A 144,179-nucleotide genomic window follows, 5' to 3' on the forward strand; every position below is an offset into this window, starting at 1 on the left:
CCAGCCTGACTTCTGTGGTCATCATCCCTTTTCTTCTCTTTCTATACGTGCCACCCACCTGTGTTTCTCTAAACAGGTTTACATTTAGTATTCTACTGGCCTGTTCTCAGACCTTAGACAACTGGGCTCACACCACACAGATTCCACCACAGTTGCTTCTCTTGCCCGATATATGTCTACGAGGTCCATGTGTGTTGATGGGTGTACTTGCAGTCCACTCGTTTCACTGCCATCCTGAATTCTACTGTATGAATAATATTTTGGATGACATTTTTCTGTTTGACATTTGGGTGGTTTTATGTTTTTTGTTATTAAGAACAGTACTGCTAGAAATACTCTATTTTTTCCTGTTCTTGAACATTTTCAGTGATGTGTATTCTTTCTTTTTTTTAAAGAAAAAAAACTGACATTAAACAGTATTAGCTAACTAATATTAATTAACATTTAACTAATATATATATATATATTTTGCGGTACACGGGCCTCTCACTGTTGTGGCCTCTCCCGTTGTGGAGCACAGGCTCCGGACGCGCAGGCTCAGCGGCCATGGCTCACGGGCCCAGCCGCTCCGCAGCATGTGGGATCTTCCCGGACCGGGGCACAAACCCGTGTCCCCTGCATCGGCAGGCGGACTCTCAACCATTGCTCCACCAGGGAAGCCCCATTTAACTAATATTTTAAATGAATATTAGACTTACAGGAAAATTCCAAAAATGGTACAGAGAGTTCCTACAGACCGCTCATCTTACTTCTAATGTTAACATCTTACTTTACCATAGAACAGTTAACTAGGACGTTAACATTGGTACAGTATTATAACTAATCCGTGGGCCTCTTTGACTTTCATTAGTTTCTTCCTTCATGCCCTTTTTCTGTTCCAGGATCTTATCCAGGATCCAACACTGCACTTAATTTTTATTTTAGAGGGCACATTTTGAACCCATTTCTTCTTACTCCAAAATTTGCAAGAGCAGTATTTCAGGGAGATTACTTTTAAGGCAGCATGTGAAACAGATTTTAGGGCAGAGAGGTGAAAGCAGGAATGCCAGGAGACTGTTGCCATATTATGATTGCTTAAGGCAGAGAGAAGAAGGCGTATGAAGATGAGGGGCCATCTATGCGTCTGTACGTTTATATAGCACAGACTGCATTGTAACAATGTGTTCATCTGTCTCCCATAGAAGCCCAGGAGTTCCTTGAGGGCAGGGGGCACTAAAGCTAATTCATCTTAGTATTTTCTTCAGGTACTTAGAAGAGTGACTGGTTAAAGTAGTAATTTGGTGAAGGTTTGTCAAATAAATTAATATGAATGAGAAGGGCTAGCTGAAGGGGAAGCTATGACACACAAGAAGAATAAGAAAGGTAAAGGGAGAACGAAAGTAGAAAAGAAGAGAGAGATCTGCTGATGGGCTGGGGGAGGCAAATACAGAAGGTAAGACTTTGATAGCAGAAGAGAAAGAAACCAAGTGGGAATGCACAGGAAAGGCAGCAGGGAGATTTGAGGGATAAGCAGCTAAGGCAGTGGTGCTGTTTTCCCACCGTGTTGCTCACTTAGATTCTGTACATTATCATCCATCACTTAACTTTAAAACCTCGCCTCCTTTATTTATTGCTGTTCAGAGCTTTCGAACCTTTCTCTATCATTTACTCCTTCATCCCCCTCCTTCCCAAGATGCTGCTAAGGATAGTCGCATGCTGCAGCAATAGGATGTCATCTGATGCCTGTGCTTCACTGTCACTGGGCCCCTCCTGGTGCTTAGCGCTCCAAGGTGCATCCTGCCCCAAGGCCTTTCCACCTGCTGTTCCCTCCTTCTCAGATTCTCAGACCCTCAATTTTCACAGGCTTGGCTTCTTCTCATCCTCAAAGTTTTAGCCCTGTTTGCTTTACCCTCTATCTTATTATGTTGTTTTATTGTCTTCAAAGTGCCTAGGGCTCTGGGGAATTTTCTTGTTTATTTGCTCACTTCGTTTTCATTTGTCTTCATCCTCTAGAATATAGCTCCATGAGAGGAGGGACCTTGTTTGTCTTATTCACCCTAGTAGAGTGTGAAAGGACCGTGAAGTGATGAACAAGTAGCTCTGCCCAGCGGGTTCAATTTCATCCTGGGCTAGATGGAGACGGAGGCCACACCCATCACTTAAAACATCATTGATCCAAGTGGTAAATGAACTTTTACACTCACTGGCTATGTTTTGCTTTGTTTTTCCACTGGACATCTATTCTTTAAGGATAAAGGAGAGTGATTCCTAAATTTCCAGGGTAAACTTAATTTGGTAATAATTCACTGAAGGGGGATAGAGCTGAAGGAAGAGACACTTCTGGGCTAAGATAAAATTTCGAGTGAATTCGATATCTCTTAGGCAAGTCACTGCTTCAACTGAACAGCAGATGTATCTTTTGAATGCCTATTAAGTACCAGGTACTGTAACAGAAATGGCAGATATTGAGGACAACAAATTTATGTCTTCTGGGACCTTTCTGTCAAATGGAACTGTTTGATAAGCAAATAACTGGTTGCAAAGCAATTTACTAAGAGCTATCATAGAAAGCTGCTCAGCGGGCTACGGAAGAGAAAAGGACAAGAGGACGGACCTTAAAGGCAGCTCAATAGCATTATACTTCAGATATACAAATTAGCTTCAAATATACAGATTAACATTTTCAAATAATGCTCTGAATGATGGGAACAAGCGTTATTGGGGGGGTTCAAATAAATGTGGCGATACTGGGTTAAAGTTAACCAGTTGTCTCTCTAATGCAGGACTTAACAGAGCCTTTAACTTGCTAATATTTGGTAAGCATCATTGCCTAAACTTGACCACAGTGCCTTTCTCAAAGAGGAACTTATAAAACTAATTTCCACTGAACAAACTTGGGGAAATGTTAATACAAATTATAGAACAAAAGCAGATGGGATGACATTTCTTCATAATATGTTTAGCTTAACCATTCTAAAACCCAATTCCCTGATGTTCAAGGTTGAGTATTTCCCACTTAAAAATTTTAGGGGTGGAATTCAGGAAGCTCTTCATTACTTTCTTACCCCATATTTCTCCCTTCCCTTATCCTCCTATAACTCCTTCAAGACCCACTAAAATTGCACATACATAAGAAAGAGTTCATGCTCTAATTAGAGGAAGATTTCTGATAGCTCTAAAAATTTTAGAAATTCTACATTAAAGAATGATAAAAGATTAAAAATAAAGCTTATCATACTAGCATCTTGTCTCTATACTGTTCCCTCATGAGAAGGAATTAGGATTCCTTGAAGAAATGTTTGTTTTTAGGGCTGAGGTACAATGGGTACAAAACAAGTTGGGAATATCTTCTTATTCCACAAAGTAAGCCCCCCCTTCCCCCAGTTAATAAAATGATGGGACATATTGCAAGGGTACAGAAACAGCTCCAAGGACCTCTACTGGTAACACCTAAGACAATCTGAGCACCAAAACAATTAAGCCCAGTAACAGACCACAGAAAAATAAGAATAGGGATAAACAAATAAAAGAGGGAAAAGGGAGGGTTGTTGCTTACAGTAGAATCCCAAGTGCCTACTGGTAAATATAGAGGAAGTGCTGGAGTTAGAAAATCAGCATTTTGCAACCATCTTGCTAAAGATTGGATCAGTTAAGAATTACTGATTCAGAGGAAAATTTTGATGGAGCAAGATATTTATTTGGTATTAAAATATCTCCCCACAGATTACTTACAGTTGTAAGGGGAAAAATAGTACCAGTATAATACTAACTCCATATAGCTATATATTGACTATTATATATGTGTGTATATATATATATATATATATATATATATAGTTATGTACAATTTAGTTTCTGTATAATAGTAAATATATAGTAGCAATATATAATGATGAAACAAGACAAACCTTCTCTGGTTGATCCAACTTAACATTACCAACAATGGGCAGTCGGATATAGTGGGCCTCCAGGTGTGATAACTTGAGGAAGACACAATATCACTTACGAATTATTCCAGCTTGGAATGCACTAGCTGAATTTTATCATGAAGAAACAGACAAACCCCAAATGAAGAATATCCCAATGTAAATAAAGGGCTATTTTCTTCGAACTTGTCAATGTCATAAGAAACAAAGTTTGTAGGATGTTTTAGATTAAACTTGGCAAAAGAGACATAATAATAAAATGTATTAACTGACTTGAGACTGGACCTTGCACTGGAGGGAAAAATGCTGTGATGGACATTACTGGGTCAATTGACAAAATTAGAGGACAGAGGATTAGAAAAAAGTATCCTATCAATGTTAATTATACTGAGGTTGATAACTGTAGTTTATAAATAAATATCCTATAAATAAATAGGATATTTATTTAGAAAATATCCTATTCTCAAGAATTAGATATTGAAGTATATAGAGATAATGGACCCTGACATATACAGCTCACTCTCTCAGAATTCAGGAAAAAAAGTTACACAACTGTATCTGTATCTATATCTATAAAGTAATATCTGTCTTTCTATCCACCCACCCATCTATCCATCTACCTGCTCACCTACCTTCCTACCTAATCTATCTGTATAAATCTATAGATCTATTGGTAATGTCAACCAAAAAACAGTTCAGAAGGCTGCAGATAAGAAAAGAGTTTATTTGGGGTCTTAAGAATTGCAGTTCAGGAGACACAGGTTAGGGTAAAAGCAAAAGGGTGCTTGGGGAAGAGAAAGAGTCAGAGGCTTATGAAGACAAAGAGCCCCGAGAATTGTGATTAACTCTGACTCGAGTTGGGAAACATTTGTCCTTAAGGAATCATGAGTTACTATAGGGTAGGGGGTCCAATAAGTAGATAGGCTGTTGTGAGTTATTTTAGGATAAGGGTCGGATAAGTATCTTGAGTTTCTGGTAGATGTTCTGGGTGACTTTTTTATGACAACAAGTGGTCAAAAGATCAGATTCCATCCAGGCTGAGACATGCAAAGTTTCACTTCTATAATGGTCTCCTGGCTCCATTTTAGAGCGCTCTCTTAGCAATACTGACTTAATTTTGATTTTTCCTTTCACAATATCAATTTGTTAATCTGTCATCTATCTATCTATCTGTCTATCTGTCTATCTATCATCATCTATCTAACTATTATCTATCCTCCAAATGACAAAGCAAGTGGGTAAAGTTTTAATGGGTGAATCAGGTACAGGGTATAATGATGTTCTTTGTACTATTCCTATGCTACTCATCTTATTATTTCAAGTTTTCCATAAATTGAATATTGTTTCCAAAAACAAAATTTTCCGAATTAACACAGCACCAAGTAGTTTCTCTGCGACTTGAGGATTAGCTTCATGGGCTCTGGATTTATGGACACCCAGTTCTAATCTTGGCCTGAGCACTTATGACCTCTGTACTCTTGGGTATTACCTTAACCTCCTTATATGCTCCAGGCCTTTTGTCTGTGACATGGTAATAATAAAAGCACTCTTTATAAGGGTTATTGTGTGGATTTAATGAGATAATCCAAATGAAGTTTAGCCCTGTATATGACACAGAGCATTGTTCAATAAATATTATTGTTACACAAAGAGTATTCAATAGACTCTAGTTAATTGAAGGGGTTCATGGTTGAACCATTTCAAAGACATTTGGAGGAAACAGGGCTTAAATACACAGGGTTGGATTACATGCATTTCTGAAGTCCTTTTCATTGTTATCATTCTTTCATTCTTTCAGAAATACCTTGTATCTGATTTGGAAACAAATAGATTGGATTTTGAATGATCTTTACTCTAGAGCAATCTGTATTTAATTAAAAAAAATAAGCTGACCCTAAGGTCCAACTGAAGATTCTAACTTTCAAAAGAGCTTTCAAATGAAACAGAATTGAACATCATATACTCCTTCCCACCAAAGCAGACCTGGTCTATTACTTTTCAATTACAGCCAGTAGTTCCTATAAAAGAATTAAGACATACCGTCACTCTCTAACATGGCATTTTCTTTTCTTTTCTTTTTTTTTTTTTTTTTTTTTGTGTGTTACGTGGGCCTCTCACTGTTGTGGCCTCTCCCGTGCTCCGGACGCGCAGGCTCAGCGGCCATGGCTCACGGGCCCAGCTGCTCCGCGGCATGTGGGATCCTCCCGGACCGGGGCACGAACCCGTGTCCCCTGCATCGGCAGGCGGACTCCCAACCACTGCACCAACAAGGAAGCCCTAACATGGCATTTTCTAACTTCATAGTCCCGCTTACTTTGGTATAAAACCCAAGTTCCATAGCATTTGCTTCACTCTTTTACTTGAGTCTCTCATTTAAGGAATTGAGTCTTAGATCAGTTGCATTAAAGCGTTCAGTGTCATCCACTCATTAGTGATGGAATTCAGACTCTCTCCTGGATCTGGTCAGCTTCCCTCACTCACATCAATGCATCAATGCTGTCTTCCTCTTTGTCTCCTTAGCAAAACTGACCCCAAAACAGGGCTTATCAACTTCAGTTTTTCCTACCAAGACTCCCAATCCTCCAACTCTTTTTGACTCCAATCTTCTATTTTGGCAACTTTTGAAATACTCTCCAGGAGGTGGAATGCAAAGAGATCATGCTTTGGAATCAAGCAGAGTCAGATACAAAATCTTGTCTGTACCGCATCCTTGCTGTGTGCCCTCAGCAGGGAAGGCAGAATAATATTCACACTGGGAGTGAGGTCTTGGGGGTCAGACTGCCTGGATTAGAATCCTGCTTGGTGGGCCTCATTTGTTAGGCAAATAATTTTACTTTTTTCTATGTCAATTTTCTTACTTTTAAATGGGGATAATAGCGCTCACCCCATAGAGCTGTAGGAAACGTTAAATGATATAATTATGTGAAATGCTTAGGAAGAGTAAGCATATAGCAAATACCTTTCCGATTTTTAGGTTTTTTTTATAAAAAATGAAGGACCAAACCTATTTCATATGTTTAATGTAAAGACAAATAAACAATGGCAAGTTAAAAAAAAACACAAAACCTCAGCCCTGTACCTGTTCATTAGTGAACATTCATTGATTCATTGAATGTGTTTACAGACCTTCTTGCATAGACCTCCTATGTTTTAAGGGCTGGGTGTTCAGAGAAGACTCAGACAAGAGTCTGTGCTCCTCTGATCTGTGAAAAAAAAAGTGCGTTGCTGTTGTTATGAAAGATAAGGACTGAATCTAGGTCTGGTCTATCAATCTTAGTAAAAGAATGTTTTGTTTTTTCTTATCTTCCATCCTTACTTTTAAGGCTATCTAATTTCCCTCTGATCCCGAGTTTAGAATCTCATTTTCTTTTCCACAAACAGTATTTCAATGTATCTAAGTCAGCATTTAGCTAATAAGGGAAATGAACATTTGGGGGCATTTTGAAGTCTAAAAAGGGCTTTCATGTAAGGCTCTGTCTCTGGTCATCCTCTGATGCTGTGAGGGACAGATGCAGGCCTATTATCTTCCTGAAATCTCCCACAGAAACATGGCTGCCACAGATTCTTATTGATTAGCAAAATAAAAGATTTAAAAGTAAAAATACTCCTGTCTCTTTTCTTCAGAAAGCCAACAGATTCTAGAATAGGCAAGGACAAGAGCTGGAGGAGGAAAATTGGCAATTTTTTCCTTTGCATAATTTTTCTGACAAAACAAAAAGATTTCAACATCATTTTTGTGACAAACTGTACCCATATCTTTGGAATTTTTTGCAAATTTAGCATCAGCCGTGTACATTTTCCAGTCACTTTCTTTGAAATTTCATTCTATTTAGCTTGTTGGCAAAGTGAAAAGCAATTTCTGTTTGCTGGTGCTGCCTTTTCCTTTGCTACAGAAAAAAATGGTAATATTAGAAAGAGGCGGACTCTTCCATTCTCCTGCAGGGAAGCCCCCGTGTGCTGTATGTACAGTCTATCATTCCTATGTTAGCATATTTTCATTTTATTTATACATTTGAATCACTTATTATTTGCTTTCAAGCATTTTGCCAAGGACTCTTAATTGGTGCAGATAGCAATTAAAACTTTATTACTTAAATAGTTTGGAGAACAGGAAAGAAAATATGCCAAAATCAGCATAGTCAATTAAGCTCTAAAACACTCCGTGTGACTTTTTATTTTATTTATGATCAGGATTTTGTTCTAATGCTTTGCAAGTAGCAGAGCTGCTCTTTCTAGTTCTACATAAATGAGACTCATGCCTAATGTGTCTCCAATTTTCAAAAACAATCCTTCAAATACAGTGTTCACTTGCCATTAAGGCTGTGTCTACCCATCATGGAATGAATGTTTGGAAAGGAATTACTGGTAAAGGCAGGGTGTTAGTTTTTTTTTTTGGCTGCATTGGGTCTTTGTTGTTCTGTGTGGGCTTTCTCTAGTTGGGGAGAGCGGGGGCTTCTCTTTTGCGGAGCATGGGCTCTAGGCATGCGGGCTCAGTAGTTGTGGCACGTGGACTCAGTATTTGTGGCTTGTGGGCTCTAGAGCACAGGCTCAGTAGTTGTGGCGCACGGGCTTAGTTGCTCTGAGGCATGTGGGATCTTCCTGGACCAGGGCTTGAACCCATGTCCCCTGCATTGGCAGGCAGATTCTTAACCATGGTGCCACCCGGAAAGTCCCAGGGTGTTAGTTTTCTAATATAAGAATCAGTTCTGCCCTGCAGGTCTCTTCATCAAAACTTCCCTTTAGAGGAGTGGCTTTTGCTGTTTTCAGGGATGATTTCTAGACAAGAGTCATATTAAGTCTGTTCCTCACGGACAGTCTGTGCTGTAAACGAAATTTTGCAGATAGATGAAAAACGATTTTTCATATAAATGTAATGGTTTGGAAATATTTATTCAGTGTAGCAGAGCATCAGTTCGTATGTTATATCCCTTGGGAAGACTTCCGAAAGACTATAATGAATAAAATGAAGAAAGTTGGAAATTTATTAAAAGACCCAAACTATTCAAAGAATGATGAAAATTACTTTGGAAAGTTCTGATGAGTAACTAGTCAGAAGACACACACGCGCATGCTTACTGCGTATATTTGAAGGACCAAACCTGAGTCAAGCATTGTGCTGGGCACTTTCACCTACATTAGCTCATTTAATCCCCACATAATTCCACGGAAAAAGATATTATTATTATCCTATTTCTACACTTGAGAAAGCAGATAACATTGACTACCTAATCATAAAACTGATGTTAGCTTGGATATAAAATAAACTCAGGAAAAAAACGCAGTTAGAGGAGAGATCAGCTACTTTAATGAGGGCTGAAGGTCGCAGGGAAGGAAGCCTTGACTACAGCTTCAGAACCTCTTCACCTTCTTCTGTGCGGTCACTCTGTTCCCCTCCCTCATCCCCAGCGACCCGGATCTCTGTTTTCAGAAGCCTCCAGACCCCAACTTCCAAGAATTGTCAAGTCGGGTTTCTATTTTCTAGGACTGCAGATTTAAACTTGGAAGGATTTGAATCCATTTTTTATCTCAGCAAAATAAAAGACCTTTTGTAACCTGGGAAATGAAGATTTTTTCTCTGCAGACTTAAGGGCGAGATTTAAAACCAATCCTGAAATTCTCAGCGGGCAGTGGTTCCTCTCGGCTGGCTCCCAGGAGAGGTGACACTTTTAAGGGGGAGAGGTTGAAGCACAGCATGCTGGGTCCTGAACGTTGGTCTACGTGACCCCTTCCATCCTCGTCACTGCTCATGAGTTGGAGATGGTTACATTCGTGTCCAGATGAGAAAAATGAAGTAGAAAGTAACTTACCAAAGATTAGGCAGCAAGTAAGAGAAGAAACTTGGGGGCAAGCTCAGGTCTGTCTTTTACCAGCGTCTGTGAACTTTCTGTGAAGCTCTGTCGACTCGCTTAAAGACCTTGAGGATGATCTGGGCATCTTACAACAAACCAAGCAACCTGTTCCTTATTGCCTTGGAGAGCAAATGTAGAGAAGATGGAGTGTGAAGACACGCATAGGCCCATATGAAGCAGTTTTCAAACAACAGTAGGAAAAGAAAGATATTTTATTTGAACTTTGGTTAAGTTCTGCTGTCATATAACATCAGTTCTGATGATAGATATGAAGGACGCTGTGGAAATGAGTAGGAAGTATGCTTCTTTCCATACCGAGATGACGTGCTTGACTGTTGTCAGCTGGGCAAACACTTTGAGTTTGAAGACTGAAGCTTGCTTATTTTGGCAAATAAGCAAGAGAACTATTGATTTCTGTTTATGCATGTAGGACAGTGTTATTGCCTACTTAACATCCATTCTCCTTTTTCCTTTCTAACAGAAGCCCACATTTATTCAGAATGGCAATATACTTTGCCATCCTGGATCTGATATAGATTGCAATTAGCCAAAGCCAATCACGACAATCATTTTCCTTGCTCTCCTGGTTTCCAGGGCTTAAGGGGTGGTCGTGAGACTCAGTTCTGCCAATGGAATCTAAGAAGAAGTCTGTTAAGATTATTTCTGCAAAGGATTTTCCCTTTTTTGTATAGAAGAATAGACATGGTTCACACCACTTTTCACCTCGTTTCCTGCTTTGAATGCAGATGTGATGCCTGGAGCTGTACAGCCATCTTGTGACTGTAAGAGAGAAAACATGTCTGACTTGACATCCTAGAGCTGTCCAACTCACATTAGAAACAGCTTGTCGTAATACCGTATGCTAACACATATATATGGAATTTAAGAAAAAAAAAATGTCATGAAGAACCTAGGGGTAAGACAGGAATAAAGCCACAGACTTACTAGAGAATGGGCTTGAGGATATGGGGAGGGGGAAGGGTAAGCTGGGATGCAGTGAGAGAGTGGCATGGACATATATACACTACCAAATGTAAAATAGATAGCTAGTGGGAAGCAGCAGCATAGCACAGGGAGATCAGCTCGGTGGTTTGTGACCGCCTAGAGGGATGGGATAGGGAAGGTGGGAGGGAGAAGCAAGAGGGAGGAGATATGGGAACATATGTATATGTATAACTGATTCACTTTGTTATAAAGCAGAAACTAACACACCATTGTAAAGCAATTATACTCCAATAAAGATGTAAAAAAAAAAAAAAAGAAACAGCTCGTCTTGCTTTTTTGTGGGAAAAAAACCAATACCTATTTTGTTAAGATAGTATAGTTTAGTACTTCATTACCTGCAGCTAAATACATTCCTAACAGGTAAAGATTATAACTACAATCTTAATTGTTACCATTTAAATTAGCTAGTGATTAAAAATATCACATTAAGGATATTTGTGGTAATCTAAATTATCTGCTTAACGTTCCCCAACCATAATCTAAATTGGTTTAATATGGGTCACATAGTAATACAAATGGGGTACATAAATGCAAGTAAACACATGCCAAATTAGGTGAGTGAAAGTTACTTACAAGCCTTGGGGAATTTATTTCAAATTTATTCTATTTTTGAAATAAAATATGCTCTGAGTTGACACTGTTCCTTCTCCCATCCCATATATATGAAAAATTATTTCACACTCATTATCTGCCTATAGGAAAGGCACATCATCACAGCGAAACCAATCCTTTATCCAGTGTCTCCGTGATCCTAGCCTAAATTTAAATGTAGCCTAAATGACACCTGACAGAAACATGCAGACGTCATGGAGTCCTTGCTTATGAGAGACATTAATCAAACAAATGTCATTTGTCTAATTCAGTAGTTTTATATCAGAAGATTTACTTTAAACCTTGTGAAAAAGGAAGACTAAGTGAAAATAGATACAATTAGCATAAAAAGGCAAAACTCTAATGATCGGAGTTCCTAATTATCATTTCAAACATCTTGCTCTAAGCTGGACAGGTCATTTTAAGTCTCCTTCTTTTCTTACACTGACATGTTTAGGAGAACTGTCTCCTCAGTTTTCTCTCCTTCCGTCTTTAAATATCGTTACTAATAGGTTAGTAGTTCCAGTTTTTCCTGTGAATTGTTTGATGCTTCTGAGAGCACAGAATCACTTTGATAATTCTGAGAATACAAACCATTTTGCAGCTTTCAAGGGAAAATATGTTCAACTTGTGTTTGTTTTTCACTCAGAGAAAAAAGTTAGTGGATGTGAAAGGCCGCTTTCCACAACTATTACTGCTTAGGGAATGATTTGTTATGTCCCCTCTTCAGTAATTTTTATTTCTGTTTGTTTGTTTCTCTTTCCCTTTACATACCTAGATAAAGAAAATAAATGATGTTTTAAGAGTAAAGGAAAATGAATTTTACAGAATCCAAAAACCCATCCGGGTGGCTAGATCAGGTGCCTGAATATCTAATACCATTTGCACTTAGAGCATCAAGGAAATCATCCACTTCTCTAAAGAAAAGATTTCACCTGGGATGAATTTTGCTACTCAGATTGTGAATAACTTTTTCTAAAGCCACATTTTCATTTTGCTAGTCCCTTGCTCATGCTGTCTTGTGTTGTTCTTTATTCAAAAAGGAGAGATAAGCAGATATTTCCCCTAATTTTTTTCTTAGAATATTTATTTTTTCAAGAATCAGGCTGGGGTTTGATACATTAAGGAACAGAAAAAAATCTCCCAAGTTACCCGTTTGTCTATACCAGCAGGTGGGTGGGTTCAAGCAAATATCAGTGTGCACGGAAATGGAGTCAAGAGAGCTCCCTTACTTGGCTAAGGAAATTATCCCTAGGTTCATGTATTAAAACGACACTGAAAAGCACTCTTTTTTTGTTTGATAGCTTCAAAAGAGTAAAACATAGTTTTCCTTATAAAATACATTTGACACTCCCACAAAGTCTTCAAGTCCCCATGGTGAAGTCCTCACAGGTGGTTCACAGAGAATGTGGTTAGGCTTTGGGAAGCAGGGGTCATTTGAAACCCAGATAGGATGAGCAAATAGAGGCTGGGGTTTGATCAAGGGGGACATTCTGATTCTTCTCATTTAGCTCCTTATTAAACCACAAAGGACTTTCTTTCCTTCTTCCTCCCCCTCCCTCCTCCCTCCGTCCCTCCCTCCCCCCCTCCCTCCCTCCCTTCCTTCCTTCCTTCCTCCCTTTTTATTGGAGTATAATTGCTTTACAATGTTGTGTTAGTTTCTGCTGTACAATGAAGTGAATCAGCTCTATGTATACATATAACCCCTCTCTCTTGGGCTTCCTTCCCCCATCCCACCCATCTAGGAGGTCGTCACAGAGCACTGAGCTGAGCTTCCTGTGCTTTATAGCAGCTTCCCACTAGCTGTCTATTTCACACATGGTCGTGTAGATATGTCCATCCTCATCTCCCAATTCGTCCCCCCTCCCCTTCCCCCACCCCCCTGTCCACATGTCTGTTCTCTGCATCTGTGTCTCTATTCCTGCCCTGCAAATAGGTTCATCTGTACTATTTTTCTAGATTCCACATATATGTGTTAATATACGATATTTGTTTTCCTCTTTCTGACTTACTTCACTCTGTATGACAGACTCTGGGTCCATCCACATCTCTACAAATGACCCAGTTTCATTCCTTTTTATGGCTGAGTAATATTCCATTGTACATATGTGCCACATCTTCCTTATCCATTCATCTGTCATTGGACATTTAGGTTGTTTCCATGTCCTGGCTATTGTAAATAGTGCTGCAGTGAGCATTGGGGTACATGTGTCCTTTTGAATTACTGCTTTCTCAGGGTATATGCCCAGTAGTGGGATTGCTGGGTCATATGGTAGTTCTATTTTTAGTTTTTTAAGGAACGTTTATACTGTTCTGAAACCACAAAAGACTATAATTCTCACTTGGTTATATCCTATAGCCCGTGGCATAAAAAATAGAGTTTGTAGCACTCCGCAGAGAGATAACTGTGTGTGCATGCATATATGTGCACATGTGTGTGTACATGCATGTATGTTTATGCATTGTAGGGAGGGCTGCTAGCATTATCCACCTGCCCCAGACTGAAATATCCATCTGGAAGTCCTGGAGATGAAATGCATTGTTTAATAACACAGAAGGCATTTCTATATTAGATCTTCCTTGATTTGCTCCTGACACTTAAATTTGAAAATTATTAAATAAGTAAATAGACGAAAGGTCTTTTTAATATATTTAAGAATGTCCTAATTACGCAAAGAGCCATTTGAAACAACAACAAAAAAAGAGTCTTGAATATGGTACTAACCGAAAGTGTTTGACAACTCATTTTAACTACCTTTCAGCTAAAGAATAAATTCAGTCACTTGTGCTTACAGAAGAGCATATGGTACATTCTGTTGGAGGACAGAGTAACCCTCTGCACACCAGCCGCATTTTTGTCAGAGTTCTGACAGCCTCTTTCTCTAAGGCTTCACGGAGTCTTCCCTTCCCAAGCGATGGGGCCGGATGAAGAGATGTTTGTGCGCCACGTGGTTTGTGATCTTCCTGAGGGAAAGACTTGATAAAACGTGGGCTCTTGTCAGGATACAGCAGCTGTGCAGGCTCCAGCGAAAGCCTGCCTGCCTGAGCGCAGACAGCCATGAATCAGGCGTTGTCACACTGCAGCAGGGCAGCTCGGCCAGCAGGGCTGGGCAGTCAGGAGAAAGGCAGTGGCAGGAGGGGCCCGCAGTCTCCTGGACCTTTTATATCAGGCATGGAGGTTGGGGCTGCGAGAAACTTGGAGCTGGAGCTGTAATCATCCAGGTATCTCTACTTTTTAAGACTCACCCAAAATTAAAATAATAGGGTCAAAAGGCAAAAACTTGACCCTGGTTTTGACTTTGGAAGCGGCATCCCACTCCCTGGTTGGGTTCCAGACATGCAGATGGCTCACCATGGCTGAGATTCCTCCTTAGGAGCAAAGGAATTCCAGTCAGGAAAGAAAGACCAGCACAGGGCAGTGTATAACTGGGGGCTGTATTGAGAAACACAGGCGGAGCCCTCCAGGCGGTTCATTAAAACCTTCCTTCCCTTTCAATGAGCTGCTCGCAGGGCTCAGCCTGTGTTTCTCAGCACAGCCCCCAGTTATAGTCTACCCTGTGCTGGTCCAAATGGGTCCTCAGCATCAGGGCTTATTTGGCTTTTCTTCCCCTCCAGGCGGTAGCGGAGTGGGCTCTTCTCAGTTATGTGTCTTCCTTTAGGGACACAGAGCTACCTGCCAGATTCAGGAAGTGATTGGCCTTTAGGAGGCTTCTTCAAGGTTATTCATTCCATTTATTCAGCTAGCAAGTGATCACAGAGTTCTTACCATGTTCCATGCCCTGTGAGAGATGATACCTGAATTATTACACACAGACTTGCCCTCATGGAGCTCGCCGTCCAGGCAGAGTGAGCCCAGAGCCACGGAAAGCAAGACCGTTTCAAGCAACGTGGGGATGCAGGAACAAAAGATGTACTTGAAGAGCGTGCCAAGGAGAGCATCTCATCAACCCCAGCAGCTCTGTGTAAACATTACGCCGCTTCCTTACAGAATCTCAGGCTTGGTGTCAGCAGTTTTGAGAGCCAGCCGGAGCTGGGCAGTAGCCCACGCATCTGCTGCATTGCAGGAATAGCTGGAGATTTTTAAAGCCGTTTCTGTAAGAAGATCACAGTCCTTGACTTCTGATTTCCATGTAGGTTTGCAGTAGTTGGGAGGAAAACCCTCCTCGGGTATCAGTGAGCAGATGGGAAGTGAGACACCCCAATCCTCTCCCAGCATCTGAGGAACAACGCATTGCGAGTTTCCTTTACAAAAAAATAAAAGGAAGAAATCAAGATGACGCTGTAGATAATGCAATGTTCCACCATTTGAAGGAGATTTGAAATATTCTCCAGGCCTAACTGCAGAATAACGGGAGTCCCTGGAAGCACGGGTTCACGCGACCCACGATAGGAACAAAGAATCATGAAATTCCAATGTTGTCTTTTAAGCTAATGAAATTTTATTAACATTTGTCAGAGTCTTTAGTTTTATTTGTTTGGAATTGAGTTCTGGAGAAAGTTCTCATACTGGAGGTTGCTGTTATGGTTTTTATCAGCTAATTGTGTGTGTGTGGGGGGGGGCATACGTGTGTTTTAATATATGTGGTAGCAATAATGAAAAAGAGGAATGGAATGTTAATACAAACCAGCTCCCAGGAGAGCAAGGAAGCACTGCAAGTATACGCAGTGGCATCAAAGCAACATTTCTTTTGAACTAAGTAATGCAAATTACGTTTACCTCTATCCATCTCCCTTTTCATTGAAATATATTTTCAAAAGAAGTGAAATATGGGTTGTCCTCATTTCCTTACTAAAAACTAGGCCTCACTAAACAAAACCAAGTTTTTGAAGCTGTAAACACTTTGTACAAATGACGATACGTTTTAAGCATATTAAACTAGCATAGAGAAGATGGCTCACCTGAGTCGCTTGAGCTCCTGAATGCTTGCATCGCCCCCTTTCTTTGCCAGGGAAGCAAATTCCTATCGACTCTCACACAGTCAGTTTTTATCGTCACATCAGCTGTGGGCCTCACACATGCCCTCACTTTCTCTTTGTTGTGTTGTTTTCTGCACGTCTGGCTTATTTTCCTTCCTCTTCTCTTGTCTTCCTGGACGTATTCTCCACGAGCTTGTTTTCCATTTGGAATCTATTTTATCCCCTCTACAGGAGTATTGATCTTCTGTCATATAGACCACCTGCTTCCTGATGTCCCCTCTTCACTGTCACACATGCTATTATTGCATATGGGTCACTTTTGATTATTCCAATGTTGGCTGCAGATTTCCCAGCTGATGCCATAGAGCCTTCTCGTATATTATCCAGGGGGCCCCCAGATAATTCACTCGGAGGCTTGGTTCGAAAAACAAAAAGCAGCCACAGTTTTTTATTAATGGAAACAGGACTTTTTGGGTAAGGGTAAGGGGATGGAGACTAGTTTAACAAATAAACATGGCTTTTGCACATGACCGAAGAGAGAGAAAAAGCCTATGTATTTTCAGGCTTTGATGTACAGTGATCCTTGCGGACAGGCCCACAGCGAAGACTTTAATGAATGGCTCTCCATTCCCCCCGCTCCCATCCAGACGTGCACCACTTCAAGGAACTGGGCTGCTACTACTTTTCTATCAGGTCAAAAGGCCGGGCAACCACAATTGTCGTTAAAAATGTAGGGTTATTTCAGGAAGGTGTAAAGTATGCTGAATCCTATAAAATATAATTTTAGGCAGATCTAATCCAGTGGATGTTGCCTTTGATTAAGGGAACTTGGTAAAAATCAGAAGATCTTGCTGCTCAGAAGAGTCATTTTAGGTAAACTAATTCAAAAGCCAGAGTACTTAATGGTTTTAATCAGTCACTTTGAAGTCTCGGAAGCAGCTACACAAATGTCCCTTCCCAAGTATAAGGGGGTGTGACATTTTCTCCTTTGTGTCCACTTTCTTTCTTGCTAGTAGCCATACTTCAATGCCAGGAGGCTCCTGACAAAATAAGGGAGGGTGAGTTAGAGATGTTACCTGGTGATTCCTCCTCGGGCTTCTTGGACCACGTTGCCTCGTTTAATGGCAAAGTGAATGTACCTACGATCACAAAATGCCCCTCCCGCTGCCGCTCACTAACTCTTCATACATTACAAGCAGCAGCAAGCCAGTCATTATGGAGGCAGCCTGAGCCTCCTTCCACGCTCTAATCCTCCGTCCTCCATGAGAGGTGTGGAGGACAGAGAATTGTGCATGCTTTCCTTTTATCTGCCTCTTGCATTCTCAACAGAACCCTCAAATGGTGTTGAGCCGCCAAGCCATAAACCCTTGAAGTTTCTCAGGCCAGGGAAGTGCCTCATATGAGAGATGAAAAGAGCTGGTGGGAGGAAGGGTAGGAAAGCAACAAACATGTTTTCTACAGATATCCTGGAAGGAGTATCACATGCTGACTTGAAGTTGAACACACCTGTTTCTCAGCTGATGGCTACATATTCTGGGGAGAATGAGGCAGCTTAGGTAGCTGTAGCATTACCAACTTCATTTCAGCCTTTCTGGAAGTGGGAATATAAGAATTATATAATTTGTGGTTTTTTTACATCTTTTTTTTACATCTTAATTGGAGTATAATTGCTTTACAATGGTGTGTTAGTTTCTGCTTTATAACAAAGTGAATCAGTTATACATATACATATGTTCTCATATCTCTTCCCTCTTGTGTCTCCCTCCCTATCCCACCCCTCTAGGTGGTTACAAAGCACCGAGCTGATCTCCCTGTGCTATGCAGCTGCTTCCCACTAGCTATCAATTTTACGTTTGGTAGTGTATATATGTCCATGCCACTCTCCCACTTTGTCACAGCTCACCCTTCCCCCTCCCCATATCCTCAAGTCCATTCTCTAGTAGGTCTGTGTCTTTATTCCTGTCTTACCCCTAGGTTCTTCATGACATTTTTTTTCTTAAATTCCATATATTTGTGTTAGCATACGGTATTTGTCTTTCTCTTTCTGACTTACTTCACTCTGTATGACAGACTCTAGGTCCATCCACCTCATTACAAATAGCTCAATTTAGTTTCTTTTTATGGCTGAATAATATTCCATTGTATATATGTGCCACATCTTCTTTATCCATGCATCCAATGATGGGCACTTAGGTTGTTTCCATCTCCTGGCTATTGTAAATAGAGCTGCAATGAACATTTTGGAACATGACTCTTTTTGAATTATGGTTTTCTCAGGCTATATGCCCAGTAGTGGGATTGCTGGGTCGCATGGTAATTCTATTTGTAGTTTTTTAAGGAACCTCCATACTGTTCTCCATAGTGGCTGTACCAATTCACATTCCCACCAGCAGTGCAAGAGTGTTCCCTTTTCTCCACACACTCTCCAGCATTTATTGTTTGTAGATTTTTTGATGATGGCCATTCTGACTGGTGTGAGATGATATCTCATTGTAGTTTTGATTTGCATTTCTCTCATGATTAATGATGTTGAGCATCCTTTCATGTGTTTGTTGGCAGTCTGTGTATCTTCTTTGGAGAAATGTCTATTTAGGTCTTCTGCCCATTTTTGGATTGGGTTGTTTGTTTTTTTGTTATTGAGCTGCATGAGCTGCTTTAATTTGTTTTTTAATGGGTAGGATATTTGGGGACAATGGAAGTAAAATAAAACCGCCCTGAAAAAAATGAATAGCAACAGAATTTTGGAGGGGAAAGAGATCTGAAACTGTGCCTTTAAGAGTCTCACACATGTCTGCATTTAAAATAAAAGCCTTTAAAACCACAGGTTTTATTCCAGTTTATGGAAAGTGTTGATCCAGACCGGTATCTTCTTGATAATTCTCAGATATGAAAAATCGTTTTAAAGCTCAAGTTAAATGGTTTGTATATAATACACTGTCCCTTGAATAACTCTGCTTGAATTAATTTCAACCAAGAGCATTGCCTATTATAAACAGAACTGATGTTTTCAATACTAAAATTCTCTGGAAATATAGGTCTTTTGATAAAGCAAGAAATGACATGTCATTTCCCCTTTTAAAGGCTTACATAAATCCCCCTTTGTTATTCTGTGGATTTTCCCTTTGTCTAACATACTTGTGGAGGCTTAGACAATAACTGCAGCCTTGGAGCATAATGATTGCAGTCAAGTGTCTAATAGTTTTCCTTTGTTCTGAACGGTTGCAAAGTAAGTCTTTGCCATGGTCCTTGTCCTTGTATTTAAATCATTGAGTTAGTAGTTATGGGACCAAAATACATGTCATTGCAAAAGGGCAAAAGACAACACCCCATAAAACTTGAAGCTAAAGAGGTAGCTAAAGTCTTAATGTGGAGTCTTTGAAATGTTTTAACAGAGAAGTAATGTGAACCGGTTCGATTTTTAGAAAGATAAGGTTAGTTTCAGGGTGGATATTTCAACGGCAGGGGCAGGGCCAAGTATGGAGGGATGGATGAGAAAGGCCTTTGAAGGCCTTTGAAGGAGAGCCTGACTAGTATAAAGAGGCCGTGGAAACGATGGAGGTGAGGGGATGGCTTGGTTGCAAGAATAAGGGGTAGATTAGGAGGACTTGATAACTGATTCGGTGTGGAAGGGGAAGGACAGGTCCAGGTTCTTGCATATGAAACTGATGGTCATTTACTGAACTGGAAAACCCAACAGGAGATAATGCTCTGAGTGTGAGACATAAGGGGTTCAAAATACTGATGGGACAATCAAAATTCTTAAGAGGACCAGGTTGGAGATGAAGATGATAGTCAATACTTGGGAGTCAATACATGGAAATTGAAAGTAATTACAGGCCTGAAAAAGGATGAGGTTGTACACAGAGGGGCCACATTAAAGTCAGAAGAGAAGGATAAAATGAGAGGACCACCAACACTGAGAAGCAGCAAGATTCCAAGACATGAGAACGCTTGACAAAGGAGGAAGTCTTTGACAGTAAATACTGCGGAGAAGATAAGAGCTGAAAATAATTGATCGGATTTTGTTGTAAGGGAAAATAGGTCAGTGGAATAGAGGGGACGGAAGTCATCTTGCCATGGGTGGGGATGAGGACGTAGAGACAAATTTCTCTATAATTTTGACAGTCGATTTGAAAGCAATGGGTTCTTCATGCAGATTTTTCAACCTTGCCACATATGAAAATTTCATTTAGATATAGAGGTTATAACAAGTTTAATTTTTAACTTTTGCTTGACTTATGACTATGGTAGGTAGACTGGGTTGAAGAAATAGAACCTGTTATAAGGATACTATCAGAAGAGAATGGCCAAGTCAGGTGAAACCACTGCTATCATATGACTGTGAGTCTTTGCCTTTGTCTCTGTATGTGTTTTGGTTTGCAGCCATTTATAGCTTGGATTCTATGAAGAGGTGGCAAAGCAGAGCGTGTCAGAGCAGCAGGCCAAAATTAAATTATAGAAACCTCGCACTTTGCATTAAAACCTTCACTCAGAGAAGGAGGCTGGTAATCACGTCCAGATTTTCCTTAAAGACAATGGCCCTCCATGCAACTGGCCACACTCAGTTAATTCATGCTGTCAGCTGCCTTTATTGGCTGTGGGGAATGCAGTATTGATTCTTGAACTCAGCATTAGCACAAAGAGCCACCAGTGCATGGTCAAAATGCTGCAATAAAGGGCTGGCAGCTTGAGAAAAGCAGCCGTTCCATTGCACAAACAAGGTCAATTAGAGGACAGTGCAGTGTAATATAAATAGCATTAGCATCCCTCTTCAACTCCGATGATATCACGCTGGCAGAATGACAGTAAAGAAAATAAGGTTTAATGCCGAATAAATATAAAGGCATTTAGTGTAATTTAATTTCAAGCTCTCTATCATTCTAAAAGTGTTAAGAGTAGCAAAATATTTAGTTTCATCATGGGTAGGAATTTATGTCTAGAAAAATGATTTTTTGATAAAACTTTGTGTGAACAAGCCAATTGGTCATGTACAGGAAAGCTAATATTATTAATTTTATTGAGAAGTAAACAATTTCTTGTTCACAGATTCAACGCAGTGTGCATACCTGTCATTTATTATCCTTTTAGTGTTAGAATTTCAAAATCTCTGGAGTGTCGTGAAGAAGGAACAAAATATCTTGGTATTTTTAATTTAAAAGATAGAGAAGATTGAGTTTTTTCCTCTTTTTTAGTTGCTTGAAATTTCTAGGATCTTTTGTTTAAACACTTGCATTCATTACTTTTATTTATGGGAGAATTTTTCCTACCTTCTTTGTCAGTTCAAAATTAATTACAAATGTAAAACTCATCATGCTGTTAACACGTACTCTATGCGGGAAACAAATTATACTCTCAAAATAGATAATGGACAGCTTGGAGAGGTAATTGATAAACGTACACTGCCTGCAATAACTGAATAGATTTCAGAAAAATATATAATTGTTAGGAATGAAAAGAATGTGTTTGAATTCTTCTTCGTAATGTGTGTGCCCAAGGTTGACTAGGAGCAACTCATTAAAGTGTATAAAAGAGTTTAAAGAAAGTTTGAATCATGGTGCCTTTGAAATGTCCATTAACCTCTGAAAGTATATATAGTCTCTCTGGCTGATGGTGTCCAATAATTGGTCAAAACCATTTTGTAAAAGAGGAATATTCCAGGTAACCTAATGTTACTGTTAGGTAATGAACCACAAACCAGTTGTGTTCATTATGAATTGGACATGAGTCCCAAGTTACTTTATGAAACTCTTGGAGTAAATGAGTTAATATATCCCGTTTTTACCTGCCCCATACCTCTTCCTCCATCAGCTAAAAGATAACATTTATTAACTCTTAACAGAGACATCGTAAAACTAAGTAAACCAATTTCTACAGATGTTAGAGTGGCAGGATCACTCAACCTTCAAGACAATAAACTAATAGAATTTTAGGTCTGGGAAGGATATCAAGAGGTGATCAAATCTCACTTCTTCCTGTTATCTGGGGAAAGGTGGGCCCAGATACACTAAGCCACATGCCCGAGATCATATAACGGCAATGCAAAACTGGATATTTCCTAAATTTTCTAATTCTTAATTGTCCACTATATTTTCCATTACAACATTTGAAAAGAAACATATCAATTGTACTAAATTAATAATGTTCAAGGGGAAAAATTTGAAAAACTGAGAGAGTCAAAGTCCTCCACTTTCCTATCTCTCAAAAACGGATTACATGTTTTTTCCAGATTCCTTCTTTGTGTGTGTGTGTGTGTGTGTGTGTGAATGTTTTAACTGTAAATATCTATTTCTATCTCTCTATCTGCATCTGTATACAGCAACTTGCTTTTACTTCTTTTAACAATATACCATAGACAACTTTCTTTCCAGTAGTTTTAAGTCTAGAACACATCCTTTCTAATAGATGTATAGCATTCCACTTTATAGTTACAGCTCAATTATTTAATCTTCTTTTCTACATTTCTTTTTCCAGTTACAATTACTGTGTACTGAATATCCTTATATACTTATTTTTTTATGCTGGTTGCAGTATTTTTTTTTCTTAAATGTTCTTCAGGACATTTATGGCAAAGATTTCTTTTTTAATAAATTTATTTATTTATTTATTTTTGGCTGTGTTGGGTCTTCGTTACTGTGCACGGGCTTCCTCTAGTTGCGGTGAGCAGGGGCTACACTTTGTGGTGCACAGGTTTCTCATTGTGGTGGCTTGTCTTTGTTGTGGAGCATGGGCTCCGGTCACGTGGGCTTCAGTAGTTGTGTTGCGTGGGCTTAGTAGTTGGGGCTCGCGGGCTCTAGAGCGCAGGCTCAGTAGTTATGGTGCACGGGCTTAGGCATGTGGGATCTTCCTGGACCAGGGCTCGAACCCGTGTCCCCTGCATTTGCAGGTGGATTTTTTTTTTTTTTTTTTTTTTTTGCGGTATGTGGGCCTCTCACTGTTGTGGCCTCTCCCGTTGCGGAGCACAGGCTCCGGATGCGCAGGCTCAGCGGCCATGGCTCACGGGCCCAGCCACTCTGCGGCATGTGGGATCCTCCCGGACCGGGGCACGAACTCGTGTCCCCTGCATCGGCAGGCGGACTCTCAACCACTGCGCCACCAGGGAAGCCCGGCAGGTGGATTCTTAACCACTGAGCCACCAGGGAAGTCCTGCTGCAGTATTTCTATAGGATACATTTCTTAGAAATGAAATTGCTGGTTAATCAAATTTTTAAATAAACTTTTAATTTTGGAGTTATTTTAGATTTACAGAAAAGTTGCAAGATAATATATACCCCTCACTCAGTTTACTCTAAAATTAACATCTTACATTAGCATGGTAATACAATAAACCATATTAGTTGTCAAAAGTAAGAAACCAATATTTGTACATTACTATTCACTAAATTCCAGATTTCAGTGGGATGTTTCCCATTGAATTTTGTTGTCCCAGAATTTAATTTAGGATACCAATTGCATTTAGTCATTGTGTTTCTTCTTTCTTCTGGTCTGTGACTATTTCTCACTTGTTTCCCATCACCTTGATAGTTCTAAAGAGTACTGGCCAGGTCTTTTGTAGGGTGGATGGATTGATGTTTGCACTTAAAATTTAATAGTTGTTGCTAAATGACGCCCAAGATGTTTTAATAATCTATACTCCAAATACTAGTAAAAATTAGTGACTATTTTTTCTAACAGCATCGACATTAGAAGATATTTATCTTATCAACCTTTGCCTACATGGATGGTGATAAATAGAATTACTTTATAGATTTAATTCACATTTACATTGAGAATATTTTCAATGATTTATTATTCATTTGTTTTTCATTTCTTGTGAGTTACACATGTTCTTTGCCAGTTTTTCTCCTGGGGTTGTGGTCTTTTCTTATAAATTTGTTCCATTTTTGACATATTTTTTCAAATATTAGAGTCTTGGCCATATTATTGCTCAATTAAGTCAACAAATATTCGTATCGTCGTGTTTTTAAAATTTTTCTTTATGGTATTTTTTTCTATAGAAAAGTTGTAAATCATTTCTTTATAGTGTCTAAACATTTCATCATGTTTAAAGGTAATACTTTTTCACCCCTAGATTACAAAATGTTTATGAATTTATTTTTATATTTTTTGACTTCGTATTTTACGTATCAATCTCTGATGCACCTGAGATTTCTTTTAATATGAGGGGTGGTATAGGGATCCAGTTTAGTTGTCTTCTATTTTTCCTAAATAGCCAGTTGTCCCAAATCGCATTTGCTCTTATGCCTTGTATTGGTTTGGTGAAATGGAACTGACAACATCTAAGAGAGAAGTAGTCGTTGTTTTTGCTTTCAAAACACAGTAGAGCTTCATCTGAAGAAGAGGATGAGAAGTTATATTTCACTGTGTACCTACCTATCTGCTGCCTTTAAAGTCCTTTGTTACATTAACTTTGCTTGATCTCTCAACAGCATCTGAAACTCGCTCCCTCTTGCTCCTTGAAACTCTACTTCTTTGGACTTTCTTATGCTACGCTTCTGCCTTTGATCTACTTCATGGTCGTATTCACTGCAGTTTGGGTTTTGTTCCGCTTATCTTCTCACCTTGAGTGTTTTTCATACATATATATATAGTTTACTGCTTGCTGTGTCAGAAACTACTCTAAGCATATTGCATATATTTCCTTATGGAATCCTCATAACAATCTTACAATATAGGTACTACCATTATCATCACCTTTCCATAGATGAGGAAATTACATGGAAGAATGGAGGCGCTCTTCCAAGTTAACCTAGATTCTAAACGATGGCAATGGAATTTGAACCCAGCCACTCTGGCTCAAAAGCTCACGCTCTCCCTCTGTACGCTGTAGTGCCCCTTGAATTATGCAGCAGCTTATTGGTTCAGAGAATTCTTGTATCCCTCTCATGTTTGTTGGTATCAGTATTTGCTCAAGTGAAGAACCCTGGACTCATTCTCGACCTTACCTTCCATATATAATGAATGACCGGTATCATGATTTCTAGTTCCTATATGTTTTCAACCTGTTTTCTCTCCTTCACACCTACAGCCCCTATCCTAAATTTGGCCATTATTATCCTTTGTTTGGGCCTCCTAACTTCAGCCCCAAACCCATTCAGATGGATTATCAGAGTCAACTATTTAAAAGGCAACTTTAGGGCTTCCATGGTGGTGCAGTGGTTGAGAGTCCACCTGCCGATGCAGGGGACACAGGTTCGTGCCCCGGTCCGGGAAGATCCCACATGCCGCAGAGCGGCTGGGCCCATGAGCCATGGCCGCTGAGCCTGTGCGTCCGGTGCCTGTGCTCCGCAACAGGAGAGGCCACAACAGTGAGAGGCCCGCGTATCTCAAAAAAAAATAATAATAATAATAATAAATAAAAAAATAAAAGGCAACTTTAACCATGACATTCCTCTGAATAGGCTTCTCTGAAGCTCCCTGTCCATTCTAGTTTGAGCTTTAAGCTCTTTTACGGAATAGTAGCTTCCTCTGACCCCAGTCAATTTCCACTCTCTGCCCCACTCCCTCCTGGGACGCTCTACTCTGCTCCAAACTGTTTTGCTTGGCCTGTGTCACTCACTGTCTAAGACTCTTCTCATACATCGCCTCTTATAAGCAGTCGCCTCTCCAGCCTCTCGCTCCCAGGATAGCCGGGTCTGGCGCCCCTTCTCCATTATAACCCTTCATTTCACACGGTACTCGCGCCACCTGCTTGTCTCTGAGCTCCTTGAGGGTAAACTCTACCCTGTCTTGTTTGTTTTTATCCTCCCAGCACCCAGTGGTACCTGACTCTGCAGAGGGTGCTTGTTAAATGCTTGCAAACCTGAATACCAGAGGCAGTTTTACAGTATCCTAAATACTGTTCCTGCCTCATAGTCACATCAGAGGGAATTTTCTGAGCTCTTGAACTGCTTTAAACAGACATTCAGTCACTGAAGGAATACATATACACAAGTCAACTATGGAAATCATTGCTTTCAAACAGCAGGTAAAGGAACATCTTCCTGGATGGATAGATGCTATTTCATTGTAAAATAAAATAAAATAAAATAATCATGTAATTAATGAGCTGCTCTGGTAGACATTCTTTGACTTGCTGTTAAATCTGTGCTCTGAACCTCCATGTCTATTCAAATGTAATCCCAGCTGATCTGTATCCCACCTGCACAACATTAAGAGCAGTGTAGAGAGTACTGTCCCTAATAATCCAGTGATGGGTCTTTCTGACATTGGTTTGTGATGCCATCAGGAATTTGGGGCCATTAAGGAAGAATGTGCAAAAAGGAGAAGTCCAGGGTGATGGGGAATAGAAATTTATAGAAAATGAAATCCATTTATTTAGCATTTCCTGTATGCCAGGCACTGTATTATCTCATTTAAAATTTAGAAGAACATTTTTCAGTTTCTCATCACCACCCTCATTTATGAGGATTCTAACTCCAAATGTTATGTATTCCAGAAAGAGCTGTACATTTGGGCAGCTGGTTTGTCCGAGAATCCAGTTACCAGAATAATGGTGACTAATTAATATTCTGCATTGTGTTTTGTACTGAGGTGAATTTGTTTATACTAGAAACTTACACACACATTTCATGGCATTTTGGAGGGATGTTATTCATTGTAAGTTTGTTCATTTATGTATCTCCTGGGCCTTTAAAGGATTCAAGTTGTGCATTTTCATTATTTGTGGTGGAGCTGATTTCTCCCTGCAAACTTCCCCTCCGGGATTTGCATGGAGACTATTAAAGTGCCTTACTGCCTCAAACAGTGTTCCTCTCTCCTTGGGTTAGGCCCCAAGAGATGCAGCAATGATAAATGATAACTCCAAAATCGTCTTCTTAATTTATAGACATGACTTTTGTCTTGAAATTTTGCCCCTAGATAAGCAGGGGCAGCAGAAAAAGGAACTCAGACAACTCCTCTGCCTTTACCAGAGTCAATCCTGAACAGTTAGCCCCAGCTTCTGTTCTGGGTTATACTGTGTTCCTTGGAGCTCACTGCCATAGAAAGACCTCTACCTCCTTTTCACCCAAATGTCTCAGGAGACCCAGAGACCTCAGGTCATTGAAATCCTGTCCATAAGCCCTTGAAGTTCAAACCTCTCAAGAACCCAAACATCTCCAGGGCCCCTCCAGGCTACTTTGAAATTTCTTCACATCTACAAATATTTTATTTTGCAGGAAGTTAAAGTGGAGAAAGAGAATTTTCTATGAGGCACAGGGATATCTGTGACCATCTCTGCCAGTATTTCTGCCTCCTTGGGACTTTATCCTCTCTGTTGTGTTTGGCATTTGTTTTCCCCTCCCCCATCTTCCTACTGAGCTCCAATGTGTTGATTCTTTCTGTTCCTTAGAATTCTCCCCTGAAGAAGCTGGATGAATAAAGTAGGGGACCAGCCCTTCCTACTTCCTAGAGGAACGTCTGATTCCTGCTGTTGAGTGAAGTGTCACAGTCTTTATGTCTGACCTTCCCAGCCCTTCAAGGTTGGCTCACACTGGCATTCCAGAAATTTCAGCTGAGTTGTAGGAAATGGGTTGAACTGCCCCCTGTTGCTGTGCAACCTCCTCGGGAGCTTCCTGGTGTAATCTGAAACCAGTCTCTGAACCAAAGGGCAAGAGAGACCCAAGAAAGAGGCAGACCACTCTAGCTTGGCTGGTGGCAGGTTTAAAAAGCAAGGGAACTTACATAGAGGCTTGTCTTGGGTGGCTGCAAGATAAGTAGATTCCAACAGCCCATCATAGAGCACCGAGCAAAAGTTCAATGACATTTTAGATGTCTGGGGGCAGGAAGAAAGGAATAATCTGAAGCAGTAGGTCCTTGAGAGCAGGGAAAGCCCAGGCAAACAGAAGGCAACGTTTCTGAGCTGACAAGCTGGAGGTGGTGGATTCCGGAGGCCCCGGGAAGAATGATTGCTGGCCGCCTTGGATCATGAGTATTAGGCTGTATTTCTCAATCTTCTCCCCTTAGTGGTCTCACCACTCATCCTATGAGACCACAGTCCAAGGCTATCTACACATGGATTGAGTGAAAATTAGTGTTAGCAAAGGGAACTTTGTGGGGAGCCCTATTTTCAGATTTCCTTGCTTATTCTCATAGTGAAAATGTTACTTTGTTAAATGTGTGCTATGCAGTATTAAAGTTACCCTTTAAAATAGATCTCCCCTGAAAGTGTGTGTGTATTTATAAATTCATTTTATATTCGTTTGATCTTAGTTTTCTATTTTCTTTTTGTTCCTCTTGGTTATTTTAAATGTTGTCGCTAGCTCTATAGTTCATCGTCTTTCTACCTTAAGGCCCTTAAATAAAAGTATCTTTTATTAACCTATAAATGTTGTTTTAAGTATGCGCACTTTTCTTAATTAGGTCTATATAGGTAGACACATGTTTATATCTTAAAAAACAAAACCTTTACTTTCTCAGGAGCAATCAAGCCTAACAAATGAATGAGAATTCATGGTGGGATTTTCTAAAGAAGTTTTTGGAATTTGTAATTTGCTTGACAATAGAAATGAATTGCCATGTTTCTATAAGTATTTATTCTCAGTGTATTTTGCTTAAATATCAGTGCAATGTGCCTGTGAAAATATAATTATCACCAGCTCCATCATACAGTAGCTGTCAGAATTTTCTCAGTGTCCACTAAATAGATTTCTCTATCTTTCCTGTCTTTATTTAAACACCACCTCATTTTATTTCCTTAGCAGGAAATACTGACAATCAAAAAAAAGGAAGGAAGGAAGGAAGGAAGGAAGGAAACAAGAAAGAAGAAGAAAGGACTTAGTTTCTATCAAATGACCAAGAGAAAGTGTACTAAAAGCTATATTTTTATATGAAAAAATAAGATATTCTCTGTTTCTTCGGCTTATTCTCTAAAATTAGACAACACCAATAAATTAAAATAGAGACAACTTAGTTGTAGTTGAATTGTTTTTCATTATAGAAATGCTGGCCAAAAGGGAATCTGGAAGACAGAAAACTAAACACATTGTTCAACATGGATTGAGATCCTACCACATATCAGTCATTGCCAAACACTAGGAATACAAAGGAGAGAGGATCTTTGTCCTTGAGGAATTTATATTTTCTAGGGAAAACAGAGGAAAAATACCTCTAAAAAAGTAATTTCTGTAACTGAAACTTCCAAAAAGTTGCATCAGAAACCAATGATTGATATATTTTGGTGGAGGCTTGTACCATGAATAATGAGTAGAATTTTTCAGGTGAGGAAGAAAAGTGTATTTCATGTAGAGACATGGAAACATGCTTGGGGAACAAATGTGACTGTTACAGAACGTCATATAAATGGTATCATAAACTATGTGGTCGTTTGTGTCTGCATTCTTCATTTATCATAATGCTTTTGGCATTCATCCATATTACTACATATATCACTAATACAGTTTTTTAATCTACAGGGACGATTGCATTGTATGGATATACCACAATTGTATATTCATTTACCAGTTGATGGACATTCGACAAGCCTTTTTGTGAATGTATGTTTTCATTTTGTTGTCTTTTGATTTCTAGCAGCGGAGTTCCTGGGTTGAATGCTAAGTAAAGGTTTAACTATAAAAAATTGCCAAACGTATTTCTAAAGTGGTTGTAGCATTTTTCATTCCCACCAGCAATGTCAAAGAGCATGATTGCTAGATTATATAAAAATGTGTTTAGTTTTGTAAGACACTGCCAAGCTGTCTTCCAAAGTGGCTATAACATTTTGCTTTTGCAGCAGGAGGAAATGAGAGTTCCAGTCATTCCACATCATCACCAGCAATTGGAGTTGTCAGTGTTCCAGATTTTGACCATTCTAATAGGTATATAGAAGTCTCCCATTGCTATTTTAATTTGCATTTCCTGATGACATATGATGTGGAGCATCTTTTCATATACTTATTTGCCATCTGTATATTTTCTTTTGTGAGATGTCTGTTAAGGTCTTTGGTCCATTTTTTAAAAATTGGGTTGTTTGGGTTTCTGTTGCTAAATTTTAAGAGTTCTTTGTATATTTTGGCTAACACTTCTTTATCAGCTATGTATATTGCAAATATTTTCTCCCTATATGAGGTTTGTCCTCTCATTCTCTTGACACTGTCTTTTGAAGACCAGAACTTTTATTTTATCGTATTTTATTTTTTTTAACATCTTTATTAGAGTATAACTGCTTTACAATGGTGTGTTAGTTTCTGCTTAATAACAAAGTGAATCAGTTAACCATATACATATGTTCCCATATCTCTTCCCTCTTGCGTCACCCTCCCTTCCACCCTAGCTATCCCACCCCTCTAGGTGGTCACAAAGCACCGAGCTGATCTCCCTGTGCTATGCGGCTGCTTCCCACTAGCTATCTATTTTACATTTGGTAGTGTATATATGTCCATGCCACTCTCTCACTTCGTCCCAGCTTACCCTTCCCCCTCCCTGTATCCTCAAGTCCATTCTATAGTAGGTCTGCATCTTTGTTCCCATCTACCCCTAGGTTCCTCTGACCATTTTTTTTTTTTTTAGATTCCATATATATGTGTTAGCATATGGTATTTGTTTTTCTCTTTCTGACTTACTTCACTCTGTATGACAGTCTCTAGGTCCAACCACCTCACTACAAATAACTCAGTTTCGTTCCTTTTCATAGCTGAGTAATATTCCATTATATATATGTGCCACCTCTTCTTTATCCATTCATCTGTTGATAGACACTTAGGTTGCTTCCATCTCCTGGCTATTGTAAATAGAGCTGCAATGAACATTTTGGTACATGACTCTTTTTGAATTATGGTTTTCTAAGGGTATATGCCCAGTAGTGGGATTGCTGGGTTGTATGGTAGTTCTATTTTTAGTATTTTAAGGAACCTCCATACTCTTCTCCATAGTGGCTGTATCAATTTACATTCCCACCAACAGTGCAAGAGGGTTCCCTTTTCTTCACACCTTCTCCAGCATTTATTGTTTGTAGAGTTTTTGATGATGGCCATTCTGACTGATGTGAGATGATATCTCACTGAAGTTTTGATTTGCATTTCTCTAATGATTAATGATGTTGAGCGTTCTTTCATGTGTTTGTTGACAATCTGTATATCTTTTCTGGAGAAATGTCTATTTAGGTCTTCTGCCCATTTTTGGATTGGGTTGTTTGTTTCTTTGATATTGAGCTGCATGTGTTGCTTGTATGTTTTGGAGATTAATCCTTTGTCAGTTGCTTCATTTGCAAATATTTTCTCCCATTCTGAGGGTTGTCTTTTTGTCTTGTTTATGGTTTCCTTTGATGTGCAAAAGCTTTTAAGATTCATTAGGTCCCATTTGTTTATTTTTGGTTTTATTTCCATTTCTCTAGGAGGTGGGTCAAAACGATCTTGCTGTGATTTATATCATAGAGTGTTCTGCCTATCTTTTCCTCTAAGATTTTGATGGTGTCTGGCCTTACATTTAGGTCTTCAATCCATTTTGACTTTATTTTTGTGTATGGTGTTATGGAGTGTTCTAATTTCATTCTTTTACATGTAGCTGTCCAGTTTTCCCAGCACCACTTATTGAAGAGGGTGTCTTTTCTCCACTGTATATTCTTGCCTCCTTTATCAAAGATAAGGTGACCATATCACCTTATAAACGTGGGTTTATCTCTGGGCTTTCTATCCTGTTCCACTGATCTATCTTTCTGTTTTTGTGCCTGTACCGTACTGTCTTGATTACTGTAGCTTTGTAGGATAGTCTGAAGTCAGGGAGCCTGATTCCTCCAGCTCCAATTGTGAAATTTTTTGTTCTAGTTCTGTGAAAAATGCCAGTGGTAGTTTGATAGTGATTGCATTAAATCTGTAGATTGCTTTGGGTAGTAGAGTCATTTTCGCAATGTTGATTCTTCCAATCCAAGAACATGGTATATCTCTCCATGTATTGGTATCATCTTTAATTTCTTTCATCAGTGTCTTATAATTTTCTGCATACAGGTCTTTTGTCTCCTTAGGTAGGTTTATTCCTAGATATTTTATTCTTTTTGTTGCAATGGTAAATGGGAGTGTTTTCTTATTTTCACTTTCAGATTTTTCATCATTAGTGTATAGGAATGCAAGAGATTTCTGTGCATTTTTTTTTTTTTTTTTTTTTTTTTTTTGCGGTACGCGGGCCTCTCACTGCTGTGGCCTCTCCCATTGAGGAGCACAGGCTCTAGATGCGCAGGCTCAGCAGCCATGGCTCACGGGCCCAGCTGCTCCGCGGCATGTGGGACCTTCCTGGAACGGGGCATGAACCTGTGTTCCCTGCATTGGCAGGCGGACTCTCAACCACTGCGCTACCAGGGAAGCCCTGTGCATTAATTTTGTATCCTGCTACTTTACCAAATTCATTGATTAGCTCTAGTAGTTTTCTGGTAGCATCTTTAGTATTCTCTATGTATAGTATCATGTCATCTGCAGTGACAGCTTTACTTCTTCTTTTCCAATTTGGATTCCTTTTATTTCTTTTTCTTCTCTAATTGCTGTGGCTAAAACTTCCAAAACTATGGTGAATAATAGTTGTGAAAGTGGACAACCTTGTCTTGTTCTTGATCTTAGTGGAAATGGTTTCAGTTTTTCACCATTGAGGATGATGTTGGCTGTGAGTTTGTCATATATGGCCTTTATTATGTTGAGGAAAGTTCCCTCTATGCCTACTTTCTGGATGGTTTTTATCATAAATGGGTGTTCAATTTTGTGAAAAGCTTTTTCTGCATCTATTGAGATGATCATATGGTTTTTATTCTTCAGTTTGTTAATATGGTTTATCACGTTGATTGATTTGTGTATATTGAAGAATCCTTGCATTCCTGGGATAAACCCCACTTGATCATAGTGTATGATCCTTTTAATGTGCTGTTGGGTTCTGTCTGCTAGTATTTTGTTGAGAATTTTTGCATCTATGTTCATCAGTGATATTGGCCTGAAGTTTTCTTTCTTTGTGACATCTTTGTCTGGTTTTGGTATCAGAGTGATGGTGGCCTCATAGAATGAGTTTGGCAGTGTTCCTCCGTCTGCTATATTTTGGAAGAGTTTGAGAAGGATAGGTGTTAGCTCTTCTCTAAATGTTTGATAGAATTTGCCTGTGAAGCCATCTGGTCCTGGACTTTTGTTTGTTGGAAGATTTTTAATCACAGTTTCAATTTCAGTCCTTGTGATTGGTCTGTTTATATTTTCTATTTCTTCCTGGTTCAGTCTCGGAAGGTTGTGCATTTGTAAGAATTTGTCCATTTCTTCCAGGTTGTCCATTTTATTGGCATAGAGTTGCTTGTAGTAATCTCTCATGATCCTTTGTATTTCTGCAGTGTCAGTTGTTACTTCTCCCTTTTTATTTCTAATTCTATTGATTTGAGTCTTCTCCCTTTTTTTCTTGATAAGTCTGGCTAATGGTTTATCAATTTTGTTTATCTTCTCAAAGAAGCAGCTTTTAGTTTTATTGATCTTTGCTATTTTTCCTTCATTTCTTTTTCATTTATTTCTGATCTGATCTTTATGATTTCTTTCCTTCTGCTAACTTTGAGAAGTTTTATATTTTAATGAAGTCCAGCTAATCTGTAATTTCTCTCATGGATCATGCTTTTGGTATTGTATCTAAAAAGTCATTGCCTTCTTTCATTTCTGATATTAGTAATTTGTGTGCACTCTCTTTTTGTCTTAGTTTTCCTGGCTAGAGGCTTATAGATAACTGATCTTTTCCATCAACTTTTGGTTTTGTTGATTTTCTCTACTGATTTCCTATTTTCAATGTTATTGATTTCTGCTATACTTATTATTTTTTTCTGCTTACTTTGGGTTGAATTTGCTGTGTTTTCTTTTTCCTAGTTTCCTAAGGTTGAAACTTAGGTGGCTGATATTAGATTTTTCTTCTTTTCTTCTTTCCCCCTAGTTTTATTGAGATATACTTTCCATACAGCATTGTGTAAGTTTAAGGCATATGGAATAATGGTATTAGTTATATATATTGTGAAATGATTGCCACAGTAAGTGTAGTTAACATCCGTCATTTCACGTAGATACAAAAGAAAAAGAAAAAAAATTTTCTTATGGTGAGAACTCTTAGGATCTACTGTCTTAACAGCTTTCAAGTATACCATACAACATTGTTAACTATAGCTATCATTTTGTACATTACATTGCTAGACTTTATTTATCTTATAACTAGAAGTTTGTACTGTTTGACCACCTTCATCCAATTCCTCCTCTCCTCACTCCCATCCTCTTCTTTTCTAAGTATGCATTCAATGCTATAAATTTCCCTTTTAGCACTGCTTTTACTGCATCCCACTAATTTTGGTAAGTTATGTTTTCATTTTAACTTAGTTCAAAATATTTTTAAATTTTTCTTGAGATTTCTTCTTTGACCCATGTTATTTAGAAGTGTGGTTTTTAATCTCCACATATTTGGGGATTTTCTAGTTACCCTTCTGTTATTGATTTCTAGCTTAATTCCATTGTTGTCTGAGAGCAGACATTGTATGATTTTTATTCTTTTAAATTTGTTAATGTGTGTTTTATGACTCAGCATGTGGTCTTTCTTGGTGATTGCTTCATGTGAGCTTGAGAAGAATGTGTATTCTGCTGTTGTTGGATGAAGCAGTCAATAGAGGTTAATTATATCCGGTTGATTGATGGTGCTGTTGAGTTCAACTAAGTCTTTATTGATTTTTTTTGGCTGCTGAATCTTTCCATCTGTGATAGAAGGGTGTTGAAGTCTCCAACTATGTTGGTGGATTCAGTTATTCTCCTTGCAATTCTATCAATTTTTGCCTCACATATTTAGATGCTCTGCTATTAGGTGCATACACATTGTTATGTCTTCTTGGAGAATTGACCCTTTATCGTTATGTAATGCCCTTCTTTATCCCTCATAGCTTTCCTTGCTTTGAAATTTGCTCTGTCAGAAATTGATAAACTACTCCTGCTTCCTTTGATTAGTGTTAGCATGGTAGATATTTCTCCATCCATTTAATTTTAAGCTATATGTATGCAATATATACAACGTGGGTTTCTTGTAGATGACATATATTTGGGTCCTGTTTTTTGATCCACTTTGACAATCTCTGTCTTTTATTTTATTTATTATTTATTTTTTGGTTGTGCCATGTGGCTTGCGGGATCTTAGTTCCCTGACCAGGGATCAAACGTGGGCCCCCTCAGTGAAAGCCCCGAGTCCTAACCACTGGACTGCCAGAGAATTCCTGACAATCTCTGTCTTTTAATTGGTGCTTTTATACCATCTGTGTTCAAAGTGATTATTGATATACTTGCACTAATAACTACCATATTTGTTACTTTTTTCTAGTTGTTGCTCTTGTTCTTTGTTCCTCTTTTTGTCTTTCATTATTTTTCTGCCTTTGGTTTTAATCAAACATTTTATATGACCCCATTTTCTCTCCTTTTTTAACATACCTGTTATGCTTCATTTTTTTCCCCCTATTTTAGTTCTTGCCCTAGAGTTTGCAATATATAGTTAGAAATAATCCAAGTTCACTTTTAAATAAACTATGCCACTTCACTGGTAGTGAGTACCTTATAATAAGAAAATTACCCTAATTCCTTCTTCCTCATCCCTTGTATCATTGTTGTCATTCATTTCACTTACACATAAGCATTTACAAATATATATATAATTGAATACATTGTTGCTATTATTATTTTGAAAAAATGTTATCTATTAAGAACCAAGAATAAGAAAAATAAAAGTTCTTATTTTACTTTCACTTATTCCTTTTTCAATGCTCTTCCTTTCTTTATGTAGATCTGAATTTCTTACCTATATTATTTTCCTTTCTTCTAAAGAACTTCTTTTAACATTTCTTGCAAGGCAGGTCTACTGGCAATAGAGTCCCTCATTTTTTGTTTGTCTGAGGAAGTCTTTCACTTTTGAAGGATAATTTTGTAGGGTACAGAATTCCAGGTTGGTGTTTTTTTCTCTCAACCCTTTAAATATTTCACTGTACTCTATTCTTGCTTGCATGTTTTCTGAGGAGAAGTTGAACATAATTCTTTTCTTACATTTTTTCTCCTCTGGCTGCTTTTAAAATTTTTCTTTATCTTTGATTTCCTGTAATTTGAAAATGACATGCCTAGGTGCAGGTATATTTTCTTTTCATTTATCCTGCTTGGTGTTCCCTGAGCTTCCTGGATCTGTGGTTTGGTGTCTGACCAGTTTGAAAATTTGGGAAAATTCACTCATTATTGTTCCAGATATTTCTTCTGTTTCCTTATGTAGTTGTCCCACAGTCCTTGGATAGTCTGTTCTGTTTTATTTTAAAGTTTTTACTATCTTTTATTTACAATTTTGGAGGTTTTTGTTGAGATACCCTTAGAGATTCTTTCCTCAGCTGTGTCCAGTTTACTAATAAGCCCATCTAATGTATTCCTCATTTTGTTTCTTTTTAGTTCTTTGTTAGGATTTCCATCTCTCTGTTTCCCTTGTTTATCTGTTCTTGTATGCTGTCTACATTAGAGCCCTTAGCATATTAACTATAGTTATTTTAAATTCCTTTTCTGTTAATTCTAACATCCTTGTCATGTCTGGTTCTGCCACTTGCACTTTCTCTTCAAATTTTGTTTTTTGCTTTTTAGTATGCCTTGTAATTTTTTCTTGATAGCCAGACATGATGTACTGGGTAAAAGCACTGCTGTAAAGAGTTCTCTAGTAATGTGGTGATAATGTGGGTTTGCAGGGGAATAATTCTATAGTCCTATGATTAAGTCTCAGTCTTACCTGAGCCTATGCCTCTAGACTGTGAACCTCACAAGTATTTCTCAGTTTTTTCTCTCCGCTTAAGTCAGACAGGATGGCTAGAATGAGCTGGAGTTCAGTGTTTCCCTTCTCCCATGTGTAAGTGTAGAACTGACTGGAGTTGATTAGTTTCCTCCCCTAGGTCCATTATGGTCCGGTAATACCTCAGCAGAATAAGTGCTGGTTAAGTACTTTCTCCTAAGGACAGGCCTTGTTAAGCACAGTTCATTGCAGCACCATTTACAATCGCCAAGACATGGAAACAACTTAAGTGTCCATTGACAGATGAATGGATAAAGAAGATGTGGCAGATATATACAAAGAAATACTACTCAGCCATAAAAAAGAATGAAATAATGCCATTTACAGCAATATGGATGGACCTAGAGATTATCATACTAAATGAAGTAAGTCAGAAAGAGAAAGACAAATACTATATGATATCAATTATATATGGAATCTAAAATACGACACAAATGAACTTATTTACAAAACAGAAACAGGGCTTCCCTGGTGGCGCAGTAGCTGAGAGTCTGCCTGCTGATGCAGGGGACACGGGTTCGTGCCCCAGTCCAGGAAGATCCCACATGCCGCGGAGCGGCTGGGCCCGTGAGCCATGGCCATTGAGCCTGCGCGTCTGGAGCCTGTGCTCCACAACGGGAGAGGCCACAACAGTGAGAGGCCCGTGTACCGCAAAAAAAAAAAACAGAAACAGACTCACAGACATAGAGAACAGACTCGTGGTTGCCAAGGCAGAGAGGGGTGGGGAGGGATGGATTGCGAGTTGGGAATTAGTAGATGCAAGTTATTATACATAGAATGGATAAACAACAAGTTCCTACTGTATAGCACAGGGAACAATATTTAATATCCTGTGATAAACCATAATGGAAAAGAATGTGAAAAAGAATGTATACATATATATACACACATATATATATATAATGTGTATATGTATATACATGCATAATGTATCTATATATACAACTGAATCACTCTGCTGTATGGCAGAAATTAACAAAACATTGTAAATCAACTATAGATAAATCAACTATACAATATTTTTTTTTTTTTTGCGGTACGCGGGCCTCTCACTGTCGTGGCCTCTCCCACTGCAGAGCACAGGCTCAGCAGCCATGGCTCACGGGCCTAGCCACTCTGCGGCATGTGGGATCTTCCTGGACCGGGGCACGAACCTGTGTCCCCTGCATCGGCAGGCAGACTCTCAACCACTGCGCCACCAGGGAAGCCCTACAATAAATTTAAAAAAAATAAATAAAATAAAGTTTGTTTTATCCATTAAAAAAAAACAACCCAGAGTACTGTGGTTCATTTCCAGTTTCTTTCTTTTCTCCTCCCCCTGCTGGAAGCAAGAGGGGATTTTTCTCCAGTATTTACAGTGAGAATCTGGTTGAGCTCCTGCGGGTAAAACTTACAAAACGCGTGGGGATCTCAATGTGATAGGGTCTGCCCAAAGTTTTTAACTCTCGGACTTGTCCACACTGAGCTTCCAGCAACTTTTTAATTATAGTTGAGGTTTTCCCACCCTGGCACTGGTCCCTGTGGCAGTTTATGCTCTTGACTATATGTGACTCCCTATACTCAGCCATCTGTCTCTCCAGTGTTGGGGATTTGTCCTGTGCCCTCAGTCTCTCTTATGAATCCATGAGGAATTGTTGATTTTTCAGTCTGTTCAGCTTTTTGCTTGTTGCTATGATGGAGTGACTTCCAGGCTCCTTGCATATGGAACTGGAAACCAGAAGTCGAATTATTTTTAAAATTCTATCTTCTCTTTCACTTTCATTAGCTAGATTTCTTTGTTGTAATGGTTATTTGCAATAATCTTCAGGATTTGAGTTTATTTTGGCTTTCTCTTTATTAAGTACTACTATAAATTCTTCTTTTCTTTTCCTTTTTTAACTCATAGCTTTTCTGTTCCATAGATTTAATAATTTGTAGACTTTGCGCTCTTTGGCGTTCACGTGTCCCTTCTTCCTTCATGTGATTCCTGTGTCATCGGGTTGTAACCCCATTAGTCTGTGATAGTGTCCTTGAGTTCTGGAACAAGATGTCTCAGGCAAGTCTAATGTTATGCTTCAGACTTGTAATCAGCCACTTATCCAAAGAACCCTGGTATTTACGGAGCACAGTCTACATATAGGAGCACTCATTGCTCCTGGGGGTGTCATTGCCTTCAGGCATTTTAAGTGGACAGAACTAGGGAATACATACTTTTTAAAGAAAAAGTTCATGATTTAATAGTATTTCCAATTCAGATTTAACATTACAAGTTTTTGCTGTGTCATTTTATTTTGATCCCTTATTTTCGTACACAGAAATTCTTAATTCCTAACGCAGCAACATAATTACGTATTTGCTGTATTCTACCATATAAAAATGGGCCACATTATTAATAATATAATTCAAGCAAGCATTCTTACTGTTTGATGCTTGTCACCTTGAATTTTATATGTCACATAATAATATTGTTATCCTTGCTTTATTTATAGACTACATATTTATTTTTAAACTCTTGATGCCATGGTTTAGGTGTGTCTTGTTCAAATAGCTTATTGTTATAATTTGTGACTGTCTGTGCATGTATACGTGCATATGTGTTTGTATTCACAGAGGCATCACTGCATCTTCCCCCTCATTCTAACACTCTTAGTCTTTTAAATAAAGCCTCAGATATGTTATAAATCTATACTTTATCAATTAAATGCAAAATAACTATATTAAAACATATTAAATATATTTATTATATCAAATTATATATTATAGTAAATATATAATATATATAATTTTGGTTATTAGGTATTTAGGGTGGACGGAGAGGTGAACAAATGTTCTTACAAAATAATAAATATGTTTATTCAATAAAATTTAGAAAATGCAGAAGAAGAGAAAAAAGAATCACCAACTCTCTTACTCCCAACAAACAGACAACCACTGTTAACCATTCATTCATAACTGCATATTAGGCGGTTACTATGTGCCTTTTGATATGTTTCTTTCCAGTCAAGATTATACAATTAAATAATAATTAATAATAATGGATTCCATTTTTTAGTGCTTATATTTTACCAGGAAATATTTACAGATTATCTCAGTTAATCCTCATAACACACCTGGGGAATAGGTGATACGTTAATACCACTTTAGAGGTGGAGAAAGCGAGTTTCAGAAACGTTAAGTGACTTGTCCAAGATGTCAGTATTAACATGGCCTTGGAAAATGGGGAGGGGGAGGATCGGCCCTCTGCCCGCGTTGGAGCAGGGTGCGCGCGGCGCGCTGGAGAATTCACGGCAAATCGTTTAATTAAAGCATATGGAATACGGGAAACAAAAGACTTCAACTAGTGCTTTAGTCTCATCTGAAATTCTACAGGCATGTATCTTGTAAGCAGTATATGGCAGAGTTTTAGGCCAATCTGAGAGTCTTGTTTTTCAGTAGAAATTTCAAGCATTAGTTTTGACTACCACTTGCTATGGAATGTTCAGTTGATGAAACTGAAGGTCTTTCACTCAGAAGAAGTAAATCAAGAACCCGAGGCTCGCGTGCTCCTGAGCGTCTGTGAATGGCCCCGGCGCTCCGAACCACCCTTCCGGGTGGATGTCACTGAGATCCCTGGAGCCTCCTGCTGCCGTCGCTCCTGAGTTTCCTGGTGATGTGGTACCTCAGTCTTCCCCACTACAATGTGCTAGAACGCGTGAACTGTATGCACTTCTATGACTATGAGCCCATTTACAGACAAGTCTTCCACTTCACACTTCGAGAGCATTGGAGCTGCTCTCATCAAAATGCATGTCTTGTCATCCCGGTGACCTCACATCCCTCAGATGTGAAAGCCAGACGTGCCATTAGAGTTACTCGGGGTGAAAAGAAGTCTTGGTGGAGATATGAGGTTCTTACGTTTTTCTTATTAGGCCAGTAGGCTGAAAGGGAAGACAAAGTATTAGCATTATCCTTAGAGGATGAACACCTCCTTTATGGCAACATAATACAAGATTTTTTAGACACATACAATAATGTGACCTTGAAAACAATTATGGCATTTAGGTGGGTAACTGAGTTTTGCCCCAACGCATGGTACATCACGAAGACAGACACTGGTGTTTTCATCAATACTGGCAACTTAGTGAAGTATCTTTTAAATTTAAACCACTCAGAGGAGTTTTTCACAAATTATCCTCTAATTGATGATTATTCCTATAGAGGATTTTACCCAAACCCCCATATTTCATACCAGGGGCATCCCTTCAAGGTGTTTCCTCCCTACTGCGGTGGGTTGGGTTATATAATACCCAGAAATTTGGTGCCAAGAATCTATGAAATGATGAGTCACGTAAAACCCATCAAGTTTGAAGATGTTTATGTTGGGATCTGTTTGAGTTTATTAAAAGTGGACATTCATATTCCAGAAGACACCAACCTTTTCTTTTTATATAGGATCCATCTGAATGTCTGTCAACTCAGATGCATGATTGCAGCCCATGGCTTTTCTTCCAAGGAAATTATCACATTTTGGCAAGCTATGCTAAGGAACACCACCTGCCATTTTTTCCCCTTATATCAGTGTTTATTTATTTTGTTGTTTATTTTTTTAGCATCTTTATTGGAGTACAATTGCTTTACAATGTTGTGTTAGTTTCTGCTGTATAACAAAGTGAATCAGCTATATGTATACATATATCCCCATACGCCCTCCCTCTTGCGTCTCCCTCCCACCCTCCCTATCCTACCCCTCTAGGTGGACACAAAGCACCGAGCTGATCTCCCTGTGCTATGAGGCTGCTTCCCACTAGCTATCTGTTTTACATATGGTAGTGTATATATGTCCATGCCACTCTCTCACTTCGTCCCAGCTTAAAAATATGGAACGCTTCATGAATTTGCGTGTCATCCCTGCACAGGGGCCATGCTAATCTTCTCTGTATCGTTCCAATTTAGTATATGTGCCGAAGCAAGCACCCACGTGCCATTATTAATTTGACATTCTACCCAAAGCCTAGAGAAGGGAGGGATACTTTGTGGAGACCGTTAAAATTAGACTGTGAAATCTCCAATGGAAAACTCATGGGAAGGTCATTGTGTGGCTTACACGGAACCAAAACTCATGAAGAGCCCATAGGCTGGATACTGGAGGGTTGCACTTGACCTGTGGTTTATTTTGACAACAATCAAGTCAGGCCTTTTAAAGATGATATTTAGAGGAATTAAACATCTGACAAAGGAATAGGAGGTTTTTGTTAATAAAACAAACAATTTGAACATGTCATTCTGTAGATTAGAATTTCTTAAATGGGTTTCATTGAATTATAAGCTCATTTGTCCATAACAACAAAGCAGTGTGAAGTATTATTCATTGAACAGTCTAGTCAGTTCGGGGTTTTGTGTATATCTTACATGGATTACAGTTTTTAAAATACATAGTTCTGTGTAAAAAAACTGAAGTTATACTGAATAAAATTTCATCTGGTTTTGGTCATTTGGAAGATACGTCAGGATGTTGCAGTATTTCAGAGTTATCAATTATTGTTTAATGTTACTTAGAGTTTTGCACTTTTATGGGTGTTTGAAGTTATGGTTGTTTCAATACTGTATAAACAGAATAGTGAAAATCACTCTTTATATTTAAACTTCTTTTCCAGTTACTTCACTAATGAGTTTATTATGAATAGCTCCATTAACGTGTAGTCATTGGTCATTATTGCATATCAGTAATCTCTTGAACTTTGATAAATATTTTGTCATGGTAACACAGAGATTAAAGCAAGAAGATCTGAATTACTGTCTTGTTTTTAAAAATATCATCCCCGGTGTTTTTAGATGTCACTTCATCTGTCTCATTTTTCCACCTGGAAATTAGGAGTAGTATAGAATGCCAGGCAGCATGTTTCCTTTTGGAAAGGACTCTGAAGCCAAAAAGAAAAGAGAGAATGTGGTGGCCAGAATATTATGAAAGGAGTGTCATATTTCAGTGCTTGAGTTGGAAAGCAAAGACTAAAGATTCGAGCTGCATTGTTAACTGCTCCGCGTTTTTTCTCATTAACAATCAGTTTGAGAATAAAAAGAAAACAAAAAAACACAGCTGCTATTGTTATTAGTTTCACATCAAGAGGAAAGCCCTACTATGTGGTCTAAAATCAAGTCTGATTTCCATGTCATGGTGAAGCACATTTTTTCATAGGAGAGATGATGTAGGTCACCTTTGACCTGCTACTTGGTCAAAGAGGGGCACTCCTTGCCCCCATATTCTCGGGATTGTGCGATTTCCCATTATGCCTGATATGGGACAAGTGATTCCTTTTATCTGGATTACATGATGGTGAAAGATCAAATCTGTTGGCAGAAAATATGAACGTGAAAGTGTATAGTCAGCTCTTGCAATGCTCATATATTTATAATTCTCCTATAAGAAAAGCTTAATTTCAGTTAGAACCATTATAATGTTTGATTCTTTATAACAAGGCTATTTCCATTTCCCTCATCTCAGACCTGATCCAGTTACAATAAAATCAATTAAATGAAAAAAAGAAAATGGGGAGAAATTATACTGGCTGAACTTCCAGTGGAATGAATTATTTTGGGCTAATTTTCTGCCATGGTTGTGAGAAATCAATAGATTTTGCAGAATTTTGAAAAGCAGCCTTTACTGATGAAGAACATGTTTGGCTGCCTGCAACAGAAGGAAAGTCAATTATAGCGGCTTCATACAACATACGTTAAGGTTTTCATCGAACAACTAAGCCTAGACCCAGGGTGGTACAGCACATTCTGTCATTGTTCCAGGCTCTTTCCTCCTTTGTACTTTCCTTGACACACGGTTTTACCCTCATGTGTGTCACCACATGGTCACAGAATGGCTACTTCAGCTCAACCTTCATGTCTGTGTGTCAGGAAGTCACTGAAGTGGGAAGGAAATCCACAGAAGCTTTCTGCTTATATCTCGATGGTCAGAAATATGTCCCAAGGTCACCCTTATCTGCGACCAAGGTTGGGATATGGAGGGTTTATTTTTCTGGGCACATTTCCACCTTAAACAAAATCTGGATTCTCTCTAGCAAAATCCACTACCTCATGTATATTTAACAAGTAGTTACATGAAAATAAATTTCATAATAAACTCAATGTAATCTCTTGAGGCAGAGCAAGATATCTGCTTTTGGGGAAAAAGGAGTATGGGAAAATATAGTGCAGTGCTTTAGCACGTGAAACAAAACCCCTTGCTGTTGAAAGTTGGAGAGAAACAAAGTTCATCCATTAACAAGGAATTTCCCAGTTGTGTGGTTTGCCTAGAGGATCAGATACTTTGCGAGCTCAGCATTGATCATCCCGCACTTTACAGCTCTCTGCAGTGTCATTATTATGGTTCATTATACTGTTGGCAACTATCTTGGCCAACCTTGAAGATGAGTTCAAAAAGGCCTTGTCCTGCAAACACTCCTCCAGCTCTGCCTACGCTGACTAAGTCAGCTAGGTTTATCTCCCATCAGCAAGTCATTAGGTGAGAAAAGCACTAAAGGAACTCAGGAGCTAAGGATCTTTGCTGCATCTGCTGTCAGTGCATCGGAAGCCTCTGATCTGGGTACTTCTATCCTATCGCCAGTGAGCGTTGCTGGATTCCACCAGCTGTTAATCCCTGCTAAAGTGCTGGTGGATAAGTTAAAGCAGTGTGTCTCAGATTCTTTTCCACCAGCATAACCTTAAGATATGGAACTAAACCTGGGAAGGTGTTGTGTGTGTGTATGAGGTGAGGTAGGGCGACAGCAATGTGTGTGTGTGTGTGTGTGTAAAACATGCCACCTGGCATGATTCACTTTTATTCTGGGAAACATCCCACAATTTACCTAGTGGGGAGAGGATGCTTCCACTCTCAATTTATAGACTTCTGTTGAAGTTCCAGGGTGGGTGTGACATTTGGCTAATTCTATAGCTGGCCACGATGATTCATTCAGTGACCCAACCGGAGTCAGTGAGATTCAAGGTTTCTTTTCTCCTGAGATTTCTAGGAAAGAGACTCTTGCTTTTTTCCCCCTGAGATTAAAGACAGAGAAGATATAAAATATGAAGCTTTGGCACTCATCTTTTGGTTATAAGAATACAGTCAGTACGGAGGAGGGAAGATTCTGAGAGAGGATGAAGAAAAACAAAGTCTAGGAGACATCTTTTGAGTCTCTGGACAAGCTGTATCTAAAGCCAGTCCCGTTCCTGGACTTTTCATTTATCTAAGCAAATATTTTGTGTGTGTGTGTTTAAGCCACCTGGGTACTTTGTGCCATTTGAAACAAACAAATGAAAATCACTAGCACGAACTCCATATCCTTGAAATTATTTGAAGTTTTGGGTTTCAGCCTAACAATTTACACACACTTAGCATTCCCCTCAACAATATAAATATATATATATATATATTTAAATAGAAAATGTGTTTAAATTTTCATTTAAATCACTTCACTTTCTGCATCAAAATTTTCAAGTGAAATTTATTTTCCAGGAGGAGATGTCATATTTATTATATAGTTTCTCATTCCCTTGACACAATTCTGCATGTGCCAGGTGGTAGATCTACTGCAATTTTAGAAACATAAGCTTGAAGAGCTGTGCATACAAGTATAATAGGGAACTTCTGAATACAAAAAGTTTTCAGGACTCAAAAACATGGAATTATAATGGTAGGATAATAGGCTTTGGCACAAGAAGACCCATTTGGGACTTTACAAATAGGCAGTACTCACTCCATCCACAAATAAAGCTTTTTTTGTAGAGGAATACATAAATATAAAAACTCCATAAGCTAGTAACCAGTGGGGTTCACAATCTGAATTTTAACAACTTTATTGAAATAGATCTGTGTAAACAGAGGTATCCCATGTTATAAAGTGTGACACCTGACGTGGATGGAAACCAAGCATAATGCTAATGCTTCTGGGGAGTGTGTTTCCTTTAAAAAAAAATCCTCAGGATATTATTTCCCTGTAGTACAATGTGTTTTAGGTTATGGACTACCAAGACCAGTTTTTTCACAAAGTTAGATTAAACCCCTGCAGTACAATGTGTTTTAGGTTATGGACTACTGAGACCAGTTTTTTCACAAAGTTAGTTTACACCCCTATTTTTCAAAGGGTTCAGATTTGAGGTGGGTGTGAAAAACAGTATAGATGCTCGATTCATGCTCTGTGAAAGTCCTTCTTTCCTATCCAGAGCCCAGTGTGCGTAAACTGAGGAAAATTGCAGATGACCAAGACATCAAGCCTTTCATCAAATTTCTTTCAAGTGAACTTCTGAAGCAGAAGTTCATTTACCAAGAGTAGAATACATTTGATTCAAAGGGGTTATTTCAACATCTGTATGATTCCAGAAATCCTGAAGAAATGAGGGAAATTCAGCCAAGTATCCTGATGTCTTTGTTCACTTATTAGCTAATACTTCAGTAATGGAAGGCATAAGGATTTTTGTCTTTACGTCTTTATTCATTGAACCTTAAGGCAGCACTGAACTCTAGATACTGTGGGATCTCTTCTGTGGTCACTGGTCTAAAGAACCTCAATGAAGGGCTTCAACATTTCCGCCTCTTTCTCTATATTTTATTTTCATGAGCTTTCTTCACATAGGAGGCTCTAGAATACTATGCAGTGGTCATAAAGTAGAGCAAATAATTTAATATCCCACCTCCAAATCTTCTGCAATAGCAAAATCTTAGCAAGAAAGGAGAGTATCACTCTTCATCTGCAGCTCTTATTCATCTGACCTGAAGGGTACTGGCTCCAACATTTGCTGTTTCGTTTTGAACCGCAGTATTATATTTGAACATACAATGATTTTTTTCCTTGACTGAGCCCTACTTTGGTGATTTTCTTTTCCAGTCACACTAAGGAACTTAATATCACTTTGCTACTACAAGGATAAATGGGCAAGAGAAGTGTCTTTCTGACATCAGGAAATATTTGCAGGGATCGTTTGTGTCCCAGGACCCTTTTGGATTTAACTTATCCCCTGCAAAAGAGAAAGTGTTGTTAGCTGTCATTGCTAAGAATAAGACGTCTATGTAGCTAAGAAAATAGCTACAAAAACTTAATATTTTCAGCAATATACGTACTGAAGACATTGAGAGCTATCTAGAATGGTTTATTAATGTTTGAATCACAAGAGGATTTGTTTTTCACTGCATGCAATGAGGGCAAACAAACAAAATTATTCAAGAACTCTGTTTTCCCATCCCTTATTTTCTCAAGTTGTCCTAATATGATGATGTAACTTTGATCCTTGGTAGATGGTAACTATTTGGGTACTCCTCAATCTTTGTATCCACTTAAATGCTCCACAAAACCTATTGAATGTGCTTTCGAGAATCTTATCTTAAAATAATGCCAACATACTAGTTCTTTAAGGATATACAAATGAAAAGGAGTGCTTATGTATTCATGAAAGTGCTGGAATAACAAATAGCAGTTATGTGCTCTAGTAATAAAAGGACATCAGTTTTAAGAAAATGGCAGTGCTTAATTGAAGTCTACAAAATACGATTTGATCCTATCTCCCCCCTTAAATCTTCCAATGAGAAGTAATGAGTGGGTCCAGAAACCCAGCAGAGAAAATTTATATTTATTAGATGTCTACCATGTTTTAGGTACTTTACACCTATCAGTTCATTTATATTTATATTTTTTATTATAGAAGCAAATGAGGAAACGTGCATTAATCCAAATAATTCTAGTGATTCAAGAACCACAAAACAAAACAGGGAAAGGAGGTAACTTAATTTATGGCAAAGCCTTGATACCTATTTTGAAAAAAAGCGATACGTCTGAACAATGACAAACATGATGCTGTGACTATACAAGCCCTGGTTCCATGGCAACACTGTCCCAGCCAATCGTGAAGAAGGCAGCCTGGTAATGGAAGAAGAAAATAAGATCTAAACTTTCAGACACTCGTTAACCTGTTCCTGTTCCTGGAAATATGTTATATTCCAATTGCTATCTTTACTTCTTATCCATATATCCTCTTCTTCTGTTTTTGATAAAACACACATTTTAATTTATCATTTGATTATAGGTCAAACAGTTCAAAAGTGCTTCTGAAGAAGTCCTCCCACCCACCAACTCTGTTCTTACTCCCCAGAGGTGATAATTTTTTATGTCTGTTGTTAGCTTCATCGGTTGTATGCCCATAATTTTAAATAGTATTGTTATACTTTTACTTGTTGATTTTTAAATAGCATACTGTCCTGTGATGCCACATGATGCAAGATAAAGATTTAACTCACATAAACTATCGGAATGGTGAGTGCATCTGGCAGGTAATTTGCATTTCTCATACTGATATTAAGGTTACACTTAACCTCATTAATGGACTGGAAGGCATCCCCCCTTTTTTATCTTCTGGGAGAGGAAGCATAACATAAGAGATATTCACCTTTAAACTTTGGTGGAATTAACCTGTGAAAACATCTATTTCAACTTCTTTAATAGCTATAGGACTTTTCAACCTTTCTCATTCTTCCTAAATCAGTTATACATTATATCTCACTAGGATTTTGTTCATTTCACAAAAAGCTTCAAAGTTACTGGCAAAAAAACTCAGAATTTTCTCTTATGTATTAGTATCTTTGTAATTCCTGTTGTATCTATACCCTTTTATCCCTAATTTGGTTTATTAGTATTTTTTCTTTTTTTTCCCTTAGACAGCATAGTAAAGATTTTTTACTTTATTAGCCTTTAAAAAAATTGTTTTGGTTGACCTTCTGTATTGAATCTTTTTATTTTTATATTCACTGATTAATACTTTTATTACTTGTTTATTAAACATTGGTTGTCAGTGTTAACAATTAGCCTATTGATTCTTTTTTTTATAATTTACTTATTTTGTTTATTTTTATTTTTGGCTGCATTGGGTCTTCATTGCTGCATGCAGGCTTTCTCTAGTTGTGGCGAGTGGGGGCTATTCTTTGTTGCGGTGCGTGGGCTTCTTATTGCGGTGGCTTCTCTTGCTGTGGAGCATGGTCTTTAGGTGCGCGGGCTTCAGTAGTTGCGGCACACAGGCTCAGTAGTTGTGGCTCGCGGGCTCTAGAGCGCAGGCTCAGTAGTTGTGGCACACGGGCTTAGTTGCTCTGCAGCATGTGCAATCTTCCTGGACCAGGGCTTGAACCTGTGTCTCCTGCCTTGGCAGGCGGATTCTTAACCACTGTGCCACCAGGGAAACCCAATATTTTTAACTTTATCTTTTTTTCTTTTTAATTTGTCTTTCATTATACTTAAAAATTTTTTAATTGGAAACATTAGTTTTTAGCTTTTTTCTAATGTAAAAATTTTAAAACTAAATTTTCCTGTAGATACTGTTTTTACTATATGGCAGAACTTTTGATAAACTTATTATATCCAAAGTTATCTTTCAGTTATAAAATTATAGTTTAATTATTATAATTTCATTTATATTTCCATTTTTATTTCTTCTTTGACCATGGGTTATTTAATAGTGTTTTATAAAACTTTCCAAATGTATGGTGCTTTAAAATTCCTTTTTATTGATTTTTTAGAATTGTGATCAGAATATGTGATTGGATTATTAACCTTTGAAATTTTTGAATATTGCTTTATAATCTTAGTGATAATCAAGTTTTGTAAATGTGTCAGGTTTTCTTGAGAAAATATGAATTCTCTACTTGTTGAGTATAGTTAGATCAAGCTGGTTAATGGTGTTGACACTCCCCATTACTCCAGAAAAACCATGGTGATTTGACACCCTATAGGTGAAGGAAAAACAGAGGTTGAAGGAGGAGGAAGGCGGTTCACAGGGAAAGGCCAGAGTCAAGTGTTTATTTTAAAGAATAAAACAGAGTTTCTAGTATTTTATTTTAGAAGTAAAATAGGCTTTGGAGTGAGTTCTCTGCTTTCAGATAAGGCCAAAATATTTATAGTACAAATGTAAGTTATAATATAAGACATAGACTATGATCCAGCTTCCTATTATACCCCATATTCCACAGCATTTAGGAATTTCTATAGATTATTTTATCTAATCCTCTTAAATAAATGAGGTGGAAATTATTACCGCTTTTACAAATGCTACTTACTTAGTAAGAACTTAGCAATTTGTACAACATAATCTGGTTGGTCAGTGACAAAGGACTAGAATGACCTCTGGTCCAACCCCAGAGCCTTTCTCTAAACCATTAACCTCTTCTGTCAAGTACTTGTTAGACTTTGTGGATGACACAAGAAAGGTGAGATTTGTTCCTGCTCTCAAGGAAGGACGCTGTCATCTGATTAGGGACACATGTCTCATGTCCTAAAAATAATTAGAAAATGGAACTAGTTAGTGAACCAATAAAGTTCTAACACAAAATTCATGTGCCAAAGTAAGTATCTAGTACAATGCCTGTGGTATTACGAGACTCACAGTGAGGAGAGGCCATCATTACCTGCAGTTTTTAGGAAAAGTTTCAAGGAAGAGGTGGGATTGAAATGGATTCAGGTAGGACTCAGATAAATAGAGGAAATATGTTCAACTGGACTGTCCCACTGAAGGAAGCATTGCTTGATATATTCTGCATAATTTGAGCTGACAGATTGAAAGCATGGCAGGATTTGCCTAAGTAGAGTAAAGGGGAGAGGGCTGTCTTGACCAAAGGTGCAATGAATAGGGATAGCTATGATGTCTGGGGGCGGTGGAGTAGGGAGGAAGAGTGGAGGGGGCACGAGGAACTGCAGGAGGCAGGGGTGAATGGGTTACAGTGTGTCAAGGTTTGGACTTGGCCTGGGGGAAAACGCAGAACCACTGTGATTTTCTTTTCTTCATAGGGTGTGATACAGGAAATAATCTCCCTCATGTCGAAATTCTGGTGGACTGGAAACAGTATCACAGGAAAGAACGTCTCCTATTATCTCACCCTCTCTAATACATTTCATCATTTCCTAACCCCCAAAGACTGGAAGATTTTGTTTCGGTTCGACTTAAATCTCTTTTTTCTATATTTTAACTTTATTAGAGTATAGTTGATTTACAATGTTGTGTTCGTTTCAGTCACAGCAAAGTGATTCAGTTACACATACGCATATATTCATTCTTTTTTAGATTCTTTTCTCATATAGGTTATCACGGGATATTGAGTAGAGTTCCCTGTGCTATACATAGGTCCTTGTTGGTTATCTATCTTATATATAGTAATGTGTGTTAAATCTTTTTTATTGGAATTTTAGTCCATTTCCTCTCTTGTCTTCCCTCCCTGAAGGTGGAAAATCAATTGCGATGTTTTTCAACATAGTTTGATTTTTAATACGTTCTTAATTTCTGAATGGCATTTTTGGAAACCGTAGTTTTATTTATCACGTTAACAGAAATCTGACCACCCTTGTTGCCTGACCTTGTTTTCCCTTTTTGAGGAGGTTGAGTAACACACATAACACTATCAATTTAATGAAAAAAAATCTGTCAAAATGATTTGGCTTCCTGAGGATTGATTCAGTTGACTGAATTTTCTACATTTCAGAAAAACCAGTTATTTTTATGACATGCAAATGCAGCCTAAATTTTGGTCTCAGAATTGCTGAGTTCAGGAAAGACTGCTGAAAGCTGGGAAGCCTAGTCAAGCATTTGCCTTCAGCTGTTGAACTTACGAGGATCTGTTCTAGATAAAACTAAGTGACATTGTGCTGAGAGTAATCCTGACACACATTAAGATGAAAAAGTAAGAGTCTATCTGCTGACTCCTAGTGTTAACCAGAGTTAATTAGGGGCTTGTGAGAGGCCGGCATGAAACAAGCTATTCCAAAGTGAACTGAGATATGCTGCACTTCCGCAGCACCTGCCTTCTTAACAGCAAGGTGAACCTCAAGAACACAGTTCGTATAAAGATTGGTTTGCATTCCGTAAAAATATTCACATGTTAGGAATTAAGTGCATGAGTGTGTCAGTTATTTCCCACCCAACGAAGGTCTTGGAGAATTTCTGTTTCCGGAAAAGAAAATTAATAACAATGTCCATTGGAGACCTGATACAGCACTTTTGTACATGCTGCTTTCCAATTTGAGAATTTACATTTTTGTTGCAGTTTTCTTCCAAATGACAATGAGGCAAGCTGTCCAGGTTCTGCCACTGATGTCATCTGAGGGGCTGGGCTGAAAGAAAACAAACTTGGAAAGCCTTCCCACAGAGCTGTAATAGCAGGGGTGGTCATTAATATTTTTTTTGTCTTTAAATGTCGATATTGAACTTTCCTTGACACTGAACCTTGTATTGCTGGGTATTTTAAGTTGTTTATCCAGAATCTGACACACTTTAACCTACATAGTTCTGGTGATAATTGCTGAATTTCCAAATTAATAGGAAAACTGGCACAATACTAGATATCAGAGTTTGCTATTTGTGAAATGCCAATTTTCTGTAATTAGGGAAAATTGCTAATTATCACTGGATCTATTCATTAATATTTGAAGGAAGAAAGATAAAAATTAATAGAAATGCTTTTTTTAGTGGCTAAAAATTTTAAAGGCTACTTGCTGGGCAGTTGTGAGGAAAATTGAGGCAGCTTTACCTAAATTTTGTGATGGAATGTTTAAAATGAGAGACTTATACCTCACTTAACTAGTACTTCCAGTGTTCAAGTGCAAATTGGAAAAGTCCCTACTTAATCGCGTAATACCGGTACCTTTTCACGTAAGGTCAAAGTGGCCCTGGTTTGTTAAATAAAGAGGGCAGAGTCTTCTACATTTATTTAGTGTTATGAAAAGAGGCATTTATTTGCAAGCTTTGCCTAGAGCAATGCTAATTCTCACTGTTATATTACATAATTTTAGGAATATGATAAGCTATGAACGATAGCGTTGAAAATGAGCCGTCATTTTCAAAGTTTATAGAACGTTTACCACAGATAGCCTTTTAAGTCTTATTTCTAGGTATGTTCTTTGACCCCAAATAAAAATAAGTACAAATGTAAGTGATGTTTGAAAGATCTTAAATCATTTTTTTTTTCTTTTCAAGAAGAGTTTAAAATATGTGCTCATTAACATCAGGAAATATCAGAAAATGATAAACTTTTTTTTAAGCCAATGAGTGTTAAAAAAAAGTCATTATGAGATAGTGAATTATTCTTTTATTCAACAAATATTTTCTGAGCCTCTACTCTGAAAATGGAACTTGGGCAGAGGGAGACTAGTGGGTTTTTGGACTAGATGGACAGAAAGGAAGAAAAAAAAGTTGGTAAAGAAAGCTGGTGATCAGGGTCAGGCTGAAGCTGAGATGCGCTTGTCTGTAGGGGACAGACCAAGAAGACACAGTGATTACAGCAGTGCCTGTGAATTTAGGGTCAGGGAGAAGGTGAGCACAGAGTCAGGGAACCAGTAAGGATGATAAGCTGAAAAATTGGAAAAAATGTTCTGGATGGATGGACACAGGGACATAATTCAGTCCAATTCAGAGCAGTATTGATTGAGTTCCTACTAGGTGTTGAATGTAGTCCATTTTGAAAACTTAGGTAAGAAAAATTGGTGAATACACAGGATATTTTACCTGTGATGTCAAATATTCTCTCTCCTTCACATTAGATGGTGGTACTGAAGATGAAAATTTATTGCTAGTGGACGTCAGACAATATTTTTCACCTTAGGTCCCCCAAGCTTGAATAGCATCTTGTATTGGGAAGGGATCTCAGATGTAACCTAATCTCACCTGCTACCCCATGCTGAAGGCCCTGAGGACAGTTACTCTAGGAAAGGTAGCCCTTTCGTAAGGATCCTGCTGGATTACTGAAGGAAAGGGAGCTTGCCGTTGGTCTATGTTATTCCAGCCTGGAAGCAGCGATCGGAGGAATAGCCTCAGAACCTTCCTTAACTGACAGGTTTTCCCACACTGTTATCCTAGCTTTGCGCTACTGGGATCAAGTTCCAGTCTGACAATGTCTTTCCCGATACCTGGCACTCCAAAAGTAGTGCAGTTTCCAGTGTGCCCTGATCAAGAAGAGTCCAGGGAAAGCTGCTTAGGTTATTTCACTTCAGTTCATACTTATCAATATTTATGAGACTGTTTGGCTCAGAAAAACCCTGCTGGCCACTTGATCAGTCCACCAGAGTTCCTAGCTGTAAGCAACAGAAACTTACAGTGGCTGATGTATGGTGGAAAGAAATTTACTAAAAAGATAATTGGGGAGCTTACAAAATCTCTACCAGGGCCAGAGAACTAGGCTCAGAGCTTAAGCAGCCAGGAATGGAGCCCAAGGTGACATTTCAATTGGCTTCCGGTGGAGAGGCCACTGCCCCTGGGGACTGTACCCCAGAGCTTTACTTCCTGCCCCACAGTACTTGGAGCCTGGAGCTGCCCCTGGAATGACAGCAGCCACTGCCTGGATAGCAGAGCCGCTATCCAACCCGTCCTATTCAGGCTCTTGGTAATGCCTAGGACTCATGTCAGGACAATGGCTGCGAAAATGGCACAACTGCACCAAATGAGGGGAGACTTCTCGAGACATAGGCAGAGAGTTCAGAAGCTGGGCAGCCCCAAGACTGGCAAAATTACCATTGGTGCCCTCTTACCTCCTTACTTTATACCCTCTCATCTTAGACTTATGTAAAGACCAAAATTCTCTGTACCATGTTTACTTTTTTAAGATGGCCTCTGGTAGGTAGGGGATTAAATGCTTCCATTTCTGAATAATACTTTTTCTTGCTATTTTAACTACAGACTGCACGCAGGAGTAAGAATATCAAGGACGTTATTTTTAAAAGTAAATAAGTGATAATGACACAGTATCTAAGATTTACTGTGTTTAGCCTCTGTGGGTAACCAGGGATCATCTTTTTTCAAGTGCTCAGAAATCATGGGCATTAACAGAAGAGAAAGTGGAATTGTAATGCTTTGTACAGCATTCCATTGGGGAACTTTATTTATTTAGGAGATAAGAGTTTAGAACCTCTTTCCCTTCATACCTGACCACGCATTATAAGATCCACAGGACAAAACATAATCCTATGAAATATGGAACATGCTTAGTCATGCAGCTCCTTTACAAGACCATCACAGATTTGTGACGACAGACTTAGATAACAATAATGCAGAATTCATCAAGTGCTCACGGCACTGTAGGACATCATCGCGGGTGCTTTATGTCAATTAACTTACGTAATTCACAACCGCCCTAAGAAGAAAGGTTGTTCTTATCCTATTCTCCTCTGTATGAGGACATTGAAGCAGAGAGAGCAAGTTACCCACCCAGGCTTCTACGTCTCGTTAGTGGCCAGCGCCAGATTGGAAAGCAGGCAGTCTGACCCCAAAGCCCAGAGCCTGACCCACTCAGTCCAGCTGCCTGTTAGAAAAGCACACACAGTGATGCTATCAGGTTTCTCTTTGGCGGGTCAGAAGCAGCATTCCTGCAGTAAAGGTACTTTTGCTCTGGTGGTTAGCACTTCTCAGCTGAAATGAGAAGCCGTTTTACTGCCACCGGTACAGAAAAATATGTCGACCTTATTTTTCCTCTCAGTGCGATCTCAAATGCAGGGAGCAGTGTGGCTACCCAGTGTGAAAAATATTCCAGGCATCTCAGCTGATAAATTCTAATGGAGCTCCGATGCCTTTTGCGACTTTGTTCAGATTCGTTTAGTGCACCAAGCATAAACTGCTTAAATCTTTCACATACAACCATTCTATTGCCTATTAATTAGAACCGTCTTTTAATTGCATAGGCGCTTCAGAATTAAGTCAATATAGTTACAGGGATAGAATCCCCTGAAGGAAAAATTTCTCTTTATAGGAAGCAAGTGATGTTAAAAACGACAGAAGCAGCAAACAATAAAAATCCCCATAACATCTCCAAAACATCCCCACAAAAATCTCCCTAAATCATTTGAGGATAAAACTCCATTTTCCTAGCTGCAGATTAAAATACACTCGATACTAAGCCTGCTTCCACACCCCTGCTGTGTTGGCTGTCGTTGAAATGTTCTTTCTGTGTCTTCAGCTCTCTCTCTTTTAAAACTGATTTCTTCTCCCCAGTACGTGAGGTAACCAGTATCCTCCTACTGTTTACAGACTCCTCCGTCAAAACAGGAAAAGATCACAAGTCAGGCTTTGCCTTTTGATGGATTGGTTCTATTTTTTATTTCACTGATTAAACATTACCTCATCCAAGCATTTGCATTTTAGGTCATTTCAGCTCTCAGTGTCTAAAGGAACGTCAGTTATTGACAGAGGTTGGGGAAATTGGAGGCAAGGCAGGAGGGGTTGAAATCATTCAAATGTCCTGAAGGTAGACTTGCTTTAACATTTTGGGGGAGATGTTGAAGTTGGGCATGGAAACGTTTATAACTTTTCTCCCTGACCTTCCAGAGGGACAAAGAGATAGCAGAGGTTGACAGAGACTTGGCCCTGGGTTGCTGGTGGGTCTGGGACCCTGGCTTCTCCTGCCCTCTCTGGCCGCCCCCAGGCGCACTTGCATCAGAGGCTCATCGCCTCACAACCTCCACCTCGGCTATACCCCGATTCTCCCTCCCTCTCACCAAGAACGCCCTGAAGTATATATGCTGATAACCATCACAAGTTATTGTAGTTAATGTTATAAAGTTCCTGACACCTATTCATCAGTGGACCTATGGCTATATTCAATGCTGCCCGGATCGTGTTGCCTTGAAAGATAATCCTACAAACACCCTCATACCGCAATCTATGGCCTATATTTCAAGTAGTATCACCTCCTTGCTCTCTGGGGTTCTGAGTCAGGCTTTTTATAGTTCACATAACCTAGATTTGTGAGTCACTATGTACAATAAATAGCATTCCCCTGCTACCACGAGTCTTGGAATCAATGCCAGGTGTCACTGCCGTTGACACCCCTGCTTGCTGACGACAAATGTGCCATTGAATTCATGGTCATCCGAAGTCTCAGTCTCCTCGTCTCTAAGGTGAGATGGTTGGTAGCTTTCTAACACTTTGCTTGGTATCAGTGGCATGTCTCTTGTTTAGCTTTTATTCTGAATGAAAACTGCCTTTCATCTTACACGCCAAGGTGCATATTCTGTTTTGCTATGTTTCAGGATGAAGCTCACACTGAACTGGAAAAGAGGAAAGAGCAAAGGATAGCAAGCTGGGGAAATTAGGGGCCACACGCTCCATCTCATGGTTCTGAATAATGAGAAAATGGGCAGAGCAAAGGGGCAAATAAAGAAGGATCTACGTGCTCACAACTGTGCTCCTATCCTCTGAAGCATGTTGTTGAGGCCTTGGAGACATCATTAATTTCTCTCGCTACCTTCCTCAAGCCTGAGTGGCCAGCCTTGGAAAGATGCAGCCGGTGTTCTGCTGTTACAGACGACTCTAGAGCCCATACTGGCCTGGAAGAAGTTGGAAGTGAAGTTAATACCCAAGGAATAAGTGAACCCTGGCTGCTATAGCAGAACATTCCAGCAGAGCAAGGGTGACCACTGGGGTAGTATGTGGTCCAGGGTTAGACAGGATGACATTGAGGGACCTCGTTTCTCTGATTCTCTGATAGTCAACAAAACACCACACATACGCTAGAGCTACGTTTCCTTGGTTTGCTTGGTTTAATCTGGTCTCCCTTGCTTCTTCTTTTCTCATACCTTGTCTCTGTGTTTTAAGGACCTATTTGGTGTTCGCACCTTCTTTTCCATCTCTTCAACTCCCATTCAGCCTCATTTGTTTTTCTATTTCCCTTTCTTCCTTTTTTCTTTCTAGCTATTAAGGCACCTGTCATGTATCAACCCCCAGGGGCCCGAGTGGCAGCTTCCTTAATTCATGGAATGCCTAATTTTACCCACTACTTTGGAGATGGGGCTAGGTTTCCTTTAAAAAGGAAAAAAAAATTCCCTGGTAGTGTCTGTTTATATCTCTAAGGCTCAAATAATTGAAAACAGTATTGTTTGAGGGAAGATCATTTCTAATGAGCAATACACGAGGAAGAAAGTCTGATTTTCCCAAGTGAAATTCCTGACAGACCACGAACTCTGCAAGAAAGAAGCAGAGCACTTCTCTCTGTGGTGACCAAGGTACCGTGTCTCTAAGCTGACATCACAGAAAGGCCTTTGTGCATAAACAGACCATGTATTAATAAAATAATATTTATGATTCAGCCTTTTTCTTTCCTTTTAAGTATCAAGCTGTAACCTAGAGGAACAAAAATAAAAGAAGTTGATGTCTACAATATAACTGTTAAGGGGGAATTTGCTCCACTGTTATTTGGATGTAATTGGTACTGAGCGGTTGTAATTGGGTCTGTACTTGTTCACTTCAAGGGTTCCATGCTATTTCTACTTGAACCCATTTTTTTGATGCCGTGCAGCTCAGCAGTGCCAGCTAACTCTTGTTATGTAGTTGAAAAACTGTGGCCATTAAAAATAGGATACGGTGTGATTTTGTTCTGCAGCACTGCATGGAAAATCAGTTGCTGTTCATAACAGCTCTGTGGTTGGTTGATTTAAAGCAGGGGGGTGACTTGGAATTGACAAGCAGACAGTTTGTGAAAAGGGATATTGTATCTTTAAGGCTTTCTGACTGATTGTGTTTAACTGCGCCACGCAGCAGGCAGTAATTAGGCTGTAGCTTCACGGAGAGGCTTAAAGCACCGGCTCTGGTTCTCAGTTCTCCAGATTTTTTTTTTTTAAAGCACAAACATTTTTTGGATTTGGAGCCATGATAATGTTTTAAAACCGTGGGTGTGTAAGTGAGCAAATGAAAAGCTGACCCTAAAGGCTTCCCGTGCAGACTGTCTCTGGGGATCACCCTGTACCGATGGACCCTCGGGAGACCAGACAGCCGCCCTGGGAAGCAGTGAGAACGATGATAGGAGCACAGGGTGCTGGAGAAGGTCAAGGTGCTCTTGAAATGAAAGGAAGGCTGCTCTTATGACATGACACGGTTTCTTCTGGCCCAGTTCACAATGTTAATGAGACTAGTTGAAGCCTGCTTCTAAGATTGATAGACAAAGTGCCTAATAATTTTTATTTAGGGGAAAGAGAAATTTTCCTTTACCTATGAAGTAGAAAAGAGATTTGTTATAGAAACAAATCAAAGAAGCCATTAGTTTAAGGAATACTTTCCATTCACTGCTCTGCCTCTCTTGCTACTCCCCGGCCCCCTGCCCCGGCACCTCTTAAAATACCCCATTGCTGTTTTGAAAAGCGGCAAACATTGTCAATTATTATTTTGGTAAAGCCCAAGTTTCAAGTTTTTCAGGCGTTTGTTATCACAGAGGAGCAGCTGACAGACTACACTGACCTTATAAAGACTGAACGTTGAATTACTGGTTGACCATGGTAGCTATCTTCATTTTCAATCAGGCCACACTGGCTGAGCCCCAGCTATGTGCCAGATGCTATACTAGGTGCCGCGAGAGATAAAAATTGTTCTGGAACTGTGATTGTGATCTTGCCTGACACTATGTACAAACTTTCCTTCCTTTTCCTAATTACCTGGGTGAGTTATTCCGTATAGATTTGGGTACCATTTAATTTTTAAATTGCTATGCATGTTGTTCTTTTCTTTGTGTTAAGTCAATTCCTTTTTTTTTTTAAACCTTTCTTACTTTCTTACTGATACCCGTATCAGTATCCATTCCAACACTTCTGTAGATTACAGACATGTACGGGTTACAGACATTTTTGGTTTTAAGTAATAACTCCTCACATCTGTGGATCACTTCAGAGTTTTGGATGTGTTTTACTTCTCAGTACATCATTTGGGTCTCCCTACCCCATCCTGTGGGTGGTAGGGTAGGTGAGAGCACCACTTTGAGATGCACAGGGGCTGGACTTTGAAAGGGGCTGGGATTAGGAATCAGGCTGGCTGCATTTCTTCTCTTCTCACTAATAACACAGTCATATATTCAATCCCAGAACGAAGCATCTTCTAATTTAAGAGTAATAGAAACATTTTGGTATAACTTTTCTCATTAAACATGGATTCAAAGTCAAAGATAGGCCACCAGAAGGAGATTCTGATTTTTAAAAGTTTCTTCTACCAGTTTTAAGCCAATGTTTGTACTTTCTCTAAAGAGTTTCAAACATTCAGAAGTGTTCTTTTCTCTCGGTTTTGATTATTTTTGAGGGGCGGGGCTGCCTTGAAGATAAATTACTTTAATCTGCAGGCTAAGTTGCATTGATGTATTTACCTTTCTCAAAATGCTTTGTCCTAAGGTCAGTTCTTCTCTGAAAGATTTGATCTAAATAAATTATAAATGTGTATCAAAATCTATTTGCTATTAGTGTAAACACATTCAAAATAGATCCCACTATTGCTTTGAAAGAAACAAAGATGGATTCCATTCTATAGTTCAAATTTCAAATGCGTATGTGCACTTTTATATACATCTGTGTCTAGATGTCGAGGTCAATATTTCCATAAATTCCTAAGGTTGGTTCACTTTGTAGTGCTGATAAATGCTCCTTGGAATTAGGATGTACAGAAGATCAAAGATTAAACTGCAATTTTTTTTCCAGAGTGACAATGAGCCTAATTCACTGTCAGTTAATGCCAGGTGTTTCTCCCCCTCGTATTAAGTTCTTCAAAACAGTGGCTGCATAGGACACCATTCACAGAGGCTTAGCGCTGGGGAGAAAATGATTACATTAAATCGAATGATATGAATAATTCATGACATCACATTTTGTAATCCTGGTGTTAAGCATAAAACCAGTGGTTTATTTTTCAGCAAAATGTTTTTGTATCATTTTAGATAGTGCAGAATGCAAAACAATAACTGCATACATAATGCAAGAAGGATGGTGGTGAATAGGGTCCTTAATAGTGCTTGCAGCATCATCTGGGGTGTGATCACAATAAACACATTTTGAGCCAATGCCCATGGGTACCCAATGCTTGCTGGAATCTTCTGAGTCCAATAGAATGGCTGCCTTTTAATTTGTTTTTGAATATTACACCTGACCTTTACCACGGATCTGAAAGTCAGTCCTTGTATATTGCTAAAACTACAAATCCTTTTGTCCCCTTTCTTTTCAGTGTGCTAGGAGGGCAACTCTATTGGAGGTAAATAGCTGATTTTTTAAATGATGTTTGATTTTCCAATATGGGTTTGGAAATATTAGGAACATCCAGAGAGTCTGAACTTAACGTTCTTCAATAAAGAACTTAAATATTCTGGAATAAAATGCCAGTTATTTAGCAATTCAGCCAGGTACCTATTAGGAATGTCATTTAAATCTGAGACTAAATAAATGATTCCTTGTCTTACGTGAATCTTCTCCCTATTTCTTAGGAAAAAAAATCTTTTCTTTATAATTATCAAAGGAGATTGAAGGTGGCCCTGAAAACCTTCATGAAGCCGTTTCCAGGTCATGTAATTGTAGAAATACCCTAACATGAGTCTGATTATTCTGCTGCATTTCAGGCTGAAATAATTGTGTACCTGGACCATCTGCGGCTGCCTTTTCCAGCACCTTCCTGTGGACAGCTCCAGGGCACTCTCTGGAAGCCAGAATGGACTCCTGCTGATTCGTCCACATATTTGTCTTGAATGAAAGAATGGTGTGTGCCAGTGGATTTCAAAGCTTTTCACAAACCATCTCCACATCTGAAGTCTCAAGAGTTTATGTCGAGCATTTGTATTACTTACAACTAATTAAATATACTACCCGTGTTTTACAACATGAACACATCTGCTGATAATGTTGTAAATAATCTGTATTATTATTTATTTGAAACAATACACTAGTAATTAATGGTTGGTCAGTAACCTTGAAATCCTGACCTATTTATAATAGATATTAATTATCACATGTATAGCAAATCTTTTGTTTTTAAGCATTTCTTCACAAAAGGATACTTTAGAAGCATGTTAAGGTGTTTTGTTTCAAAATCTTTATTTACTGTGATCCCAAAAATATTGTTTAAATTCCTAGTTTTAAGATTTTAAGTAGACTGCCCAAATGGGTAAACTATGATAATGTTATTAGGGAAAAAATGAAGAGACGTAGCATATGATATGACATTATAATGTCTTGTTGAGAATGTTTGATGGAAAAACAAAATCTTGCTGACCCAATTAAAGGGTGTAGAAATGAGAACTCTGCACTGGATTGGAATATAGAAATGCTGAGATGCCTGATGTTTGCATGGTAGCTTGGGATCTGTTCTTCTATGAAGGAGATAATAAATTACCTAGATCTAACTGAAAGTGGAAATCAAACTCTGTAATGGAAATGATATTCTTCCGAGGAGTGCAAATTCTATGTTAAAGATCCCAAAGAGAATCCTGTTATTTAAGACTATGCCGCAGTTGAATATTGACAGTAATTGGTTTCCTCCCCTGCACCGCCCCTCCCCCCCCGACCTATCTTATTTCTACCGTCTTCTCTAAGGTTATGAATTTTTGGATGACTGATTGGCGGTGATGATGCAATCACTTGATCCCCGAACACCTGCTCGTTCTGGTCCAGACTATCCCAGTGCTGTAGCACAGCTGCTCTACGAGGGGACAAAAATCCCCGGGTCCGCCTTCTCCCCCATTTCTTCTGATCTGGTTTATGGAAACAGTAACTTCTTTTTGATATAGTCTGTCAAAATCAAGAGAAGAATTGTGCATAATGTAATTTCAATTCTGAATACAGAGAATGATGAAAACATTGCTAAAATAAAATCCTATTGATCCCAGTAGCAAATATTTCCGTTTTTTCCCTTTAATATACAGAGCTATGCTACACTACATAAAACGGAACACAAGTCCCAGTGCCAGTTTGGCCACTTATCAGTTGTGCGAATTTGGGAAAAATCAGTGAGTAGCTCAGAACCTCATCTGCCTCCTCTGTAAAATGGGAATAGAGAAGCTAGCCTGGGTTTCCTCTGGGAAAAAATGAAATACTGCACAGGAGAATATACTATAATAAGTCTCTATGGAAATAATAATTTTTTTAGCTATTTAAAGGATGGACATATATACACTAATATGTATAAAGTGGATAACTAATAAGAGCCTTCTGTAGAAAAAAATAAATAAAATTCAAAAGAAAAGAAGAAAAAGCTACTGAAAACAGAACTTGTACATTTCAGTTTAAGTGGTTATAAACGTATTGGCTTTCATTATTTGGAAATATCTAAGGTCTATAAGATAAACTAGATTGAATATTCAATAACTAAATAAATGTTTTTAATAAGCCACTAAAATTAGAATATTTTCATCAAGAACAGGGCTTCTGTTGTAATTCATAATTATTATTATGAACGTTAGTGGAAAATATTTTGTCTTCTGTAATAAAAAATTTTAGCTTTGCAAAAAAAAATTTCTTTTTTGTCAGTTAATAGATTATTAAAGAGTTACTTTAAAAATAAGTTTGTTCAAAAAGCAAAACACACAAACCCATTAGGAATTTCATCTATATATTTAAACTTCTAAGCTAGCCAAGCCAGTGATGTAGCTTTCATGGGTGTCTTGCTTTCTCACACTTTAATGCATAACCTTGAAAGGAATAAAAGTTGCTGAGCTGGCTATTTCTCTGCCTCTCCCCAGAACAGATGTCAGTGGAGCGACAGAGAATTAGCTGTAGCAAGAAGAAGGATGGTCGAGTGGAAACTTGTTCAATAATTAATGCGCTGAGTAACTGTATGAATATTTGCTAAATATTTAGTCAACTCTGTGTATCAGGCAGCACTGGCTGCATACCAAAGAATTTGCAAAGGTAAAAACTGTCAGCCATAGGCGTCAAAGATCTGAAGATTTCAAGCTCACACGTCAGAGCTGTGCAAATTATTCCACATAATATAAACCCCCAAATATAAATCCATAACTATCCACACAATACTTTGGGGAGGGTGATAGGAGGTCATTACCTTGTTCTCCACAGTTCTTTTGAAGTGTATTTGGCATCACATTTTAATTTAATAGCTGCTTGCCTGCTTACGTGTGTGAGGGTACAATATTCTGATGCATACGTGAAATGGAATTGTAAAAGAGCTACCAGGTGTCCTCTTGAAATTTCATTCTGTGGTTCTAGGAAAGCACTGGTGGGTGATCAGTTCACTGCTCTATACTGAATGGAAACAGAATTTCCTTCAGCATCTAGAGAACAGGCATTTGAATTCAACTTAATAAACATTTGTTAATTCCTTAGGATGTCTAACCACTCTGCACAAAGAGAAGCTAACCTGTGGGAGTCTTTTGAGTGAAGGATACATAAAATTTAAATCTGTGTAGCAGAAAGAAGTAAAAATAAGAATATGACCTCTGATTTCTGGAAAGGTCATATTTTGTAGTGAAAATTTTTTAAGTTTCAATTTTCCTATCTATTTAATCACTCACACATTATGTTCTGATATGAATTCCTAGTGAAATCCTTACAAATCTTTAAAAACCTCTCCAGAGAGTTCAAGATCTCCTTTTGTAGTAGTACACACATCACCCCTCAGTTCATTCCAGATCCTCTGCTTTCCTGGGTGTGAGTGTGAACACTTACAAACAGAAGGTGCAAGTGGCTGCTCTTCTTGGCACCCCCTGCTGGCCAGAGTAGCACTAATGATGGCTCCGCGGAGGCCTCATCTTCTCTATTCCAGCCCATGTGAACCGTTGCCATGGCAGCCACAGCAATAAAAAAGAAAGAAAAAAAAAGGGAGCCCAGGGCTGCAGCATATGAAAGAAAGAGATGACCCCAAATGAGGCGCTGGAATGGAATGCCTCTAGGATTTCCCTTCAAACACAAAAGATTGATCTTACAAGCAACTGTTCTACCTGGATTTATTCACAGGAACCATGTTCTATTCCTTAATTATGGTTCCTTGTCCATATACCACTATACTTCGATTCTCTGTTTCCTTATTACACTCTGCTTACACATGACCAATAAAGTGAAAAGGGACTGAACAATGGCAAACACAGAGACAGTAAGAAATGTCCTTGACAAGGTAAGAACCAGTTTATGGATCAGGAGACTTACTATTGATGAGACGGCAATGCTCCCCAAACTGATCTTATGGATAAGATGCAATCCCTGTCAGAAGTCCAGCTAGCTTCATTGTAGCAACCGGTGGATTCTAAAATTCATCTAGAATTGTATGAGATTCAAAATAGCCAAAACAGTCCTGAAAAAGAACAAAATTAGAGGACTCATACTTCCTAATTTCAAGTTAACAACAAAGCAACAGTAATCAAGACAGTGTGGTACTAGTATAAGGACAGACATATAGATCAATGGAATAGAACTGAGAGTCCAGAAATAAACCTATGTGTCCATAGTCAACTGGTTTTCAACAAGGATGCCAAAACCATTGAATAGACAAAAAAAAAATAGTCTTTTGAATAAATGGGTTAGCCAAATGAAAAAGAATGAAGTTGGACCCTTACCTCACACCATACGCAAAGATCAATTGATTATAGATCAAAAACTCAAACGTAAGAGCTAAATCTATAAAACTCTAGAATAAAACATAGCAGTAAATATTCAGGACCTTGGACTGGGCAGTGAATTCTTAGATATGACACTAAAAGCATGAACAACAACAAGATCAATTGGACAACATCTCAATTAAAAACACTTGTGCTTCAAAAACCACTATTAAGAAAGTAAAAAAACCAAAAAAATGGAGCAAGTATCCACTAATCATCTATCTAATATTAGGCTTGTATCTAGAGTATATTAAATACTCTTACAACTCAATAATAAAAAAGACAAATAACCCAGTTAACACTGGGCAAAGGACCTGCATAGACATTTCTCCAGAGACGAAATAAAAACGGCCAATAAGCACATGAAAAGATGCTCAACAGCATTTGTAATCAGGAAAATGCAAATCAAAACTGCAATGAGATACTACTTCACACCAACTAGAAGAGCTAGAATAAAAAAAGAGAACAGTGTTGGCAAGGATGTATAGAAATCAGAACGCTTATCACTACTCGTGAAAATGCAAGATGATGCAGCCACTTCAGAAAACATTCTGGCAATTTCTTAAATGGTTAATAGAGATCCGGAAATTCTGCTCCCAGGTATATTCCCAAGAGAAATGAAAATATACGTCCACATAAAAACTCGAACAGTAATGTTTGTGGCAACGTTATTCAGAGTAGCCTAAAGGTGGAAACAACCTAAACATCATCAACTAAAGAATGGACAAACATAAATAATAGGATGGAATATTATTCAGCTATAAAAAGGAATAGGGTACTGATGCATTTACAGCACGAATGAACCTTGAAAACCTAGTGAAAGAAGCCAGTCACAAAAGGCTACGTATTATACGATTCCGTTTAAATGAAACATCCAGAAGAAGAAGCTCTATGGAGATACAAAGTAGATTAGTGGCTGCTTAAGACAGGGGTGGGGGATGAAGGATAGACAGGTGATATTACAGGCTTCCTTGAGCGGATAAAAATGTTCTAAACTTGGCTGTGGTGATGTTTGCACATATCTGTGAATATGCTAAAAACCATTGAAATGTACATTTTAAATGTGTGAATTATATGGTATTTAAATGATATCCCAATAAAGCTGTTAAAACTGAAATGACTTTTGCAATATTAGAATCAGTTTACATGGCGAGAGGACCAACTCTCATCCAAACTGTGTCCATGTTTCCACGACCTTTCCACAGACCCCTTCTTTGGATCTCCCGTGTTTATGAGCAGCTGCCTCCCCTACCACCCCTCAGAGGTGCTGAAATCCTTAGTCCCTTTTGATGTTTCCAGATGTATAGGGCTATCATTGGCATTCGACCTCTTCTTGTCTAAAAACTCCGGGATTCCTTGGTTTGGAGCTCTGAGCTTTCCAAGAAAACATTCAGCGTATTTGGTTAAGTAATGTGAATGAACAGATGAGAAAAGTCTAGACTTCCTGATGGTCCACATATCCTTGCAAATGCAGTACCTTTTAAATATGGCTTCTGAATAATGTGTGACTAGAGCCTAGACGTTGTCTCTCAAGCCCTCACTAAAGAGACGAGAAAAGACACACTTTCCAAGTCTCCCTTGCAGCTAGATATGATCATGTAACAAGGTTTATAGAGATATGAGCTGGAGCGAGCTGGGGATTCAGGGTATGTTTTGCTTTCTTGATGGAAGGGACAGACAGCTGACACAGAAAGCCCCTTTTTCTTTTATCCTGCCTTTAGTGTAGATGGGAATGACGGCACTGCACATCCATCTTGTCACCATCTTGTCACTCTGCTCATGAGAATTACAGAGATACTGGCTTTGCCATCTGTGAGCCACTGAACCAATGTTAATAGCCACCTGTCTTCAGACTTCTTGGTAGTAAAGAACTGATTGGCTTAAGCTCTTCTTAATCAGGACTTCTGTAAGTAGCAGGTGATAGTAACCCTTACTGAAGTATCATCATTTTTATATTTGATGTCTATTTCTAAAGAGTGGTGGGAATTTCAGACTTTATAGTAAAAGAAGAATTAGAGTAGATAGCATACTGAGGAAAATGTTTTCGAGCAGACGGAATCATATACAGAATATATTGTAATAAATGTAATGTTTGCATAGCCAACCCTTGGATTATATTAGCTTCCCCCTTAATAATTTTATAATAGCTACATAAATATACTCTATATGAGTATAAGGAAGTAGAAAGAGGACTAAACCTATAATTAAAAGGCTGAATTCAAATTCTGACTCTTTATTAGCCTGCGTTTTCTTTTCCTTACCATAACCCTAGTCCCTAGAATAGTGCTTGAAAAATAGTGAATACTTGATAAATAATTTTCTAAGAATAATGTGTATTATGTGTATAACAGATATAAATATAACTCATTAAAATTTAAAAGATGTTACACCTATTAATTATAGAATCATAAAGCCTCAGCTAGAAGGGACAATTGCAGATGAGAAAACCAGGAATTTGAAAATATAAGGTCACGAAGACATAGTATTTGCTCTTATTGTCCAGTGTAAGCACTAATAAAAAAGTAGGCTGACCCTGAGGAAGTCAGAGAAAGACAGAGGGATGAAAGATGACTGAATGATGGCAGCTTGATGTAGAAGCGTGGTTCCCAGTGGTGACCTCACGTGAGAGTCACCCGGAAGATCATTCAGCACCCAGAGGCGGGTTCCACACCCACAGACATTCTGACTTCATTGGTCTGTGATGAGACTTAGGCACTGATATGTTTTGAAACTTCTCCACCTTATTCTGATATGCAACCAAGATTGAGCGTCACTAGGCTAGGCGGAAAATTTACAGACTTTGGAAAAAGATGCAGCTATGTTTCAGCTGGAGATTGTCCACTTACTGATCTAGTCACCTTGGGCAGGTACTTATTGTCTCTCAGCTTTAATTTCCTCGCCTGTAAAATAGGGATGATAATACCTGCTTCATAAAGATATAAAGATTTATTGAGATGACATGGATAGTGTTCCCGAAACAGTAGTCATTCAATATTTAACGTCTGTTAAATCTTTGTACATCATTTCAGCGTGCATCTTTTCATGCTTTGTTGTAGGTCATGAGAAAACCTACAACCGTTGGGATGGATGAGACGGAAATTACTGAGTAATAACTAAGACTGTTTCTTTCTGGCTTTGGTAGCACCACAGCATTATTATTGGTGGTATCTTAGTTTACCTAATCCTCACTTAAATTTTTTTTTTTTTTTTTGGCTAGATATGCAGAGTTCTCCCAACAAGCTGATATGGAAAAGAATGGAGGGGTCATCTGAGGCCAGTTTCATGTCATCTTGAGTCATCCTGGTTAGAGGAAGCTCATTTTTAGAGTTTTAAGAAACTAACACAAATTTTATGTTCACTTTTTGCAAGTTTCCAGGTCCTAGAATTCCATTAAAATTTTCCTGCTCTTATCTAATATAGTGCCTGGCATGTAATCAATGCTCAAGATATATTTTTAATTGAATTGAGTTTTAAGATAGTTCCTTTTTTTTTTTTTTGCTGACAGTTTTGTTTGCCTCACTGTTACACCTGGTAGTCTTCCAAGATTTGCAGATGGAAGTTTTACTTAGCAGTAAAAATCCTGGTGACTATTGTTCACAGTAGCAATACTAGGGCCTTGCCCCTTCAACTCTTCAATATTAATTTTACTTTTTGGCTTCATTCAGTTGGTTCCTTAAAGCCTGGTTTACCCAGCCATTTTGTTCCTAGTTTGAGACCATCTGGCATGTATTCCTTCTTCTTTCCTACTTATATCTTTGTGCACATATCTCTTCAAACCTCAAAATATCTCTGGATCATCACTTATTTTCTCTTCTTTCCTTTTCAATAGAATAAACCTCCCCCCACCCCTACCAGTGCCAGGTCTAAAGTCCTCCTGGAACTCTCCCAAATTTTCTCCCCTCTGCCTTCGCCCCTGAGAGTATCAACCGGTCCTTATAAGAATGAAACATTTAACCTGAACTTTTTCATTGGTGTCTCCTCCTGTGCCTTCATATGTGTCTAGTTTTCTCTTATTTTACACACACACACACACACACACACACAAATTCAACGTCACTAAAGCTTCTTTCAGTCTTGATACCTCCCTTAGGCTACTGTTCTATTTTTCTCTCTTCTTGACATCCTCTCGTCTTTGCCTTACCTTCACTTTTTTAAAAAATTGAAGTATAGTTACTGTACAATATTATATAAGTTACAGGTGTACAATAGAGTGATTCACAATTTTTAAAGGTTATACTCCATTTATAGTTACTGTAAAATATTGCCTATATTCCCCACGTTGTACAGTATGTCCTTGTAGCTTATTTTATACATAGTAGTTTGTATCTCTTAATCCCCTACCCCTATCTTGCCCCTCTCCGCTTCCCTCTCCCCACTGGTAACCACTAGTTTGTTTTCTATATTTGTGAGTCTGCATCTTTTTTTTGGTATATTCACTACTTTGTTGTATTTTTTTAAGATTCTACACCTAAGTGATAACAACAGTATTTGTCTTTCTCTGTCTGACTTATTTAACTTAGCATAATGCCCTCCAAGTCCTTCCATGTTGCTGCAGATTTTCCCTTCATTTTTGCGACTCCTTCTCTTTCCTTTCTTTCTTTCTTTTACTTCTTCCTTTGTCCATAGTTGGATGAAAATTAAAAGATTCGGTTCTTATTTATTTAATTTTCCCCCTCCATATCTTCTTGTAGAGTTTATGCTTTCTTACAACATCAACTGTCAGATCACATGTACTGTTCATTTTTTACTTATTCATATTCATTTACCTACTGGCTCATTTAAAACACAAAACAAAACATGTGCATGACTATGAGAATGAAAATCAGTGACCTCGCTTTAAAGATCATTTTCCGATCTTTAGTCCTGCTGCCTGCTGGACTTCAGCACAGTTTCCAGCAATATGTCAACAGTCAAGCAAATTCTCTTGCCCCCAAAACTGATTTCTGCCAGTATGTCCTCATCCCTTTGTGACTTGCCTTGGTGGCTTGGACTAACCCCTTATTTCTTCCTCTCTGCCCATAATGTGTTCATCCTACTTCTCTTTCATCACGCTTGTTTCTTTTTCCTCTCCCCAGGAACACTCTAGTATAAAACTCGTGTCTATAGAAGTATTGTATAAGAGTCTCTAACAGGTTTTTTAGGCAAAATCTTTCCTCATTTTAGTCTTCTGGCACATGATTTCCAACTTTTCTCCTGCTACACAAGCTACATCTTCTATTCAAAAGTATCGTCAATGACTTTCTATTACAATACAGTAATCCGCAAACTCCTGTACCAATCAGTCAGCACCCTCTAGTTTCTCTGCTTCTTCTCCATCTAAACAAATGGTCCACTTTATTTAGGTGATTATAATTTCCGTATTTGTCAAGTACATTTCTGCATCTCCCTTCCATGAGCTAAACCTACCATTCCTTGTAGCTCATGTTCAAGTCCCCGGTAGTCCCAACCCTCACTAGCGCCCCCCATCCTTACCTGAGTCACAGAGCACGTACTGGCTGACACACTGGTTTGCAGCACACCCCTTGTATATGTAATTGTTTAGTATTGTGTCCTGCCTCTGGGAGAGAACGTAAGCTACTTGCTGGTAGGGAACACGTGTGTGCCATGTATGAACATCCAAGGAACGGTGTCTATCAGCCAGTCAGTGAGACTCAAACAAACATGTGTTAAGACTGGTGATTTTTCATTTTCAAACTTCCAAGTAGCATTAAAAACTGAACATAAACCGCGAGCATTGCTGATTAGCCTCTTAAAATGACTGTCTTCCAGAGTGAATAATAATGAGTGTTTTGTTGATGCGCTGATAAAGTAGAAGAGTGAAAGAGAGAGAGCTAGAGAGCGGGAGAAAGAGAGGGAGAGAGGAAACATGGGAGACACAGAGAAAGAGAAAGGGAGAGCTGTATTCTTTATTTGCTTAAAGAGGAGAAACTAAAATATTTGACTTTTTGTGTTCCTCAAGCATAAGCAATATAATATTTTCTGAAATAACACATCGGGCCTGAGAAAACTAGGCCCATTACAACACTTTGCTGGTATTGTAATACTCTTGTGTAGTGATTACATTTTGTCTCCCGTGGGAGTGGCTCCTTTACTGCTTTCTTTTTGGTACCCAGTCCCCCTGCCCAGATCCTTAGTGCTCATAGCGATGTGGCAATCCACAGCTGAAAGGCACGTGTGTCTATGTTAAATTGACGTGGAAGACAAACGGCCAGGAAGGGTATTGGAAGGAACAGTGTAGGTGAGCATTTTTGCTTGTGGTGACTGCTTAGCTGAGCCTCTCCTTGGCTTCTTTCTCTTCCTACATTTTCTCCCCAGAACATCTTCCTTCAGCTGGATCAGAATTTGTTTTATCTGGTCTCACTCTGTTACACTTACTGGCTAGCTCCTAACTGGGGAGCAAGCCATCTACTTCCTTCTCTGATTTCTTGTAATTAAACTGGAAAAAGAACTACTGCCCAAGGGCCTCTGATTAAGCCCCACAGAAATAACATTATCTTCCTGCTTCATCCTGAACACTTCAAGGAGGGGAACCTGTCTGGGTGCCTCTGCCCGGGGCCTGGCTGATGCTGGTCCCCCTGAGACTGACCCTGGGGGCTAGAAACAGTGCCAGAGGCATCTATCAGCCGCCCTCACCATGGACCGGCCTTCTCCAAAGGAATCCCCTCCACTGAAGTAAATCACTACTCCCTGATGTCTTTTCACTTTTCTTTTAAGCATCAGAAAACTAGAATTTATACATTGTCTAGTTGACTAGACATTTTCTTCAGTGACAAAGTGGTGAAAATAAATATGAATCCTAAAACATTTCAGTTTGATTGATAGTGATGGTACAGCTCCTGGATTTTTGTCACTAGGAGCTGCTTTTATTGGCTTTCTCCTCTGGGATTTTAACATCCAACTGTGAATGATAAGCCATCTTTCCCCCTATCCCCCCAAAAGAAAATCTGAGCACTTCATGCTCCCTGGGAGGGGCAGAATATAATTAATTCATGGTTTTACCGTGCAGGGACTTACCCACCTCTATCGCTAGGAAATAAATGACATCCCAGGTGGTAATATGTTTGCTGCTTGAACGACTTACTGTCTCTGCTTTTGTTGCCTAATCACCCTCCTGACCTCGGTATCTGACCCCCATCTTACCCCAGGATTCACTAACTTAACAGTGATCTTAAGGTATTCTCAAAAAACACACAACGGTTGTGCTTTTGCTTTCAGAAGCTTTTATTGTCACTTTTAAGGCTTATTAATCGAGTGTGTGAAATCTTGGCTCTAGTATCATTGTTCTTCTCATCTAGTTCTTTGACTCATCTAGACACATTCATATATTTTCTGCACACATATATTTTGTTACATTTTGTCAATGAGTGTATGTATTTGCTTGGTTTAAAATGTATGAAAAAGCTCTTTAGATTTTTGGAGGGGGCTATTGAATTAGGTGGAGTAACTAATAATCATGGGAATGACAGTATAAACACGATGAAAAATAAGATGTTGATTATCGAAGGTTAGTTTAATTTCTATGGTTAAGTAAAAAAAATACGCAGACCTACTTTAATTATTCTGGATAACCAATAACTGGTTATGGCGAGGAGACGAATTTTAATGTGAATTAAATATAATCAATTTCAGGCCACATACATGTAAGTAGTAATATATGCACATACTGATGAATGGAGTTTTTAAACTCTCTGATTTAATTTACTCTTAATTGACTTTAAATTTTCTATTTAGTGGTAAATCTACTTTTCTCAGAGGCTAATGGCGTTATAAGAGTTGGGAACAAAAGGCTGTGATCGCTTCTCTGGTTTTTAAGAGTTTGAATGTCAACACGCAAATGTCCATACCTTTTGTTCTTTATACAGTCTGATTTATTCCTAATTGGCGGGGAGCTGCTATGGACATGGGTGGCTTGGGCGTGGAATAAGAAGACAATTGTTCCCTCACATGTGCTGTTGTTTTTCATGTGGGCATCCGTTTAAAATTCTTATGGCTTCCCATCTCCTCCCCCTACCTCCAAAAGCAAAATGCATTTAGCTTGGAGCTGAAGGGGCTGCTGAAGCAAGCAACTCCTAGATCACACAAACATTAACATACCCGGTCATTGTCTCTGTGCTTCCCATGGCAGCCTTATATAATAAAACAAGCCGCGTCAAAGAGGCAAGGCTGTAATATTAGGTAAAATCTAATTTCAGTTTGGTTACCATATAGTGTTCATTTCCCTAAGGGAGGAAAACAAATTAAATTTGTAAGCTTAAGATTCCAGCTGAGGAAGTAGTAGTAGAAGGTATGAAAGGCTTTCCTTTGCCTTTTATTATTCACTTTATGAATTAGCCTTAGTTTACTTGCTTCGATCTGTGTCGACATATTTCTGAATACTATTAGCATAGCAATCAGGGCTGTTCTCAGGTTATTGAATGGTGTGTTGACTTCCGAAATAAATAGATATGCAGTGTGAAGGGCGAGCTGTCACTTTAGGAGAGCTTTCCTGATCTAAATTAAAAGGCACTTCTAATTGAAAACTATAATAGCAGGAGGGTTAGAGAGACAATGAAACTGCTCAGTCCCTTTCAATTTTCACAGGATTCTGTTAGTGAATATAGGAGAAAAAGTAAAATGAAAATATTAAATTACAAATTGCAATTTAAGTAGCAATATTAAATTATACCTAAATAGCCATATTAGTCTGAAGCCATTTTAGATGTTTGATTTAAAGGCTCTCAGTACATCTGAGTTTCTGCTGTAATATCCTGAGCTATCTGTTTTATCACTTAGCATGTTAATTCTAAGTTTACACCAGCAAAAGCATCCTTACTATGAAATAAGAAATAGGTCCTGAGAGACTCCAGATTTTGGCGTATGCTAATTCCAGGTTGCATTAATGCTCGTGTGTCTTTTATCAGACCTGAAGGGGTTTGATAGGATAGGGAACCTCAAAGTCAGGACAGTTTTATAAAATCTGAGATAATCATTCGTGAGTTATCCATGCGAAATGTTTTCAGAAATTTATATAAAATCAATTATGAATTTAAGTAACAGATGAAATTATTAGCTGTATCAGTTATGTGAATAGCTACCAGCTGTCTGAGTCTATATAGTTTGGTCCTTTAAGGGTTAACAATTGAGGCCTGTCTATAGCTCATTTCTATAGTAACAGCAAGACGGAGACTTTTTATGGGCACCTAATAATTAGAAAGTGCTAGAAGGTATAACAATATAATGAATCAAAACTGTTAGACTTGTGGGTTTCCATAGAAACATGTATAATTATGATAATCGGTCCCTGGCGTACCCTCAGAATTGTATACATTCAGTTAAATGCAATAAACATTAGGCACTATTTAGTGAGCTGTGATGCAGATTAACAGTGTGAGATATGGGGAAGCTATGAATAAAATTGCTGTACAGTTTATCTCAAACTAATTTCCCAGATTGCTTTAATAGATGTAGTGTGTGGATGTGAAAAATTGGAAGTGTATTTTTGTTAGTGGTAAAGCTAACAAAGATAATATTTCATAAAGCAGCTGATTGTTAATTTCAGTGCAGATCAAAATGGGCAGCGGCACATCAGTCAGTGTGGGATCCCAGGGCCCTCAGAGTGCGTGGCAGATTGGGCCTCCCTTTGCTGATTTATTTCAAAAGTAAATAATAAGTCTTTTTATGACTGTCCCTTTTTCTTTCACCTTTTCTTTCCCCTCTTCTGTCTCCCTATTTCAGGGAGACTTTTCATAGCCCTGTGATGGGGAGAGGAAATCACAGAAGGGAATATTCTCCAGCTCTGATCCAGGACAAGGCAACAATTCCTTCTGGCTCCTTTGCACACCTAGCTTTTATTTTTCCTTCAGCTTCTAGATTTCAGATGTATTGGGCCTTAGCACCAGCCAAGGCCCATGAAACAGCCAGTGTTCCATTGTAAAGTGGAGCAAGGAATCGTGTGTGCCTCTGTGTGTGTGTCTGGGGCGGGGGTACGGGAGGTGGTGCCACAGGATTTTCAATATTATTTTATTGGGTTTTTTCCCTGTTACCTTACTGAGAAAGTCACAGGCCAGTTTGGAAGATCCCAGACTGTTCCTGAGGGGAATAAAGGGGTCTGGATAAAAATGGTGATGTGGGCTGGGAGTTATAGGAGAATATTCTTTTTTTTTTTTTTTAAGGATTGACCATGTGTAAAATAGATAGGTAGTGGGAACCTGCTGTACAGCACAGGGAACTCAGCTCGGTGCTCTGTGATGACCTAGATGGGTGGGGTGGGGGTGGGTGGGAGGGAGGTCTAAGAGGGAGGGGATATATGTAGACATATAGATGATTCGCTTTGTTGTACAGTGGAAACTGACACAGCATTGTAAAGCAACTATACTCCAATTAAAAATAAATAAATCAATAAAGGAGAATATTCTAACTGACAGAGCGAATGGAGAAAGATGCTTTCAAGCATCTGTGTGTGTGTGTGTGTGTGTGTGTGTGTCTGGATTCTCTATCAATAGTGCCATCCTCTGCCAATGTTCAATAACTTGTCAAGCACATTTCACGAGAGATCCCTGAGTTTCCCCTGATGTGGGAGGAGCCTGAGAATCGAGATAGGTAGGCAAGAGATGGGAGATGCCTTGGTCCAGAGCCACGATTAGGGATGGAATTACACAAATGTGCTTCATTATCTCTAACTTTGAACTAACTTAAAAAAAAATAAATGAAAGCCCTTGGGGGTGGAAATGTTTTTCCTAGCCAGCTTCAGAACTTCTCTTAGACATGATACTTCGGTGGGGAGGTCTTTTCTTCTGACTCACGCTGCCCCAGCCTTCCTCGCAGGGGAGCATTTTAGAGTCCTATCCGGCGGTAGATAGAGCCTTTCTTCTCTCCTTTGTGGTTGTCTTACTTCCTAATACTATAATGGTGCTCTACAGAAGATTCTAGTTCCTGCCTGGCAGGAGTTGAAGTGCTGAGGGTGTGCGGGCAGGAGGTTGGCTACAATCTCTCCACGACCAGAACTTTCCACTCCTGTTTCTAATGTTCCTTGTCGTCCAAAAGGCCCTTGGAAGACTTTTCCATTTCTCTCTCTCATCCGTGGCAAAATATATATATATATTAAAAGGATGGTAAATAAAAACATGGTATACAACCTGGCTTCTTTTAAGCTCATCTCACATAATTTGCCTTTTTTTAAATCAAACTTTAGCATTCTTCTTCTTTCACAACTCAGTTCAGTGACATTTGGCATATACCATTTATCCCAACATTTATGGTACCATGCCACTGTGTCAATGCATTTTTATAGCTTGTTTTATATACACATATGTGAATATATTAATGAATTATTCAACAAATAGACAGCCAGGATCCACTTAACAAGCACGTACACATATGCACACATAACACACCTAAACATTTATGATGTTATATTTATTTGTACATGTGTGAATGACAACTCAATCCCGGAATATTGCTTTTTACAAGACTCCTCCAGTACTTATTATGGTAAATTATGAATATATGTTACTAGGCGATACATGACTATGGTATTTTATCTCCACACAAAGCAGTCATTTGTCTGCACAAAAATAAGAAACAATACCCTTCTGCCAGCTGAAGATATACTCATGCATATATATTGGTTGAATGAGGAGCTCGTATTAACACGTTTGACAAATATTGATTAAATGTTGATTGTATTCAGGGTACTATTTATCTTATGGGGAGCTGTAAAAGTATATATTATGATACTATCTATTCGTGTACGTATTTATTTACAAATAGCTGGTGTGTGGTTGCCAACGATTTCAGCATGAAATGCTGGAAACAGCTTTAAATAAAACACATTTATAAAGCATTTATTCTTTATTTCAACAAGTATTTATTGAAGTCCCACTGGTGGAGATTGCACAAAGTTCCTGCTCTCTTATAGCTGGTATTCTAACGGCAAAAGGTAGAAAACGGACAAGCAAATAGGTATCAAGTGATGATAAAAGCTATGAAGTAAAATAAAACAGGGAAAACAATGAGGAAAACATAGATAAACTAAGGGAACACTTAGAACTTGTGATAAAACTGAAAATTAAGAAATGCCAAAATCCTAAAGTGTCTTTTATACAGACACCCAAGTGTTAGTATTTAGAGCCAAGTATTTTTAAGAGGAAGAAACAAAACTAACATTTGTTGGGTATCCAGCAGGTGCTTGGGACTATGTTAAGCTGTTTTTGCCCCTCACAGTGGGTAATTTACTGCTTATATCCTGCCCTGAAAAGTGGGCAGGTATTATTACCTCTATTTTACAAGGAAGGAGGGTGAAATTCAGTTGCTCGCCCAAGGTCGCACACTGATAGGTTGGGATTTAAACCCAGTTAATCTCCTTCCAAAGCCCATGCTCTGTTAGCAGCACCCTGCCTCTATATATTAAGAACAAAGAATAATTCACATTTTCAGCACCACACAGAAATTCATCTAGCTTTCTTTATTCTTTTCATAGCTCAAGATTTCTGTTTCTCTGAGAGAGGAAGAGCATAATTTGACTGGACACATCCTAACACGAACACACAGTTTTCCTGAAGGGCTGTTTTCTTCCACTGTAGCACACACAGCTATTAGTCTAAGCTTTCTTATTCAAAATCCTTAGGGATCTGTAAGGTAGAAACTCTTCCACATGGCTGAATCTCTACTGCTTATTTTTAGTTGAGCACTGTTGTTGTGAGGGTATTTTTACATTTTCTCTTACACAGCCCTGTATGCTTTGAAAATGAAATTGTTTCTGTCCTGTAAACCTTTGAAGAGTCTTCGAGTGTTGCCTATTTGAGAATCTTAGTTCAATTATTCTGACTGAGTTTACCGATAACTTTGATCAAAGAAAAAGGGTTTTTTTTTTTTTTTTCTAAACTTATTTACTAGTTGTTTGGTTTAGTGGAATGCTTGGGATTAGCAATATTGTTTAGTGGGATTTCTATGGAGAAGAGCCTGGGGTTTGTCTGTTCATCAGGTTTTTGGAAAGGACAGATGATAGTCTGCAGCAACATTAGAGATAGACCAGCATTTTTCTTTCAGACATGAAGATATATGTGCACTTAAAATGGAAAAAAGCAATTCTACTGTACATGTATAGCAGATATCTATATTTGCTCGGAGCTGTCTTCTTCACTGGGACTTTACCTAATCAACACTTATGACCATTTGATGACACTGTTAGATATTAGATATAACTAATATTTTCGGTTTACTTGATTCAAAAATACTGAATGGCTTAGTCAAAAACGCAATAAAATATAAAAATTGTATACTATACACTTATGTAAACACACATACATCTTCTTTCTTTGGGGTTTTATTTAATCATCACTAATGACCAGTTTGATGATACAGTTCAAACTAACTCATGTATGGATAGACTCGACTAAATAAATTGTTCAGTTTGAAGCCCTGACCATCTAGATGCTTTTGAAAAGCATAAACTTCTCTGTAAGGGTGGATAGCTTCAGATCTATATGAGGAATGAACAGGTTTATTCAAGTAAAGATTCTTAACATAGGTTTCCTGATCTAATTTTAATTCTTTTCTAAATGCGCAAGCAAGGAAAAAAGGATTTGTGCTTTGTTTTCCTCGTGATTTCCTCTGTCGTTTTATGAAAGTCACATTTTCTTATATCTCTTTATTGTTTTCCATTTACAGAACTTGGAAACAGAAAGCTATTTCATATAGCTGCTGTAAAGAGTGATTAATTCCAACAATTATGAGTATGAGTTTGCATATGGACATCGTGAAATGATGTTTGGTTATAAAATGCCAAGGATCCCTCGTATTATCTTTGGTAACTTGGTAAATAAAAATGCTGGGGCTAATACAGACCTTTCTGTTTCGGCCACATTTGGCTACTCAGGATCAAAACTGTGCCGTCTTATTGGGCTGCTTTTGGTAAGTTCTCCTGTTAATAATTCAGTCAGTGGCAGCTTTAGTATTGTTGACACGAAGATGCAAGCGCCATAATGCATCTCCTGGGTCTCTAATTGCAGAGTAGTTAGGTATTCCTATCACACTCTACTCCTAAGTACACATACAGCCCTCAATTTACAAAACAAAACCAAAAACCTATTATTGAAAAAGTGTTAGAAAATGGCCATTTATATAATTCAAGTATCCTAAAATATGTTGCCTAAGCAGTGGTACAGTCATTCAGTGGAATGTTATTCAGCCATTAAAAAGCATGTTATAGAGACTTGATAAGATGTACATGATGATGTATTGTTGACTAAAGTGAGTAGCTGAAATATTAACCTATACGTATAAAGAAAAAGGCAATCTGGATCCACGTACCCCAGGATACGGATAGTAGAATTATGACTGATTTGTCCTTTTTGAAATTTCCTCCACATTTTCTGAATTTCCTACAATAAGCATCTATTACTTCTGTATATTAAAATATAGTTTTACTACTACATATAAAATAGATAAACAGCAAGGTCCTACTGTATAACATAGGGAACTATATTCAATATCCTGTAATAAACCGTAATGGAAAAGAATATGAAAAAGAATATAACTGAATCACTTTGCTGTACACCAGAAACTAATACAACATTGTAAATCAATTATACTTTAAATATTTTTTTAAGAAATATATAGTTTTAAAAGCAATCAAAATGTTTTTCTACATTATCGTATTAATCATATACATGCAGACATACAAGTGCAAGACAAAAATGTGAAATATCAACAAAGGTTATTTCTGGATAGTGAGATTATATTTGGTTTCTTATTCTTTTCTGTAAGCTCTAGATTTTCTTCAAATGCCTGACTTTTATTATCAGGATTAAAAGATTGTTCAAAAATGCAAAAGGAAAATGGCATGTATTTTCTAACAGTCAGTGTAAGCGATTTATCCCAATATATGTCCCAGAATATGGTGACCTGCCTAACGAGCTCCCGGTAGAAGACCCTGTGATATTCATGTATTAAATCAAGTGTTACCATTATGTCATAAAGCAATCTTGTACAGTCCCCAACCCCGCTGGCTGTTGCATTTGTACAGTATAAATATAATAAATATTATTCCCCATATTTTAAGTCATGGTATCGTAAGCTCGTTTTCTCCAGCACCATCAGGACCCTCCCGTCTTCCCGCAGGAGGCTTTGGCTTTCATTGCGTGTGCTTCTGCATCTCTTTCTCTTTTGTTGGTGCCATTGGCAGGAGTTTGTTTCTAATCATAGCTGCTGCTGTTAGATGCAGTTGCTAATTTGAAGCGTTAGCTTCCCCAAACTGCAAACTCCAGTTTTTCCTTTGTGTCACTGAAAGGTTATTTGAAAACTACTGCACCCACCCCGACCCCCAAAGAAATCAAGAAGTTAAAATTAGCAGACGGAGCCAATTGAAAATAAGAAAGAAAAATGGGCCCGATTTTAGGGCGTCTGAGCCACACAGAGAAGAAAGATTCATTAACGAATCCCTGTATTCTGAATGTGGGAAGATCATTACTCACCCTTTGGTTTCTCTTGAATTGGGATGTACTAACTCTTTGTTTTTGATATGTTATCACACACACAAAAGTCAGGTAATGAATCCGTTTTTTTGAACCAGCAATTGTTTTGACACTTGGACCTTTTTTCTCATACACCAAAATAAAAAAAGGAATAAATAGAGCACTTGAGAGAAAAATCCCTGCCAATTTTGTAGTTTGATAACAGTTACAAAAAACAACTAAATTAGCACCCGTCAGTGTAGACACAATTTAAAAATATTCTTCCTCCTAAAAAACATGTGTTTCCCTATCTTCTAGAGAAAGTCAATTTTCTTTGTTTTCCCTTTATGTCCAAAATAGTATTTTTGCATCCCCCCTTCTTTCACTGTAACTTTTGATTGAATTCATTGTCTAGAGGAGAATGAGTCCAAAGGAGAAGGTAACAGCAACAGCCACAGACAGATCAGCATCTTTGTAGCTTTTCAACTTATTTCTGTGGCTGGAGTTCTTGCTTGAGCTCAGACCAGAGGCCATGCCTACTTAATACAATCAAGAGAGCACACTGTACTATTTTTAATTTCTTTGACGTGTGGTAATTATTACTAATTATCATCTCGCTCAGCAGTTAGCAACTGGTGGCATTAAGCTAACTTCCTGCACCTCCCCGGCCCTGTGGCTGCGGAAGGGTGGGGAGCGTGTTACTTGGTGAACACCAAGAAAGGCATTGTTGCCTTGGGAGGGGAGTCCTATGGAGACCCAAAGAATCCTAGACTTCTGCTTTACAAAGTTATTTCTCGATGTATTGATCCAAGAATTTATTTGGTATACTGACTAAATGCGTAAAACTCCTGGGAAAATGGGCTCCTTCCAATTGCCCCAAATAAGTATCCTGGGTGCTTGCAATTGTTTGTCTCCTTTTGACTTTTTTCCCCCCTTTCCTTTCATCATCCTCTCAGTCTACAATTCCTTTTACGTGTGAGGGGAGGGTCTAATGTTACTTCCTTATTCAAGTCAAGTAACATAGTGCTATTGCCATTACTATTAGTAATAATAACCATGACGATAATAATGGTAACAACTCTTCATTATTAGGATGTGCCGGACACTGTTTTAAGAGCTTTATATTAAATAGTCATTCAATTCCCACATCAAATCTATAAGATGGGGACTGTTATTACCCCCGACGTCCTATACAGGACACTGAGGGCCAGAGAAGTTAAGGCGCAAAGCTAGCAAGGTGCAGACCTGTAACAAGAACCAGGGAACTGGACTCTTGAACCAACACTTTTCATAATTCTTTACCCCATCTCAAGGGCAAAGTCTCAGACGTAGTGCCTTGTGTAGAATTGGTGCTTCACAACTGCAGATTGGATCCAATAATCCACATTGTTTTATGGAGTCCTCCCTACCTGTAGTGATACATTTTATAGGTCCTTATATGCATAGCTCGGAATTCTCATTTACACTTTGGAGTTTGGAGTGGTTTCTTCAGCTTCTTTTTTACTGACCATACTAAATAAGACTTCTGCTATTTATGGAAGCATACATTAGCTTCTTCTGTTTTCTATATTATAGAGCGAGAAACAAGGAGGGGAGTAGATGACATGGCAAATGGAAACTTCTCCAACGTCTTGCTTCACCAGTTCAGTTTATAAATATCTATTGTTGGTTTTTTTTTCCAATTACTCTCTAGAGCAAGGAGATCATCGCATAAACAATGAAATCCTACATGTTCCTCTTGAGGTCCCCACATACCAAGGGTGCAAGAACCCTCGCGGGCTCACTCCTGACGCAGAACCAGTGCTGCCTTGAACACCTAGTTCTAGGGGGATCTGGAATTGCAGCTCTGCCGTTGCCTGTTGCCGCGACGTGAGGACAGTGTGTGGGAGACACAGGTCTGCTCTGCCTGGTTGCCTGCGATACTCAGCTCCCTGCCCGCTGCACGAGTGCCCACATTCCAGCTCTCCACTTCACACCCACAGGCTTGGCCGTTGTTCCCCAAGCTCCGGCCACTGTGCCAGCGTGGCTGGGTCAGTAGAAGCTTCCAGAAACTGTCATGTACAGTGGAAAACGAACAAACACACACAAACTCTGTCTAATGAGCACTTAATCCCTTGTGGAGTGAACAGATGCTAATCCAGATTATTGTTCTTCCCCCCTTTTGGACCTGACATGGAGCAACCACATTCACCCCAATGGGTCTCCTTAGACCTGAAGACTCCTGAATATCTTTCGTAAATTGGTCATAGATCCCCACCTCTCTAGGGGGAGAGATTTTTGATATGGAATTCTAAAAACAAACAAAAGAATTCCTGAACATTCCTATTCAGTTGTCCTTTGAATACCAAGGGTGGTTATTTACCCCTTACATTTACATAATTAAGAAAAAATATTGAAAAAAATACCCTAATAGGCTTGTTGCTAGTAATCAGAGATCTCCATTCCTAAATGTAAGACTGCCTAGCATTTCACCTACCCACCTTGGGTGGAGTTCATCTGAATTCTATTTGGATGAGACACCCACCCCTTTGATAAAGTATAAAATAGTTGGAAGAACAGTAAATAGATATAGCCCGACGGAACAATGAGAAACAAACAACAGGTGCACCTAGAAAGACAAGTGTACTAACGTGAGCGTCATACCTAATAGTGTGCAGGACATTCCTATAGCTGACTGACATACATAGTAAGATGCCCTGCGCAGCTGAAGTTGTGTGTGTGCGTGCACATGTGAACACGTGTGTGTGTGTGCACACGCGCATAATAGCAAGAGAAGTGCCTAAAAGAGAAGTGATTGCTCTCGTAAGAAGGTCACGTATAAGCTCCCTGGACATAAATGTAGCCACTCTCCCATCCATGTGCTGGACATCCTTTTTCTAAGGGTGGGTGAAAGTCAGCATTTCAATGCAAAACCTTTTTGCGTTACGGTTTTTTTAAGGAAGCCAACAAATCCAGGCAGATTTTGATAAAGGGAGGTTGTCAAGGCTTTGGATACATGAGCAGGCAGGTAGGTGCCCGAGCCAACCGTGACCTTCCCCTCGGAGGCCATGTTCCTGCCCCAAAGGGGACGGTGCAAAACAGGGAGGAATTTGGGTGCCAGCCTCCTACCATGTTCTGGGCTCACTTCTGGAGGCTGGCGGTTACCCTGCCACCTTAAGTAGCAGTGCCCAAAATGTCCTCTTGAATGATAACAGGTTAGTGCCAGAGAGTTGAACATAGGCCTTTCTGATCTTAAAACTCATGTTTCAGTAGTGCCATAAAAACGAGATGGGAAGTAGGTGTTTTTCTGAGGTACGCAGGCCTCTCACTGTTGCGGCCTCTCCCGTTGCGGAGCACAGGCTCCGGACGCGCAGGCTCAGCGGCCACGGCTCACGGGCCCAGCCGCTCTGCGGTATGTGGGATCACCCGGAACCGGGGCACGAACCCGTGTCCCCTGCATCGGCAGGCGGACTCTCAATGCGCCACCAGGGAAGCCCGGGAAGTAAGTTTTAACTCAAGATTTATTCTGAGCAGTTACAGCAACTGCACTTAACACGAGGTTAAGGATTCAGGGATCACTCTCAGGGGCCACTACAGGAGGACCCTGGATGTTTGCCATCAGTGGGGGAGGAGAGAACTGAAGTTCTTGGGTTGGACAGCTCCTCAGCAATGCTGTTCGAGCCTCTCCAACCGAACCAGCGAATCAGGAACAGCCAAGTGCTCCCATGCTGCCTGTCTTCCAAACAAATGAACCAGATTATCTCATGTTAGCAGCGTATAAAAAACAAAACCCGAATTTCATTTAGAGCAAAACTTGCTTTTGACAATTTCTATAAAAAAAATCTGTTTCTTTCTAAGCAATTAAAAAAATAATAAGTCCAGTCTGACGCACATACATATACAAATACTTACATCGCCCTTGAGGATTTGCTGCGTTTTCTTCTCTCGAGTTTTTAGAGCGAGCGAAATTTGCTAAAGGCAGAAAGACCCTGACAGATATTTGTGTGTTCTGGATGATACCTTGTAACAGGCTGTAAGAGGTACGGTGAGATGAATTCCATTTAAGAAAATGAAGGCAAAGGGAAGAGAATAAGGTGATCCGTTTCAATTTGGAGAATCTTCTGAAACAATTCATATAAAATATGGCATTTATTGTGGGGCTGGGAAGCTGGATTTGCGATTCTCTTGCAAGGAGTGAGAAAGATCTTCTAGATATGCACAGCAGAGGTGTGTACAAGAAGCTGGGTTGAAGGAGTCAATACAATGCAAGTTCTGAAAACAAACAAGAGGCAGGAAATTACAGAAAAAACCCGTAAACATGATGAAACACAATGCTTTTTCTGTCTTAGAAATTATAGAGCTCAAAATCAAAATCACCAGTGTTTTTCTACCTTACTTTAGGTAATGTTAAGTAACAGGAAATTCACTGTTACAATACATCCTTAAGCTATTTAGACAGTTTATACGTAAACCTTTTATTGCTTGAGTCTCTGTGCTAGATTTGTACAGATATTCAGCAGAGGATCTTAGGAGGTTACCGTCAAAACATTACACATCTGCATTTACAATATGATTCCAAATATAATTCAAAACACAAGCAAAGAGGTGGTACTGAGAGTTGAAAGAAAGGAAAGGCGAGGAAATAGGGGTATGGGAGCATGATAGCCCTCTACCTACTTAGCTCCATTAGCAAGGAAGAAACAAAAAGAAGGAAAGAAGGGAGAGAGGGAGGGAAGAAAGAGAAAGAAAAAATAGTATAGTTAAAGTTGTTTTCTCTCACAGCTTCTACAAATAGTGTTAAAGCAAAATTCAGAGAGGCCACTGGAACTTGGGGTTCCAATGTCAGTGAAGGTTAAGTGCTGTAACAAGCAACCTCAGGTTCTCAATGGCTGAATACAGTAAAGATGAATTGCTTGCACACATTGCAGCCACGTGGGTAGGGAATCTCTCCCGCAAGCATAAGACACAGGGACCTGGGTCCCTTTCATCTTGTGGTGCTGCCGTCTTTACCTACCATAGGAGCGGGAAGTATGATGAGGTTCTCATGAGGGTGAGCCCGGAGGTGGCAGACGTTCTCTGGGACAGAACAGAGTCATATTGCCCACACCTAATTAAAAACAGGCTGGGAAATGTAGTTTAACTCTATGTCCAGGAACTGGAAACAGATTTGGTGAGCATCTAGCCAGCCTCTGTCATAGTATGGTCACTTCAGTGTATGAACAGGTAGAAGCAAATGACAGAGAAGGAGAAAACATTTTCTATAGAAGCTGAAGTTTCTTTATCAAATATTTTTAGACCTGAATTCTCACAGGAAATGTCGATATCTAATGAGTTAGATTACTCTTGGCCAAGAAACTGTTTTCAGTTCTTCCTAGGCTCACGGCTGTTCAACTGTCTATTGCATCCTCTGACGAGCGTCAATGAGTCCCTTTACATCATTTCCCCTTAGAAATTCCTGACTCTGAGTCCTTACCTTTGTCTGAGAGCTTGTACAACAGGCAGAGTCCAAGTGCATTGGTCCATGTCACCAGGCAAGGAAAAGATGGAGAGATTCCCTTGGAGATGACATAGAATATGTTCAAGAGCTTCTTTTCAGTTTGGTTCAGTTATGTCAGGTTATTCTGTATTCCACATATTAAGAAAAATTTTATGCTTAAATTTTGATAAAAGCTTACCTTTTGATTTTGACATTTTACTAGTCTTACACAGGTAGATATATTTGTTCTGAAAAAGTTTTGTGTTTTTCTCCTTTAATCTTCCCCAATTGCAAATCATTTAATAAAAAAAAAATTTGAAACTTTCATATTTCAAATCAAACGTTACTCTTTTACGGTCTTATGTGAAGTGAAGTGAAAAGAGAATGCAATTACTAGAGTAAATTCAGCTTTTGTATAAAAGAAATCTATGGTAGAACTAAAATTATTATAATAATGTAGTAAATATACAGATCGTAACTTGCTGCTATATTTCAGTATGATCATTATAGTGTTGCTATTACTAGGACCAATTTACTATAGTTTTACTAGGCAAAATATTAGTTACTCTATTTTTCATGTAATAACTATGGTTTGTTAAGGTTTTATGACAAAACTAGAATGCTATTATAATGAATTTTATTACATTGTACTTATAAGTGGTAGAGAGGGACTGTTAGCTTATTTTCTTGCTTGGTTTTGCACTTATATTATGACCTAGAGCATGTTACTTGAGTTTCCTTCATTTTTTTTTCCACTGTGGAAAAAAAGGTATTCATTAAAAAAATCCCATTAGAAAATATAATCTAAAATCCAGTCCTCATTAACTGCACTTAGATTCACATCATGGACTAACTGAAGTGAAATATCAACCCTCCATTATAGAGTATATGTTGGGATACTTTCCTTCACTACAGTGAATTAAGTTACTCATAATAAAGAATGTATTTGCTCTCAAAAATTAAATAATAAAAACTGGACCAAGTTCCAGGAGGTTTTTGTCCTCATTCCTCTTTTTCCACAAACTTTTTGCCTAGTCTGACCTCTTCAAGCTTCAGTTTCTTCCCCTCTTTCCCTCTTGGAAAGGGGTATCTTTCTTTAGTCACTGGGTCACCCTAAGATGTCAAACTTCTATGCATTCTAAGCAAGGACAAAAGTATTTTTGGTGTCATTTATGTTACTAACCACCCATTTCAAGGTACTGCTCCATTACTGGTTATAACCGATGTTAAACAGCATGATTAAAAATGAAATCGTCAAGTATTATGCAACATACAAAAGTTGCTATTGTTTTAATTGTCTTGGAATTTCTAATGGCTACACATTCTTCTGGAAGGGACTTAGTCGCCTTTGATGTACATTGACTTTTAAATTTTGCATGCTAAGTTATTGTTCTAAAAATTAAATGAAATAGTAGATTGACTTAAGACCAGCTATATGCCGTTTTTCCCCTCTGAAGTTTGGAACCATTAGGGAGAAAGGATTGAGATGGAGCGAGATCAAGACATCAGCTATATTAGTGAAAAGTTTTATTGGGAAAGTGGTTTGGCTCCATGGCCAAGTCCTTCTAATATTCGCACTCTAAATAACCTCCTTTCCACTCCCCAAGGCAGAGCTATAACATATCCCTGACTAGGCAGGTACTTCCCATATAGCAGAAAGATGAACAAGAACATGTTGAAGGCAGGTTGCTCTAAATAGATGAAGGGACTGAGTCAAATGTGCTTGGTGCCTCTTTCAAATTTATCAATCAAATAAATTACTACAAAGAGTAATGAAGTGGAAGTAGGGCAACTACTGCCTCCCCGTTATTTTGGAAAAGTTTAAGAAAAAAGCAATCAGCCAGAAAAAAAGTCCGTAGAAAGATAAATGGTTTTCAAGTCAGATTACTTAGATTTGAATTCGCTCTCTCCCTCTTAGCTCCATGATCTTGGGCAAGCTACTTAATACCTCCTATCTTCATTTATAAAGTGAGGATAAAAATATCCACTTCCTTGCACAGAAGAAATGTAGCTTTATATGCAGAAACCCTTTCTTTTTCCTCCTTGGTTTCCAAGAAGACTGTATTTCCCAGACCATGTGACTGCCTTCTGACCGATGAAATATTTGGAGAAGTGAGGTTCACTGTTTCTAGACCCATCCCATCACACTTGCTGCACAATTCTCCATACTTCATTTCCTTGGGCTCCAGCCCGATCCAGTGGAGGAACTCAAAGCGTCTTAACAATAAGCCAGTGTTGTAGTATGATTCATATGGATTTTATAGAGTGAAATGTATCCCTTAAAAGATGTCTTAATTCTTATAACTGCAAAGTAATTTTTTGGGTAGATTTCCATCGGAATGAAAATAGGGAAGAAACAATACAATGAATTGGGATTAGAGCTAGGCAGAAATGAGGGAATTGAAATAAATAAACAAGGTAAAAGATTAATACTATTATAATTCATTAGGGAAATATAATCAGAAAATAGTATATAACATTCTTACTAAACTTAGAGCCATTTCTCTTCTCTTTAAAAGTTTACATAGAGTATCAACTTTATATAGCGATAAACTAGAGTGACACTTAACTCCTAAGGGGGAAAAAAAAACTTGACTAGCCTTCCAGTGATTCCAATGAGACTAATTTTTGAAAGTCTTACACCCACTAAAGGTGATTTTTTTTGGCTTGGTGGTCATGTTTACTTGCTCAGGGCAAACTGGATGTGTAGTATGGGGTCACAGTTTTAAAAACTTTTCTTGGGCTTCCCTGGTGGCGCAGTGGTTGAGAGTCCGCCTGCCGACGCAGGGCACACGGGTTCGTGCCCCGGTCCGGGAGGATCCCACGTGCCGCGGAGCGGCTGGGCCCGTGAGCCACGGCCGCTGAGCCTGCGCGTCCGGAGCCTGTGCTCCGCAACGGGAGAGGCCACAGCGGTGAGAAGCCCGCGTACCGCAAAAAAACAAAACAAGAACTTTTCTTTTTGTCCTAGTGGGCATCTCATAGGCACTGCACTTTAAGCTCCCTGAGAACAGGAAGACAATTTGTCTAGTTTGCTGCTGTATTTCTTAGAATTAGTACATGAAGAAATGCAACGTGTTTTTTAACATAGAAATATAGCCAAAGGAATCTGTATAACATCTTGATTTACATGAGTAATGTAACTTCATTTTAACTTTTTTTAAAGTCGGGAGTTCCCTGGCAGTCCTGTGGATAGGACTCCGCTCTTTCACTGCCAAGGGCGCGGGTTCAATCCCTGGTTGAGGAACTAAGATCCCACAAGCCTCGACGCGCGACCAAAAAAAAAAGTTAATTCATAGCCCACATGCTCAAGAGATCATGGGGTGGTTTGAAGTAAGAGAATAGTAGAGAGATGAATTAAGAAGTCCTTAATAATCCAGGTACATGATGTTTACAGTTTTGAATGAAGTTGAGACAGTGGGGAAACAAAAAATAGTGCAAACTTGGGATGTTTTAAATCTTATTCCATTGAAGAGGAATGAGGGAGAGGGAAAAGTAGAGAATATCCTTCGGATTTTTAATTTGAACAATTAAGGGTGTGGATAGCAATGCTACTGACCAAGGTAAGGGACAAAAGTGAAGCTGTGAGATTAGAGGAAGAAGCCAAAAATATTACAGTCAGTCACAGTACATTATATGTAGTTGGAAATGGATAATAGCAATTGGAAATATGAGTCAGGAGTTTAGGAGAGACATTGGGAAGTGTTAGACTTGAGAATCAGAAATACTTTTCACAGAACCACACCTCATGCGGCTACCGAGCATTTGAAATGGAGCTACTGCAAAGAGGGATGCCCTGTAAGGGTAATATACAAGTGGATTTGAAGACAATAAAAACATGTACACTATCTCATTAATAACTTTTATACTGACAACATGTTGAAATGAAAATATTTTGGCTATCTTGAGTTAAATAAAATATATTACAGTATGTTTCACCTTTATATTTAGTTTAGATTTACATTAGTTTTATTTTTTTGTAGATTTAGTTTTATTTTATTGTAACCACTAGCAAATATAAAATTATGTATGTTGGTTGCATGATATTTCTATTGGAAAGTGCTAGGCTAGTATATTGACAGGAAAAATAATTGATGGTTTTCTATTTCATTTTTTTTCATTACTTATTTTAAGTAGTCTAGGTATTGTAAAAAAGAAAATCCTAAAAATACATTTCAGTTAACTGAGTAACAGGAATATCACAATATAAAATTCATTTTACAGAGTAACACTTGTGTGTTTCATGCCTCTGTGAGGGAGGTAGGAGTTCTATGCTGCCCTTCAAGTTCCTACAATGAAAAGATCAGTGCTCTGTGACATATTTGCATCATGCAAATGCTGTGTGCATGTGCATGTGCACGCATATGTATGTGTGTGTATACAATGTACATAGACATGGAATCTGCTATCTTCTTTTTATACTTTATATGTAAAACATTGCTTTTTTGGTCTCCCACATTTGCATGTATTCTTTCTAAGAAAAATGAACCCAAGTTACTGCAACAAAATTTTCTTCTGGCTTTTGACCAATGGAACGAGGAAGCAATTTTCCCAAGTATATTGTTGAGGGAAAATTGTTCATTTAAAAATCTGGGAGTTAGATTACACAACATCTATAGCTAATGGCAGAAGTTTGATTGTTACTTAATCTATTGACCTTACTCTCTCCTTTAAATTAAATTTATGTAATAAAATAATCCAATACTTTTACTCTTTCTCATCAAAACATCCAGAGAAGATTCAGAATGAACGTCACAGCATGGGTAGAATTCATTTCATCTCATGTAGCTAGTTTACCCTCTCATTCCATGTGTCCTTGGCAAAAGCCATTATTTCATTCTATTGCCAATATTGCCTTATGTCACATAATCTCTTGTACTAATATGTTGTCACTAACAGATAGAATCTCATATAAGAAAAAAATTGAAAGCTACCTATAAACTTCCTGTAACATGCTCTTTGGGACAGGAACAATTACGATCTTTATAATTCCTTTATTTAGAAAGAAAGAAACTGTTAATATTTCTTCCCTCATTTTAATTCAACATGTAAATTTCTGTATTGCTGAAAAGAAAAGGCACAATTGTACAATATACAACCAGTAGAGGATATTCAACAGTGACTTAACATTTTCAAATATAGATATGATTGTAATAGATTTAAATTAAACATAACCCAAACCACATTCATTAAAATCCTTGCCTTATAGGATTTTAGTATTGAGTTGGTCATATTAGCTAAGGATTTCCACACCTAATTGCTAAAGCAGATATTCTTTTAAATACTAGTTATGCAGCTATAACTAAGATTATAGATTGTTAAATAAGAAGTACAAATCCTTGATTATCTGCTTCCTGCTCCAGTGAATTTGTTCCCCAGGGAGTTATCTATTGTTTTTGTTTATTTCTTAATTCAAACAGAAATTGATTACAAAAAATTTTTCATCTTCACACCACCCTTTGTTGGCCTCTTCCCTAAACTAGAGAGGTTGGTAAAGCAAAAGAAGGGTTCAGTTTGTTTTTCAAAAAGAAAGCAAATATTTGTGGTTATTTTATGACACAGATAAATGCCTCCTGATGCTGTATTAAGAATCCTAACTCGGGTCACCCACAAGCAATCTAATATCAATGATTTTTAGGTTTTCCCAAGCTTGATCAAATTTGAACAGTGGCTTAGTTAATATTTTTGTTGGTTCCTAAGCCCCTGAAAACCCAATTGCTCCATGATTCTATTTAGCTGCATTTAATACAGTCATCCAATAAATATATAACTTCAAACTTTTTGGAGCCCAATAACAACAACCACCAACAATAAACAAACAAGACAGCAAAGTAGAAAACACATTATTTGATCTTGCGTAATAAATTCTGAGGTCAGTTCTGCTCTCCCGAAAAGTGAACAGGGAAGGGGAAATGCTAGAAAGTTCAATTCTGTGGGTTTGTCCTGTGTTGTCCCAAATAGCATGATATTCTATTTTATAACATTTTAATCTAATGTAATTACAAACGTTCCATTAAAATGTGGAAAAATGTAACATATAAGATGTAGCATGACACTGCGTTTTAAAAGGGCCATTTTATCAATATAACTTGAATGAATTGTCAAGCAAGTTTACTCATAAAGTCAATCAAGATTGTGATATTTTTCTGTTATTCCTTTTAAGTCTCCATTTTACCATAATCCCCTATAGCTATCAGCTACCCTCTTAATCTACTCTACACTTTTTGGAAAAGGGAACACAATAATAATGAAGAGATTTAGTACTATTTTTCTAGAGTCTTTCAAGCCCTTTATTTTCTTAAAGATGTCTATATAAATTAACATGCTAAAGAATATCTTTACTCTAAATGTCAAATGGGTACCTAAAATGGGTCTTCAGCAGGACTTTTTTCTTGGCAATATTGTTATTGTCCCAAATGCCTTGGAAAATTAAACTGTGTATTTTGAACCCTCTGTTGTCTGAACTAATTGCAGGTAAGAAATGTATCTCAAGATGTAATATATACACTTGTACTGCTGATTTAACTTGGACAAAGTGTTCCTCTCAGCCCCTAAATGCAGGTAAAACTCTATTCAGATAATTCTCCACAATGGGATAATATAACCTTTTTAAAGGTTACTGTGAGAGGAAATGTTATACAAGACCCTGTGGATTAGTGTTTGTAAAAATAAAAACACACAAATGACTTCACAGTTCTGTCAATTCAAATTTGCAGCCATTCATCCCCCTTTGATGCTCCTTGAGATGGGACCTCTAGGTAGATGCATTTTCCAGGGCTTAATGAATCCATGGCAGATGGTGTTCAGATCTCCAGCTTGGCACGTCTTTACCCTCTATTGCGTATTTTGAGCACCTGTTGGCTAAAGTCTATGTCAGTCTTTCTCTTTTGTATTCCCAGTCTTGATGTCTTTTCTCCCTTCTACAGTATCCATAGTGTAACAACGAATACAGCAGAAGTTACTTTGAGTGAACAGTTCTCTCAGAGGGGAGTACATGCATCAGGTCATGCCAATGGTGCCATGATATGACCCTTAGTGATTATTAGAGTGAGAAGGACCCTTTGAAGTCCAAGATAAAGATGCTTCTGTCATGACTGGATTGTGAACAGATATGCTCTGTAGTAGATGCCCCAGTATATCTACTGCCTGGTAAATAACAGATGTATGATAAACATCTCATACTTAACATGTTCAAAATAAAAATCTTTTTTGTTTTTTTCACATCAGAGAGGAGTCTGAATGGAGGGACGGAGAAGGTCAAGAAGATAGAAGAAAGTTGGAGAGGGGAAGGCCTTCAAAGCCACATTAAAGACTGCTTTTGTTTTCTCTTGTTTTATTTTTTTTACATCTATCCACAAATATTCTCTTAGTACCACCCCTCTGCCCATCAAGAGGCCAGATGAGAGAGAGGCCACTGAGGCCTGGGGTTCTGCCATGCAACTGAAACACATTTGCTTAGGTTCACATCACCAGTATCTTCAGACAGAGAGAAATATGAAGGAAGTAATTTAGGAAAGACTCCCTTAAATTTTTCTGAATGAAAAGTAAACTGTTTACTATATTCATTCCTTATCATCTTTTTAGGCTCTTTATCTTGTATTTTCCTTGGTTTACAGAATATTACATCTAGTTTAATAAACCGGAAAGGGGCATGAGCTTTGGAGCCCCACAGAGCTGGCTGAAAAATCTACCTCCCCTCACTGTGTGACTTCAATTTACTTCACTTCTCTGTGCCTTACCGGTTTATCCGTCCCCTAAAATGGGATAATTGTATATCATTCTGACCATAATACGTGGCAAATAATAGTGAAATATGGCAAACTTCTTAGAGTTGTGACACAACTGAAAATAATAAATAGGAAGCAAATTAAAATTCTTAAACAGACAAATTCCTTAATCAAAAATAAGGATTCAGTAGTTAGGAATAACATAGAAAGGACACAGCTGAAGAGGGAATTGGTAAGTTAGAAGATAGGACAATTGCATTCTAATAACCAATATGAGTGTATTTCTGTAAGTATAGTTATGTTGAAATAAAGTTTTAAAAAGCAAAAAAAAAAAAAAGAAAGCATAAAAAACATAAACATATAATAAAAATGACTTACATATATGTAACTGACATAACAAAATAGAGGACATATATAAAGGATGAAGACTAAGAATTTTCTAAAGCTGAGTAAAGAAACAAGCTGCAAATTCAAGAAGTACTGTGAACTCTACTGATTCAAAGTGGGTCAATGTAAAGAAGATCACAACCAGATAATAAAACAATTGTTGAAAACCAAATACAAAGACAAATATCTTAAAAACATCCAGAGATAAAAGATACATTACTTTGTAAGAAGCCACAATCAGACAGACAGTCAATTTCTCAACATAAAAATTAAAAACCAAAAGACAAAGTAATGCTACCCTTAATGACCAAAATTGCCAACATCACATTCTTCACACAATGCATAACTTCCTAAAGAAATAAAGGTGATATAAAAACATTTTCAGGTAAAGAAAACCTAGAAGAATTTTCACTAGGATATGCAATTTAAAGAATATTTTTCAGGTAAAAGGAAAATAATCTAAAATTAATATTTGGAGATGCAAGATGGAATAAAGGACAAAATTAACAATCATTTGGGTGACATAAGTTAATATTGTTCGTTAAATAATAACTACTTATAAACTTTTATAGTAACAAAAGATTTGATTCATTGGAAATATATAATAATTCTAAATTAACATGTAACTAGTAATGTCGCTTTAAGCTTTCTTAAGCCAAAAATTAACAGAGCTACAAAAAACAGGTATATTTATAGTCATGGGGAGATTTTAATATATATATATATATATTATATATATAATATATATATAATTTATATAACTGATATAAAAATCAAAAAGAATGTTAAAATATATATAGATTTAAATAGCATGATTAACAAAGTTGACATAAGTGACAGATACAGAATATTTAACTGCCAGACTGAAGGATTCATTTTTCTCCAAATGCACACAAAGCTTTTATGAAAATTAACCATATGTTACACCATAAAATAGATCTTAAAATATTTCAAAGAATTGAAATAATACTTAATATGCTCTCTGATCACAGGAAAATTAAAAAATAAATAACAGGAAAATTAAATAACAGGAAAACAAAAAAAACCCCTGTATTTTAAAAATTTCAAATACTTCTATTACTAATGGGTTAAAAGAAAAAAATAGAATGGAAATTTTAAAAATATTTGAATTAGTTCATATTAAAACTTATTGGATACAGTTAAAACCTTAAATTTATTTATTAAAAAGAAGAAAGTTTAAAAATCAATTATCGGCATAATTTATGGTGAAGTATTGTTAAGTTTTCCCTGTGAGAACAGAACCAAGGGAAAAATGAAAAAATATTGTCATTTTTCTTTTCAACACAGTATGGAAGCTTTGGTTTGAAAAAGCAAGAAAAGGTATATTAGGATAAGGATCAGAAACAAAGAAGTAAAACTCTTTTTCTATAACAACAGGATTTTTTATGTAGAAAAATTTTAAATCTATAGATAAATTATTATATGTGACCTTAACAAGGTTTTAATTAACAAATAATTAGAAAATAAAATTTAAATAATCATACAATTTACAGGAGCATACATCAAACTCCTAAGAATTAATCTAACAAAAGCTGTGAAAGAGCTCTACCCAGAAAACTATAAAACTTCACTGAAAGGAAGTAAAGGACACCTAAATAGATGGAGATATATATTATGTTTATAAATTGGAAAACTCTATATTAAAGAGAGGTGAATTCTCAAACTGATCTATCAATTCTCAGAAATCCTCATTAAAGTGACAGATTTTATTTGTGTGCACATGCATGCGCATGCATGTATAAGTTGACAACCCAGGTTTAAAATTTATACGGAAGTGCAATGGCCAAGAAGAGCTATAAGATATTTGAAGAAAAAAAGCCGCGTGGAAGACTGTAGTCTACTAGATATCAAGACTTACTCTACAGCTATAGGATTTTAGGGCACTAACCTAAAGGAAAAAATTGATCAATTTGTGTGAAATCAAAATCTTCTGGTCATCAACAAACATCAGTAAGAGGGTGAAAATGATTGTTTAAGAGTGTAGAGTTGGAGAGACTTCCCTGGTGGGGTAGTGGTTAAGAATCCGCCTGCCAATGCAGGGGACATGGGTTCGAGCCCTAGTCCGGGAAGATCCCACATGCCGCTGAGCAACTAAGCCCGTGAGCCACAACTACTGAGCCTGCGTGTCACAGCTACTGAAGTCCAGGCACCTAGAGCCCGTGCTCAGCAACAAGAGAAGCCAGTGCAGTGAGAAGCCCACGCACCACAACAAAGAGTAGCTGCTCACCGCGACTAGAGAAAAGCTCCTGTGAAGCAACGAAGACCCAACACAGCCAAATAAATAAATAAATTTATGAGTGTAGAGTTGGAGAAAATATTTATCACATATATAAATGTAAAAGAGGCTCTTGTACAGACTATACGAGGAATTCTCCTTTAATTCAACAAGAAACAATTTGGATACCTCAATAGAAAAAACGTGGGCAGACGAGCAGACACTTCAAAAAAGGAGGGTATCTAAATGGTCAACTCATTAATCATCATGGAAATGTGAATGAATTAAAGTCATAATGAGATACCACTACAAAACATCAACGAGCCAAAATTAGAAACACAGTACTCAGTGTTAAAAGAACATGGAGCAATAGGAAGTCATATGTCGATGGAGAGAATGTGAATGTAAATATGAATAGTACAACTATGAAAAATGGAATAGCATTGATTAATTTAAGCATACATTTACCTTGTGATGCAGCAATTCCACTCACAGGTAAATAATCAACACGCATATGTGCGTAAAAATATACCCAAAATGTTTACATACAAAATATCCATAACAGTGTTATTCACAATTGCCAAAACTAGACACCTGTCCTAAATATATTGTAATCTAGCCATACTATAGAGCAACGAAAAGAAGTGACACTACATATATGCAATAACATGGATGAATTTTATTAAAATTATTTTTGAGTGAACAAGTGAGCACTTTAGATTACATACTCTGTGATCTCATTTACACAAAGTTCACAAAAGGCAATACTACGCTGTGGTGTTTAGAGGTCAGGATAGCAGTCACCTTTGGCGATGAAAAAGAGAGACATGATTGAAAGGGCATGAGGGAGGATTCTGGGGTGCTGATAATATTCTAATGTTGTTTCTATACCGTGGTGGTGGTAAAAGGGGTGTTCACTCTGGGAGAATTCACTGCACTCTACACTTAGGATTTGTGAACGTTTCTGTGTGTGTTCTTTTTTTTTTTTAAGAGTCAAAATTTTTATTTTTCTGTGCAAACATGCAAGTGACATGATTCCTTCAAAGCCAATAGGCCTAGAAAATGAGATTTGCTTTAAAAAATGAGACAAAATAAACAAACAAAAAAGCAATAAAAAACCTGCCATCTATAAGCCCAAAAGAAGGAGAGAGCTACAGACATGCAAACACAGGAAAAGTGTGTACTAGTTTTTTGTTTTGTTTTTTTAAATAAATGGAAATAATCTCTCCATTATCCATTCTTCCTCCGATTTTCTCCTCCCACTATCAAAATCTATGGCTCTGGCTTTTCTGTTTTCCTACTTAGTTTTATTTTATTTTATTTTTAAAATTTTTATTGGAGGATAGTCGCTTTACAGTGCTGTGTTAATTTCTGCTGTACAGCAAAGTGAATCATCTATACGTATACACGCCTTCCCTTTTTTTTAAGATTTCCTTCCCATTTAGGTCACCACAGAGCATCGAGTAAAGTTCTGTTTCAATAAAACTATTAGGAGAGCAGCTTTCTTTGTACTGTCTTACTCTCATTGTACTGTATTAGCTCACTCCTCAACTTCACTGCCAAGTGTCTGGAAAATAATGTCTACTTGATTCTGTCTCTCTTGATCCCACTCGTTCTCCGCCCATTATGTTCTGGCTTCTGCCCCAGCGCTCGGAAAGTGCACTCACCAAAGTCACCGATGACTTTCTAATTGCCAATTGTGTACTTTCAGTCTGGTCCAGCTTGACCTCTCCGCACCATGCGATGCTGCTGAGCAGCCCTCACTTGTAGCCCTTTCTTCCCTTGACCTCTTCCTCATTCTTCTCTTTCCTTGTGGACTATTTGAATTGTGTCCCTCCTTCCTTGCTGGGCCTTCAAATACTGGTTTTCTAGTTTCTTGGCCCTCAATTATGTGTTTTCTAGTTATAATTGTCCAGGTTGCTCTAAAATCAGAATTATAAAGTGGTGTAGACATGTTTTCTGTAGTTCAAACAATGTTTAACAAATTAAGAACTATTTTCCATTGTATAAAAATCAGCAGATTTCACATAAAATACCAGGCTTCTGGAATCAGAAAACTGAAAAAGTTTGGTAACCCTAGAATTCAGCTTCTTGAGGGGGCAGAGATCTTCTGGAAGTAAGTAGTATGAGATTTTAGCCCAACTCGGAACCTACGCTTACCTCTACTGTTTAAAATAATTTAATTTATTGAACTATAGTTGATTTACAATGTTGTGTTAATTTCTGCATCTCTACATTTTATAGCCTGTTTAGAGTATGTAGGGCACTTGAAATTCTCACCACTATAACACATGTCTCCTTAGAGTAGAGCTTTTGAAATGGTGAAAAAAAATCACCCGGGAAACTTGTTCAAATGCTTCTACCCTACCCCCCAGGAGAGCAATATGACTGGTATTGGGTGAAGTCCGGGAAAGAATATATTTAAAAAGTCCCAGGTGACTCTGTTGCAACTAATCCATGGAAGACACTATGTAGGGGATTTCTTTAACTTTGATGTCTTGAACTCTTTCAGTTCTTGGTCATAAGTGCTTCATTGTCTTCTAGACAATACAGCTGTACAAATAAGTAATCATAATAAATATGTCCAATCGTTCCTCCCAGGCAAGCTGAGGCCTGAAGTGCCCATCCCTGTGAAAGTCTACAGACTGAGTCAGGTGTGGGATATCGACCTTTTGGATGTTGGGTCAAGGAAATGTCTTGCTGAACAGGAAAGCCGTTGAAGAGTTAATCAGTAGAATTAGGCAGAGACAGAGAGGTGTAAGCCAAAGGGACACTGATGGGGAAAGCAGAGGACAGTGGGAAATTTTGGAAGAGTCATGAGGAGCTGGGCTTGTAGCAGGTGGTTGCCTTTGAAATAAATCCTCTAGTATGAGCACAGAGAGCGTAGCTAAGTAGGATCATAATGTGACAAATGTTATACCAGAGTACTGTACTGTATCTGTAAAATGAGGTTCCATCAGCTCTAGAGTCTGAAAATAGTCCTGGCTCATTTAATGAAACACTTAGTTCAGTATCACTTGTTTGCGGCATCAGTCTGGGTAGCTGGGTTGTCCAGCAGCTGAATAGGTACAGTGCTGTTTACCTGTAGCTACAGAGCTGAATCACTGTTTTGATCCAACACTGAATCATTAAGGTAGGAAAAAAAAGAGAGCGGAAGGATTGAGGGTAATGGTGAGTGATTTCAGAGCTAGACCATGGGTTCATTGCTTAACAGTGAAGCAAGAAGAAGCTAACTGACAAGGAATGAAAGCGTCAAGGAACTAGTGGCCTTGGTGACATTAGAAAACAGATGGGTGGGGATGAGCGGAAATGAGGGAAATTATACTAAAAGAGAGAGCTTTTAATGATTAAAATCTCAGAAGCCAGTTCATTTAGGACAAGGGATAAGTATGTTACTGAAATGGGGTAGACTTGAAGGTCTTTAGAATTGAGAGGATTAAGGAACTTATAAAGCAAGGAACACAGTGTGTGTGACATAAACATATTTCCATATATAAATATCAGAAAAAAGCGGTTGTCTCCTCTTCTTTTTTTAATGGCTTATTCCTGTTATTGCGTTAATTCACCTGTACCCCAACTCATGGTCAGTATCACTTTAAAGAAAATACTTCACATTTGTAAACTTTTTTTTTTTTTTTTTGCAGTACATGGTCCTCTCACCATTGCAGCCTCTCCCGTTGCGGAGCACAGGCTCCGGACGCGCAGGCTCAGCGGCCATGGCTCATGGGCCCAGCCGCTCCGCGACATGTGGGATCTTCCCGGACCGGGGCACGAACCCGTGTCCCCTGCATCGGCAGGCGGACTCTCAACCGCTGCGCCACCAGGGAAGCCCTGTTAACTCTTTTTTTAAATCAAATTTTTAGACCTCATACCACGGAATGCCATAGTTTCCAAGAAACTTTTTACATAAGTCATACCACTTATTAAAACAAGTCATGATGTAGACTGGGAAGAAATTATCGTCTACTTTTAATAGATAAGGAGCATGAGAAAACAAACCGAAGGTAACAACTTCATATGACAGAATCTGCACTAGAATCCCTGCACCTCTATTTTATTTTTAATATTTTAGATACTTTATAAATTAATGAAGTTATTGGGGATGCATTTAGTGTTGCTACACTTTTTTACAATTATCATTTTGACTTATCATGCATTTTCCCATTAATACTCACTAGAAAATTGAGTTATTTGAAGTCATCAAACAGATAATCCAGTTTAATTTCTCCTTAGGGAAAAAAACAGGAAGACTGGTAAGACTTTTGCTTTTAGTGTTACACAACTTAGGTTTACAGGATAAAGTATTTAACTGATAGAATTGATAGGAGTCTTGGTTCTTTCACCTTTTTGGATTTTTGGTACTTGGTGTGTGTGTGTGTGTGTGTGTGTGTGTGTGAATTCTCATATGGAGTTCTAATTGTTTATATAAAACAGAAATATCAAGAGTCACTTCTAAAATTCTTTATTTTACTTATATAAATAGAATAATTTATTTATAATTTATTTTATAAATTTTCTATTTATATTTGATGTTTCAACCCTCATTTTCCTGTAGAGTTTAATACAAGAGGGCTCTTCATTGACTACCTCTGGAAGGAAAATTTTACATATGGGTGCCGGTCTCAAGAATGAATTACACAGACCTACTAGAGAACGGACTTGAGGATATGGGGAGGGGGAAGGGTGAGCTGTGACAAAGCGAGAGAGACGCATGGACATATATACACTACCAAACGTAAGGTAGATAGCTAGTGGGAAGCAGCTGCATAGCTGGGAAATCAGCTCGGTGCTTTGTGACCACCTAGAGGGGTGGGCTAGGGAGGGTGGGAGAGAGGGAGATGCAAGAGGGAGGGAATATGGGGATATATGTATATGTATAACTGATTCACTTTGTTATAAAGCAGAAACTAACACACCATTGTAAAGCAATTATATCCCAATAAAGATGTTAAAAAAAATAATAAATGCAACAGACTGTTAAAAAAAAAAAAAGAGTGAGTTACAAAGGGAGAAAGGTCAAAATGCCTGAGTTCTCTGTTCTTCCCTTTCTCTCAATACACTCGCATGTAATTTCCCAGCTTTCTTCTCTATACAATAAATCCTAGAGGAGCAAGATGTAAGGGAAAGGAGGTAAAATCTCTATTAAGAAAATGGAGCTTCAGTGTAGTAGCTAGCGCTTCTTAGCCTTACACCTATAAGCTTCACAGTTACTGTACTCAGTTTTCACATCTATAAAATGGATCAAATAAGAAAATGCATATGGGAGCATTTTGTAAAATACAAAGCACTCTGCAAATAATGTGTTTGTTGCGGAAGAAAATACAGATCATAGAGTCAGATCTTCTACTGGGTTACCCTTAGCAAATCACTTCATCTCTCTGAATCTTAATTGCTCATCTGCGAAATATAGATAACACATTGTCAAACACTGCCTTGATAAACTTGAGTTCAAAAATCAGACCATGTGTAGAATTTTTATTTCCATTTATAAATGATGCATTTTAACCTAGAGAACAAGGAACAAGATACCTTGCACAGTGTCTGGGCTTTCTTACAGACTAAAACATATTTTCTTTCACATGAAATTGTACTGGAATGTTGTGGTCACTAGATATTTTTAAAATGTGCAATAATATGCAAATAAATGGGCAATATCGAGCTGGTTGAATATGCACAAGGTATATAATGACCTTCCCATCAGATTTTTCTCTTTATATAAATTGGTAGTTTTTGTCTCTAGTTACAAGTAATTTTTTTAAAAGGAAACATATAGTTCTTCTTGGTAAACATATATCAATAAATACTATTAGAACTGGATACAAGGAGTTTCAGAAGCCAGAGTACATCCTAACTTAGAACGAGCCTTTGACCTGGAAGAAAGATGTGACATGAAATGTAGTCAGATATGATGAAAACACAAAACTCAGTTAGCACGACCTGTTTGCATGGTTCTAAAAGGGGCAGGACAATCACTTTTTTTTCCAGGTTACAAATAATTTTCACTTGCTGTGGTGGAGACAGCAAGTTTCTAATTCCACAGCAGTTGTGTCCGTTACTCCCTAACATGTGCGATCTCCCTTCTTCCCACCCATGCCCCCTTTTGCTGTCAGTGATCTTTATCAAAAGAATCCCCCTTTTAAATCCTTCAATGGCTCTCCACTGCCCTCAGGATAAAATTCATACTTCATATCAGGGTCCCTGTCTTGGTCTCTGCTTTCATCTTCTCTTGAGATTCTATTCATGTTCCTCCAGTTATAATAACATACCAACAGCTAACCACAGCTTTGTTCCTTTACACATGCTTCTCTCTCCACCAACCCTCCTTTCTCACCCTTCACACCTTCTGAATATCCTTCCCTGACCTTTTTCTATTTAAGTTTTATTCCTCTACATTCCCATACTATCATGTGCTTATCTTAATCATGCAGTTGATCTTATCCTATCATATTTATGACTTATTTCATCTGCTAAAGAATAAATGTCTTAAGTACCGAAACCTTATCCCTTTTATAGACACTTGATGTGAAACGCAGTGTAGGAAACACAGTAGGTGCTGGTAAACATTTGCTGAATGAATGAAGAAAAGGCAATGGGCATTAAACAAACACAAACACTGGGATAGGTTCTTGGGCGGTACTGATACTGACCAGGTTGAGTTTACCAAATCCCTAGCTAATTATTTGGACGTTTAGAATGTGAATACAATATTCCCTTTTTAAAGAGTATTTAGAAAAATGTGAGGAGAAAAATCAGCGGGAGTTCTCATTCTACCCCTCTGTTCAAGGTTAGAGGGGTGTTTTGAGATTAATCAAGGTTATAGACTTGTAGTGGAAAGAGGTAACTGGAATGAAGTCCCTACCTGTCTTTGCTTTCAGCCGAACACAGATTTAGTTTTCCTATTTCTTCCGCTTCCCCGAGGCATTGGCTAGCCCACCTCTGAGATTAGACCAAATTTCAGGTGGTCTTGATGAAGCCCATGAGGAGATAAGAACAGCTTTTCAGGACAGATGATTCATTTTCTGAAACTTCACCCATTTGTGCACTGAGGATAATAGTATAGGCTGCCTCCTAGAGATGTTGCAAGGATTAAGAGATAGTAAACATAAAAGAGCGTTGAACGGCTGCGTGGGGATTCGGTCTGAGAAGCAGATGCTCCTTCTTATTTTCCCGTCCTTCATCTCCAGACCACGTCCTGAATGTGCAGAGTCTAAAGGGCAAGTGGAAGGAGTGGGGTGCAAGCCCTGGGACTTTATTTTCAGGCCTGTTCTACAATATCATGGCCAATTTTTGTAGGTTATTTAAGCCAATGACATTTTCTGAGCCCCAAGTGCACTAGACCTCACAGACATATAAGCCAGATAGGGAGCTCCAGATGCTGCTTTAAAGGAAAGTTTGCTGGACCAAGGAAGCCATGATAACCCCACAGCAAAGGACATGAGAGCTGCCCCACTTTTGAAGATCTGGGTTAGGATTATCCATTTGGTGGACTTTGAGGGCCATATTTTAGAAATCAGATTGCCTTGCACAATATAAACACTGGAAAAATAACCACTGAATCCATTTAAACACATGGAACTGAAGCCCTGTACTTTTCCTCAAATAACTAGACATTTTCAGCGCTCTCTTCTCAAACTGTATGCAGACACGTGTTTGGGGGCTGCTTGCTGGTGTCCACACTGTTGTACCGGGGTAACCAATGATAGCAAACAATGGACATGGATCCAAAGAACAGCAACAACAACAAAGAAAATCTGCATTAGTTGTAGAAAGTGGGGGAAATTGAAGTTTAATAGTGAGCTAAGTAGTTAACAAGGTTTCAGAGATATAATATATGTGAAGTATTTTTATCTAGGTATAAAGGAAATGGATAGAACTAGAATTCTGAAGAAATCTCAAGAAATTACGAAAATGATTTAGAAAATATTTTTCTATAAAAATAGAATTATTTTTCTAGGCAAAAAGTTCCTAATTTATTGATAATTTTTTAAATGTTAGAACACATTAATTCAGTCATCTTTTTTCTGAAATTAAAAAATATTGTCACTATTTAGACACAAAAATGGAATTCTTATGACTTACACTTTTTCTAGGGAAGCTTTCCCTTTTGTGTGAGTCAAAAAGCAATTTTCCTCAATACGTCTGATCGTACAGTAGGACATCCAGCATACTCTGAGATACAAGTCTTATAGAAGTCTTATATTTTAATTATTTGGATGCAAATTTAGTAAAACGTGCAATATTTTAGGCTCTATACTTGAGGCAGTGCATTTGTACTCTGGCTAAGGATTTTCTTAATAAATCTTTATTCACACAATTGGTGGTCTTGGGGTTAGCAAGACAGCTCACTTCATGTATGGTAATACATAAAATAATTGTAAAATAATATCAGTGTAATATCAGTGTAATCTCTCATGATCCTTGTATTTCTACAGTGTCAGCTGTTACTTCTCCTTTTTCATTTCTAATTCTATTGATTTTAGTCTTCTCCCTTTTTTTCTTTATGAGTCTGGCTAGTGGTTTATCAATTTTGTTTATCTTCTCAAAGAACCAGCTTTTAGTTTTACTGATCCTTGATACTGTTTTCTTTGTTTCTATTTCATTTATTTCTGCTCTGATCTTTATGATTTCTTTCCTTCTGCTAACTTTGGGGTTTTTTTGTTCTTCTTTCTCTAACTGCTTTAGGTGTAAGGTTAGATTGTTTATTTGAGATGTTTCTTTTTTCTTGAGGTAGGATTGTATTGCTGTAAACTCCCCTCTTAGAACTGCTTTTGCTGCATCCCACAGGTCTTGGGTCATAGTGTTTTCATTCTCATTTGTTTCTAGGTATTTTTAGATTTCCTCTTTGATTTCTTCAGTGATCTGTTTGTTATTTAGTAGTATATTGTTTAGCCTCCATGTGTTTGTATTTTTACAGATTTTTTCCTGTAATTGATATCTAGTCTCATAGTGTTGTGGTCGGAAAAGATAGTTGATATGATTTCAGTTTTCTTAAATTTACCAAGGCTTGATTTGTGACCCAAGATATGATCTATCCTGGAGAATGTTCCATGAGCACTTGAGAAGAAAGTGTATTCTGTTGTTTTTGGATGGAATGTCCTATAAATATCAATTAAGTCCACCTTGTTTAATGTGTCATTGAAAACTTGTGTCTCCTTATTTATTTTCATTTTGGATGATCTGTCCATTGGTGAAAGTGGGGTGTTAAACTCCCCTACTATGATTGTGTTACTGTCGATTTCCCCTTGTATGGCTGTTAGCATTTGCCTTATGTATTGAGGTGCTCCTATGTTGGGTGTATAAATATTTACAATTGTCATATCTTCTTCTTGGATCGATCCCTTGATCATTATGTAGTGTCCTTCTTTGTCTCTTGTAATAGTCTTTATTTTAAAGGCTATTTTGTCTGATATGAGAATTGCTACTCCAACTTTCTTTTGATTTCCATTTTCATGAAATATCTTTTTCCTTCTCCTCACTTTCAGTCTGTATGTGTCCCTAGGTATGAAGTGGGTCTCTTGTAGACAGCATATATATATGGGTCTTGTTTCTGTAGCCATTCAGCCAGTCTATGTCTTTTGGCTAGAGCATTTAATCCATTTACAATTAAGGCAATTATCAATATGTATGTTCCTATTACCATTTTCTTAATTGCTTTGGGTTTTTTATTGTAAGTCTTTTCCTTCTCTTGTATTTCCGGCCTAGAGAAGTTCCTTTAGCATTTGTTGTAAAGCTGGTTTGGTGGTGCTGAATTCTCTTAGCTTTTGCTTGTTGGTAAAGTTTTCAATTTCTCCCTCGAATCTGAATGAGATCCTTGCTGGGTAGAGTAATCTTGGTTGTAGGTTTTTCCCTTTCGTCACTTTAAATATGTCCTGCCACTCCCTTCTGGCTTGCAGAGTTTCCGCTGAAAGATCAGCTGTTAACCTTATGAGGATTCTCTTGTATTTTATTTGTTATTTTTCCCTTGATGCTTTTAATATTTTTTCTTTGTATTTAATTTTTGATAGTTTGATTAATATGTGTCTTGGCATGTTTCTCCTTGGATTTGTCCTGTATGGGACTCTCTGTGCTTCTTGGACTTGATTGACTATTTCCTTTCCCATATAAGGGAAGTTTTCAACTATAATCTCTTCAAATATTTTCTCAGTCCCTTTCTTTTTCTCTTCTTCCTCTGGGACCCCTATAATTCGAATGTTGGTGCGTTTAATGTTGTCCCAGAGGTCTCTGAGTCTGTCCTCAGTTCTTTTCATTCTTTTTTCTTTATTCTACTCTGCGGCAGTTATTTCCACTATTTTATCTTCCAGGTCATTTATCCGTTCTTCTGCCTCAGTTATTCTGCTATTGATTCCTTCCAGAGAATTTCTAATTTCATTTATTGTGTTGTTCATCATTGTTTGTTTGCTCTTCAGTTCTTCTAGGTCCTTGTTAAACGTTTCTTGTATTGTCTCCATTCTATTTCCAAGACTTTGGATCACCTTTACTATCATCACTCTGAATTCTTTTTCAGGTAGACTGCCTATTTCCTCTTCATTTGTTTGGTCTGGTGGGTTTTTATCTTGCTCCTTCATCTGTGTGTGTTTCTCAGTCTTCTCATTTTGCTTAACTTACTGTGTTTGGGGTCTCCTTTTTGCAGGCTGCCGATTTGTAGTTCCCGTTGTTTTTGGTGTCTGCCCCCGGTGGGTAAGGTTGGTTCAGTGGGTTGTGTAGGCTTCCTGGTGGAGGGGACTAGTGCCTGTGTTCTGGTGCATGAGGCTGGATCTTGTCTTTCTGGTGAGCTGGACCACTTCTGGTGGTGTGTTTTGGGGTGTCTGTGACCTTATTAAGATTTTAGGCAGCCTCTCTGCTAATGGGTGGGGTTGTGTTCCTGTCTTGCTAGTTGTTTGGCACAGGGTGTCCAACACTGTAGCTTGCAGGTCATTGAGTGTAGCTGGGTCTTAGCGTTGAGATGGAGATCTCTGGGCGAGCATTCGCTGTTTGATACTATGTGGAGCTGGGAGGTCTCTGGTGGACCAATGTCCTGGACTCGGCTCTCCCACCTAAGAGGCTTGGCCTGACAGCCAACCCGAGCACCAAGAGCCTGTAGCCATACAGCTCCCAAGTCTACAGTTGCTCCCAAAGTCCACCTCCTCATTTGGGATGATTTGCTGTCTATTCATGTATTCCACAGATGCAGGGTACATCAGGTTGATTGTGGAGATTTAATCCGCTGTTCCTGAGGCTGCTGGGAGAGATTTCCCTTTCTCTTTGTTCTCACAGCTCCCGGGGCTCAGCTTTGGATTTGGTCCCGCCTCTGCGTGTAGGTCGCCTGCGGGCGTCTGTTCTTCGCTCAGACAGGACGGGGTAAAAGTAGCCGCTGCTTCGGCGGCTCTGGCTCACTCAGGCCGGGGAGAGGGAGGGGCACGGAGTGCGGGGCGAGCCCTGCCGGCCTGACGTTGCACGAGCCTGAGGCTCGCCGTGCGTTCTCCCGGGGAAGTTGTCCCTGGATCCCGGGACCCTGGCAGTGGCGGGCTGCACAGGCTCCCCGGAAGGGAGGTGTGGAGGGTGACCTGTGCCTGCACACAGGTTTCTTGGTGGCGGCAGCAGCAGTCTTAGCATCTCATGCCCGTCTCTGGAGCTCGTTTAGGCGGTGCTCTGAATCCCCTCTCCTTGCGCCCCCCGCAACAATGGTCTCTTGCCTCTTCGGCAGCTCCAGACCTTTTCCCGCGCTCCCTCCCGGCCAGCCGTGGCGCACTAACCCCCTGCAGGCTGTGTTCACGCCGCCAACCCCAGTCCTCTCCCGGCGCTCCGACCGAAGCCCGAGCCTCAGCTCCCAGCCCCACCCACCCTGGCGGGTGAGCAGACAAGCCTCTCGGCCTGGTGAGTGCCGGTCGGCCCTGATCCTCTGTGCGGGAATCTCTCTGCTTTGCCCTCCGCACTCTTGTTGCTGCGCTCAGAGCCTCCGCGGCTCCGAAGCTTCCTCCCTCCGCCACCCGCCGTCTCCGCCCGCGAAGAGTATTCTAGTGTGTGGAAACCTTTTCTCCTTCACGGCTCCCTCCCACTGGTGCAGGTCCCGTCCCTATCCTTTTGTCTCTGTTTTTTCTGTTTTCTCTTGCCCTACCCAGGTACGTGGGGGAGTTTCTTACCTTTGGGGACGTCTGAGGTCTTCTGCCAGCGTCCAGTAGGTGTTCTGTAGGAGCAGTTCCACGTGTAGATGTATTTCTGATGTATCTGTGGGTAGGAAGGTGATCTGCACGTCGTATTCCTCCGCCATCTTGAAGGTCTCTGATACTTACTTTTTATTACAGTGATTCTACCTTTGGTTTACAACACATTTTTCCAGCAATTTAACTCAGTATCTCTCTGCAATCCCGTGTTGGGCTAAAGGCTAAATGGATACAATTTTGCAGCAACTTCTCAAATGTGTTTCTAATCAGCATGCTGCAGCACCTTTCCATTAAGCAGATATTTCCCATTTTATATTCTTTACTCGAAAGATCATTACTTTGCATTTACCTATAGTGAACCATATTTGCTGTATATTAGCCCAGACACTTAAATGTTCTCAAGCTTGATGTATCCCTCACAATCTTACTCTTCCTTGCTTTTCTAGTCATTTAAAAATAATCTGCACACAAGCAGAGTAAAAGGGTGGTGAATCCTATCTAGTCTACTTTATATCTTATTTTCTTTTTTGCAAATACGGATGAATTCTGAAGAAATTTAATAGAAGGAAAGGAAATAATGACGAGACTGACTTGGTATCTTGGCCCTTTGGCTCTGACATGAGCACCATTGTTTTACTACATATCATGATAATAATAGCAGTAAAACAAAATGTATGACAGTAGCTAAAAGGAGTTGTCCACAGTGACCTTCCCAGTAAACTTGTGATTATTATTTCCCTGCCTCAAAAATACAAGGGGAACTGTGAGTATACATATCAGTGAATGGATTCAAAGACTTCTATATGACCTTAGGCTGTGTCGATAGTGGGTAGCCTGTAAGAAATTATTGAATCAAAAAGGAATGACTGAGATTCTAAAAAATAATACTGAAGGAAAAGGATTCAGTAGTTCTTGAGCTGTAAGGTCTACTTTATTCAGATTATTTTGTAAATGCAATAATCTATGTAAGGAGTATTACAATCGTGGGGATTCATTGCTGTTATGTGCTATTGTAGCCAGAGAATCCAGAATGCCTATATCCTTCATATTAATAATCCTTCCTAAAGGAATTACCCCCATGATAACCAGCAGCAGACTAAGTATGAAGGTAACTTTTCATGGCTTTGTATGTGTCTAATAATTTAACAAAGAGTTTTTATTAACATTGGATTGGAGGGTGTTTCTTGAGCCTAAAGATTTAAGTGGGGACTCAGTAAAAAGATCTCATTCCCATATTCTGAATCCTGGAGCCAATCTCTGGAAGCAGAGAAGGAGTGAAGGGGAAGAAACAAAAGAAAAAAGAAGAGACTTTGTGTCTAAGAACCCATCCCACTCTGTGGAGTGGAAGAGAGAGAGGTTTCCCAAATGGGCCCCAGGATGTAGGTCCTTCCAAGCTTCCGTCTACCACACAGAGGTAAGAAAGGAGACATTTGTAAGAAAGGGAAAATAGAGTGTGTCACATCTGTCTTTATGTGTTTTAAGGCATGTGATCCCACATCATCTAATGAATGTCCTGGCAATCACAGAATAATTAAACAAAAACTCCTTTTATTATCCCAATAGAACCCTCAGAAGGGGAAGCTCCTTGGTGCAAGATTTTGGTGGAACATTTCCCTAGTTGAGTTCATTGATGTATAAAGAGGGACACTTATTTCAATTCTGGGAAGGGACAGGTAAGACAGTGAAAATGAAAGAATGCCTGAGTTGTTTTGAAAGGAAGGTAGGAGCTAACCAGATGATAAAAATGGGCAGGGGACATTCTAGAGCAAAGGGACAGATGTAGAAAATCACTGTGGTTTTTTTGTTTTTTGTTTTTTTTTTACTGTGGAATTATAAGCAGTTTGATTTGGCTGGACCATACAGTAGAGCAAGCATGTATCAGCTGTGCCCTGGATGGTCTAGAGAGCATCTTCTCAGACTGATTTTAGAACTCTCATCATGAGTGAATGTAGCCATCTCAGAATTCTTTGGCTATTCTCAACAATCTCACTATATACTACTTTTGTGAAGCAGGCATTTTCATCCTGGGTGTAATTTTGGAAAAGTTATTGAAACTCTTGTGTCTTAGTCCAAGCATATATAAACAGGGAATATACAATACTTACTTCATAGGTTTGTTGGAGCACATATGGAATCACGTCTTTGAAAAGTGCTTTGCAACCTGCAAAGTACAATACAAAAGTTATGATTATTAAGCTGATGAGATTTCTTTCATGTCATATTTTGAACCATATAGCCAAAAATTAAAAAAATATCCAAAAATATATATATATATATCCATTTAAAAATGCAATATTCAATAAACACAAACCATTTAATCTTACTATGTACAACTATTTTTTTCATAAAGTTCAACTCAATAAAAGTGCTTATATTTAAGAAAAACTTTAAAGCACAGATGTTAAATATATGGCACATGGGACCTAATTCCTCAATTGTGTTCCCAAGGCAGACATCACTAATTGATAACACTTTTTCCACTGTGTCAGAATGAAGCTTCAAAATTCTTCTCAACATTCCAAGTAGCTAAAACTGACATGTAAAAGCTGACCCTCGATATCTATTATTATTTTTATTGGATTAAAGCCAGAAGAGGGGGCAGACTTTTTTCTTGCCTGCAAGCTATCCTTGTAAACAACTAATTCAGAGGGGAAAAGCTCTGTCTTTAAACATTTTTAGGAATGAGAATGTGAGAATTGTGAAGTAAGTTTTCTTAATGCAACAAGAAGGATACTTTTAAAAACTGTTTTTTTTTTTTAGTATCTCAGATTATTGATTCCTTAATTTCCTTCAAATTCAACATAGTTTCAAAACTATTGTGTTAGTTTTAAAGTGATGGTTATAAAATGACTAGGTTTGTGCCAAATAATAAATATATATTCAAGTAAAAACATCTTTGAATAGCTCAGAACAATTTTGTGAATGGAGTCTAGAATATGGGCAGATGCATTAAAATGCCATAACCATGTATACACATAGTTACCAAGTCATTGTTGGATACTATCTTCATGCATCATTTTGATGCTGCTTAATGTAGGATATGCTGAAAAGCTATTATTTGGTCTTTTCAAAAATACCTAGTAAATAACCTTCTGCCCAATTACAATTTTCCTTTAGATTCAAAAACTGAGGCCTTAAAGATGTATAATGGTTTCCTTTTGAATGTGTAACAAAATATCAAAAAAAATTGCTGCTTTTAAATTGGTAAGTACTTGATAACAGACACACTTAGAATGGATAAGTGTGGGCCAGGGGAAATGAGACACGCTGTGAAAAGAAACATTCTTAGCTTTATGCAGAAGTTCTGCAATGGAGGGGATAAAGACGAGGATGCGAGTAAAGTGTACTCGCTCTGACATGGGGCCCACCTTCCTGTAAGACCATCACAAATGTGCTCAGTAAGCAAACTGCCATGTTAACAGTTTTGAGTGATGGGAAGCAATAGCTGTAGGCCACTCCCTCAGCCCCTCAGTCCCACTAAGACCCGGCCTCAGGGGTTTTCTCTCCCTTCGTAATGGAGGTTCCTTCCACTCTGCTGTACCTCCCGAGGGATGGTTATTCTTGCTGAGCCAGGGGACAGAATTATGGCACTAAGATGTCAAGAAAGTGGATTGTTTTAAGGTTAATGGAGAAACAGAATCCTACTTACCGCCATCTTGCATGCGAATGCAGTTTTGCCAAGAAGCGATATTTGAATAGCTATGTGGGTGAAAAGGGCTGCTCTATCTGTGATTTTGACTAATATGTGGCATAACACTGGATTCAGATACGTTCCATAATTAAGGGCGCATTTTAGACACCCCTTCATCTGTGGCTCAATAGACGGATACACTTCCTCCAGTGACCCAGTCCTTTCAGTTTTATTCATTTAATATATGCAGTGCAGAGAGCTAGAGACCCAGCCCAGCAAAATGCCAGTTTTTCTTGGCTAGACAATAGGAAATAGACAGAGAACCGATAACTCTGCACACTCAGATGTCCTGGGGGGAGATGTCAGTTCAGATCAGATCTAAAAGGCAACCTCATGGAAATAGAAGAGAAAAATACTCTTATCCCAAACTCTGTCAAGCATTCATCAGCTCTTTCAATTTTGTAGCAAGAATACTGATACATTATATCTCACATATAGTCATTTATTTCTTGTAAGTATGTAAATAAACAAAGAATGAGCAGACATGGACTCTGAAAAATTACAGGGAAACTGTCCCATGACTTTTGGGATATAATTTTAACCTAGTTAGCCGTCTCCCCATGATAACAAAAGGGGAAGCAGTAGAACATCCTAGTTAAATATTTGAGCATCAGAGTTGGAGAGACAGACTTGATCCAGTGCCAGTTCTCGCACTTACTAGTTACATAATATCGAATTCTTCATCTAGCTAAAGACACACACACACATTGAGTGCGTTACACACTGATGGATATAAAATAAGGGAAAATTTGAAAACATCTGAACTCAGATGTCTTTGCTTACTTATCAAGACATTTACAACACCAGCAGCTTGACTTCCATGGATAAAGAGTAATGTATATAAACAGTGGCACAAGGCATTGATGCCATGACAGTTAGGCAACCTCCAGCGTCTCAACACACAACAAGTAAAATGTCTATGTTCAAGGAGAAATGTTTTCTAGGTATCAGCTTCTTGAAGCTGTGGCTCCAAAGGAGGTTAGTGCCCCGAGTAATGAGAACAGTTGGGAATCTCTCCCCTTCTCTATCGCCTGAAGGTCAGCAGCCATCTGGTCTAACTCATGCTGGCTTTCCAATTGAGAATGAAAACAGATTTTCTATCATGTCCAAGAACAAAGGGCATGGCTGAATTGTGGAAAATGTAGATGACACAGTTGCCTTCATTCATGCAGAGTGTGTATCTCAATTTTCTGTAAATGCATTCTTGGGCAAAGTGTCCTGTGATTAAGAGGCAGAGGTATAAGGGGCAGTGGAAAGAGAGGGAAAATGAGCCATGCACCAGCATCCCCTTGGAATGATAAAGCAATTACAAAAATAAGCAAGTTCTCTTTGGTTAATCCAAGTGCTATCTTTCAAATAGAGAATAAATCCACCAGTCAATGAGGTGCCTACTCTTTGCAAATCACAGAACTTCAGCATTCTGTGTTATGAACCTTTTCCTCTGCATTTGCGTAAAAAAAAAAAATTGACACCCTGAATAGGACGCTGACCAACAGATTAAAATCACTTACCGTGAGTCTCCTTTTATTTCCTTGGCAGGCCACGTGATAACCCAGCAGCCATGCATCTTTTCCCCTTTCCCAGACACTGGTTAACATATATTATCTGGTGATAAAAACTGTCCAATTTTCTTATACCAAAAATTACAAACATTGGGAAAAAATGCCGAGCTTGTGTAAGATATCTTATCTGTATTAAATACTTCAGACACATTACAGAGCTCCACGTACTTGGTGAAATGTTTAAAATAAATATCCAAGTGCCAAATACCTTGTTCTTTCCAATTTATTTGAGGGTTATTAAATATGTTACAATTAATTTTATATGATGTCTTAAGACATTCCATTTATATGCTCAAAACTACAGGGTTTCCATAACGGCCCTAAGTAATTCTATTTTGCAGTACAAGGGACATTGTCAATGTTCAAAGATTAGAAAACACACCCTCTTTGATCTTTGCTCCCTATTGAAAGACAGCATTCAGACACCAGGAATGCATTTTTCTTCAAATAGTTGATTTCTCCTAGAGGAAGATATGATTAAATAGAATACTGCAGGCTTAATAAGGCAACAAAAGAACCGGTAATTTCCTTTTCGCTCTCTTCGTTCTAGCATCTCAGAGCTGTTTGCCTCGGGATTTAGGAATTGAGACAGAACAAATTGCTGACCCCAGAGCTGAACAGCCACTTTAGTTATTTTGGTTGCACCAGTTTTGAAACAGAACGTGGACCAGAGGCAGGCGCGCTTTGCAGAGTGGGCATTTTGTACAGTCTATTTTAATTGATGGTACGGCATATAGATTGGGCATCTGTACAAATGCTTTTAAAAAATGAGAAAAAAAATTATCGGTTCCTGCAAGTAAAGAAACTAGGGGTTTAGAAAGGAAAATGGCTTTCACTGCTACTGCCCACGTTTCTTGGAGTCTCTCCTTGTTTGTAACACTTTTCTGTAACCCTTGATTCATGTAGTCATTCATTCACGGTGCTGTTGCCAGTTGTAAGGGTAGGCACTAGAGTTTTGCTTATGTTCACAACCTCTTTTAATGGGGATTACAGTTCATGGATAAGACCTCATTGCTAGATATTTAGGGCCCCAAGCCAAAGTCACAACAAGTCTAATGCATTATTCCCCTGAAAATAAGCTTTGGCTAATTTCAAAACACATTTCTATTTATGCCTGTGAAAAAGAAAAAATAGCAGATATCTGTGGCCAGGGTCTCTCCCACAAGCCTTGTCAAGTATCAGTAGATGGTCACAGTGGCCTCATCTAACTCTGCCTTCCAGTTTCTCTTCCACATGATAGCTAGAGTGATTATACAAGCACTTTTAATGCAGCCTTCTAAGCCAGGCATGATCTGGCCCTGGGGAACACTAGAGCCTTATCTCAGGCTCAATGCCCTCCAGCTACATTAGCTTTCTCTCCGTTACTCCTATGTAACTGGGCTCTTGCAAATGCTCTTTCGTCTACAAAGTTCTCCATCAGAATCAGACCTTCCAAGCTTGGGTACAAAGCCTCCTGAAGTTCACGAAACAGCATTTTCGTAATTTGTCTCTATTCATTCCCAAGCAGAGATCCGAATCTAAGCATGATCTCCACATCTGTGGAAACGCTCTGCTTCCAAACTTTTTTATTCTAGATTTGGTCTCATAAGCTGATGCTAGGAGAGGCATGACAAAACTGCCAAAATTGGTTAATAATGTGAATCACTTGTTATTGGAATTTTACTCAATAGAGAAAAACTGCGAAAACCTTAATAATATATTAATTGAGAAATTTGAGTTCATTACAGAAATATAATTTTTCAGAATGTTTTCTTTAAAGTAATTTTCAATTTAACAAATATTTATTGAAAACCTTCCTCAAGAAGTTCAGAAATTCTTTGGTAATGATCAGACTTTTTAAAAATGTTTTATTTCAGCAGTATTTAATTTCATTTGTGATTTCTCTCTCTCACTGATACCTATATCAGTGATATCTCTCTATTACTAGATAGGGAGAATACACAATGAATAATATTTGGTCACTTCCCTAATTCTCCCTAATTGTATACTAACCTGCATTGGGGTCATGGGGTCATTGTCCTGGATTCTAAGAATATAATATACCGAGCTAAATAGACACGTTAATTTCATGGAGTTAGAATCGTGCACAAGAAACATACACTACAATTTGTAGTCACATATTCTGGAAAATGGTGTCAAGGAAAGCATAAGGTAGTATGAGATTACATAAGACTTCCTTGGGGTTGGGTGGGAGGGGCATGGACTGGTTGCCCATCCTCCTGCCTCCCATTCAGCGGAGGAGATGTTCACACTGAAGAAGGAATAAGGCTGAGCTAGATGAAGTGGGGTGAGGATGTGGGGGTTTGCTCAGAATGAGGGAATAACATGTAAAAGTTATGTTTAGCATCACATAGGCTCCAAAGAGCAGTTTTTCTTATATTTTTATTTACTTTTACTAAAGTTACTCTCCCACTACTTTTACTAGTCTCTCTGTAATACTCCCTCATCACCTCTGAACAATTTCCTTCAGCCTAAAGCCTTAGGCTAGAGTCAGCAGTTCCTCTGGGTGGATTCGTGGTCACCTGTACCTAATGAAATTTGAGATGCAGCGAGGAGACCTTCAAAGATCTCCCCCTCTTATTTCCCTTATTGGCTTCACATATTTATTCTTCTGTTTCAGGCCATGTTCCCTGAAGAAATGTGTACTCCTCAAAGAGTAGTAAACCTATTAGACCGTAATGAATCGTATGTTAGATGCTACTCAGGAAACCACTTTAAAACTCAAGGATATTAAGCCAGAGGAAGTCATCCTATTGAGAGATGTATTATGGATCTTGAAAGAGGTCCCCTGTAGACAGGCACTTGTTTATGTGCATTTAACTCTAGACTTTGTTCATTTATTCATTCAAGAACTATTTATGGATCACTTGCAATGTGCCAGGTATTATTCTTGCCACTTGGGATATATCAATGGACAAAACAGTTGTATCAGTTTTTCACTGCCACAATAACATGTTAACAACCACAGAATCAGAGCATGAGGCAACAATAAACATGAGTTGCAGGGTTCAACTAGTGTGGCATGGGTTTGGCCAGTCACACCTGCGGTACTCATGCGTCTGCAGGCTTTCTCATCAAGCTGGGGGTCAGTTGGCTGTGACTGATCTCAGATGGCCTTGGCTGGTACAACTGGGGCAGCATAGTTCTGTTCTACGTGTCTCATTCATTATTCAACAGGCTAGTCTAGTGTGTCCTGGTGGTCATGGAAGAGCAAGGATGAACAAGTCCAATCATGTATGTGCTTTTCAAGCCTTTGTCATATTTCGTAACATCCCACTGGCCAAAGTAAGTCTGATGGTCAAACTCAGAGGCAGAGTGGGAGACCACTGCAAGGTTATGTGACAAATGTATAGCTATAGAAGGTGCTATGTACTGAATTGTGTCACCCCAATATTCACTGAAGCCCTAACACCACTACCTCTATTTGGAGTAGAGCCTTTAAAGAGGTGATGAGGTTAAAACGAGGCCTTTAGGGTAGGCCTTAGTCCAATCTGACTGGTGTTCTTATAAGAAAAGGAAATTTGGACATACAAGGAGACACCAGGGTTGCATGCGCACAGAGAAAAGACTATATATGCAAGGACACGGCAAGAAGGCGGCCATCTACAAACCAAGGAAAGAAGCCTCAAGAGAAACCAAACCTGTCAACACCTCGATCTTGGACTTTTCGACTCCAGAACTGTGAGAAAATAAATTTCTAATGTTTAAGCCCCCCAGTATGTGGCATTTTGTTATGGCAGCCCTAGTAAATTAATACAGGGAGGGATGGAAAGTAGAAGCCATTTTTTTCACAATATATTACAACAGACAAAAATCCATGCACTCTTAGACCCTAGATTCCAGAGTGGAGAAAGAACAAACACACTGAATAAAACCAGTAAATTACATAATATATAAGAAGGTGACAAATGCTATGGGAAAATTAAAGTTAAGTAGGCTTAGGGCACCAGTAGTGCTGAAGGTAGAGGGAAACAGTTAGGGGAGGCATCACTGAGAAGGAAAGAATGAGTGAGCGCTTGAAAGATGACCTCTTTCAAGGGAGTTAATCCTGAGGCTATCTGGGGAGAGCATTCCTGCAGAGACTGGAAGAGTACAAAGGCTCTGAGCTGGAGCATGCCTGGAAGCTTGGAGGCACAGCAAAAAACCAGGGTGGGTGAGAAGAGTAGGAGGCGACTCAGAGGCACGACAGAGGCCAGCCTACGTGGAGCCTCCCAGACCAAGCAAAGACCTCAGGCGTCGCAAGGGCGTGAAGGACTTCCTCCACGCCTGGCTTTTTCTCGTTTCTCAGTATCTCTGCCTACCATTTGTCCTGCAAATTCCCAGTTTCTGAGAACTGGCTACTAACCTGGTCCAAGGTTTGCCTTTTCCCATAAGGTTGAGATATTTGAACCATATTCCTCATACTACTCAGACTGTATTTCTGATCATGAAGGGTTTTTTCGCCCTCAACTACCTAATGTTTGGCTTTCTTAAGTTGGTGAAATTAATATGTTAAAATGTTCTTCATTAGATATATTGTAAAAATACTTGTTAATGCTCGGGTCATTGAAAAAAGGATTTGAGACACAGGACCATTGCTTATAAAGTGCTTAGAACTGAGTGCCTGGCATGTAGCATTTGCTCAATAAGCACAAACTATTATATCTTTAGTTGTTTTGCTTTTTATAGCACTGGCAAGTTGGTTGATGATCACCTTGCTAGCATCCAGGATTTCTGGATTTTTATCTACTGCTTATTCTACCTGAATGAGCTTCTGCTGACTGATATGTTTACGTACAAATTTCGTATACATGTTCAAACTGAGTTTTTCTCAACTACATGTTTATAGATTTATGAATAGTTTTTTATTTGATCTTCTGCACACTACTGTTCAAGTATGGATTGTGAGATCATTGCCAGTTAACTCATGTCTCTCAGATTATACATCATGATTTAGAAATGTTTCTTACTGATTTTTTTATGTTACTTTTAATGTTTTTCAAGGATGTCTATTAGTAAGTAATAAGGAAGGCTACCAAGGAAAATGTCTGTTTCTCTTGCCACTCACTTTACTTTGTATCAAGTTGCAACCTCACATAATAATTTCTTATAAAAGAATAAAATACTGATGGTTTCTAGTGAAATAAATAAAATGTTCACTAGCAACATTTTCCTATGATGAATCAATACTCATTAGTTCATTAGTTTCAGTAGCTAAATAATTTTTATTTGAATCAGTAAAGTTCTATACTGTCATTATGAGCTAATATTTTATGCATTTTGTTAATATTCAGGAAACATAGCTAAACTAGTTTAAATAAGGAAAATTTTAAAATTAAAGAAAAGGAGAATTTTCCTCATGTTACATCATTATCAGTTATTTATCGAATGTCATGCTTCAGGCACAAGAGATGTGGTGGTGAAATAGACATAATAGATTTCTGTTTTCATAGAACTTATATTTTAGCAGGAGAAACAGATAATAAATGAGTAAAGAAGTAGGTAAATCATTAAGCAAGACAACTTTAGGTGGCAAATACAATAAAAAAGAAATACTACAAAGCAATGAGATCGAGAGTGACTTTCAAAAATGCTAAGTAGGGTGGTTGGAAGTGACCTTTGAGGAAGGACGTTTGATCTGAGACCTGAATAATAAAGAGTTTATGTTTGATCTGAGACCTGAATAATAAAGAGTTTGTCAGGTCAAGATCTGAAAATAGAAAGCTCTGGATAGCATGGAGGGTCAATGAAAAGGCCCTGGAGGTACAGCAAGTTTTGGTGGGAGTGGACAATAGGAGGGAGGGACTAGGGAAGGCAGGGTGAGTAAGTGGAGATAAAGATAGAGCTGCTAGCTGTACCCAGATTATATGGGACTGAATAGGCCCTGCAAATTCTTTGCACATTATTTTGTTTCACTAGAATAGAAAGCATCAAAAGGTTTTGAACAAGGAAAACATGTAAATTGATTTAGAGGGCTACAGAGAGACCTGTCTGGAGGCTATTGAAGTAGCCCACTTAAGGAATGGTTGATGATGGTTTGGACTAAGATGGTGGCAGTGGACATAAGAAGAAGTGGGTTGATTTGGGATATATTTGGGGGCAGTGCTAATAGGACTTCCTGCTGAATTGGGTGTGAGTGGTGAAGGAATTCAGGAGGATTCCTATGTTTTTGACTTTGCATGTAAGTTGGTGATGGTGCTGTTTACTGAAAGAGGGAATATAGGGAATCCCTATTTACTGGTGTAGGGAGAAGCCTTAGAAAAGAAGGTATATCGAGCATCCTCGTTTGGGCCTGTTAAATTTTAGATAGCTTTGACGTACCTATGGGCATTGGATTTATCACCTTGTGGCTCAGGGGAGAGGCCAGAACTGGGCATACATGCTTGTGAGTCGCTGAGGGGCAGTGGATGAGAATACAGAAATATACACTGTCACAGGACAGTCACTATACTGCCCCATGCAGTTTGACAGAACCCCAACTTTAAGACTCTGAAAGGCCAGAACACCAGAAAATTCTAGAGTTCCTCAAGAACTGAATCAAATATCCCTTTACTGTCCTATTGCCTTTGCCTTCCAAACTCACAGTAATCCTTCACAGGAACAGTCTCCTCCCTGCAGTGGTCCATCACTCCCTTCTGGTAGTGTTCTACTTATTTCCTTAGCCATCTGAAAGCTTATGGTCCTATTTTACAAAAATAACTGTGTAAATCCATGGAAACTTATTGGGCTCCAAACTCTACCCACTGCTGTCTTTGTATCACCAGACTCCATATTTGAACTCTCATGGCCCCTCAAATCTTTCCACTGTGTGCTAGGTGTCCCAGATTCTTTTCTTGCACAAATGTTGGTGGAGTAATGATGAACACCATCTGGAAGGGTTTGGTTTTCTTCTTCCTGTATAATAAGAAAAAGGAAACGGGGAGTGGTCAGAATTGTATAAAACTAGCTCAGTTGATTCCCACAATTACCTGAACTCCTTTCCTTGGCAAGTGAAAGTCAGGGTGCAAGGCCAAGTTCCCAGGTCTGGGCTTGGGTGTGAGGTGTGTGATGAGGTGCAGGGTGGAGTCAACAACAGAACTGAGATCACGAGCTGAACAGAGAACCAGGAGAAAGGTTTTGAAATAACCCATTCAATAGACTTTTGGTGCCAGGGGTATTTTCTGCTTCTAAAAAGATGTTCATGGAAACAAAAAATTATCCAGCAATCCTTGCTCCATCCCGGATCCTTCCTTCATTCCTCTCTCACTCCCACAGCAACAAAATATCCATAGCATCAACATGGCCTCTCAAAATATTATGTAACAGATCTAAGAAATCATTTCTAGGACGAAGTTGACATGAAAACTTGACAATTTAAGGGAAGCATCAATATGAGGGGATGTATTAGGCCAAGATGAGGCATGTGGTATCACGTTGGAAATTGGGGACACCGGAACAGAAGCAAGAGTTCTAAATTAGATGTGTTAGTGCAGTATGGGCCTGGGAAGCACTGTGTGGTCCTCTGGGACGGAGCCATGAGGTCTTTTGTTTGGCACCTGTGGCCTTGGTACCTGGCTGACGAGTTGTCAGTGAGTCAGGGCCCAGAATCACTCTCTGGCTTTCTTACCTCGACCCGCTTTTTCTTCTACTCTTGTCACTTCAGCCCATCTGAGCTGCTGCCCAACTGGAGCAGAGTTCCTACGGCAGAAAGAAGAGGAAGTCAAGCAACTGACATCCTGATGTGTTGGAAGCAAGAGATTTCTTCCTGAAAGTGACATCCTCAGGGACAGAGGACTTATCCAGAGTCATCAAGTCCATTAGCCCCTTCCCATTTCTACAGATTCACAAAAAGAAGTGTTACAGATATAAAAACAAACAGAACAAAAAACAAACACTTTTTAAAGGACTTGAAGTTGTAGGTGATGTTATCAGTTCATTGCTATTGAATGTGGTGACTTTAAAGAAGGCCAAAGAGAAGTTGTTAAATAATACAGTTTGGCTTTCTGGATTATAGGTTGAGACCCTGAAACCTAGGTTCTTTGATAAGGGGCTGGCAGTATAAGGGTCAGGAAGAATGTTAGCAGGAAGCTTCTAAATTGAAGGAGAAAAATACTCAGATAAAACTATTAAAACAATTCTTATGAAGGAATATTATTGTATCACGGAAAGACGGCAGTAAGAAGAAATGCCCAGTAAAGGAGTAAACAGAAGGAAAGACAACTGGAAGCAACACAAGGGATCCCAGTCACATCAGACTACTCACATCCCTTTTCTTTTGATATACACATAAAATGGTCAAGGAGAAACAGAAGTCTTCTTAATTTCCAGAAGTATTCACAAAACTCTTTCCTAGTTTCCCTTAATGGATAAAGTTTAGAAATGTGGCCTGATAGCCCAGTGAGGTATACTCACAGCTGATTAACTTTCAGAGAATATATATTCTTGTTACTCCAAGAGAAATCTCTAGTAGCAGCCCAGACAGCCTTTCTTCATCTGCACCTGCATCAAGTTGGAATGAGGACTTAGATTGAGTCATGAATCACATCCTGTCCAACTTTGTGACTGACTCAAAATCCAAGAGTAACAGCTAATACTAAAATAATGGAATGAGGGTTGAGAACGATATGAACAGGCTAAAAGGGAGACTTAGCCTGTGAGATAAATTTTAACAGCGATCAATGTAATGATCTGCCATCAGCTTCAGAAAGTCAGCTGCCCAAGTGCAGAATGGGCAGGACAGACTTCAGGCGGTAGAAAGATCTAGGAGCGTTAAGGCAACTCTAAGTTCAATATGAGCCAGCAGCACAACCAGGCTGTGAAAATAAGGCCACGTCTGATTCCCCCACTCTATGAACGAGTGATTAGATGGAGCGTTCTCAAACCTTCTTTCCATCTCTAAGGGTCCCTCGTTCTCTCCTTGGCCCCATGGTAGAACTGCCACTACAGTTAAAATGTAGCTGTGTATCTACAAGGAAAAATGTGTGTGCATATGTGTGTGTGTGTCCACGTCCAAGTGAAGGTGTCTGTACATGTGCAGATGTTCACACAAGCATGCACACGTGTGAAGGAGCAGTGCCTCACCATGGGCAAGGATCACAGATGCGGAGAATGTGTTCCCATCCCCTTCCCTTCTCTGAGTTAGGGCGCCTCCCACCACAGTTCTGCGTGTAAAGCCATCGCCCTGGGTGCAGGTGAAACGGTTCTTCTTGTTTGACTATGTGCAGGAGAAAACTGAGCTTAATGACGGGGTGACACATAAACATAACAGGAGAAAAACAAATGGAGTCTGAGACTAGCAAACCTGAACTTAAACCTGAATTGAACCCTCACAAAATCAAATTCTTCCATGTTATTTTTTTTTGGCCAATATTATTTTCATAAGGAGCGAAAAAAGGCATTCATTCAAAATACAAAACTACTGGAAATAGGCAGGTTCCAAGATGGAGATTCCTGACTGTTGCTGCATTTTCAGCCAAGCAATGCCTTTGTGTCTTCTGGGGGGAAAAGCTATTTTTTCCCCCTGTAAAGCTACAAAATATTTTCAAGGAAAGCAGCTCTGAAAGACTATTTCCTCCATTTCCCATTCCTGTAGAATTTCCATGAGGTTTTTATCTTTCTGATTTTGTAAGAGGTAAGGACTTTTTTTAAATATAGCTGCAATTTCAACCTTCTGAACATTAAGCTGATATAAATGATCTACAAGGCTAAAACGTCTTTGATTAACAAGCTAAGGAATTGCAGGTATTAAAGTTGCCCCCCAGAGGGAGTACATATCGTTTCATGAATGCATTAGTTACCTACTTCAAATTACAAAGAAAAATTAATTAAAAAGTATATGTTTATAAGTAATGTGTGTTCCCCTGAGTTCATTCTAAAAGCCACATATATGCAGAATCTAATAAAATTAAATAACATTTGCTGCATATTTTACTGCAGCAACATAGAGAAAAAGATAAAAGCAGAGGCTACCTAACGTTTCATTCTAGAGAACTTCCGAAGCGCCTGAACTGGTCAGGATGTATTTTAGTGCCTGACACCCACTAAATTCTCTGTGTGGCTGAGACAGGTCTGCAGCTGCTTTGGGGAGGGTGATTCAGGGCTCCTGTGAACAGCTCTGCTTCCATCTCACTCTTGGCTGCGCTCTGAATTGGTCCAGCCATGCCCATGTGGGTTCTGCAGAGTTGGTGGTGATAGAAAGATTCAGCAGGCTTCATTTACTGGGAGACATCTACACTGGGAACTAGCAGGCAGCCCTGCTGGTGGTTGGCCATTTTAACAAGTCCAATCCTAGGCACAGTCTTTTCCTTCTCATCTGATCTGTCAGATGATATGGCCTTAGCATCTCTGGACGTATTTGTATCTAGAAGTCCTAAGAGTGTTCTGATATCCAACACTTGCCCATATTTTGTTTATTCCATAGATACCTCATTTCATTAAGCTTTTTGTACCTCTTTTTTTTCCTTCCCTGTGCTTTTCCCCTTTCAGTTACCATGGAAACCATTTCCCTGGTAGGGGAGGAGCCTAATGGCATCCAGGAGTGTGAAGTAAAGTCAATTTATATCATGGTTTGTGAAATATTCGGAGTTTGTAATCGTTGTTATCACCACATATGGTAAATCAATCTCTCTCTAGAGCAAATTTCTAAATATTGATATGAGTATAGGGGTGATAAAATTATAGAGAATCAGACATCCCAGCAACTTGCATGGCAACCTTTAAGATATACATTTCTATTTTGTGTTTGTACAAATAGAAAATGAAATACAAAAGAGGCAAGATGTACTATTTATGGTTTTTTATCTATTTTAAATTCTCCAAAGGCATGAAATGGTCTCTAGCATAAAGCATATGGTTGTTTTAATGATACAAATTAAGAAGTCCTGTCTGATCACTTATAAAGTTTATATATATATCATGTATGTGTGTGTAAATGTGTAATTTTTTACATATAGCTTATATATAGCAGAGCAGTTATGCCATCTTCATTCTCACTGCTATCATTATCACTTGAAATCAGCCGATATTTGGACAACCATGTTAATTCAGAAAAATGCAGGCTTTAAAACTTTGTCAAAATATGTGCACTTCACACAAGCAAGTAAGGTGATTATATTTTAAGGTTTTAAAATAGCTTGGTCTGTCCCCCCTGCCTGAACCAAAATTTGTTTATTTAGTTTCACTAGTAGCTTGTTCTGCTTTCTGTTTTCTCTCAAAGAGCCGTGAATGACAAGATGACAAAATACTGGATTATTTGTGCTCTTGAAATAGATGCCACCTGAGTTGTGACAGGTATTTTAACTATTATCTTCTGCATTCACTTAACACTCTGATTTGAACATTGTCAAACCTTGGGCATCTTCTTGTCTGCTTCCCACCAAAATGAGTCACCTCTTGGGTGTGACGACAGAGCTGGAATAAAATGGGAATGCACAATGTAGGTGCCAAGGGACCAGTAAGAGAGGGGTGTTAGAACTGTGGCTAAAACTTTGGCTGGCTCTAAACACAGATGTAGAACAACCAGGGAGACTGTGAGTATTTTGACTTTTTTTTTTTCTGAAAGAGCACCCTATGTTAATTTTAATGAACAGAGAAATTGTGGCTTAGCTGACATTTTTGAAAAGCAACCGTTCTTCTTAAACGATTTCTGCGTGTTAGCATCTTGTCCTCTTGTGAAGACGGCCAGCGTTGACCAGGTCATTGAAATACTGCGTCATCTCATTCCCTTTTTAGATTAGGGAAAACGTTGAATATTTTATGATCTTTCGAGACAAAGAGTCTTCAGCTTAAAAAGGGAAGACATTTTAAAGTAAAAAAAAAAAACCTCAAACCATCTTATTTGAGATTTTTATAAAATGTACACAAAAAAATTAGAAAGTGGAATTCTGTGCAGTTAAAGACAATAGAAAAAGCCTAGAGGGAGGGGATGGAAGAAAGGCCAGGACGATCATTGAACTTACTCATTAAAAAGTGCCTATGATTCCAGCAGAAACAGAAACAAGCCAGGACACTGCCGGTTGGCGTGTCTGTTCGTTTTCCATCTTTTCTTCTCCTCTGCCCAGAGACGTGCTGTTGAAAGAAGCACCACCATCTCCCCCAGGCTTTGTCTGAACCACATGAGTTGGTTTTACAGTTGCTTCTTACCAAAGAGTAAATTCAGTGAGAAGTTTGCTGTTATTCTAGGAAATAGAACATGCCCAGAGAGCGGAGTCAGAACAAGTTGGGGAAGGGAAGGTGGCCTCAGAGGTGACGAGGTGGAGCCGGGTGAGTGGAGGAAACCACTTCTTCCTCTGAGATCAGCCACCGTTCGGTCAGAGGGCTCGGTGCTCCGCTTCTTTCCGAGGAGCTGTTTGCAGTGCAGCCGGGATGTGTAGTGTGTGCAGCAATTCTCTTTGAGGAAACACAGGCCGTCACAGAAACTTCCAGAAGCTAAGGACATTATTCGTTTAGATCTCTCCAGTGGGAACCCTTGTTGGTATGGGCTGACACCAGAGCACAGGTGCTACTGTCTTCAGTGAGGCCAATAGAATCAGGCTGGTTATGCCTCCCCTCAAAATCCTAGTGGATTCCATGTGCATCAGGGTGTCAGTATAGAAAATATCTGGGTCCATCACTCAAGGTTAATGAGAGAGCGAATATAGGGTTTTTCTTTTTTTTTCCACTCAAGGTTAATGAAGAAGAGAATATAGGTTTTTTTTTTCTTCTTTTTTAATAAGAAGAAACCTTCACTTTTAATAGTATGACCCTTAGGTAAAATTGGAAAAGTTCCAAAGTTCTCTCCCTATGTTTATTATTTGTTTGTTTGGCTTTGGTTTTGGATAGATAAAGGTTATGGATGATTTGAGGAAAGGGAAACATTCAAGAGCTTGGGTCTGGTGCTGAACAAAGTCCACTGTCTTTTTTTTTTTTTTTTTTTTTCCGGTACGCGGGCCTCTCACTGTTGTGGCCTCTCCCGTTGCGGAGCACAGGCTCCGGACGCGCAGGCTCAGCGGCCATGGCTCACGGGCTCAGCCGCTCCGCGGCATGTGGGATCTTCCCGGACCGGGGCACGAACCCGTGTCCCCTGCATCGGCAGGCGGACACTCAACCACTGCGCCACCAGGGAAGCCCGAAAAGGCTATTTTTCAACCAATGAATTGCTTTTGCCCCTTTTTCTAAACTCAGTTGAGCCTATTTGCATGGGTCTATTTCTGAGTTCTGTATATCTATCCCTTTGCCAATACCATACAGTTCTGATTACTGTAGTTAAATAACAAGTCTTGAAATCAAGTAGACTGATTGTTTCTACTTTTTTCTTCTTTAAAAATTTTTTTTACTCTTCTAGTTACTTGACCTTTCCATATGAATTTTAGGAAAACTTTGCATCTACCAAAATCTTTCTGGGATTTTAATAAGAATTGAGTTACATCTATCAGTTTAGGTAGTACTGACATATTTACTATGTTGGGTCTTCCATTCCATGATCATCATCATCCTTTCCATTTATTTAGATCTTTAAAAAATTCCTTTCCTCAGTGTTGTATAGTTTTCAGCATACAAATCCTATGCACATTTTGTTACATTTACACCTATTTCCTTTATTTATTTATTTAGCGATTGTAAATGTTTTAAATTTTGGTATCCACACATTCGTTGCTATATAGAAATACAATTGGATTTTGTGTTCTAGGGCGTGTTCTTTGAATTTGCTAAACCTACTTATCAGTTCTAGGAGGTTTTAAAGATTTCTTTGCATTTTTTACAGAGACAATCATGTCATCCGCAAATAGGGGCAGTTTTCTTTCATCCTTTTAAATCTGTACATCTTTACTTCCTTTTCTTGCCTGATTGTTCGGGCTGAAACTTATAGCACTATGTTAGAAAAGAGTGATAAGGGCAGACATCCTTGCCTCGTTTCTGACCTTAGTGGAAAGCATTGAATATTTCACCATTAAGTGTAATGTTAGCTGTAGAGTTTTTTTTTTTTTTAAAGATGTCCTTTTCAAGTTGAGGAAGTTTCCCTTTATTCCTATTTTTAAGAGTTTTTATCATGAATGGGTATTGTGTTTTGTGAATCACCTTTTCTTCATCAATTTCTCTGATCATATTATTTTTCTTCTTTAGCCTGTTAAAATGGTAGACTATATTGATTGATATTCAAATATTAAATCAGACTTGTATCCTTGGAATAAACCCCATTTGGTCATGGTGTATGATTCTTTTTGTCTATCGATGATTTATATTTGCTAATATTTTGTTAAAGATTTTGATGTCAGTATTCAATGAGGCGTATTGGTCTATGATTTTCTTTTTTTTGTACATTCTTTGGTTTTGTAACTAACTTCATAAAATGAGTTGGAAAGGGTTCCCTTCTCTGGAAAGCATTGTGTTGAATCGATGTTGATTTTTTCCCTCTGGAAAGAGTTGGGAAGTGTTCCATGTGCAATTGCATCACATTATTTCTGTGAATATATTTTGTGAACTATAAGCCAAATTTTCCCTACTTTCTTTTACCCTCCCTCATTATGACAACTAGATATAAGGTCTCCAATAGTTCAAGAAGGATTAGAGCAAGTATAAAACTAAAAGATTCGAAAGAATGTGGATCTAGTTTTGTTCACCCTTACCCACAGAAAAAGAGAAGGAAAAAATAAACCTTCTGGGCTGGGGAAAGCAAAAAGAATTCAAAGAGAAGCTTAAGTAATGCTGATAAATGTTTAATAATCAGCTTTTGCGGGGGGGGGGGTTGTAATTTGTAATGTTTCTCTTTAACGTCTGTGCTATAAATATTCTTACCATGGCTAATTTCAAGCTACCAATGTGCCATTACTCAGTGTGGAGTTGGGAGGGGATGCTAACAACTGGCCTCACAAGTTGACGTATGCCAGCTCCTGCAGCACTGTGAGCGATGGTGGCCTGTGAAGTTCTTTGAGAAAGGACCTCACTGACTCACTCCACTATTTAGCTTCCGGAGGAAACTGTCCGTAGAGCTCCCACTAACTGTGACTATCTAGGAGTCAAATAGGCCAAGTCTGTTCTACTCCTGCACAATCAAATTTATTTCCAGAACTTCTGGGGATTCTCTCCTACAATGATAATGACATGGAAGAGGTAAAAATGGGTGTGCGGTGCTGTGTCAGGCAGGCCTGAGGAACTTTCACTGAGTCTCTTCGGTGATAGAAATAGAGGAGAGAAGCTACACTTTCCTTCTGTTCCTGAGAAGGGCAGAGCATTTGGCTCCGTGTGAGAGGCTGGATATCAAAGCAATCTCACTGTCATGAGAGGAAATATGAGAGCAAAACTCAGCATGATTTGTATATAACAATCAAGTGTGGTCATGGATATCTCAATGAATGTCTGTGTAGATGTCAGAACCAAGAACAAGGTATGGCAGTTAAACATCTCACTGAAAACCAGCTCAGGGTTGATCATAACCAAGGAACAAATTCTAACTGTGCCTTCACTTGCTGTGTGACTTTGGGCAAGTCATTGACCTCAATTGCCTTTGTTTCCCCATCAGTAAAATGTAGATAATAATGTTGCCTACACTAGTGTGTAATGATGATTAAATAATATATAATTTCCCCAATATGGTAGACACTTGAAAATACATAGGTTGAACATATTAAAAAAATACTTATGTATATCCTACAGTTCATCTCATTTGCTTCTAGATACATTCTTCTGCCTTCGAAAAGGAAGAAACGTGAGAATTTTCAAGGGCATTTGTATCCTTTCTTCTCTGGAACCCTAGAGATTCAGACTAGGATGAGGGCATCTGGGGAGGCAGGAGGAGAGAAAATGTGACAACATTAGATGACATCCAGAAGAGTCAAATACCCAATCATTCATAACTCAAGCTGGATATAGGGTAATTTTTTTCATTCTTTATTTTTATGTTTATTAAATTTCAGTATCCTTAAGTACATCCATGAACCTGTTTGAATTAGAAACTATTGTGCTTTTATTGACATTAATGACAATTTATAGAATGAATACATTAGATGTGAGACACGCATCTACGGAAGTGTCACTACACTTACATTCATAGAGTCAAAGCAAGATGGTGGAGCATGCACTGCATATTGGGAATTCTGGGCGAGGGAGGCTAGTTGTGAGGGAGATAGAGTATCTATTCCAAGCCCTGTAACCATGGCAGTGGTGTTTGGTGAGAATTTAAGACTAAATTACATTTTTGTAAAAGGAGAGAAATAGATGCCTTGATCCTCTCAGTACTTTCATTGGTGGATTGGTGTCAGAAAAATCGTTCTGTATGGTACTTTGCATATTCTCTACAGTATAATAATGTCTTCTAAGCCAATCATTTCTTTAAACTGTGAGAGAAAATTATTTATTTAAAGAAAAAGATATTATTGCTTTAGGGCCTCCAATGATGTGTACAAAATACAAATTCAACAATTAAATTACATCAAATTAAATTAACTCTGGCAGCTGTAATTTCCCATAAAAAGCACTGCAGAGTATCGGGCATGAGAGAATGTCATGTAAAGCCTCTTATTTTTTTCTTATGGTTTTAGTTATTTAATCTTTTCATTCCCGAAAGAATTAGAATGCTCAAATATACTTTTTATATAATTTAAATCTTTCATATTAAATGTATCTATTTGATTTATCTACAAAATGTTCTATTTGGCAGTGTATCATTAATAACTTGTCTGTTTCAAATGAAACATTCAAAAAACTAACAACGCATTAGGAGTACATGACAATAATCTAGTAACTATCAATAGGAACTGATAACTACCACAAAACAAATTGTCATCATATAATATCGATTATAGCTTGTTGAAAATATGTATATTTTATATTCCTACTTCCATTTGTATCTAATATGAATTTAATGTTATGAGCTCCTTGCAGCCTGGAACTATTTCACTTTGGGTATCTAGCCGTGGTTGACAGATCATACTTGTAATCTGAGTTCAATTGAATGACTGCTTTGTACTTGGGAGGTGATTTCTCAGTTTTAGTTCTTACAGTCTAGTTTGAGTGTAATATCCAGACACAACACCCTTAGGATGACTCATCTCCTCCCCCCAACCCCGTCTTCTTCTTCTTCCTCTTTTTCTTCATATGTGTATTGTATTTGTCTGAATTTTTGAATTTGATTTTTGGACTACCAATACAGGATGTAATTGGCTTCAAGAATTAAGGATTATCTGGAACTATCAAAGTTACAAGCAGCAATAATTCTGGGTGGTATGTACAGCAGTATATATACCAAAATTCTTCATTTAATGTGTTTGGATAATGACGTTGAAAATGGGAGCCAGGCAATTTGGGTTATATTTCTGGTTGTGGAATTAGCTTCTTTTCCAAACTCAGAAACTTCACCTGATGCTTTTTTGCTTTAGTTTACTCATATGCAAAGTGCTGATAATATGACCACATGATAATATGACTATCCAAAATAACTTGTGAGGTTCAAAATGAAATATGTATAAATATATATATTATACATACAAATATTTTTAAAAGTAGAGATATATAAATGTTAGCTGTTTTATTTTATTTTTTATTTTTATTTATTTATTTTTTTTGCGGTATGCGGGCCTCTCACTGTTGTGGCCTCTCCCGTTGCGGAGCACAGGCTCCAGACGCACAGGCTCAGCGGCCATGGCTCATGGGCCCAGCCGCTCCGCGGCATGTGGGATCTTCCCGGACCGGGGCACGAACCCGTGTCCCCAGCATCGGCAGGCGGACTCTCAACCACTGCGCCACCAGGGAAGCCCTGTTAGCTGTTTTAATTGTCAAGGTTGTATATAAATTGGTTAATAAAACACAGTTATAATTTTCAGTATGAAGCATTATAGTTATTTTATTATGTAAAGATTGTCACTTCTTCTAGAAACCTGATAACAATGTAAAATGTGATTTTATGCATTCAGTATCTGTGATAGAAAGTCTTGAAAGATATCAATATTCTATTTCAATAAAAAACAAGTTTTGCCAGATATCCAGACCAACACGGTGTTCTCTGCTGCCATAGGCTTGCAAAATTGAGAATGCATTAGCCCTAAAAGCAATGGCGTCAATCACCAGGAATTTTGCAAGCTTTCACAGATCTCTGAGGAAGGTTTTTCCACCCCTTTCCATTTGCTCAAGACTGCTTGGAATTGAATTTAGACTTGTGAGGAGAAAGTAATAGGTAATTTTTCCTTTTAGTAATGTCTCTGTGTGTGTGTTTGAATGTGAGAGAGAGAGAGAGAGAAAGAGAGAGAAAAAGAGAGAAAATCATTGATACAAGAGTCTTATAGCTTCTTTCCACGTGTACTTTGCCTATTATGCACTAGAAGTTTTGGTGGCTTGGTTAAAACAGATTTTTGGTCATCACAGCCATGGGGAGCAAAGAATATTTTAAAGGTAGTTCAGGATAATAGTTGTAATGCTGTCTAATGATGTTGGCCTATCTCTGTGCTGGAATTCCCAAGGAATTTCTGCAGAATTCTCCATTGTGTCTGTGCTTATTATGCAATACTGCAACTGCAAAGGGAGAACAATAGCATTTCATTTCTCTGACATATATTGCTGGGTTTTGGTACTCTGCCATGGGCAGGTCTTTTCCTAATTGGGAGGAAAAAGGCAATGTGTGTAGGGTAATTTCTAGAAAACTAAGAGATTTTTCTAAAGACAACCCCAATCGTGCAGGCTCTCAAAAACAAACAAGCAAAAAAACACAAAACAAGCAAAAAACCCCCAAAAGCCCCCAAAACCCACCAGATGTAGTCTGGTTCACAAAATGTACTGATTTTATGAGATGTTTTTAGAAAAGAAAGAGCAAGAATTCAACTTTGGAAGCTATTGTCAAGAATCTTTTCTAAGTAGCATGAAAAGGAATTGGAGTCAGAGCCTTGGTTCGGACCCCAGGTCAGCCACTTAGCAGTTACTTTGTCTCTCTGAGACCTCCGATTAAATCTCACCCATATGAAGATGAATCTTTGTTACCTATGAGTGAGTAAACTGTGATTGTCAGGTCCCCTGAAAGTAGTTTCGTTTAATAACATTTACCTTGGTGATGGAATTTGGGAAGTCCCGGTCTCCTTTACCCTCTGTCACAGGACATGAGGGCTGGGAAGAATGCCGTGAGGTCTATTTCACAGGCCTGTTTTGGGTCTCAGACCTTTATCCTGGTTGAGAAGAAGGCAGTACTTCCATAGCCCACAAATCCTGGAGTCAGGTAAGCCAGTTGGGCTGGGATCCTGTAGAACAGGGCTTCCTGGCCTTGGACGTACACGAAGAACCTGCTAAAACACATTTTCCTAAGCCCCATCTCTGGAAATTCTGATTCAAGGGTCAGGGTAGGGGTCCCGAAATCCTATTTCCGACAAGTTCACGGTGATGCCAACACTGCCGGTGAGTCGCTCCCTGTTTCAGGGGCAGTGAGCACACGGCTTCCATAGGCCCAGAGCGTCAGGGAATCATCTTCTCACACGGAGAAAAACCTTTGCCCCCCAAAAGGAAAGAATGAATAAAATAAAGAGAAGTACCAAATGTCCTCTCCCAGGCCCTGCATGAAACACCCAGGCAAGGTGGTCTCTGCAGTGCCCTGTGAGGAAGAAAGCCCAGAATAGGGAACAGGGCCCCTGAGAAGGGGAATGAACACCATGCCAGGAACGTGGCTCTGCTACAGGCCTGAGTCCCTAAGGAAGCTCTGACTCTATTTCCAGTGCTTTCCACCATGGAGAGCAGGCTTACAGACGCCTCTCCTAGGCTTCCTGTATTACATTTATAACAAATCAGACAAGTGAGCCTATTGTTGGAATTCATCCCAATTCATTATAGGAGCCTGTATCCAATGTACTTGGACCGGAGCAGATTCATAGAAGTTTAGTAATAGCTGCTGGATGAGGGTGACCAGTCCTCACTGGTCATCTTCAGTGAAGAACTGGTTTCCATTCTGCTACCACCTGTTCTGTCCTTCTTTCTCAGGGCTCAGCCCCTCCCTTACTTGACTTCTCCGACAAGTTTCACTCTGATGATGGCTCTTAGCTATTCTGACCCGAGGGAGGAGACGTCCTATTCAGAGACCAGCAGCCTCCTCGTGTCACGTGACAGTTTCTCAGAAATGCAGACCCTCAGGCTCCATCCCAGACTTATGATGGCATCAGAAGCTTCATCTTTACAGAGTCCCCAGGTGATTCAGATGTACATGCACAGCTGAGAAAAACTTGTGTAAAGGATAACAAAGCGTTGAGAAAAAACCCTGCACTGCCCCTCGGTGGGCTTACCCACTTTTCTGGCTCTGCTATCAGCTACATTTCATGACTGTAATGTGATTGTAATGTGTACCATGTAAGTTCCTTGAGGGCAGGGATTAGGTCCGTCTCATTCAGCAGCATTTCCAGCCCTTAGTCTAACATAGAGTAAATGACAAATGACTACTTATTGAAGAACCAAAATCACATCAGGCTCAGGTTTCTCCCGAGTCCTAGAACCATGACTTCTATCTGGGTATTTCCAGAACTCCTTTTTCTTTTCATTCTTTCTTTCTTTTTTTCTTTTTTTACAGACACCTCTAATTTGACATGTGAAAATTGATTTCTTGCTTAAATATGCTACACCAGTGGTATTCCTTCTCTCTGAGAAAAGCACCTGTTTCTAGAGTCATAAACTATCCTTAACCGCACATTCAATCAATTATCATATCTTGACTTCCTAATAATTATGGGATCCACACCATCTTTTCTAAGATCATGGATGCCCACTCTCTTCCTTTATTTTTTTGTTTAGTCATTGTTTGCCTGATTTATTTTTTATTTAAAAATATGATTTATTTGCTATTCATGTTTCCTATCAGTACATGACTACTACATGTAATTTATTTACTTATTTATTTCTCAGCTATGAGGTATAATTGACAAAATTGTAAGATCTTTAAAGTGTCTATCATAATTTGCTAAATGTACACATGGTGAAAGGATTCCTCCCATGTAGCTAATTAACACATCCATCACCTCACATATTTAACTTTTTAAATTTTTTGGTGAGAATATTTAAGTTCTACTTTCTTAGCAAATTTCACTTACACAATTCAGTGTTATCAACTCTAGTCACCATATGATACATTAGATCCTGAGACCTTATTCATCTTTAGGTGAAAGTTTGTACCCTTTTCCAACCTCTCCCTATTTCCACCACCCCAGCTGGTAACCACTTTTTTACTCTGTTCCTATGAGTTTGACTTTTTTTTTTTTTTTTTGCGGTACGCGGGCCTCTCACTGCTGTGGCCTCTCCCGTTGCGGAGCACAGGCTCCGGACGCACATGGCTCACGGGCCCAGCCGCCCCGCGGCATGTGGGATCTTCCCGGACCGGGGCACGAACCCTTGTCCCCTGCATCGGCAGGCGGACTCTCAACCACTGCACCACCAGGGAAGCCCCTCACTTTTTATTTAGATTCCACATATAAGTGGTACCATGTGGTATTTGTCTTTCTCTGCCTGGCTTATTTCACTTACTTTAATGCCCTCAAGGTCCATCCATATTGTTGCCAATGGCAAGATTTCCTTCTTTCTCATGACTGACTAATATTCCATTGTCTATATATCACATCTTCTTTATCCCTTCATCCATTGATATCCATTGATAGACACGTAGGTTGTTCCCACATCTTGGCCATTGTGAATAATGAGGCAATGAACATGGGAGTACAGGTATCTCTATGATAATCCTATTTTCATTTCCTTTGGGTACATACCCAGAAGGCTCGCCTGATTTACTTTAATGCAATCCTTTATTGCCACCTTGTCTATTGTCTTACATCGCTCAAATCTATTTTTTACACTGCCTCCAAAATGATTGTTCAAAAATCTAAACCTGATTGAGTCACCTTTTTCGCTTAAATAGCTTCTTGTGGCCTTGAAAATAGAATTTAAACTCTTAGAATATTTTCCAAGGTGTTTCATTATCTGGTTCCCACCTGCTTCTGTGCTCTTATATTTTACCTCTTCTCTCCTGGAACTCTGTAACCAGCCTCCCTCTGTGACTTGCGTTTCTATAATGAATGAGCTTGGGTGCCTCTTGCATCCAGAATTTCCATCCTTTCTACACCTACTTATCTTGAAAACCTTCAACGTTTCCTTCATGACTCAGGCCAGTGTCTTTGCTGTTAAGAAAACTTCAGTGCTTCTGCTCTAAGTCAGGTGCCTCTTCCATCTGTTCTTACAGATCTTGTGTACATTTCCAGTGTACCACTTATCATGTCATATCACAATTGTGTTTATTTATCAGGTCCACTTATGAGCTCCTTTAGAGCAAGGGCAGAGACTTTCACCTGTATATCACCATAAGGTAGCATCTGCAGGGGTCATTGTAGATCTTTATCATACACGTGAGCACGCATGCCCACACGCACAACACACACGCAGTTTGATTGATGAATAAGTATATTGGAGGAAGCAATTCTCAAACAGGGGCTTAGAGGGAAGCTGAAGATTATAAATACCTCTTGAGAGCAGGGGTCATCTCTTGTTTACCTTTGAGCTCTCAGAGCTTAGCACGATGCTTGGAATATAGTGTGCACTCCCTAAATATTTACTGAGAAAATAAAGGGATATATAGAACAACGGAAGAATAGATACTTTCAACAGAAGTATTGCTATAAAACTTTGATTACCTGCTTGATAGGGGCGTCATTGCCATCTATTTCATTTCTTCTGCCCTTTGTCTTCTACTCCTTGAAACTCGGCGTGTTGGCAGATATGCCCACAGGCCCAGGCCTAGGCCAGTTCTGAGCTAGGTATGACAGGGATTATATCAGTATCCTCAGTCCTATACTCCTGGGATTCAGTTTTCTTGATTACCAAGGCCTGGTGCATCATGAATAAGTTCTGGGACTGTGTCAGCAACTTATTAATAACAGCCTTGGGTGAGCAGGGCACATTTGGCAGGGTTATTTCATCATCCCTCCTATCAGTTTCAATTTCCTCTGCTGTATGCCAGTACATTTCACTTCCCTGACTGGACTTCCTCCATGGACAGCTTGTAGGCAATTCTGTGTTTCTTTCCATTATCACACCCTGCTACCTGCTCTGTTCTTGAATTATTAGATTTACCAACTGCTCGATCGTTTCTGATACTGAATCTCTGCACCTCTGTTTACCTCTCTCCAAGCCTATATTTCATGAGGTGAGATGCAGGAGTGGTGATGCTCTTTTATTTTAAATCCAATGAGGCAAATCTGGTGGTCATGGGGCCATTCCAGGTAAACAATTTTATCCATCAGACAAGTCTATTCATGCTGAATACCTGTGTAACCATATTTTTTCCTAGACTTATTTTCTCTATGTAGACATTCCAATGTTTTCACACGTAGTTAGCAATATATTTTTATACTGGTAAATTTTTTTTTTTGTGGTACGCGGGCCTCTCACTGTTGTGGCCTCTCCCGCTGCGGAGCACAGGCTCCGGACGCGCAGGCTCAGCGGCCACGGCTCACGGGCCCAGCTGCTCCGCGGCATGTGGGATCTTCCCGGACCGGGGCACGAACCCGCGTCCCCTGCATCGGGAGGCAGACTCTCAACCACTGCGCCACCAGGGAAGCCCCTATACTGGTAAATTTTTGAAGGCCCTCTTATACATCATCCTTAAAATGAAATAAATATCCATGGGTTCATACTGATATAGCTATATAATGAAATAAACAAATAAATAGGGGGAAAAGGAAAGCTCTTTCTTACAGAAGAATTCCAATTAATAAATGTGGAAGAAATGAGGGAAGTTGAAAATCACCGATGGACAGCCAATAGAGTAATAATTGTCACCGTTAAGCTACACCGATGGTTGCTAAAATTCCTGGGCAGAAGTTTGAGGAGAAATATGGTGTTCATGCAGTCTCAAAGTATCTCCCACCAAATATTTATTAATTACAAAAAGAATTAACATTACCATGGAGACATCTGATAGACACCATCTTATCAAATAGTCAAGGTGAACATTGTACCCTGATATGATTCACTGAGAAGGTCACATTTCTGTGGTAAAATTGCCCAAAATAAGTAATCTTAAAGTAATCACGAGAAAATTTCAGGAAAATAAATCCACCTGGAGGGCATTCTGCAAAATACCTGACCGATACCCTTCCAAACTGTCAATTCATGACAGACAAGAAAAGCTGTCACAGACCAGACAAGGAGAGACAAGGAATTGTCACAGATTGAAGAAGATTAAAGAGACACAACAATTTAGTGCAAAATGGATGATGGAGGAAAAACTTGTAAAAATTTTACTAGTCTGTAGTTTCATTAGTAGTACCACACCATGTCAATTTCTAAGTCTTGTTGATCAACCTATGATTATGTAAGATGCTAACACTAAGGCAAAGCTGGGTCAAAGGTACACAGGAATTCTCTGTACCATTTCAACAACTTTTCTGACAGTTCATACCTATGTCAAAATAACGAACTTAGGTTAAAAGGATGTAAAGCGCTTAGAACAGGGCCTGGCATATAGTAAATGCTTGACAGATTCACCTTGGGGATTGCCAATGTCATTGTAGCTTTAGCCTGCCTGGGCTGCCTTGCCAGGCCACACCCAGAATGTGTGTGAAATCCAGTGCACATATCTGCTCTCTGCCCCAAACCTGAGCCCTATGTGACAGCCCCTGTTACCAACACATAGTGCTTTCCAGAAGAGGCATGGAAAAACTGGGCTCTGGAGCTCTGTCCTGAAATATGTAGGAAAATAAAACAAGAAATTCTTATTGCTTTTGCTTTACCTGTTCATCTACTTTAATAGATTGCTTGAATTTCTCTGAATGTAAATAGAGAATCTTAGCCAGATCGCTTTGAGATAGTCAAGGTGGACTCGTGCACGGGTGGCCGTATTTCTCTCATATTCTCTCTGGGACAGCACTGCCTCAATAGGTAAGAAAAAAAAATGTTTGCAAAAAAGCATTTGACAAGGTTTGACGTTGAAGATTTATATCTAAAGCAGACCCAGGGAACAGGAGGTACAATAGGATATCGTAGCTGAAAACTAATTTAAAAGTAGTAGACAAAAGACGGCCATAGATGGCAAACTCGGCTTCGAAGGGGGTTAGAAATAGCATGTTTTCCAGAGCTCTGGGAATCAGGCCTACACATCTGGGGACATTTGCAGAGGAGAAAAGATCATCGAATTTGCTGGTGATACTAACGTTGAAGTCTTAATGAATAATAAGGTGCAATATTATCAGATTGAGAAGGATTTGAATTGAGGGTGATTAAGGCAGAGGATGCCGAACGCTGTTCAGGTATAAAGATACAAACTAATAAGTACGGGATCAAGGAGCCAATTACGCAGAACATACACCCAGAAAAGGATTTGGAGGATATTGTGGGGAAATCTGCCAAACCATCAGCATAGGGCACAACTGCATTAGAAAAAGCAATCCAGATTTACTAGGTTATCTCATCAAAGGGGAAGGAGAGGAGACGAGAGAGTGAAACTGCACATTTGTTAGGCATTTACTTGATGTCTAGTTTGAACATAGTGTCCACTGCTGGACTGAACAGAAAATGAAAGAGACTAGGCTTGAGGATGGGGGATGCAGTAAAGGGAAACCCTTAAGTGGGAACCTATTTCCATTTTAGTCGCACTGGGAAATGAGAGGTTTACTGGCGGAGGTTTTAAAAATGGGGTATTCTCAAGAAAATTTTTGAAATACAGAAAATGGTGGACACATTATTGTTTAGTTGCATACAAATCTCCTTTAAAGGACTCAACTAGAAAAGCTGACTGTGCTGCCGATGTGCTGGTATATGTGCACGCAGAGGCAAAACTCAGCCCCAGGGTTAATACAGGGGAAGCAGAGCAGAACTGTTTAATGCTACATCCAAGAAAAAGCTGTCAGGAAAAGCTGGGAAAGTAAAAGTGCAAATGAACTGAAGAGACACTTCAACTTATTTTTGGTGAAGGAGGTGATTAAAAATCATTGCTAAAAAAAAAAGAAATCACAGGGAAAAGGAAGTGTGAACAAATTTTAAGTGACCAGTTTTGACAAGCAAAGTTTTCCTAATTGCAACATCTTCCTATATATACGAGAATGTAGTTACATAAACAAGCCCTGAAGTTTTCCACCTACTTATATTTGTGTGCATTGCCTCTCTGATTCTGCCACAGGGAATGTGGATCCATTTTAATATAAGTACAGTGTATGCCAATTCCACGCAGCTCAGTCTAGCGTTCTGTTTCACACGGTCCACTAGACTTAGCATATATGAGCAAAGCATGGAGTTCTGGCTGCACTGGCACACAGAGTAAAGTTAAAGCAGAAGCAATTTTACTGGTGATTTAGGATTAAAAAATAATTTTCCTCTGAAATATGCAGACAAGTAAAGCAAAGTACTAAGTCTTGTTTACCCTTTGATGCAGCTATGTGGTTATCTCAGTTTTCCACTTTACTTTGTATGATAAAGAATCGCAGAATTTTCTAGCTGGAAGGGACCTTAAGAATCATCTAGTACAATCCTCTTAAGTTCCCGATAAGGCAAATGAGAAACAGAGGGATTAAGAAATTTACCCAAACTTGCAAAGGTACTTAGAAGCAAGCCCAAAACTAGATTCTTGATTCCTAATCCAGCACTCTAACGTTCAAAGTTGTGGTCTCCTAAATGTATAAAGCAAATGTAACAATGTAATCCTGAATTTCTGCAATTTTGTTTAACATAGTCTTATTTTTTTATATTCGTCTGAAGTAGGGCATCTAGAGTTTCTTGCAGCATTACAGTGTAGGAGCCAATTGGAGAGCAGCATGTAGGTCAAGAGGGGCATGCCATCTCTAGGACAGCAAGAGTGACCCTTGACTCTTAAGCTGGGAAGGGACACACCAGTCCTTGAGAAGGACCCTTCATGAAGAACCACATGCCGTAGAGCAAACGGTGACTTGGGGGTCAAAACTACTTTGTATCTACTGAAGGCTTTACTAAAACAAATGCAGCTTGGGCAAATCAAGAGTTTTTCATCCCCCTTGATCCTTCTTAGGTGAGAGAATAGGATTAGATGATCTAAAATTTCCTAAAAATGTAAGATTCTAATATATGATTACAGTAAGGCTGCTTCTTATATAGAGGATAAGGAGGTAGAGAAGATGAAGTGAAGAGAAAAAGTGTGGAAGTATAGAAAGTGAAATATAGAAATATATAGAAAGTATAGAACGTAGAGTGGGTAGTAAAGATGACACTGGTGTGTGAGAGGATTTACACTTGGACGTTCTTTAGGAGATCACCATACTGGGAATCAGCAAGTGGTTTCTCCATAAATCCAACACTGCAAGTTTGTTCTTCTGAAGCAGACTACACTTTGGCGGGCACGGGGAGTGGGCATCACATAGAAGATTTAAAGTACAATCACCTTCAGTGTAGCAAGATGCTCACATTATGAGAAAAGTCCATGCTCCTGAGACTAACTGAAGGAATATAGCTCATCTCATGGTCTCCAGGACCTAGGAAGGGGAGTATAGAATCCAGTGCAACAAGGACAGATGGTGAAATATTTGTACAACTCTCAGTTAGGAAAGGTTTTATTTATTATATTTATCCTTCAAGAGTACTGGCTTACCTGAGCTTTGCTCACTTATTAATTTGTCATTGTCTCCTGCCAAAAAGTCTCTATCTTATTAAAATCTCTGAAGATAAAATATTAATATCAACATTACATAATATCACATGTGGATTTACATAATTACTCTTACAGCAGAAGGACTCTACCTATTGGAAACTTTTCATGTATGTATATTCTTTAAATGTTCTGTCAGGAGAATTTTGCTTTTACTATTGCAGATATGTTAAATTATTCAAATAACACACCGGGTAACACGTTCAAAGCAGGGTGAGAAGAGTGGAATCTTGCAAGTGGCATTTCATTATTTGGTACTGAAATGGGAGCAGCCACAACTATACCTGACTTTGAACTTCACATGTTATGGTAAGGCCTCCATAGTAGTTGAGATTGCCGGCAATACCTGTTTTCTGAGTGTATGGAGCTATAATGTTGCATTATTTTGTACCAGCAATTCATCCACATTTCAGAATATATGTACCACCAGGCATGGGACTGTGGGATCCATAATTTATTCTGCAACATTTTGAGCTCTGCTAAAGGATAGTTATAAAATGTCTGGTTCTTTGTGCTTTTTAAATGATGTAATAAAAAATTAAATAAATGATGTAGCAAGGCTCCAAAGACATAGCTTGAATTGTCTTATTCATTAGTTTGAGTTTAGATGGCAAAACTTTTAGAACTAGCTGCTATTAATCACCATCATAGTTCATATATAGACCCCTCTATGTATATTTTCTTGCTATTTTTTTCTTGTAATTTATTCATAAAAGGCAATGTTTTGATATTGCTTAAAGGATATTGTTATTCATTTATATGTGGCCATATTTGTATTACAAAGCTTACACTATACAGTAATTTTGGTGATTAATTAAATATTGAGTATTTAATAATAAGCAAAAATCAGAAAATATTTTGGTGATTACATAATTATAAGAAATCCTTATTGTGTTTAAACATAATATTTAATATTTTAGCTATGTTTTTGTACTCAAGAAGTAGGTTCACTGATATCTTATGATTAAGTAGATATTTGTAAGATGCTTAAATTTTAATTTTAACTAAATATAATGAATAGACACCACTGATATTTGAATAATTATACATGGATGCTTCCTTAGTATATTATCACCTGGGACGTTAATATGAAAGAGTAAATTTGACTAAATTCAATAATATTTGGCTATTTAATATTAACCAGAACACTTCTACCACCTTTACATGTTAGAAAAAATACAGACATTTGTGAAATTATCATTAAATTAAAGGTAATGCAGTCTATGTATTTTTCATCACTTTACACATTGAGGTAATAAATTTCCAAGACTACTGGTTGTGGGATTCCACTCAGCCCCAGATTATCTGGTCAGTGTTGAAATTAACTAGATAATGGGTTTTAAATGAAAAGTATAAGTTAAATCTCAGAAATTGTTTTAAAATATGCATTTGGGATATAAAATAGGCATTGAATAATTAATGATATTCAGACTGAAAAGGAAGAGAAGAAACAATGAAAATTCCTGCAGAAGCTTTTCACTTACCTAGGCACCTTCACCCATTTTACTCAATATTATTTTTTACTAGAAAGGACCATACCAAATATAACCCACACACAAAAAAATAGTTTTGCTTCACTTGCCTCGCCTACAGTGCCAGGGGGATGGATTTAATGATCTTATAGGCCTTTTCAATCTCTCTAATATTTGTGAAATGGCAACTGTCAATGTTAAACAAGAAATTGCTGAAATAGCACAACTTTTTGAAATGGATAATACCTCATAGGACAAGAGCCCAGAAATGGAGAGAACAACCATAAACCTCACTGAAACTCATCTCAACAGGATGCCAACTTTACTCTTCAGCTAATAAAAACAGCCAACTTTAAAAATGCTATCTCTGCTATACAGTAAGACCTTGTTGTTGATCCATTCTAAATGTAATAGTTTGGATCTACCAACCCCAAATTCCCAGCGCATCCCTCTCCCTTCCCCCCTACCCCTTGGCAACCACAAGTCTGATCTCTATGTCTGTGAGTCTGTGTAGCACAGGGAACTGTATCCAGTCTCCTGGGATGTATCATAATGGAAAAGAATATTAAAAAAGAATGTCTCTATGGGTATAACTGAGTCACTTTGCTGTACAGCAGAGACTGGCACAGCACTGTAAATCAACCATACTTCAATAAAAACAAAAACAAAAACTAAAAGGAAGCAAAAAAAATGCTATCTGTCAGTGAGTCTAAATCAGCCACTTTGAAAATCTCAGAACCAGCTGTGTATGCCAAGGTACAGTGACTTTCTTTTTTTTTTTTAATTGAATTATAATTGACGTACAATATTATATGTTACAAGTGTACAATATGGTGGTTCACAATTTTTAAAGGTTATATTCCATTTATAGTTATTATCAGTGACTCTTTCTTAGTGTACATATTTTTCTTTCTTTCTTTCTTTCTTTCTTTCTTTCTTTCTTTCTTTCTTTCTTTCTTTCTTTCTTTCTTTCTTTCTTTCTTTCTTTCTTTCTTTCTTTCTTTCTTTCTTTCTTTCTTTCTTTCTTTCTTTCTTTCTTTCTTTCTTTCTTTCTTTCTGAGCTGAGCAGCATGTAGGATCTTAGTTTCCCAACCAGGGATTGAACAGGGAACCACTGGACTGCCAGGGAAGTCCCCAGTGTTCGTATTTTTCATTTTGAGCTTTGCGGTTGCTTGACCATTTGGTTTCTATTTATGTCTGATTAGGGAGTATGATCGATTAT

General features: G+C 38.6%; 1 pseudogene across 1 annotated transcript; it reads left to right on the plus strand.

Moving 5' to 3' along the window:
- The first annotated feature begins 14,275 nt into the window (after positions 1-14,275).
- Positions 14,276-114,568, plus strand: LOC309974357 (UDP-GalNAc:beta-1,3-N-acetylgalactosaminyltransferase 1-like; annotated as a pseudogene). The gene is made up of 3 exons: positions 14,276-14,572; positions 40,433-41,556; positions 114,489-114,568. The product of its transcript is annotated as a UDP-GalNAc:beta-1,3-N-acetylgalactosaminyltransferase 1-like (transcript).
- Positions 114,569-144,179: the final 29,611 nt, after the last annotated feature.

This window comes from Leucopleurus acutus, assembly GCF_964270905.1.
Source record: "Leucopleurus acutus genome assembly, chromosome: 17".
Classification (NCBI taxonomy): domain Eukaryota; kingdom Metazoa; phylum Chordata; class Mammalia; order Artiodactyla; family Delphinidae; genus Leucopleurus; species Leucopleurus acutus.